At 38.3% G+C, this 112034-nt stretch overlaps 3 protein-coding genes and 1 non-coding gene across 12 annotated transcripts; all 4 read right to left on the minus strand.

Annotated features, from left to right (window-relative positions):
• Positions 1–26601: 26601 nt before the first annotated feature.
• LOC115928905 lies at positions 26602–28475 on the minus strand. The gene is made up of 3 exons (XM_030996973.1): positions 27828–28475; positions 27227–27432; positions 26602–26846 (listed from the first exon to the last, which is right to left on the minus strand). Exons 1-3 carry the CDS (start codon positions 28036–28038, stop codon positions 26625–26627), a joined length of 639 nt encoding a protein of 212 aa, XP_030852833.1. The 5' UTR covers positions 28039–28475; the 3' UTR covers positions 26602–26624.
• A 1463-nt stretch (positions 28476–29938) lies between these two features.
• LOC105437983 lies at positions 29939–61742 on the minus strand. Of its 4 annotated transcripts, none has more exons than XM_030996937.1 (8): positions 61667–61742; positions 58244–58383; positions 49433–49548; positions 49141–49298; positions 46792–47094; positions 45655–45987; positions 41361–41469; positions 29939–33474 (listed from the first exon to the last, which is right to left on the minus strand). In XM_030996937.1, exons 1-8 carry the CDS (start codon positions 61710–61712, stop codon positions 33249–33251), a joined length of 1431 nt encoding a protein of 476 aa, XP_030852797.1. In that variant the 5' UTR covers positions 61713–61742; the 3' UTR covers positions 29939–33248. The 4 variants fall into 4 exon arrangements, with proteins under 4 accessions (XP_030852797.1, XP_030852796.1, XP_030852798.1 ...); XM_030996936.1 differs by having other exon boundaries at positions 29939–33477; XM_030996938.1 differs by lacking the exon at positions 41361–41469 and having other exon boundaries at positions 29939–33477.
• TRNAV-CAC lies at positions 40218–40290 on the minus strand. The gene has a single exon. It is a non-coding gene; the product is annotated as a tRNA-Val (tRNA).
• A 3838-nt stretch (positions 61743–65580) lies between the features above and the next one.
• On the minus strand, positions 65581–111481 carry LOC100890603. Of its 6 annotated transcripts, none has more exons than XM_030996933.1 (8): positions 110680–111479; positions 83491–83630; positions 75095–75210; positions 74809–74960; positions 71825–72127; positions 68928–69254; positions 67398–67506; positions 65581–66174 (listed from the first exon to the last, which is right to left on the minus strand). In XM_030996933.1, exons 1-8 carry the CDS (start codon positions 110723–110725, stop codon positions 66018–66020), a joined length of 1350 nt encoding a protein of 449 aa, XP_030852793.1. In that variant the 5' UTR covers positions 110726–111479; the 3' UTR covers positions 65581–66017. The 6 variants fall into 6 exon arrangements, with proteins under 6 accessions (XP_030852793.1, XP_030852792.1, XP_030852795.1 ...); XM_030996932.1 differs by having other exon boundaries at positions 65581–66177; positions 110680–111475; XM_030996931.1 differs by lacking the exons at positions 65581–66174; positions 67398–67506; positions 68928–69254; ... (2 more) ...; positions 75095–75210; positions 83491–83630 and adding exons at positions 98847–100685; positions 102143–102251; positions 102775–103104; ... (2 more) ...; positions 106386–106501; positions 107419–107570 and having other exon boundaries at positions 110680–111321.
• Positions 111482–112034: the final 553 nt, after the last annotated feature.

Below are 112034 nucleotides of genomic sequence, written 5' to 3' on the forward strand. Positions count from 1 at the left end.
AAAAAATGAGGGTACATTTAGATAGCGTATAGTCTCAGCTACAACATACTCAAAAATCAACAAAAATCAAGCTGAAATAACGGCGATATTGCTCGCAAAAGACATGAATATAGAATCCAGATTTGAGAAAAAATCATCTCCCATAAGGATTACACGTGAAAAGTAATGGATCAAGTGATAATAGGGTAATAATAAAGTAAATATGGTTGTTTATTACATTATTTGCGATTCTACGTGTTTTAATATTCAAAGGAGATGGTACAGTGAAAGGTCAAAAAGAAAAAAAAGTGAAGAAAAAAAATTGTTGGAGACGCCCGGACTCGAACCAGGGACCTCGAGGTCGGAAGTCAAGTGCGTTACCGATATACCAAAACATTTCCCATAGAGATTACACGTAAACGGAAAATAGAATTAACAAATCCCACTTTGTAAGTGAAATATGAGCATGATCCCGGCATCTGACCAAAAAATAAAGGACACATTTATGATAGCTTATTGTTTCAGCTACTACATACTCAAAGCTCAGCGAAAACTAAGCTAAAACGACGGAGATATTGCTCGCGAAAGACGAGAATGTAGAATCCAGTTTTGAGAAAAAGTCATGTCCCATAGAGAATGCACGCAAAATGTGAAAAATTGACATGCTTCCTTTAATCGCGAAAATACGCCATGATACCATTGTCAAAATGAAATATCGTGCAAACTTTATTTGTAGAAAATATTCTCAGGTAGAACATATCAAAATTTGAAAGAAAATTGATCAATATTTACAGAGATACAATCAATTTTCCAAAAATCTGCTGACGTCATAATATGCAAATTGAAATTTTGAGTTCGGAGGCCATTATGATGACGTCATGAGTTAATTGAAGGTCAAATGAGTCATGAAATCATATCTCCAACTCATGCTTTTTCCAACCATGGTATAAAAGTTTGGGGTCAATTGACTATCTGAAGAGCTATTTCGATTTTTAAAATGGCATGTTTTTGATCAAATTTGCATTATATTTCCCATAGCAGCACGCGCGGATTTTGAAATTTGACGCGCGCTCACGGGCTTATGAAAGATCAAGAGTGACTGAAATTAATGTAAATTGTCATTTAGGGTAAGAGGAATTTAAATCATGTAACAAATCGTCGCTGTTTTCACGAAGTGACGGTAGTGAAAAAAAATTGCATTCACTTTGCGTTACGATTTACTTCACTACCGTCACTTCGTGAAAACAAGGACGAAATTTGAATTTGACCTTTTCCGGGCGATGTGAGCGCGCGCAACGCGCGCAGGGACACGTACGGACGGAAAATTTTGAAATTCTTAAAATGACCTGATTCGTACTCTCGTTTAATAGTTAAATGATTTTGAGCATTTTAAAATTTTGACGCGCGCGTACGTGCGCGTCATGTCCTTTATGTGACCTTTAATGACATGACTTGTTGACCCTTGATCTGAAGTACATGTGATATGAATATGAATGACCTTTGCTTATGCATCATGAAGATATGATGAATAATGGGATTTCACAAAATGGCGCCTGGATAACGTCACGATGACCTGATGACCTTGAAAATATTCCTGTCACGTTTCATGACAATGACCTATAACTGTTCAAAAATTGAATGAAACCGAACTTGAGTTATTCTAGGCGCCAAAAAGTGTCTGAAATAAATAAAAATAAAGAATAAATAAAGAAAATTTTGACGAAAACAATAGGTGATCTGTCGAAAACGACAGACCACCTAATAATATTTATAATAATAATAATGATTTCTGTCACCGAGGAATCCACAGTTTCAAGACTGAAAGCTGGCGCTATACAATTTCTGCAGTAGTGTAGTGCAGTAACTGCGGCTTAGCGTAAATTGCACAGCGTGAGCGCCGTGACACCGCGGGAGTTGTCCGCTGGATGCATTTGAGATCTCGTACGTTCGCTGAACGCATGCACAGTAGTGCCTTGGAAGAAAATATATATGACGTCATCCATGGTTTAATGCACCATACCATAGATGACGTCACGGTATAGCACATTTTCCGTATCGGTATCATCATAGCAATATTATGTTTGGTCACATGATGCTATGCTGATCAATCACTGAACAAGATTTCATTAATAAAAAATAAAAGATATGTGAATAGTCCGAAAACTTTTTTTTCCTTTGGGGGGGGGGGGGTGGGGGTATCTGGGAGATACTCAATATCTCAATATACTCAACCAACAGTTACACAATTCTGTGACGAACAAGTAAAATATGCTTTCACCGCCATGTATGCACTTCCAATGCTACTACAAAAACTACTAGTACTACTACTACTACTACTGCTATACTACTACTACTACTTCTACTACTACAACTACTACTACTACTACTACTACTCCTTGTAAGTTCTTGTGTATAGCGCTCATATGTGTCCACAATTATTAAACCGGTTTTAGCATTGCTGCCATAAAGACACTCTCACATTTCAAAGAATTCATTCCTGCCAGGTAGCCATTTACCTCACCCGTCGAGTGTTGCAAATGTAGATGAATGTCTTGCCAAAGGACATTAGTACGAGGGCGGGACTCGAAACATATGCTATGTAATCCACAGACCGGTGAAATACTCACTAGAACACGCGACATCTCTACATCCCTAAAGTCCACATGGCAACAATTTGTCGTCCCCCTCCCCTAGGCCCCCTACTTATGAGGTATCATTCTTGGAATGAAGAATTTCAAAGAATTTTTACGAACTAATTATGTACCGGAAATTTTTGCGTAGATGTCGTCGCTTCATTATGTTAACAAAGACCGCGTCCTACCTACCCGATACAAAAATAAAAACGATATAATTATCTACAAAAAATATAACAAAGATATTGCTTTTTTGTCATCGTTTTTTTTAAAAGTAAGCCCATTTAGATTGTGTGACTTTATCGTACTCATTTAAACAATGTACAATAGCTCTTATATCATTAAATATATATTTTTTTACTCATATGTAACCCTTACCCACAAACTCATTTTCAAATACACACAGGCGCGTACGCAGGGGGGTGTTTAGTGTTACCCCCCCCCCCCTTTGAGTTTAGATTTTTTAGATTTGTTTAAACTAAAAAAAAAAAAAAAAAACAAAAACAACCTAATGGCTGACCTTAAAAAGATGACCTTACCCCCCCCCCCCCCCCCCCAACGGAACGGAATGTCAATCGGTCAAATTTTCAAATTTCGGGACCAAAAAAAAATATATGTCCTCTTACCCCCCCCCCCCCCCTCCCCCTCCCCCCGCTTATTCAGCGGCTGGCTGAGTCGTTGCGAAATGTTTGGCCCGATTTCAAAATGTTAACCCCCCCCCCCCCCTTGAAAAAATCCTGCGTACGCCACTGCATACACAAACACACACACGTCAATTTAAGCCATGGTGCATCTACGTATAACACACTGTGCATGAATGAATAGACATACAAATCGAAAATATGTAATTGTACTTTTTATTTGACACATTCGGATGAACTGTATAATTTGCATTTGCAAATAAAATTTTCAGACATGACCAGAAAAGTAGAATTGACAGTAAGAAAATCATAATGACCATCAAACAGCTGAAGAAAAAATGCACATAACTGTATAGCATTTCCTCGTTTTTAGAATGCCTACAAAAATTGCAATCATGTTTACCACACTTTTAAAAGTAAAAGACCACAGATTTTTCTGAAAGATGTATCTTCTTTTGCATTTCACAAACAGTCCAGCTAAATTATGTCTCATATTCTTGACACAAACTATTCACAGCACTATGCTGTCACGAATCTCTCTAATAATAAATGTATATCTAAATGGCATACGAAGTGAGATCCAAAGGAATATAAGCCACCAAAACAAACGAAGAGTAAAAAAAAGTATTGAAAAAAGGTCATGACATTACTTTAGGTAAATCTAGTTAATTAATCATGTTGGTTTACATCCGCTTGCTAACTTAAGAAAACAAAAGATATAACAACACGACCAATTTATTTTGAGCACCGAATGAAATAAATTTCTGAGAAATTTCAAGCAATGCAGATTTAAAATGCAGAATGACATAAAAAGATTTTTTTTTATATAAAGGCAAAAGGCATTGTATTATCATCAAGTGCGTTCATTAAAAAAGTTATAAAGGAATATTATCTCCCTTTATTTTGAAATTTCAATCCTGTAAGACAATATACAAAAAGTCTTGTAAAAATACTTATATTAGTATAACCTAAATAAAATCTTCGACACGGGTTCTGACCGAAGAAAAATCTTTCTTTAAAACATATTGCACCTTCTGATTCTCTGTTTATACTGGATGCATTGAACATGGTTATGAAAACAAATATTGCTATATTGCTATAGTAGGGCTATTAGATTAAGGATCAGATACACTAAAATCCTAGATGTGACCAGTAATACCTCAGACATATCAAGAAGATGGACACCAGACCGACTAGAGGCCAACTAGAGACCAAACCGGACATTAGATTACCCATAATGGAAAAGAATCAATTAGTTTATAGTCTTTTTGGAGGAGGGGCGGGGTGGGGAGGAGGGGAGGGGGGGGGGGGGCGGCTGAGGTAACGCGTATGGGAAACAACAGCCTAATAAATATATCAATAATAATGATAATGATATCAATAATAATAGTGGAGTCTCGTACAGCACTCATGTCTGGCACATTGCCATTCCTTGCCATTCCATTTAAAGATACTTTGTCCCTTTTGCAGCCAACATAAAAAATTATGAATATGTCATGTATGTCCTATCTGTAAAATTGAAACGTTAACAGTGCCCTCATATTCAAATTATGCAAGGAAACCCGTTTACTTGCTGGACTTCACTGTCAGACACTATTGAGTGACTGACTGGCTTTTTTCCTTCTTTGGTAATATATACATAAAATGAGCTGTAAAGGGTACATGAGCATTTGTCTACAACAATAACCCACTTCTTGAAAAGGCCAAAATTAAACTGATTGAATCTATGCGCAGCATAAAACGTACGACCATTCGGTACAATGACATTTTCAAGCCCCCCTTTTGGGGGAAGTTCTAAATTAGTCTTATCTTTTCATTTGTTGGCCTAAGGTATTAATTTATGCTAGGTTTACCCTTTTACCTCACCTGGGTGGAGTGTGGCATATGTAGATATGTCTCGCCAACAGATATCGGTCCTGCGACAGGGATTTGAACCCCGTACCTTGTGCCTATTAGAAATCTGCACTCCAAATGTACCCCTATTTCTCAGTGTGTACATTACGGTCAGATAAGCATATGAAGAAACCGTATTTGTGACACTGGCAGGTCAATTATTGGCGTGGGTCCAGGGGGCTGAGCCCCATGAAGCTTAAGGGTTTAAGGCATTTAAGTGGGGACAGATGAGCATTCAGGAGCCCGTCTTAGGGCCCTTAATTGGTGGGGTCTAGGGGGTAGAGCCCCCGGAAGCTCAGCTGTTTAGGTATTTAGTTACGGTCAGATGAGCATCCAGGGGGCCGCCTTAGGGTCCTTGGTGGGATCCAGGGGGCGGAGTCCCCCGTTAGCCCGGGGGTTTAGGCATTTGATAACGGTCAGATGAGCATATTTCGATACCTCATTTTGTGACACTGGCAGGTCACTCATCTTTCTCTCTTTCTTTGATTTTCTCTTTAACATACTTTTTTCAAAAAAGTGAGGGGGGCTCGAACCCCCGAGCCCCACCGTTCTGCAGGCCTTGACACGAAGGCTTTTAAATGAGCATATTTTTAGCCTTGACTTTAAATTAGGGATTGGTCATTTTTCAACAAACGCATACAGAAGAATATTTTACCAAAACAATTGAGGAAAAGTCCCGGAAAATCATGTCATTTCAGCAAAATTTGTAAATAACTGGTATCGATTTAGAAGTAAACCACGTTTGAATTATATTTGGGGACATCTGCCCTCCCCCTATCAGTACACCAGTGTTCAGGGGCTAATGTCTTCTCACCCCTATAATACCAAACACACGCTTTCCCACCATCTCACAATATTTCCACGATATGCGCGTATCGCTATTATAAAAATCCTCCATTGATAAATATAGGGGCATGTAGAATGGTAAAGAAATTTAATTCCTGTTTACTCTCCTTTTCTTTGAATGGAATGTCATTTTTATGTGATTCAGTTCAGGTTTTATTTTTTATTTTCTCTTTGGTTAAAAATACAAACCATTTTAACTCCTGAACTGCTAATTGTTTTCGGGGGGGTGAAAGTGAGACCCCCCCCCCCCCCGCTACACCTCTTAGTCCACATAACAAAATTGTTGTCCTGCCCCCTCCTCACAAGGTAATATCATTGGAATGAAGAATTTCTCCAAATTTTTCCGACTTAATTATATTCCGAAAAACTTTGCGTAGATGTCTTCGCTTCATTATTATAAGGCCTCAACAAAAAAGATGTATTGCCCTTTGCAACCGACCCAAATATCTTGAAATCTACTATCGGCTTTTTAAGAAAGTACTTTTTTTAAACCGTTTTTTGAAGAAAAAAAGTTTAATTCAATACAAAACTGTAAATAATCAGCCCAAAGAGGGAGAAAAAAAAAAGATTACCGACCGACCCATGTGATGGAACTTAAAGATACTATGTCCCTTTTGCAGCCAACCTCAAATTCTGTAGAACTTTGCAGGAATTATGAATCTGTCATGTATGTCCTATCTGTGAAATTTAAACGTTAGCAGTGTCCTCATATCCAAATTATGCAAGGAAACCCATTCACTTGCTAGACTTCACTGTCAGACACTATTGAGTGACTGACTGGCTTTTTTCCTTCTTTGGTAATATATACATAAAATGAGCTGTAAAGGGTACATGAGCATTTGTCTACAACAATAACCCACTTCTTGAAAAGGCCAAAATTAAACTGATTGAATCTATGCGCAGCATAATACGTACGACCATTCGGTACAATGACATTTTCAAGCCCCCCTTTTGGGGGAAGTTCTAAATTAGTCTTATCTTTTCATTTGTTGGCCTGCAAATGGGGCATAGTACCGTTAAGGTATTAATTTATGCTAGGTTTACCCTTTTACCTCACCTGGGTGGAGTGTGGCATATGTAGATATGTCTCGCCAACAGATATCGGTCCTGCGACAGGGATTTGAACCCCGTACCTTGTGCCTATTAGAAATTGATGGGGTTCAAATTTTCCCGAAGACACCAAATATTGCGCTTTGAATAAGCCATCTTGGCGCCCAATATGGACCCTCCCCCCAGGAAGTAAAGGAGGGGTCTGAAAATTTGAACCCCATCATTTTTGGCCAATTGGGACCCTTTTGAAGCCAAAACAGCAACAAAACAAAAACAAAAATCAATTTTGGCAAAAAAATCCTACGGGATTACAAACCATGCCGCACTAATGTGGGGTTCTAATGGGGGTGCCACAAAAGAATTTAGTTATATTTATTTTAAAAAAAAAATATTTTAACTTTATTTAAAATAAAGTATCAGGAACCGCAAGAAGCCAAAATATAATCGCTTTGGGTATTTTGACGAGGAAATGACATTTCAAGGAAAGTAAAATGTCTTTCTCCTCGGTCGCTTCGCTCGTTCCAAAGTTTTTAAACGGGGTGGTTATCAATACCAATATTTGGCTCGCATAATTTCAAATTTGGGCCTCCCCCTAAGAAATCCTGGATCCGCGCCTGCCTTGTGGTTCACATTCCTGAGACTTATCCACTGGACCACAACATCTCTATGACAGCTTGGACCTGCCCTTAATCCGATCGCAAAGACTTTCGACAAATCAACTCAACATCAATTTCAATTACCTAATGTTTATCCAAAAGAAATAATTTTCGGATTACGAAATGCATCATTGTACTGTTTCGAACGCGATTATCTTTTCGTACGCTAAATTAAATCCCGTGTACGGATTTGGCTAGCCTTCCCTCAAAAAAAAGTTTTTCTACAGAAGAGTAATGAAATAATGAAAGGTGACAATTTGTTATATTTCCCAAGTTATGATCTGTATTATCGTACTATGTTATTTGTTTTGTTACTCTTTCTATTACTATACAAAGTTTATTTTGTTATGATTCTAGAGTGAATCAACGGTTTCTGAAACTAAATTAGTTAGTTTGTTAAAAATAGTGGAATATTACTTAAGATTTTAAGTTAGATTTACGTATATATTTGAATTCAAAATGATATAGTTGGATATATCGATTATTCATGTAGATATAATAAGTGATAACAACTTCTTGTTTTACACTACGTATGCTTTTTTGTTTTACTTAATCCTAACACTACTTTAAATTTTTTGAGCAACATTTAATTTTAATGTGTTAGAATCAAAATAGGAACTGATATTATTTAACCACAGAATAAATGCAATTTTGAAGGAGGGCTATGCGTAGACTCCACATTAAAAGTAATGTGTACAACAAACATTCAAATGATTATCGGCGGAATGATTTTCTCAGCCTTAGTCTGCGAATGAATAAGATTGTGGATTTTTGTTTGCATTGAAGTTTCAGTCTACAATCCGTACACTTTTTCATCGATTGACGTCCTGGTATCGGTGGCTTGTGCTTTTTGTACAAGAGTTATTAGTTAGCAATGATGGAAAGTATATAAGATGATGATGAATTGATGATGACAAAAATGCAATATCTTCATGTGTTTCACTCATTGAATCAATTTGTTATTTACACTCAAGGTAGCCACAACTGTACTGGGATCACCAAAGTTTTTGCTACTCTGAAATTCACTCCCTGTGGAATGTTATGGCCTGTTGAATGGTTTCTAGGAAAATCGTCATAAATCCTCAAATCTGACATCTTTTAAATATGCAAATATACTGTGATGTAGCTGAGAGTCTACAAATTTTTATCATATGATCGGTTTTTCTGAATAATGTGTGAAAAACCTGAGGAAATAGCTGTGACGGTGATCCAAGTAATTCCCATCGCCATATTTTGTTGGCATTGCAAAAATATTTGGAATTTAAGGTTAATATTTAGTGTAAATATGATCTATAAATATATGATTTTAAAAATGCCCCAAAATATCTGCAGATTCGCAAAATTGGCAAAAATGACTTATTTTGTTGGCTTCTGTTTTTAAAACGGTAATAGATATATGAATTTTCTTTTTTGTATTTTTTACCACAAAGATGATATTTTAGTGTCTGATAATTTAATTTATTATTTGTGCCAAAGAAAGTGATGAATTAAGTTGTCAACTTTGTCGAATTCTGCCATTTTTGCCAATTTGACCATTTCTGGCAGGTTTTTCGGTAATTTTGCGATATCAAAAAAATGGTATAAAATGACAACGCATTGACCGATTTCAATTCTGTTTTTTGTTTTTTGAAGCTTTCATAAAGCTTGATCATTTGCAACCATCAAATAACATGTGTTTGTTGTACTTTTTTTGGTGTGCTATACCTACTTATACACCAGCTCGTAGTCTAAGATCATCACACCAGCATCTTCTTAAGATCCCAAATACACGAGTAGCTTGTGGTGAAAGGGTTTTTTCATCTGCAGCACCTTGTTTTGGAATAATTTACCATTTAATTTGAGAATCATAACTTCCTTAGAGACCTTTAAATCCAAGCTGAAGTCTTATCTTGTTTAACAATACCTGTACTTGGCACTATGACACTCATCTAAACTCTCTAATTCTTTCTATTTTTCTTGTGCGACGGTTGTTTAGATAGACGGCGCTATGCATATGCCAATTATTAATATTATTATTATTGATACGAAGAGGAAAGGAAGGGAGAGACAAAAGTAAAGAGGAAGACAACTGAGAAGAGAGAAGGAGAGAGAGAGAGAGAGAGAGAGATGGAGAGAGAGAGAGAGAGAGGGGGAGAAGGAGAGAGAGGGAGAGAGAGAGAGAGAGGGGGCGGGGTAGGCGGGGGGAGGGGGATAAATGGGCACATTCGGGATTTTCCAGATTCCAGGGGGTAGGTGGGGACGAGCGGACCAAAAGGTGTTAAGTTCCTCCTTACTAGTTCTATACCTACATTCGCACACAATCTACCAATCGTTCATAACCTCAATTATAAATCTTGCGAGCGAGAGGAAATTAGATATTTGATTGTATAACAAAAATCATTTTGGTTACTAAAATATTTCGTTTACATGATTTTTTTTTAAATCACTCTAAAATAGATCACCTCGATAAAAGAATAAATACAAAAATAAACAAAAATAAATTCCCGGTAAGGTAGGATGTCTACACCTCCCCCCCCCCCCCCCTCCCCCCTGTGAAAGCAAAGCGAATGTGCTAGCAGATCAAATCAATATTTATACAAGTCGCGAGCTGTCGCAGCCCAGTGAGATAATAATTTTTCATCCACTCCTTGTACGATGTCACTCATTGCGTGTCAAATATCACGCGAGTCGTCGACCCAGGCCTGAATCAGTACTTTTCAACTCCAGATGAAATATTGACGTAACTATTCCAATTTCTCTGGATCAGCGATGTCATCGTAATCCACTTCTTTGCTGTCGCTGATCCTTGATCTTCTGAGGCCCTGGTAGGCATGTTGCCTGACTACACTCTGTGGAGGCAGCTCGTAATCAGGGCTCTTTGGATCGCCTGCTCCTCCCGGGACAACACGTTAACGAGAGAGTTCTGCCTTCTTCTGCTTCCGCTTGCTGGTGGTTGATTTAGAAACGACAGACAGAAATAGTGATTAATCATTGTTATCGTTATCATCATCATCTTCGTCATCACTAGCAATATTACTATCACTATTAATATTATATTTGGAATTTTCAAATACTATAAGTGTAAAGATAGAGGTATAAGAAAATTTGCATTTTAAGGTCTTTGAGGGAAAACAAAGATGGTATATTACTTCATAATTATATATGCAGATATTCAGATAAATGATATACATGATAAGATTAACATGATTTTTGTTACTCTTTTACCTAAAACTGCCTTTTTAGTCCGGTAGAAGTTTTTCAGACCTGGAAAAGTTGCCAAGTAAAAGTTTTTTTGTTGATTCTTGTTCTAGATGGGTATTGAATTACCTTCAGCTTGCCACCTTGGCAACCTTGGGCAACTTTTTTTTATTAGCATAATCATCCAATTAGCATATGTTCAATAATTATGTAATATGTTGCTAGTCTTAATATAGGATGCCTGAAAATGTGGGTAATACGGCTTTTCAAGGGTTTACCATGACAAGGAATTCATTTATGCCACTGATTTTTATTTTTAAGTAATGAAATTGTCTTAAAAAGCGTAATAAGCATAATCATCTAACTAGCATATGTACAATATGGAATATGTTGCTAATATTAATCCAGGAAACCTTAAAACATGGATAATATTACTTTTCAAGGGTTTCCTATGACGAAGAATTCATTTATGACACCAGTTTTTATTTTTTGTAATGCAATTGTCTTAAACAGCATAATTAGCATAATGGGCTAATTAGCATATGTACAATAAATGGAGTTCTTTGTCATTGTTTATCTAGAGAGCCTGACAATTGTGCAATGCAACATTGTAAATCACATTTTAAAGACAACACATTAATTCATGAGAAATATTCCACGTAGATATATTATAATTAGCCTAATAATTAGTAAATTAGTAAATTTGAATACTTGAATTTATTGATATAGGTCTAGTCTAGCCAGAAAAAATCTGGGGTGACAACGCACCTCTTTGGCCTTAATTAATTAGTTTAAACTATCCTGACTTACGTTCTTTGTTTTTGACCATGTTAGCTATCTCTTTATTATGTTATTTACTATGTTAAGTTAGTCATTTTAGTAGTATAAGATTTGTATATTTCTCTGTGTTGATTCATTTTATGTGATTATAATTATGCTTGTACAGCGCAAAGAGAAACTTATGTTTATTTTGCGCTATATAAATATTGTATTATTATTATTATTATTTCAAAGTGTATTTTTTTAAATTAAATGACAACCATTATCCATCTTAGAAGTCAGTCATTTAGAAACGTAAAATAATTAGCCTTACTAGCATAATTAACCTAGTTAGCATATTAATCAGGCAATTGCTTTTGGCCTTGTGAATTTCTGTCCGACGAGACAGAATACAAAGGTATTCTTTTAAAATGTCCCACTGAACAGTCATGACAGAGACCAGTAAATTATTAAAGACAGAAAGAAATGTTTTTGGCTCGACTGAAAGATGGTTACTGTGGCAAAGTATATTTAGAATGTTGATCATTTTTTTCTTTTAGTTTAGGTATTGGGAAAAGAATTGTGAGAATTCCTTGTTTGTGTTATATGGACATATATTGGTAGGCCTACTTTGCGATCTAACAGTACTTATACTAAGATGCATAGATGATGAATTACATAGTAACAATCCTTGCCTAGATCTAACCAATTGCCTGATCAATGTGCTAATTAGGTTAATAATGCTAGTAAGGCTAATTATTTTTTATTTCAACATGATGGACCTGTGAGATATTGATTGTTATAACAAAAATACGAATACAATTGCCATTCCAAATTTTTCTGGATAAACTAGGCCTATATCAATAAATGCAAATATTCATATTGACTAATTATGTTAATTAGGCTAATTATACTACATCTACATGAAATATATTCGTATAAGTTAATGTGTTGTCTTTAAAATTTGATTTACAATGTTGCATTGCACCATTTTCAGGCTTTCTAGATAAACAATGACAATAAAGTACATATATTGTACATACACTGTATGCTGGTGTCATAACTGGTGTCATAAATGAATTCCTCGTCATATAAAACTCTGGAAAATTCATTTAACCCATGTTTTCAGGTTTCCTGGATTAAGATTAGCATCGAATATCCCCCTAGGTTCCCAAGGTGGCAACCAAGCTGAATTTACTTCAGTACCCATCTAGAACACGAATCAACAAAAAACTTCGTACTCAACAACTTTTCAAGGTCATTTACATGGTATTTGGTACCTTCTACTGGACTACTTTCAATGCAGACTCTACAAGAGTAATAGATTGTAGGCAGCTATGTTGTATAAACTACTTAAAATTAGGAATTAGAAAATTGAAAAACAGGTTCTAGGACAATTATCCCCTGGACAATCATCCCTACGACAAATACCCCCCCCCCCCGTGGACAACTATCCCCCGAGGACAATTACCACCCCCTGCAAATTACCCCCTTGGAGAATCACCCCCCCCCCCCCCCCCCCCCCCCGTGACAATTACCCCTCGAAAAAAATAATTCTGCTTTCATTAAAACCAACTTACTATCAGGATGGTATTCCCCTTCAATGAACGGTGGGTATTTTTCCTCGGGGGTGATTGTCCTTGGTTGTCTTTGGGGGACGTATTTGTCCTATATAGAGGACAATTTTAAGGGGGGGGTAATTGTCCTAAAATGTAATTTTCCGGGGGGGGGTAATCTACCTTGAAGGGGGGGGTAGTTTTCCGGGGGTTATTTACCTGATACGTAAAAAACCATATCCGGACAACTACCCCCTGGACAACCACCCCCGGGAAAACCACCACTAAGATAACCACCCTCTAGGACAACTACCCCTGGATAACAACCCCCGGACAACTACCCCCGGACAACTAACCCCAGGCAACTACCCCCTAGGATAGTTGTCCGGGGGATTGTCCTAGAGGATGATTGTCGTAAGGGGTAGTTTTCCGGGGGGGTAGTTGTCCGGGGTTGTTGTCCGAGGAGTAGTTGTCCTAGGGGGTAGTTGTCTGGGGCTAGTCGCCCGGGGGTAGTTTTCCTAGAGGGTGGTTGCCCTAGGGGGTAGTTTTCTAGGGGGTAGTTGTCCTAGAGGGTGGTTATCCTAGGGGTGGTTAACCAGAGGTGGTTCTCCAGGGGTTAGGTGTCCTAGAACCGTAAAAACCAACATCAATATTGCAAATCAACATTCTGAATTTAAAACGTTTTCGAAAAGGGCATTACTCTTATGCAAGAAATTTAAATGTTTTTTATTCTTACCCTAGAATCACCATGGCAATAGCAAGAAGTACAATGTTCCCCAAGAACGATATCACGAATAAAGCCATCCAAACAGCACTAGTTTTCCTCAGGTGCTGACACTCTGCAACATTGAAAAGATAAGCACTAATTACCCAGATTTGTCAGTTCATTGCCAATTGGTCCTAGGTTGCGCATAATTGGTATATAGGGTAGTGCTTGGACCTGATTAAGAAGTTCTGTACAATGATTAAGGACAATTCCATGATTGTCATAAGGGCGAGGGTAATTATAGGAGCATTGCGACATCGTAGTCAATAAGGATCCGGAATTTTCTACTCGACGAAATTATTAAAAAGTCCCACCAGCCCGCCTCCCCGCTCCGGCTCCTCGTTCAGTGCAGCGGGGGGGGGGGGGGGGCGAAGGGTACAAGTGTAAGGGTAAGAGTCGGGATAAGATTGATGGCTAATGTCAATTGGACGCAGGACCGACCGCCAAATCCACCAACTAACATAGGACTTTTGAGGAAAATACCAATGCGTCTTTAGCTGTTGGTTGGATGTTTCTGTTTACATCCGTATACGAAATCATCATCGATTAGTCTTATTCAAGTTTATTTCAAGTTTCAAGTTTTATTTATCTTTCTTTTATTACACACTTTACAAATATGACATGAATATAACAAGTTTACAGAATATGGCGTTACAAAAGAAAGATGAGGTGATCTTGGTTGAAAGCAAGGCTTGTGGATTTAAGGTCCCTCATGAGTAGCTTATGAATATGTCCTAAAAGAACAAAACTCGTCAGATAAGAATAATGCATACATTTAAGTGCTGACAAACTAAACTAACTAAACAACTGATAAAATATAAACATAAATAAGTATAATAAAATCTACTGACTACTAAATAATGGCTATAAACAACAGAAACAGGAAAATAAAACGAGCAACAGGACTGAAACACAGACAAAAACAAAAACAAAACAGACAGATGAATAGATGTGAGAGATGGGAGTAGAATTATGCTGACCTATATAGTAATTAATTTTCTTAAATATTGATCACAACTATAAATCTAGACGATATCGACTCAAATATAGTAACTTCAGTTTGCGCTTAAATACATAAATACTGACTGATTGCGCTATTCTTGGTTCAAGGGAATTCCAAAACCTAGGTCCAGTGGGCCCCACAGTAGTAAGGGCAAATTGCGTTCTAACAAGAGGCAAGTGATATGCTTGCGCCTGACGTGTGGAATAACTATGAACTTGGTTATTTTTCTTAAATATTCTAGCCAAGGCTACTGGCAGTAGACCTGCATTCAATTCATACATTAGAGCTCCTAGTTGTAAATGATAAATATCTTTAACTTTCAAAACACTACTATTATAAAAAAAAAAAAAAAAAAAAAAGAACATCTGTATGCGCAAGATAGTGAGTATTACAAACAATTCGTATTACTCTTTTCTGTACCAGTAGTAATTTATCCATTTGAGATTTGAACGAGTTGCCCCAAGCTAGCACACCATAGTGCAAATATGGCAAAATTAAAGTTCCGTACACCATACGTAAAATATTCAGTGGGAACACAGATTTCAATTTATAAATTACACCAGTATTTCTTGACAATAATTTACAAAGTTTACTAATATGGTACTTCCAATTTAAATGTTCATCAATATGCAGGCCAAGAAATTTAAATGTAGATACTCTTTCAATCTCAACACCATTGAACATTTCATTTCCAGGCAATATACTCAGGGAATTACTAAAGAGCATATAATTAGTTTTTTTAAGATTTAAAGACAACTTGTTTGCATGAATCCACAAAGTCGCATTTGTCAACTCAGAGTTTACAGTCTGCAAAAGAGTTTGTGGATTTCTGTGAGAGAAAAATACACTCGAGTCGTCTGCAAATAAAATGAATGATAACATTTTTGCGGAAAGTTGAAAATCGTTAATATACACAATAAACAAAAGCGGGCCTAGAAGGGATCCCTGTGGGACCCCACAAGTGACGTCCCGCAAATCTAAATCAATTCCATTTAAAGTAACAAACTGTTTCCTATTTGTTAAGTAGCTTCTAAACCAATCTAATGCTATTCTCCTTACACCATAATGGCACAGTTTATCTATTAAAATATAATGATTTACAGTATCAAACGCTTTAGAGTAGTCTAAGAAGACACCAACTGTATGCATGCGTGCATCTAAGGCACTGGATATCTTGTCCACCAAATGTAGAATAGCATGAGTGGTAGTGTGTTTTTCACGAAAACCAAACTGAAAATTAGAAAAAAATGTTAGCATTCATCAAAAATGTTAACGCCCGAGTATACATTAGCTTCTCAAGAATTTTAGAAAAGGAATTCAACAAAGAAATAGGACGATAATTATTCAAGATAAGGGCATCACCCTTTTTAAAAATGGGCACAACCTTTGCAATTTTCATTTTCATGGGTACAACACCAGTGGTCATTGATAGATTAAATATATGTACGAGGGGTTTTACAATACCATCAATTACATTTTTTATCAACTCATTTGTTATAAAGTCACAACCTGGACTTTTCTTATTCTTTGAAGAATGTACAATATCAAATAATTCTTCTACAGTCGTTGGCAATAAAAATAAACTATTATGATTAGGGTTTTCTAAAAAAAGATTGACATGTTTTTTGAGACTCTGGGATGACACGCGACAAATTCTGGCCAATATTACAAAAATATTCATTGACTTTATCTACAATAACTTCTGGATCATCCACTACATTCCCATCAATGTTTAATTTACTTACATCAGACGCTTTCTGCTTTGGCTTAAAAACATTCCTAATCACTTTCCATGTCCCTTTTATATCATTATGTGTCGCCTGAAATTGAGCAAAGTAATACTGCTTCTTAGCAGCACTTAGGGTTGAAGTAAGAGTATTCCGATAAATAGTATATTTCCTATGAGAAGACTGAGATTTACTAATCTTATACTTATAGTACAACTTATTTTTCCTATTTATTGACCTCAACATAGAATTAGTGATCCATGGCAATCGAGGGATTGTTCTACGATTTCTAGTATTACATTTACATAAAGGTAAATTTTTATCATATAGCAAAGAGAATGTATTTAAGAATTTATCATATGAGCTATCAACATCATAATCACTCAATACTTCTCTCCAATCACTTGCTAACAACTCATCTCTAATTTGGTAGGATTACTTTTTCGAACATATCTATTACTAGAAATATTACGGATATTCATACCAAAAGACATCCTTGCATATACTGGAAAGTGGTCAGACAAATCTGAAATTATAATACCCGCATCTGGTAAAGGTCGTACATTACAAAAAATGTTATCAATGAGAGTAGAAGAAGTGTCTGTAACTCTGGTAGGTTTAGTTATTAAGGGCAATAAAGAAAAAGATATAAACATGTTCAAAAAGTCACAAACGTATGCATTCTCATCGTGCTGAAGAAGATTAACATTATAATCACCCATGACAAAGACTGTTTTATGCAAAAATATTGAATTTGACAACACAGTTTGCATTTCATTTATAAACAAATTCACATTACCTTGTGGCGGCCTATAAACGACCCCCACTATAACATTTCGTCTGCCAGGAAAAAACATTTCTACAAAAACACTTTCTATTAAATCATTCATCACATTAACTTCATTTCAAACTCGGTAATTCAACTGCGTGGGGACATACAACGCGACACCTCCTCCCCTCCTATCTTGTCGATTATTCATAATTAAATTACTTCCTGGAAGAGAAAATACATTTCCTTCAGTTTCACTCGATAACCAAGTTTCAGAGATTCCTATAATCGTAGAACTGTAGCACATGTTCTGCAAAGATACATTTAATTTATCAAAGTTTGCTACGAACATTAAAATGTAGAAAAGAAAGCTCGTTATCACCAGAATTACCTATTTTTTGAGAGAATTGGCTTTCTGTACAATAATTACAGTGACTAGTGACAGCGTCATTGCCATCACCAAGATCATACTCTAACGAGTCTGCGCTAGATTCAAGATAGTTAAGTATATCATCATCATTTGTATTCATAATTAAGAGATTCATTCATAAAGAAAGGCAGCCTACTACGTGCAAAAGAAAAGGACATATATATATATATATATATAAACAACAAAAACGGTTGAGTATACTCAAAAATATGCATTATAGGCATAGGAAGAACAGGATAAAACACGGAAAAAGTGAGAGAAAAAGTCACCACTCACCGAGGGTAATAGTCGTAACAGTCACAAGTGGACTTCTTGGTCCTTCTCCGCCGAGACCTTCTCTGACGGCAGACACACTGATATTGTATTCTGTTCCTGGTTCCAACTCGGTCAATACAAACTCCATTCTCGGTTGAAGATCGCCCTCTCCCACACCCGAGTCGATTCTACCAACCACTAGCCATTTCGCTTCCCTCGTTTGCTGATAGATAAGGTAACCAACAACTGGTCCGTCGCCAGAGTCCAGAAAAGGTTTCCAAGAGCTCCAGAAGACAGTGACTGATGACGAGCTGAGCTCTCCGACTGTTGGGCCGGATGACAGCTCTGGTAAAGCTGGAAATGATATAGTAGTCCCGTTTACAACTAGTTTATGTGTAAATTACCTTTGTGTTATGAAGAAGAAAAAGAAAAAAAAATTGAAAAACCCCATCCCAATCTGAATTCTCTTAGGGCCTGCTTTAAGTTGACATTTTAAAGCTCCAAGTACGTTGCTTTCTTAAATAGGTATTTCGGATAATGTCCATGCATGGATGTATGTTGTCATAATACTGCACACAGTGATCGACCGAATTATGCTAACTTCTTGTAAATTTGATGATTTTAATGATTTTAGTGTTATTCGAAACCTATGAATAAAAGAGGGATTAGGTTGAATATTTTTAGATGTATGCTTTAATATGTCGGGATCGGGACAAATCGATTTTTCAAAAAAAAAATTAAGGGTATGGATTCTTTCATCGTTAACTATAATATACAAAATTACTCAATCATTTTAAATATGGTGAGAAATATTTAGAACAAGAATAATATTACCGTAAAAATCAAAGACAGCAGAAAAAGTAGCCAGTGAAAAAGATCTATCTTTGTCCGGCTGTTCACCTGCGTAGCAGAAGATTCGGTCATCTTCGTTCACATTGTCAAGAAGGAAACTATTATTACGGAATTCACCGTCAAGATTCGTTGATGAGAAGGAAATCGGTTTCGACGAGAAGAGATTTTGACCGATGGATAGCGTGACGTTATCAGGAGACAGTTTTTCTCCTTCGATTTCGACGTCGACAGCGCAGTAGACATTAGCAAAACCGGGATTAGTTCGAGGGGTCGTGAGATGAAAATTATCTGTAGGATGAGATACAAGAAAGAATGAGAGTGATATAAAGGAAATAAAATACAAAATCTAGCAACATATATGACAGTAAATGATAAAATACTGCAGACGAGACGTAATTTTGGTTGCGTCAATTACCTGCGCTAAACAAGTTAGTGTATCGTATTAGCCCATGCGCAATATAATACTGCCCTGTATATTTCGCAGGCAATCTCTGCACGACGCCATTTTCACTCTGCGCATCATAGGCTGCACCGCATTCGTTGACGGAGTCTTGCGTCAGGCAAAATTAATAATGATAATAATCAGTTTTTATATAGCGCTTACTAGAATCACTACACAGTAAAAACGCTGCTTAAAAAAGTGATGTCCACTTGCAGTTGTACATCTCAAACAACAGTTGAACAAATTGTAAACAATGTTGCTCGAAACGAAAGTAATTTTGTTAAACATTCGCTGTTTAAAATTAAATAACTGCTATATTTACTATACGAGAGCTTTTAGACAGTATTGTTTACATATGACGTCTTGTGTCACGTGCCAGTTAAGTGCGAGTGGCTAAAAGCTTTATTTCACATCATGGCCGACCAAGCTACCGACGCGCTTCTAAGTGACTGGGGATTCAATGGCTTAATTGAAATCACTTTTTTATTAACCAAAGTTCACAGTTAAAATTTTCAGTATCTGTACGCAAATGTCAGAATATAGGTAGACTTGAAATCGTCGCGTCATGCAGTGCGGCACTGATCGCGCACTCGGTTATAACGTGTGCTAAACTCCTTGTCATGGAGATTGCATGCATCCCTATATATGCAGTTTATACGTGCGTGCATGCGCGCTCATGCAAAATGGGCACTGTTTTGGCGCTAATTCATAAATTGCAGAATTACCCTACCATATTGTTAGTCTTAATATACCTATATAGAGACCTAGAAGTAGTGATGCACTTATTCAGAGTATCAAACCCAAATTATACCCCATCATACAACCCTTTTGTTGTAAACAACCCCCACTGAACAACAGCTCCTTAATACGACTTGAACACGATGAGTCTTTGCTGACGTAGGTTTGCGTCATCGACTGGCGCAGTGTTTGGACTTCCTGTGAGAGTGACGTTTAATAAGTAAATAGTGCAAACATTGCAATAATTTAATCGCACATACACTAGGAGCCTTCATTATTATGCTCTACTGGAGTAGATAATGACGCAATCCATATTGCGCAATCCTCGTGTGTAATAAACATCGCATGCGCCAGTAACCAGACGATTATTATCAGCGCATCGTTCACTTTGCATTCATTCTTTATACTATAATTATCACCCTCACGTGTTGCATCAAAGACTGTGTCAGTCGCCGACGCAGCTATTCCTACGTCAGTAAGTTACTCGCTTCCAGCGCAACGGTGGATTTCAAATGACAAAACATAAACAGAACCTAGACCAAGTTAAAACTGTATATCTATCACGCTACAAGCTAAAAAATTTCTTTTGATTACTAGCTGACCATTATTTGAATCGTTTGTATACCTGGATCTCGTCTGAGTCAACCCTTGCTAGATTCGCTCCGTAACCTTCACAGAGAGACTGCGCCTCATCGTTCCCTGTTAGGGTGATGGTGTCCACTAGATAGACTGCGTCATCCAGTCGGTGCCATTCAGGAGAGGGTGCCTGACTTGTTACTGTATAATGAAACGAAAGTGACAGTTTCGAAATTATAAGGCGGCTGCTTCCTCTGAGCATTCCTGTTCAGAGGGAAATCTCAAAAACGATTTTTTTTTTTTTTTTTTTTTTTTTAGACTTTGGTATATACCCCTATATTGTGATTACATTATCGGGGATGGTTTCAATATTTGTTTCTCTTTATACATCATATGATCTGAACATTCATTTGTGAGCGAGCTAAGGGAACGAGAAAATTTGTAAAGATTTGTGAGGTCGCAGTGCAAAAATTACATCTTATAAAGCGGAAAACCCAATCCTGATGGGGTTATAAGCACATACTCATAACGGAAGACTGAAAAGACCTTCAATAAGTTACACGCATAATTATAACATCTATAACTACGAGGGGCGTAGCGAGCGAGCACATATCATTGTTGTAATGGTAATTATCAGATCGCATCTGAAAAGAGGCGCTGACCGTACATGAAAAGAGGCACTTATGAGAATGTAAAAGGGGGCACCGATCAGATTTTAATAGGGGCATTTATCGGAGGTGAAAAGGAGCTTTTATGAGAAGGGGAAGTGGCTCTTATTAAAAATAATAAGAGGCACAAGTTAAAATAAACGGGACAGTTATCAAAGATGAAAAGGGGTAATTATGAGAAGGGAAAGGGGCACTTGTCAAAGTAAAACGAGTATCTCTCAGAATTGAATAGGGTCATTTACAAGAGATGAAAAGGGGCACTAATGAGAATGAAAAAGAACTATTGTCATAGATGAAGAGGGGCATTTATGAGAAGGGAGAAGGGGCTCTTTTTTAAATTGGGGCACTAATAAGGAAAAGGGGTACTTACTCAAAAGGAAAGGAGGCACATGTGAAAATATAAGGTGCGCTTATTCGAGTAAAAGAAGGGTAGTTATCAAAAGGAGAAGGGGCACTTTTTACAAAGGAAAAGGGGAACTTTTCAAAGCAAACTAAGGGGAACCTCTTAAATTTGAATAGAGCAATAGTCAGAGGTGAAGGGGGGGGCGCTTATCAAACGTGAAAAGGAGCCCTTCTCGTACCTGAAAAGGGGGAAATTACTAGAGAACAGCAGATATAGTTAACAGCACCCCACGGTAGGTCTAATTGTAAGTGATCTTTTCCCCTTTTTAAATAGGGCGCTGAAGGTGGCTTTTCACGAAAATAATGTCTTTACATTTCTGGGTGCCCTCTCACTCCAAACTTGGTAGAAAGCACCCCGTGCAGCAGCACCATCCAATACAGGGGATGAGGTGCATTCCCCCGAAAAACAAAAAAATGAGGGAGGGTGCTGCAGCGTTGATTATCTTGCTCGGTTACCCTCGTCTTTACCTTCCGTCGTGTTTGCGGAAGCGCTCTATATACAGGTTACAAATGAAGACGGGCGCGTAGGACAGGACGATCTCGGTTGAGTGAATTCTCCCGTCCTCTTTGCCTTCCGTCGCGTTGCTAAAGCATTCTATTAGGGAGTTTTCGCACGGCGACGGAAATGCTGACTACGGAGTATTTAAATGAGCTCGCCACCCTGTACTAACTCGACTCCCGACGTTGATACAGCTGAATACCTTCGTAGGTTTGGACGCTACGCGGAAATTTTCGCTCAGAGTGCGAACCCCCCGCTAAGATTAGCGTTGTAGAATGCCGCGTCGCTGGTTGCGAAAACTCGCTTATGGTTTGAAACATGGCATTCGGTCTCTCTGTTAAAAGTACCCTGAAATTATTTAATCGTTCTTGAATAATATTTCACAAGTAATAAAGCACACAAAACAAATTAAAACAGAAAAGATGCAATGAGTTTTTATGACGAACATGAATATATATGTCTAAGTATACTTACCCCCTTGTAAAGACACGATGGCTGCAATGGCGATAGTAACGAACACCGTCTCCTCGGAGGCAAACTTCATGTTAAATCAACAAATTGATGGGAGTTGATGTCAGTAACAGATGCTATTCATTTATGATTGTATTTCAAAATGTATGTACATGCACATAGACTGGAAGAGAAATGAACGTTGACCTGTCTCGCGCTGAAATGATCTCAATTTTGATTCGTTTTCTGGGCTTGTTGACAATAACTTTCCTCTTTCAGTTTCAAATTTAAAAAATTGCTTCATCATCCTGTCTTATTTTTGAATAAAATTAAACGTTTCCGTCCATGTTCATGCTTCCATAATCTGCAATGAAAGACGGAAAGCCTATTTGTAAGCGAAAGAACAAGTTCTCGGTTTAATTATTTGTCTTTCTGTGTATTTTCCTAAGTGCACTGTGGGCGGCTTAAAACAAGAACAAGAAAAAAAGAAAGAAAAAGAAAGAGAAAGTTGAATAAATAATCATGCATATTTATCATTGTACTTCACAATGAACATAGACTGGATGTGAAATGGACGTTGAGGACGTGTCTCGCGCCGAAAGGACCTTAAACAAGCTTGGAATCTCCCGTTTTGTTCCCTGGGATTGTTGACATGAATCTTCTACTTTCAGTTTCAAATAACAAATTTGCTATATCACCCTGTCTTATTTTAGAATAGAAGTAACCGTTTCCGTCCATGTTCATGCTTCCATATTTTGCAATGAAATATTTTGATCGATCGTGTCGTGATCTAGTGTCATCATACATATTAATATGATTTCCTCCTTGTGCTTTGTTTTTGTCACCTGGTTTGTTTATGAAATGTTAGACATTTTAATTACCTTTATGCTATATTTTGCAGGTCTTCTGGCTGCACCAGTTGGTCGGGAAGAGGGACCATTACCGTTACAGTGATTTAGTGAGCTTTCCTCTTCCCCGGCAGCCAACTGATGCACTCAGAGGACCTCCAGGAAGATTGTGCATTTATAATTGATATTCTCTAATGTTTGTTTACTTATATTTACATTGTTATATTTTGTGTGAATTGCCGAATAAATAATAAATAAATAACAAATCCCTTCCAAAGAAGGAAAGCCTATTTGTACGCAAATCATAGTGATGACGACGATGTTGATAACCGATCATCATAATATCCAAAAGAAAATAATAATAATTATAATGATGATGATAATAGGAATAATTATTATAGTAATAGTAGTAGTAGTTGTAATAATAACAACAATAATAATTATAATAATAATAATGATAATAACAAACATAATGATAACAAAAAGACACTGATAAACAGACAGATAATAAATAAATAAATAAATAAATAGAATGGGTAAAACATAAACATCATCCTAGGAGTAAGATATGAAAGGTAATACAAAGTTTTGGTATGGGGACATGAATTTGGTTCAAATGAACACATTGGAAGCATATGCGATCCTACAATATTCAGTGATCGTTGTCGCGGTTGAAATCGAGTCTAAAGTTATAAATAATTAACTCTTTAGGCTGTATAGCTCCCTCTCAAGGTCAGGATATTATTTAAGGTATAAAACAATGTTTCTTGACTAAAATCGACCAACTAGCTATTCCCGTTTGGAAATTATATATCACAACTACATATTCAGAGATTTTCACGGTCGTAACTACTATTGTACGGCCGTAGGCGCTATTTAAAATTCATCAAAATTTACCGGGAGCACCGGTAAATTTTTATATTCAATTTTTCTCGAAAGCAGAAGTGTTTTAGGGGCTAAATTTTCTAGTGCTTATAATACATCCGCAGGGGCATCCAAATATATCAAAATTGTAAAGAATCACTATCCACCCAATTTTCAACATTTTCCAAAACTTTGTATTACCTTTAAAAAATTATTGTCTACTACTAACGCTCATGCTCGCAGTTACTTCAGATACATTTTAATTTTGTCATATTGTATTACGCGGAATGTAAAATAGTGCATCATGACACAAAGTTACCATGGTACAAACCCTCGTAGCTGATGTAAATCTTTTCTGTTTATTATTGAGTTTCTTTATTGCTTTGTATGTTTATGTAAGGTATATGGCTTATGAAATTGTTAATGACCAATGCTTGTAAATATTTAAAGATTTTCTGTCAGGTTCGGTTTCACAATTTTCAGCGAAATCTGAATTTTGAAAAACTGCAATAGTCTTCAAAAATATGACAAATGAGATGAAGATTATATGGTTCTTTTTAGCTTATTCTAAATTCGAATTGTAATTGACAAAAAAAGAGGATATGCTTACAAAAGAACTGTTTTGATTAAAAAAAAGCATAGTGCCCCCACTTTTTCAGATACCCCAAAAGTGCCCCTTTTTAGAAAGGAAAAGTGCCCCTTTTATTTTGTAAGAAGTACCCCTTTTACATAGGAAAGGTGCCCCTTTTACTTTGACAAGTGCCCCTATTACTTAGTAAAAGTGCCCCTTCCCCCTTTTCACCTTTTGACGAGTGCCTTTTTTATTTTTGACACGTGCCCCTTTTCCTTCGACATGCTCCCATTTTCCTTTGCAATAAGTGTCCATTTTCCATTCTCATGAATCTTGAAATTATCTTGAATAAGTGCCCTTTTTAATCTCTAGTAAGTGCCTCTTTTCAGGTACGAGAAGTGCCCTTTTTCACTTTTAATAACTACCCCTTTTTTAAACTCGGATGAGCACACCTTTCATTTCAACATGTGCCCCTCTTATTTTCTAACAAATGCCCCTTTTCCTTATGATAAGTGCCCCCATTAAAAAGAAAGAGCTCCTTCCCCTTCTCATAACTACCCCTTTCCCTTTCTAATAAGTGCCCCTTTTCGTTATGATAAGTGCCCCCATTAAGAAGAAAGAGCTCCTTCCCCTTTTCATAACTGCCCCTTTTAAAAATCTGAACGGTGCCCCCTTTTCATTCAACAAATGCACATTTTCCTTTATTATAAGTGTCCCTTTTACATTTTCATAAGTGCCCCTTTTCATATGTGGTCAGTGCCCCTTTTCAACTCTGATAATTACCCTTTTAATAATGATACGTGCCCCTTTTCCCTTCTAATAAGGGACCTATCCCCTTTTCACCTCTTATAAATGCCCCTATCAAAATCTGATGGGTGCCCCTTTTCCGTCAACAAATGCCTATTTCCCATTTTCGTAAACGCCTCTTTTTCATCACTGGTGAGTGCCTCTTTTCAGGTGAAAAAATGCCTCATTTTCACCTCTTATAATTATCCTTTGTACTTTGACACGTGCTCCTTTTCTTTTCTAATAAGTGTCTTATCCCTTTCGATAATTGTCCCCTTTTCATGTAATCATTAAACGTGCCCCTTATTTAAAGCGACTAAGAGCAATTTCCCCCAAAGTTCACTCGCTGCGCTCGCTCGCATTTAAAGATGACATAATTATGTTACTTATCAAAGGTCTTTTCAGTCTTCCGTTATGAGAATGTGCTTATAACCCCATCACGATTGGCTTTTTCCCTCTTTATAAGATGTAATTTTTCGCACTGCGACCTCACAGATCTTTAAAATTTTTCTCGCTCGCTTCGCTCGCTCGTAAATGCATATTCAGACATCACACCCAACTGTAAAATATGCTGCTTAAGCGATATCTTGTATGATGTATGAAGAGAAAAAAATATTGAAATCATCCCTGATAATGTAATCACAATGTAGGGGTATATACCAATGTCTAAAAAATTGTATATTTTCGCTTTGAGATTTCCCACTGTAGGTGCCCTTTTTTTCTCCAGAAAATGCCCTTTTTTGTTGGTGCCCCCCACTTTACTTTCAGTGTGGTCCGGCCTGGCCTCCTCACCACCTTCTTGGCCAAAAAGCCAAACAGCTCCACACATCTCTGCTGCTGGGGGTGCAGATCCTGCCACCTGCACCGGAGGGGGGAGGCTTCAGCGCCTTCACAGCAATGTCTTTCAGAGTCTTGATACGGCGCCGCAACTCGGCTGCAGTCAGACCCATCTCTGCAGCCTTGTCATTGCATCCGCCCTGCTTGGTGTCTCGGAGCCTATAGTCCTTCTCCTGCAACATACAGAAAGAAACATTAAATATTAAACATTAAACATTAAATATTGTACCTGAAATGAGTACAGTCAAATAAAAGCAAAGTCTGTGGCCTAGGTTGTCTGTCTCTGAATAACCTTGTAAATTACATTGCATTTCACCTGAATGGTGACAATATTTGTTACCAACATTGCAAAGTTTTTAGCCAAGGTAAACATGTCCAACTTAATCTTGTTAAATTACAGTGTATATTTCACATGACTGGTGACAATATTTATTACCAAGATTGCAAAGTTGCAACCTTCCACAGCTAGCAACTTTGCAAAGTAGGTATCAATTTTTTGGACCCAGTCAGGTGAAATGGGCTGTAAAATAAAATGGAGACTTTGAAAACTTACATTTTTGTCCCACAGCCAAGGGTTCAGCTTGAGCCACTCAGAGATGTCCTCCTCCTGCTCTGGGGTCAGGTTCACAGCTGGGGCCTTGGCTTTCCTCCACTTCTTCTCTGTCACAGGCACCTCTGACTCTGCCTCATCCTCCGAGTCTGCCTCCTCCTGGGCTGCCTCCGACTGGACCTCCTCAGCATCACTGTCTTCATGGGAATCTGAAAAGAAACAGATGACAATGTTTTAAACAAAATTGGATAAAGCAGCAAGTATTAACCTGAAAGTGAAATTATTCATTATAACCTGAAACATAGTGAAAATGTGTCAAATAATAAATGCTGCCATCACCATGGAAATATGAGACCACCCCCACCCCCAGCCAAACCCTAAAAAATCCCCACCCCCCAGTCCAACCCAAAGTTTTTTTTTTTATTTATTGGATTATTTTACAAGTTTAAGAGCCAACAAGCAAAGCTGAGAAATGTTTAAATCTGTGGCACTAATTTAATTCCAAAAATCACCATTTTCAAATTGGCACTAAGTGGCACTAAAAAAAGTGGCACTAAAAAGATAAATGGCACTAAAAAAAGATAAAATAAGAGATGTTTTTTACCTCTACGCTTCCTCTTGTCCCTTGCCTTGCCCTTTTTTCCACGTCCCTTGCCACGGTCATCTTTGGGGGGTGGGGGAACCGTCAGCTCTGCCAGGGATGGTCCCTCTTCTTCTACCTTTTGAGCCTCTTCCTCTGCCTGGGGAGGCTGTTGTGGCTGCTCACTCACTGGAGGATTCTTCCTAGTTTTTCTGCTACTTCTTCTGCCAGACATGATGCACACGAAAGTCCAAAAAGATGGAGAAGAAACTGTTGAATAACTGGAACTAGATCTCAGACTTGATGAAATGCGACTGAAGCAAGCTCCGATCCACGTGGGTTTATATGCGGATGGTGCGGACGCCAGAGGAAGCCGACATGCGCAGACACGAGCGTAACTTATCCGTATCGTCCGTAAGTCATCCGTATCGTCCGTACGTCATCCGTATCATCCGTAAGTCGTCAGTAACATGTGTCAGCGGGTTGGCAGCGGATGGGTTCATCCGCAGGTTTTACCCGTAACATCCGTAATTCATACGTAACATCCGTAACTAATCCGTATCGTCCGCAGAATATAGGTAACTTTTGCTCAAATTTCCGTATTGGGGTTAAAAATTACGCATTTTCATTATCCAAATATACGCAGGCATCCGCAGGTCCGTAACATGGCCGTGTGACACATCGTAAACTAACCGTAACGAATCGTTACAAAAATCTGGTACGAGTCATTTACGGATTCTTGCGAGCAGTTTACGGATGGTTACGTGTTGTTGGGAGCGGTTTACGGATGGTTACGAATTGTTACGAGCTTTTTACGAGCTATTTACGGACAAATCCATCCGTGGAAAATCGTAAGAAGATTTTTGACATGTCAACAAAATTGCCTCTCCTTTCACGGATCCTTAAGAGTGTCTACGAGTTGTTGCGAGTTGTAACGATTTGTTTACGGATACCAACGAGTTATTTACGGATGCTTGCGATTGACTACGAGTTTGCGATCCGTAAGGACTCGTGAGAAAAATCCGTGTATGTGAAGGAGGTATTAAAGGCTCAAATATAGGGATACGTAACAGAAGATCTATCACCAAAATCAATCAGGAGAGTGATAAATTAAATTTACAATTTGTTAATAAACCTTCACTTGATGTAAAACTCCTGAGTGTGTGAATGATAATTATGAACAATTATTGGAAGGTGCCATACCGTTTTGTTTATTGTTGTTGTTGTTGTTGTTTGTTTGTTGTTGTTGTTTTTTTTTGGGGGGGGGGGAATTATATGCAGCTGGAAGTCAACGATGTAAGTAACTATCAAAATGTTATTCACAATCTTCACTTGATGGGATAGGTCGGTATTGGTTTCATTTTCAAATCATCTGCCAACCTGCAAATCTATTTTGATAATTCAGCCGTTTTTGAGCTGATTTGAGAAAAATGGCTGAAACATCACAAAATAATGTTGAAATAAATATTGGCGTCCCGTATCAGATTAACCGAGTCTGGAATTGACATGTTGTGAACTGATTGCAATATTCTTAGGTAATGTATGCAGTATCGTGTCCGTTGATATTTAGCAACAACATGATTACTTTGCTGAATTAATTCCATATTTTGGGGAAAATTATAAAGATGGATGATCGATCATACAAATATATAAAATATGTCAACCGTGTTCAACTGTAATGTCGCGTAGGAGCAACACACTGCTTGCATGTGGTTTGCAGACGATTCAGAAATCAAAACCACTACTGAAGTATCCCGTTGATTGCTTCAGGGTCCCATTTATGCTAATTTACCAGCCTACATGGCATTTATTAAATATTAACCTGCAGATAACATGCCTGTAACTTTACATATTTATTCATTAACGTCTGTAAAACATCTACATCCTTCAAAAGAAGAGAAAATCTATGAGGGGTGACGAAACAAAAGTCTTCTTGATTTATATTTTTAGTTAATATATACTACTTTTGGGCATTTTACAGACTTGCATCATCATCGTTTTATACGATACCAACACATATCAGAACACTTGGAAAATGCATCAACGGCATTATAAAGATAATTAACTTACAAAACATTTGAAAACACCAACACCACTTTTCAAGAGAATAAATAACGAAACCAACCATGGCTAAATCTATTTGGAATTCTCAAATTTATTTTTTTCCAGGAGAGGAAAAAAAAACATCAAACTGTGCATCTCCAAATTGATGGCTTTCATGCACAGTCATCACAAATCCTTCCCAAGGAAAACAATACATTTAAATTCACATCTAAACCCCTTCTGAAGTATTCCATCTTATTTATGCAAATTTACTCAGCCTACATGGCATTTGTAAAATATTAACCTGCTGATAAAATGCCTGTAACTCTACACATTAACGTCTGTACAACATTTACATCATTCAAAAGAGGGTGAAAACAATGTGCCAGAAATGTTCATCACATAAGACCAAACTTTAGCAAACCATAACATTTATTATTGCTAAGCACTGGCTGCCAACCTACAAGGATTAAACTGTCATCTAGAAATAGCTCCTTCTATGAGGGGTGAAAAAACAAAAGTCTTCTTATCTTATATTGTAGTAAATATACACTACTTTCAGGCATTTAACAAATTTGCATTATTTTCGTTTTATACATACCAACACATATCTGAACACATGAAAAATGCATCAATGGCATTTAATAAAAACATCAATAACTGACAAAACATTTGAGAACGTCAACACCACTTTCCAAGAGAACAAATGATAAAACCATGGCAACATCATTTTGGAATTCTCAAGTGTACTTTGTTCCAGGAAAGGAAAGAAAATCACCGAGCTGTGTATCTCCAAATTGTTGGTTTTCATGCACAGTCATCACAAATCCTTCCCCTGAAAAACAATACATTTAAATTCACATTTATCAAAATGAAACTGTTTCATGTGTAATCCAGAACTGCTGTATTTCTGTCAATAGAGATTATCTTGCTGTACAACACCGATAGCCGGATTTCATACAAGCTTGTGATAAATTATATCCTTTTAATTTTTCATGAAAGAAAAGGCTTGGTTTCACCTATAGCAATAAAAGGAAGGTTCAGACTTACTGGAACAGAACATTTCTTGGTGCCACATACTTTCCATTGTCTGTCTTCGAAAAGGTTGTCATTAAATCGTGATGTTTAAAATCGACAAGATCCTTTGATTTGTAACAATATAGCTAGGTAGATAATTCATTACGACTGAATATGCATGGTAATGTGATGTGTAATAAAATGTATCCCACAATTGAAGTTAAAAAACCCATTGGTATCATACACAATAATGTGCTGTATTTGGCCAAACAGGAGTAACTCGCTGACATGACAGACCAATAGAGATCGTTGATAATGTGTTCCACAAACGTTTACCCAATATGCTTCAATCACTTCAGTGAAGAGTTCAACTGCAAGGATTTTCTCTTTCATAAAGTGTCCAATATCAATATCTGACAAAAGAATGGAGCTACCACGTCCTCCTTCAAGAGATTCAAGAGGCTGATTGAATTTCAGGTGGAATGTATGTGCGGTTTGGTGCCTTTTTGCAAGAGATTTACATATATTTGTATTATTACGGACAGATTCTGCAACACGGCAAAAATAGTGATGTGTTGCTTCATATCTCATACACCACACATGTTAAAGAGGGGTTCTACCTCTTGCAAACAAGTAGGGTAATGCACCATGAAGTGATGCTTTGGCAGAAGCCGTCTGTCTGGAAATATTGTTTGAAAGTGCCAGTGATGATCATCAATGAGAATACGCAGCTGAGCTATTAGACCTGCTGTTAACTAATGAGAGAAAATGATGTCCATACAATCTTGCAATTTCAGTAACAGTTCCAAATACTCGTTTCCTTCCTCGATATCATGACCAATAATGAATGGGAGGTTTCTTATCAGGCACCAAGCTTGCATTACCTTCTGACCTACATTATTACTAGCTGTTCGTAGTTTAACATAAAATGGTTTGTTTTTGTTGTCCGCAATGTTCCTACAATGACTGGCAACTCTCTGATTCAAGACATCCAGAGACAAGAGTGGTGGTTGCCTGTCAAAATTGAAATGCTCAAGTACTAATTGCAGTTTATACTGAACGACACCTTCCAGCATATCGTGTATGATATCAAGAGAAAAAATTGATAAAACATGAAAATAAACATGACGTACAAAGTGACATCCGAAGGAATCTAAGCCGTCAAAACAAACGTAGAGTAAAAAAACGATTGAAAAAGGTCATGAAATCACCTTTGGCGAATCTAGTTAAATAATCATGTTGCATGATATTATTATCAAGCGCATTCATTAAAAAAAATCATGAAGAAATTTTATTTCCCTTTGTTTCGAGATTTCAAGACTGTAAAAAAAATATAGAAAGGGTCTATAGGAAACAATTATAGCCTAACCTAAGTAAAATCTTCGACACAAGTACTGAACTGCAAATCTTTCTTTAAAACATAGTGCACCTTCGGATTCTCTGTTTCAAACTGGATGCATTGAACGTGGTTATGAAAACAGATCGTGATGTGCCACGGCATGACAAAAATACGAAAAATCTGGTTTAAAATAAAATATATACATAGTCTTGAATACATCGTAGCTATTCACCGAGTAAAATAATTGAAGAAAAAAAAAATATAAGCATATCATAGTCAAGTACAAGCTATTGGGTGATGGTGTGTCACTTAGGTTACCACGCATTGTGGAGTTATAAACATAAATCAGATACGTCATGTCACCACATTTTTGGTCTGATCAAAGCTATATTGGCAATTAGCTTAATATACTACGATAAGATAAACTAAAATCTTAGATGTAATACCTCAGTCACACCAAGGAGACCGACACCAGACCGACTACAGACCGAACAAGACATTTCGTTACCCCTAATGGAAAGAATAAAATAAATAATATTTCATAAAAAAATTACGCACTTTTTTCATCAATCTTCATCAATGTTACCGAGTCACTTTATGCAAGGCTGCAGTTAAAGCACTCGAGCCATAAAGGAATTAATTCATGCTAGGTATACCTATTTATCTCACCTAGGTGGAGTGTGTCAAATGTATATTAATGTAGATTAATTCGAAATCTGTACCTTGTGATTCACAGTCCGGATTTGTATCCACTGGACCACAACACCTCTAGGACAGCTTGGACTTGTCCTTAATCCGATCGCAAAGACTTTCGATAAATCAACTCAACAGCAATTTCAATAACCTGATGTATATCCAAAATAAATCATGTTTAGATTACGTTAGACGTCCTTATCTATTATCGCACACTTCAATGGGTGATGGGCAAGGCTACTGAATTTGCCTTGGGTTGATTTTGTTCGGAAGTCTTTTCATCGTGTTCTACGTAGAATGAAATATAAGTACTGGACGTCGAATAGACTCCATCTCATGTTAGCACCTTGATGTTAAATGTTCGTATTTACATATTCGACTTTGTCTGTATTATCAATGCTCAAGTAAGACGATTCGTTGTTTATGCTGCTTTCTGTTCTCTTGAGACCTTCATAGATGTGGTCATTCCCGTCTCCAACGGCCAGGGAGACTTCGTATTGTTGATCATTTGGATCACATTCTGATAGAGCACCACGTACATTTGGTAGACTCTTCTTCTGCTGCTGCTTCCTCTGTCTCCTGCTACAGTTAAATATAAGTGCGTAAAAAAGACGAGAAGATATTTCTCGCCAATATGGAGCGATGTTATGTCATTAAACAAAATATATAGATATATATATATTCCTTTCAAGAATAGGGACCAATGTGATACTATTTGTTGAATATTTTTCAAATGGGCACCCATTTAAAACAGTGTTCTATAAAAACGAATCAAGCGAGTAAATAAACATTTAATATTGAGGAATATTTCACGGGTTAATGTAATTCATGCGAATTAGTTTGTTTTACATTGAGGGTTGTCACGGGGCGATTTCTTTAAGAAAACTCAGCCGGAAACCACATTTATTCATGTATAGTCACACCAATATAATCCAATATAAGCCAAATCGTGCATGCAATAAATCTGCTAAAATTGACCAGGTGAATACCCCCTATACTCGCAGTGTACATGTCAAAATGGACTAAATGGGGTAATTTTGTTGATAATAATGCCCGGTGTACACGAGGCATTAATAGGACTTTTAGATTGGCACGACGAGAACGTGGACTGCCACGTGTGACATCCCTTTAAGGCAGTGTGACGTCCTTTTAAGGCACTGGTAGTGCCCGGCAGTGCCTTAAAAGGGGTTCTAGGACAACTACCCCCTGGGCAATCACCCCCCGGAAAATGACCCCCCCCCCCGGAAAACTACCCTCAAAGGACAATTACTCCCTGGAATATTACCCCCCCCCCCCGGAGAAGCAGCCCTCGAGGACAACTACCCCCCAAGGACAATTACCCCCCGGAAAATTACTCCCCTGAAAATTACCCCCCGAGGACAATACCCCCCCCCCCCCTAGGACAACTACCCCCGAGGACAATTACCCCCTAGGACAATTACCCCCCAAAGACAATTACCCCCCGATGACAACTACCCCCCGAGGACAACTACCCCCGATGATAATTACCCCCCCCCCCCCCGAGGACAATTCCCACCGATGACGATTACCGCCCGAGGACAACTCCCCCCGTGGACAATCAGGATTCAATAGCAAAAGACGATCTGACAAATTGAGAGATGGCTACGAGCCCATAAGATCCCCTGCATGAACCCATATTCTTTCAAATACTATAGCACGCTGTCTTCCTCATTACTACACATTATCCTTTTATCATAATTTATTTATGCAACGCCAGTGCGGTCGCTAATTTCCACGAAGTTTTAGGTAATTATCTAGCGCTTTTCAAAATGCATAAAAAAAACATTTCTCTGGAGCAGCGTTATTTTAACTTTTTGTTAGTCACGGTACCCTCTTAAGAAATGAAAATGTTCTCCCAAATCCCAACGTCTTTACAGACTATTAATTTTGCTCTGGCTCTCTCTCTTGCTTTTGCCTGAATTTTCTAAATTTCTTCTACGTGCGGTGGCTGAAAGGATCCCATGAGTTTCTTGTACGTGTTCTAGTACAAGTGCTAAGTAATGAATTTTCTTGTTTTTATTTCTTATCTGTGTTTTGTCTCGATCTTATTTCCAATGAATGTATACGTATGTACAATTGATTCAGTTAACTTCCTGATTGATGCTACCTGTACTAAATCGGTTATTACATTCTATTGCGAACCATCTCTAATTCTACTATACAACAAATGTCATATTATAAACCACGCCTTTTGTGTATTTACACCACCTGAACGTTCTTCTTTCCTATTCATATTTATATACATGTCATTCCAGTTCATCTACTGGATTCTCCGTTACTCACCTGTTACTTCATGTTTTATCAATGACTGACCCTCTATTATCTAATGTTGGTAATGATCAACAACTTTTACCACCTGATAATTCACAGGCATCCTCCTCTTACATAACTACAGATAACGTTCGTCATGAAGCTGACACGGCTGAATATTTAAATTTATGCACTGCTGAGTTGCAACTGAACATGGACTCATGTGAGTCATTGTCAGGCAGCAAACATTCACGCTATTTTACAGAATCTCAGTTCATTGATCATTTTTCAAAGGCTGTCAATAAACTATCTTTTCTACAATGCAATGTCAGAAGTCTCGGTAAAAATTTTGACCAGTTTTAACTACTCCTGGACAAAATTAAATATGATTGTTCATTCATTGGTATTTGTGAAACCTGGATTAAATCTAACTCCTCACTATTTTTTATTGATGGCTACACTCTTGTCACTAATAACAGGAAAAACAAAACTGGCGGCGGAGTTGGCTTGTATATTTCAAATGATTATGCATCCAAAATACTTAATGACTTAACCATCATGTCTGATATATTTGAAAGCATATTTATAGAGATCGAAGTTCCTGGTAAAAAACATATCGTTATTGGTGAAATCTACAGGCCACCTCAAAGTAATTTCAATGAATTTCTTGAACTTGTTCAGACTATTTTATCATCACCTCAAATTGCCAACAAGATGTGCTTTATAATGGGCGACTTTATTAAATGCCAACTTGTTATCGTGTGACTCAAATTCTCAGTATTTGGATTTCTTAAATTTGCTTTTATCCCATTCTTTTCTTCCCCAAATCACCAAACCAACAAGAATATCAAATAGCAGTCACACTTTGATCGATAATATTTTTACAAATGTATCTTCTTATATTGAATCTGGTATAGTACTTTCCGACTTGAGTGATCACTTCCCAATGTTTGCTTTCATTCCCAATTTTCATTCACAGTGTAATTCCAGTAAGCAGGTGTCGGGTTTTCGTAATTTGTCCCATGTGAACATCGAACGATTTCGACAAAGTCTTATCTCTACTGATTGGTCTGAATTATATAATTGTCAAAATGTAAACGATTGTTATAATAGGTTCCTTGAAATTTTCGATGATTTATACAACCTGTATATTCCGATATGTATTCCATTGCGTTCTAATTACAAAAAAGTCCCCAGACTGCCCTGGGTCACTAAATCTCTTTTGAAGTGCATTAACCGTAAAAACAAATTGTTCTATAAATATAAAGTAAAAGAAACTGAGGGCTCTAAATTGAAAAACAATAGATATCGTAATATTCTTACATCTTTATTGAGACAGGCTAAAAAAGATTATTATTCTTCACAATTCAATTTATATAAAAATGATGCTAAAAATACGTGGAAGATTATTAATAATGTCCTGAAAAGTAAAACTAAGTCTATACACATTGAGAGTGTGATTGATGATGGTGTGAAGATTCAAGACTCTCGTGATTTAGCTGAATCTTTTAATTCTTTTTTTGTTCAAATAGGGCCAAAGCTAGCTGAGAAAATACCCACATCTGGTAAACCCTTTCATTCTTTTCTCACAAATTCCAACCAAAGTTCATTCTTTTTAACTCCAACAGACTGTTCTGAATTAATTAGTATTGTCAATAGTTTTAAGAATAAAAAAAGTGCAGGTGCTGATGGCATAACTAATTTTCTTTTAAAAAAGGTAATCGGTGTGATTGCCGATCCTCTTGCTCATATTTTAAATTTATCTTTACTAAATGGTATTGTACCCCAAAAAATGAAAATTGCTAAGGTGGTTCCTATATTTAAATCTGGTAGTAAAGATGACTTGGGTAATTATCGCCCAATTTCCTTGCTTTCGTCGTTTTCAAAAATGTTAGAAAAGCTTATTTATACTCGTACCTTTAAATTCATATCTAAATTTAATATATTATCGTCATCTCAATATGGTTTCCGACGTAAACACTCCACAACTCATGCATTACTCATGTTCATTAATAAGATTGCATGTGCTATTGATAATATGTCCCATACTATTGGCATTTTCCTGGACTTCTCCAAGGCCTTCGACACAGTTAACCATGATATTCTCTTATATAAACTATCCCATTATGGGATCAGAGGGAAGGCCTTGGAGTGGTTCAGGAATTACCTCACAGACAGAATGCAATATGTTAATTTAAATGATCATGACTCATGTCTACGACATATCACTTGTGGTGTCCTGCAAGGATCTCTCCTGGGTCCGCTCTTGTTTCTACTTTACATTAATGATTTCCAAACTTCCTCCCCCATTTTGTCATTCATACTTTTTGCCGATGATTCCAATATTTTCTTTACTCATCCAAATCCCAATATTATTGCTGACGTTGTAAACAATGAATTACTATCTGTTTTGGAGTGGATTAATGCCAATAAATTATCTCTTAATGTGACTAAAACGAACTATATGCTTTTCAGTAACTCCATAACATCACTACCTGGTAACATTTCCATTAATGACATAAACATTTTATTTGTTGAACACACAAAATTTCTTGGTCTTGTTATAGACTGTAAACTTAATTGGAAAATGCACGTTGGAAATTTATGTAAACTTTTATCACGAAATACCGGCGTCATCAACAGACTTAAACACTTTTTTCCTCTTGATGTCCTGTTGAATCTATACTCCACCTTAATTTTCCCTTATTTAAATTACGGTATTTTAGCATGGGGCAACTGCTCCAAGACTCAACTGCATAGTTTATTGGTCATTCAAAAAAGAGCCCTAGAATAATTCACAATGTTGGTTTCCGGTCACATTCAAACATCTTATTTTTCAACAATAACCTTTTACATGTGTCTGATATATTTCTCTATAATTTGGGTATTTTCATGTATCAACTTACAAAAAATGATTTGCCTGATTCTATTGCTTCTCTTTTCACTAAGAACTTGGATATTCATTCATACCCTACCAGGAAAAGGAATGATTTTCACATCCCCCGTTTACGCACTTCATTTTCTCAAAAAACAATTGTATATACTGGTCCGTCTTTTTGGAACAATCTTCATCCTGATTTACTTCACTCTTCTTCTATTCATCAATTTAAATATAAACTCAAGTTACATTTGTTGAATGCCTACAATAATAATGATGATTAGACATTTCATGTATAATGTTCTTTTTTTATAACGTGTACCATTTTACAATTCATTTTACAATTCATTTGCAATTTTAGGCGTTCTTTTGCCTATGTGACATTTAAGTGGATTTTAACAGGAAAGGAATAAATAATTCATGATTTCTATTGTTCGGTTTTTGTAAACGTTCAGGTGGTGCAAACATGTATGGTGCATACTCTCCTATTTATTGGCTCGTTACTACTCTTCGGTTTAATGTATTTCTTTTTCTTTCTTTTTTCTGTATTGTATTGTATTGAACTCGCAAACAACTATTTGTCAAACTACTACCGTCTTAATTTTAATTGTGTACCCCTCTCTACTGTAAACATTTTCTGTCCCTGTTATTTTTCAAGTCGCCCAGGAACCTATTCTTTACAAGCTCTGCTTTTCTATAGGTTCCTGCACATTTCACAGTTTGTACTTTTATCTGGGTTTCCTTTAAATGATATTAGTTGTCAAACAAATGTGATGATTACCTTGTCAATTAATATAATCATTTTGTTATATTATGAAACAATATGTCTTTTATGTATATTTTGTTATCTGTATTATTTCTGCATGTGAAATGTGAAATCAATAAACTCAAACTCAAACTCAAAGTGCTATGCACACACGTATGGGCACATTTAAGAATAAAAAGGAGAAGTCATTTTCAAACTTGTAAAAAATTAGTTTGTAATCCACACACTAGAAACTATTTAAAGTACTGTATGTGGGCACCTTGTCGCCGAATGTATATAAATAAAAAGTGATATATTCGGTCATGACCTTGATACACGAATTTGAGGATATTCGGGCCTCTCGTTGCCCTTATTAGCCTTGCTGTCAAAATATTGTCAGCGAGCGAGGAAGGAAGACACTTTAGTATCTTCACAATTTTATTTTCTCATGTAATTACATATTTTAACCGTTTCTGGTATTTGATTTTTTTAAACAAAATCAACGTTTTCCAAATCGTTCTCTATATATAAAATTTATAAAATCAAATAAGATGAATTACCAGAGAGCGGATTTTTATTTTCTTTTGACATGGCACCGTGCATATAACTTGAAGGCAATTTCTATTTCAAAATTACTTAACGTACACGAAAACATATTATACTTCAGCAAGTTCAGCATGACAACAGAAATAAATAGATAACGTGAAGAAAACCTTAATTATGGATCATGGCATGGATGAAGGCCCATTATACATACAAAGACAAATACACGATCAGCTGATTAAAAAAGTTACAGAGGATGCATAAAGGAAATCTTACATCCTAATTTCTTTGTTGCGCCATTGATGGTGATAGATGCTGTGCGCAATGTATTGTTCAATTTCTAAGAAATGTAATTTCTGTTCTTTACTCGGTAGCAAAACTACAGGGGAATTGGGCAACCTCCACCCCCCCCCCCCCCCACATATCGAATTGAATAATTTGAAAAGACTGAAATGAACTTCATAAATAACAAAGAAAATGAATGTTTATGCAATTTTCTGTAAGTAGCAATTTGGAGAGAAGCTTGCGTTATACGTCACAGTGTTAAAAATTCCTCGGGGGTGATTGTCATTGGGGGTAGTTGTCCTCCGGGGATTAATGTCCTTGAGGGGTGGGGGAGGGGGAGTTGTCCTAGAAGGGGAGGGGTAATTGTTCTCAGGGGGGTTGTCCTCGGGGGTAGTTTTCCTGGGGGATAGTTGTCCTCGAGGGTAATGATAATAATAATAATAATAACGTTTTATTTACCCAGGGTAGCCACTCCAGTTATAAAACTGCTCTTCCAGTGGGCCCTGCATAACATAATATGTTACTACTACCCTTCTCCAATATAATATGCTGAGTGCCTAGCTAGAAGGCAGAAGGTCCGATTGTTATAAGTCTTTGGTATGACTCGGCTGGGGTTCGAACCCACGAACTCCCGTTCGTGAGGCGGGCGCTCTAACCACTGAGCCACCATACCCAGTAGTGTCCATGGTGGTAATTGTCCTCGGGGGCAGTTTTCCTTGGGGGTAGTTGTCCTCGGGGGTTATTCTCCGAGGGCTAATTTTCCGGGGGGGGGGTTGGCCCCGGGAGGTAGTTGTCCTCGGTGGATTATTTTCCGGGGGGTAATTTTGCGGGGGGTAATTGTCCTTGGGGGGTAATTGTCCTCGGAGGGTAATTCTCCGGGGGGGTAATTTTTCGGGGGATAATCGTCCTACGGGGGTAGTTTTCCAGGGGGTATTTTTCCGGGGGGAGATTGCCCAGGGGGTAATTGTCCTGGGGGTAGTTGTCCTCGGGGGGTAATTGTTCTCGGGGGGTAATTGTCCTCGGGGGTAGTTGTCCTCGGGGGTAATTGTCCCCGGGGGGTAGTTGTCCACGGGGGTAATTCTCCGGGGGTAATTGTCCTTGGGGGTTATTGTCCTCGGGGGGTTATTCTGCAGGGGGTAATTTTCCGGGGGTAATCGTCCTACGGGGGTAGTTTTCCGGGGGGGGGGTTTCCGGGGGGGTGATTGCCCAGGGGGTAATTGTCCTGATACGCTTAAAAGGACGCCACATTACCTTAAAAGGATGTCACAGGTGGCAGTCCACGTTCTCTAAAATCTAAAAGTCCATATTTGTCTGGCGTAGGACGACATCACCGACCGACGCGGTCATGGGCGCACCATAAAGCCAGACCGATATCATGCAGAGAATAAATGGAAGACGGGCTAATATGCCACTTTCTTGATGTAATAAAAAACTAATGCACCAATCTTTTTTAAGTGCTTCGTTACAAACGATTCATTCACCTGTTATGTATAATTGTATTTCAATAATCAGAATGTGGATTGCATATTAGGTAGGACAAACAAATGGCTCGTCCTACCTGACAACACGTAATGTATTACAGATTTATGCTTTAAATTTTGATTACATCGCGAAACGGGCCTATTACCTTCCCGAACTTGATAAGGGCAGGTACATGTGGTAACACAGTCGAAATAACGCCCCTGTGCTTTCAGGGGCTGAGTACATCATTATCATCATCACGCTTTTGAAGATTAACCTTACCATTTTATCGCGATGACTACCAATAAAAGGACATTTCCCGCTAATGACACCCCAAAGAGAATCCAAATCAGATTGCTTTTCCCCAAGGCTCCACAACCACCACTGCTTTCTGAAAGTTCAATAGTTCATCATGATATTACACGATTAATAAATGCATTTAATTACTTTAAAAATGTAAATCATTATATAAGAATAAATGTTATTGTGGAAAACTGCCTGAACTATTAATAACCGTTCCATAACCTAGCATTTTTCTTTCTATTTTGTTTTGATGTTGGATAAGGAATTTTCTCTCTTACCGGAAGTACGGGAAAGTATATTGTCATTCCTTTGCTTTTTGATGATAATGGAAAGATGAAGTATCAAACCGATCAGAAATTGAAAATTTGCAACTAGACAAAGTTTTGTGATGAATCCAAAAGACTTATGATAAGTCATTAAGAAGAACAAACACACAAACAAATAAAACACGAACAAAAACACAGCAAAAGGCATACAAACAAGATGAGGATCTTAGGATATATTAGTGCCGACTATGTGCCGAACACTATAGATCAGCTGTTCCGAACGCGCGTTGAGAATTTGAATGCGATTTTTGTTATATGTTTTAAAACTTGCTTCATGAAACCGTCATAAGTACAAGTTCACCGACATCCCATTGAAACGCGTAAAATTTAGGACGTCAATACTACTTGATAATGTTTTTCTTTAAAAATTTTGTGTTCTCCTTTTGCACTGCTTTACTATTTGCTATTTTGCTATTTTTCAGTATGGATCGAACCTATTACATTAATAAAGATTAGTTCATCAAAGAATTGTAGTGGTCGAGTGAATCAGTCATAACACAAAAGATGTATCGATGCCAACAATTCTACAATGAACACTACACAACGTGACTTCGGGGGGGGGGGATTGAAGGAGCGTTCACGTCGCGGTTCCTGTCAGATGAAAATATGCGAATCCTTTAACCACACTACTCAAGTTCTTTTAGTAACTACTACAACCAACACCATGGCTACCGCATCACCCAATTCGTGGATGAACATCTCATGCTCAGGCCAGTAAAATCATGCACTGGCCAACTCCTAAACCTCACTCAGTTCATTGGGGATGGGTATGAGAGTAAGCTAATCACTAGAGCAGCTTTCGTTGATCTCTCTGCTGCCTGAACCACAGAATCCTCACCAGGAAGATCTTTGAGCTGACAAAGGATGTGAGACTGACTAGACTCATCCAGACGTTGCTGTCCAATTGGCGATTTTTTTTTTGTGGTCCTCAACGGCAAGCGCAGCAGATGGCGCAGACAGAACAATGGCCTACCACAAGGAAGTGTGCTTGCACCGCTGCTCTTTAACGTGTACATGAACGACCAACCGATCCACCCAAACACCAGGAGTTTCCTCTACGCCAATGATCTCTACATCGCCACCCAGCACCAGCCATTTGTGAAGTTGGAGGAGTTCCTCAGTGATGCCCTGGCCGGACTCATCCCATACTACGCGACCAACCACCTGAGAGCTAACCCTGATAAAACTCAAATAAGTGCATTCCACCTCAAGAACAGGGATGCCTACCATCAACTAAGGATCAGCTGGTATGGGAAAAGGCTGAGGCACAAACTCAACTCAGTCTACCTAGGCGTCAAACTGGATTGCTCCCTCACCTACAAGAACCACATTTCCAACACAAAGGCAAAAGTTGGAGCCCGCAATAGCATCCTCAAGAAGCTAGCCAGCACCAACTGGGGGACTGATGCCAGAACGATCCCGACGACAGCCCTTGCGCTTTGCTTCTCTGCTGCGGAGTATGCATCACCAGTGTGGAGTAGGTCAGACCACGCACCGAAGATCGACCCAGCTCTAAATTTATCTTGCAGAGCAATCACTGGTTGCCTTAGGCCAACTAAAGTAGAAGACCTCTTCCCGCTCTGCGGTATTGCCCCCACCACACGTCAGAAGGCCTGTCTTGTCCCAGAGAGAAAAGTACAAACAAGAAAACAATCCACTCCACCCACTCTTCGAACGACAGCCAGTAGGAAAGCGGCTCAAATCCAGACACAGCTTTCTGCACACTGTAGAGCCCCTTAATACCAGCCCTCACGACCAAATGATAATTTTGTGATCTAACCACCGCCAGACCACTCCACATAAACTCTCCCTCAGCCCAAAGGAATCTCTCGCAACCGGCTCCAGCGAGACTTGGCCTACCTGGCTAAGCCTCAACCGCCTAAGAACTGGATACGGACGATGCACTAACCACTACTTGATACAACTTCTTCATCAAATATATGCCAACGCTGATAAACCCAAATCTTTATCCACCATCATACTTACCGATTTTTCTAAGGCGTTTGATCGCATCGACCATAATATTGTAATCAACAAATTGATCCATTTGCAAGTGAGGCCATGTGTAATATCTTGGATACTGAGTTTCCTCGAGTTGCGTCAACAAAGGGTAAAATATTTTGGTCAGTTATCTAATTTGAAAACAATCAATGCTGGTGTTCCGCAAGGTACCAAACTTGGTCCGATTCTATTTATTGTAATGATCAATAATGCCTGTAATGATGTTAACTTACCAATTTATAAATATGTTGACGACTTAACGATTGTAGAAAGCCGAAAAGTAACATCTCAGTCTAAACTACAAAATGCAATCACTGATCTATACCAATGGTCAGCTAAAAATAATATGACATTGAATCCGTCCAAGTGCTTCTCTATGGTTATAACATTTATGAAAAATTGTGATGAACAAACTTCAATTTTCATTGGCGACAAAGAATTAATTTATGTTCATCAAGCCAAAGTCCTCGGAATTATTTTACAATCAAACCTAAAGTGGGATAGTCATGTATCCGATCTCACAAAAAGGTGTTATAGGAAGTTATTTATGTTTCGTTGCCTTAAGAAGTATGGATTGCCTGTAGATGACCTTTTACTTATATATAAAGGATACATTCGTTCGATTTTAGATTATGGGGTACCGGTTTTTAATGACAAAAACTCATGTATATATTTTAGAACGTATTCAGAAAAGAGCTTGCAAAATCATTTTAGGACGTCAGTATGAAAATTATGAAGCAGCATTGGAAACGTGCAATCTATGTTCATTAGAAGCAAGACGTAAGCAGTTATGTATAGACTTTGCAAATGCACTTGTCAAACACCCTCAATTTAAAGAATGTTTACCTCTTAGACAACAAAGCACTTATTCTCTAAGATCTCAATCAAAGTTTAAACAATACCAATGTAAAACAAAACGCTTCCAGTGCAGCTCTCTTTCTTACTTTATAAATCTTTTGAATAAAATGTAATACCAATATTTTTAGAATTTCACAGTCCATGATTGAACTATGTGAATGAATTTTGATAGTTTTTATCTCAATTTTCTGCATTACTGAATATTTCTTGCCATCTTCCCTCATCTCTGTAATGATAAGGTACCCTTTGTCTGTCTCTTCCTCTCTTCAACTCTCTCTCTCTTTCTCTCCCTCTCTATCTCTTTCCGTCTTTCTCTCCCGTCCCCCTTCTCTTTCTTTCTCTCCTTCTCTCTCTTTGTCATCACTCCAACTCTCCCTCTCCTACACCTCTCCTAATCTCTTTCTTTCTTTTTTAACAAAAATTTGAATCTGATCAATGAATTTTTATGAAATGTCTATATGTTTGATTATTGATTTATGTCATATTTTGTGTTATTTCAATTTGAATTGCAATTGTATTGTATATAACCTTGTGAAATGGATCGCAATTCAGCCATTGGCTGCGATGATCTTTTTAATAAAACCATTTCTATCTATCTATCTATCTTCTATCTATGCAGAGTCCTAATGCAGAGGTGGGGTCTAGGAGACGAACAGACAGCATGTGAATGCAGTCAGGAACAGACAATGGAACACCTGCTAGTCTGCCCACTCCTGTTAGAGCCATGTACCCAAGATGACTTGGAAGCCGTGAATTGCCGTGCCAAAGCCTGTGTGGACCACTGGACGGGACTTGTGTAGTGACTCGATAAGAAAAAGAACGTGACTTCACAAACGGCTTGATTTATTCAAAATATTTCTTATTACTAAAATGTAGTAACATATTGATAAGATTACATTGAAAGACATTGCTTTTCGAATAAATAATGATAATAATAATACATTGTATTTCTAGAGCGCTTAATACAATATGCTTATATGCGCTTTTCAAAAAATGGCGACTCTCAGATACATGTAATAGTACATTCAATATCATGTTTACAAACATTAACAAAATATATGATGTCAGTAAGCGCAATATCCACTCACCAATGCTAGTCGTCGTAACAGACACAAGTGGACTCTTCGAACCCTCTCCACCCACGCCTTCTCTGGCGGCAGACACGCTGATATTGTACTCATTTCCTGGTTCCAACCCAGTCAATACAAACTCCATTCTTCGTTGAAGATCGCCCTCTCCCACATCCGAGTCGATTCCACCACCCTCTACCCATTCTCCATCCATCGTCTGTAGGTAGACCAAGTAACTGACTACTGGCCCTTCGCCGGTATCAAGACACGGTATCCAAGAACTCCAGGAGACAGTGACGAAGGTTGAACTGATGTCTTCCACCGTTGGTCCAGATGTCAGCCCAGGCAAAGCTGTCAAGACATAAGAGTATAATGTCATTCATTTGCCTCAAGGCACCAAAACGACCACTGCTTTCTGAAAGGTCAATAGTTCACCATGATATCACACGATTAATTAATAATAATAATAGTGAACATTTATAATGCGCCATGTCTGTCAAAAATGACATCCCTGGCACAGTTGTGTGGAAAATTGTATAACTAATGCATTTAATTACTTTAATAACATGTTAATCATTATATAAGAATAAATCTTATTATGAGAATACTGCCTGAATTATTCATAACCGTTCCATAACCCAGCATATCTCTTTCTATTCTGTTTTCTTGTACTGGAAATACTGGAAAGTATAATGTCATTCCTTTGCTACATGATACAAATGGGAAGATAAAGTATCAAACCGAACAGAAATTAAAAATGTGCAACTAGACAAAGTCATTAAGAAGAACAAACAAACAAACAAAACAAGAACGAAAACACACCAAAAAGCATACAAACAAAATGAGGATCTCAGGATATATTAGTCCAGACTTTGTGCCCAACACTAGATCAGCATTTCCTAATGCGCGTTAAGAATTTGAACGCAATTTTCAATAAATTTTTGCTTATATGTTTTAAAACTTTTTTTGTATAGGGGTGTTTCGTACTCCTGGATTCGTTTGTGCTTACCACAACGTGAACATTCATAAAGAGGAAATTTACGACTCATGTTATTGCCTTTAGAACCTCAATGTTCGTTTGTTTTTTCTTTGAGGGGTGTAGGCCTATTCCCGCTGTAGGCTTATCACATCGATGTATATAAATCCAGTTCTTACCGTAAAAATTAATCGGGCTAAAATCAATTCTTGAGAACGATCTCTCTGTCCTTGCCAATTCACCAACATGGCAGAAGATCTGATCATCATCCTCAATGTTGTCTATCACGAAACTGTTGTTACGTAATCCACCGTTGACATTTGTCGACGAGTAGGGAATCGATCTTGCAGATAAAAGATTTCTACCGACCGACACCCAGACGTCAACGGGAGACAGTGTTGTATCGTCCAGGACAACATCGACAGCGCAAGAAACATAAGCCGACCCCGGGTTGCTTCGAGAACTCGTCAGTATGAAATTATCTGTGGTACGAGAAAGGGAGAAGGCCTTAAAGAGTTGTATTATTCGCCGTTCCTTCAGTAGTGAAATGAAGAAAAAAATTCTTCGGAAAATGACACGCCACATGTGTAAACAATTTGAGGTTGGTTATGGCGTCAGAGTTGCCCCTTTCACTCGAGATGTCACAGTTGATGACATAGGACTGCGTCAGCGACCGACGTGGTCTATGACGCTCCATGTGAGAATGACGTCACATTAAAAGTGAAAGTAGAATGAACATTGTTTAATACTTGCACTAATAATGGCTCTAATAGGTCTTATATTTATATCTCAGCTTTTGTAATGATATAATCGACAAGAATCTTGTGCAATCGACATTATTGCTCGGAGTATACATGTATAGTCCTACACACAGAGAAAAGTAGGTGTAAATTGACTCCCTATAGGGAGTAACTGCTTGTCACATAAGTGACACCCCTCAGGGAGTAAATTTACTCCCCAATGTAGGAAGTAAATTTTGTTTTTTCATAAGAAGGTGAAAATGTGCACCCCAAGGTTATGATTGTACTCCCTTTAAGGAGTAAAATTTGCACACAATGGTGCTCATTTAACACCTTTTGGTTCCATTTTCATGAAAAATGGGTTCATTATTTACACCCGTGGGGTTGAATTGTATACCCTTCATGACCGATTCCACACCCTGTGGGGAGTAAATTTACACCCTTTTTATGCACAGCATCGAGCAATCAATCATCCATGCTTCGTAATCACCTAACAGTCACTGATTCTCACCCTTTTGTCTGCGTTTCACTGCTCTAAAGAAATCAGACCAGAATGTCGAGTTATATGTTGAAAAGCTTTAATGCTTACCTAAACAACAATTAGTGTGAACTCAACACAAGTGCAGACTGTAAGAACTAACTTATAGCTGGACGTATCGGTTCAAATGTCATGGAATTACCTAAATCCGCAATCCTGCTTTACCGTGTGTGTGTGTGTGTGTGTGTGTGTATTGGGTTTTTACAGACGTGTATCAATCAGATATGATTATTTACGTCTGGGGACCGACCTTTAAGCGTCACCATCCGAAAGACGTGACTCATTTTCGGACCTGCGTCCTCGGCTGAATCAGTTTGTAACTTCCACTTTTTAGCTGGATTACAGGCGCACGCCACAACGCCTAGTTTTGTTGTTCCGAGCGAGGCGGGAAGTTTCGCCGGCAATTACCGAATATCTTCCCTTTACTTATACGTATAAAAAGACAATTATGTACTAGTTAGTAAAACAACACTTCTGCTAAGTTCATTAAATTATCAAATATAACGTTCGGTACAACCCCTTATTCTTGATCGGATAACTTTCACACAAATAATATGCCCAAATGAAACATGATAACTCCCCTAACATGACTACAATATGTGAATTATGCTAATTTGTCTTCATTTGGCAGTACCTATATTGACACGATGCGCCATTGCTGTAGCGCATGCGCATATGTACTGACCAATCAGAGCTCGTCTGACTAAAATACGGTGTAAAATCACATCCCTCAAATATACACCCTTGCGTATTTCCGTGTTTTACTCCCTAAAAGGTGTAATAGGGGCGCTCTATTTTTCCAATTTCGTTTTACTCCCCAAGAACACCTTTTATTTCTCTTTGTGTATATATATATAATAAAATACATTATTTATCGATATAAATTCCAAAATATAATATTTTGTTTAATGCAAGGGTTTTCTCATTTTAAAGCATTTCTCAAAAGCAATATATTTATCTGTCTGTTCGTTATTAACACTTCATATATTTGTATGCAATTTACAGTAGGCCTAATTATTTAGAATGTAACCCTCTTTGTAGTCATTTTAATTATCTTTTTAAATCAAGTTAATATGCCTGTCCGTTAGAAACCGAAATCGTAAAAAAACAATTAGCCCACTGGACAAGTCTAGTATTCACTTTTCTTTTCATTGTTAGAGGAGACTGCAACTGCAAATCGACCCCTATAGTTTCATTAAACAGACAAGTATATTTTACTTTTAATGAAAAAATATAAAGGCTAGACTCACAAACTCCTTTCTGGCAAATCAAGCGTAGAAGAGCTCCACAACTGTTATCATCCCATCTTCCATGTCTGTTTGGATTCTGGGATGACCACAGACAAGCACAGTTTTGGGTCCTTCCTGGTCCTCCATCGTTCGGCTCGTCTAGAGCCCATCCATCATATCTTATCATAATTACAATGACAATTAAAATAAAACAGTTTGTAAATAATGAATGCCCCGAAGTTCAATAAAACGGAATGCATGGCTGTATCATTAAACGAGGGAAATCTAAATCATTGCCTTGTGTATGTCTTACCGAACTTGGGTTCCATCGAGCCACTTGAATTGACCTTCGACCTCTCTGTCATGGCAACCAATCCAAAAAAATCGCTCTGTCGTGAGGGGTGGACTGATGAAAGTCGTCAGAAAAGACTAGATGATAATAAATACATAACAATTAACACCAACATAATATTAGACCGGATAAAAGACATTGAAATAAATATGCAAGTTGTTTCCGTGTACATGACATTTGTTATTATACATTTGCATCATAACGGCACAGCGCTCACGTACATCACCTAGCTGATGGCAGCCAGGCAGATTATTCCACCCGGGGGTCCTAGAAAAGAGAAAGTAATCATTTGAAACAATATAAACTTTGAAACAATACAAACTTTCATTCTTATGAAACTTATCAAATTATAAACAAGTGCATTTTTCCATTTTAATCATCCAGTACCCCCCCCCCCCCCCCCCCCCAAACAAGGAAAACTCGAGCCAGGTGCTAGTAAGGGTAAATTTAAAGACAACAATATATCACATACTGTCAATTGTCATGAATAAGCGAGTTCGTAATTAGGATTTGCGCATGTGCAGATAAAGGTCATTCGGACCCAAATTGTAAAACCATTGAGACGAATACTTGTATCGTGCTCATGAAAGATATGTAATCAGTATTCATTTATGCACAAACAGTACATTTATCTGATACACAGGTGGAAGTATTCTTCTCAAGAGGCAAACAAAAGGTATTCATGAAGCACCTCCATCACTTTGGCAGTGATTATTCTCAAATGCACAGGTGGGAAGTATCCATCGTGTATAAGATCTGTGGATATTTTGGGGTCATGCGGTCCAGGACTATTTACGAACTCGCTTATTTATTCATGACGTATTGCAAAAGATAATAATGATAATTAATTGAACATACTCCGTGGTAATAGAAGTAAGCCATGGGAAAGGAAGGCAGTGACACAATAGAGAGAGAGGGGGAGGGGGAGGATAAAGAATATATAATTCACTTTTTTTTTTAATTATAGGATTTCCCGACCAAATTCGCGAGTTTGTCATTCGAATTCATTTACTTTGCATTTAAGTTAGCGCACATCAGCTTTGCCATGCCAATTATCATTCAATTTTCCCGATTTTGTATTTGATTTAGGATTTTGGTCGAAGGATTTCATAGATCTGTCATTCAATTTAGAAACTGCTCAACTAGCATTCAAATTAGTCGTCACTTGTCGAGGCGTCATTTTTATCATTCAAATTAACACCTGTCATTCGTATTCGAAATATTTTTATTCAAGTTAGGAATGTTAGGGGGAAGAAATGCAACACACGTTTACAATTTAAAAAATAAAATAAAATAAATGACCTGCCATTGGGGTCTATTCTGTTATTCCATTTATTCATTTTCAGGACAATGCATATGGGTATAGTCAGACATTAAGTAAAGAAGGGGCGAAATCGAGGGATATGGCATTTCTGCACGGACATGGGATGCATGGGATGGTATCGCAGAATGCAGACCTACATCCCCAATGCCTTGCCCGCCAGCAGATCGATGGCTAAAGACTTGGTTAAAATGATAAATCATGCTCAAAAATTGTGTGACTCTAGTCTCTAAACCCCTATACAGTGCGTCCCAGAAAAAACGAAACCGAGAAGTATCGATGTTTAATCATAACTGAATCACAACCATAATTAATGAATGATACATATTTGGAAAGCATAGAGTCTCCTCTTTCAGTTGATGCTACTCACGTGATGCATATTTCATGCATGAGTGATTAAAAGCAATTTGAAGGAAGGAAACCAAAAAGTAGTTTGGAGGGCGGTATCTGAATTTCAAAGAAAAATTCATATTTCCAGAAAGTTCATTTTCTGCTCTTTCATATGATACCTCAATCAAGAAAAATGAGCCAGGAATAACAAAGTTGTGTTTGTGTAAAGTAGTGCTTGCATTTCCATAATTTGATTAAATTAGAATGCTAGAAGTACACCGTCGCGATGTCACAAAATCGTGTTGCGCTAAATCGAATGACCAAATACGAAAGAAGCACTTTGTTCATTAATTTGAATGAAACATACATAGATTCTAACGAAAACTTCATAGATTTGAAATCTAGAAAAGGGAATATAAACCCGAGATATACCCGACAGCACTAAAACCGTCGAATTTGAACGCAAGACAAATGAATTCGAATGACAAACTCGCGAATTTGGCCGGGAAATCCTATATTAAACTCGGTACTGATAATCATTTATCCACCATCTGAATGCCATGTTACGCTACATAAAAGTAGTTCCACGGTATCTTTTATTTTCATCAAATGGTTGAAATAGCATTGTAGAGACGATGAACACAAAATGTCGTTAAAGGGACTTGGTAACATCGTTCAGATGAGAGAAAATGGTGATAAGGTAGTGACTTCAATGCTAGATGTACAATTAAAGATAATCTGAAAGTGTGAGTGAAAACAGACCATTAATTATCAATGATACAAATTGGGAAAAACTGATCTGATTGATTCATTAATTCTCTAAACTATATTATTACAATTTAATTACATTTTAAGTGAATGTAAATCGTCATAAAGCAATAAATTGGCTCTGTATACCATTCCAGAAATTTAAAGAGAAGGTTGAGTTCTGGGAAGAGGTGAAAAATAATTTGTGAGCGTTAGCATTGTATTATGCAAGTGTGGGAGAAAATCAGATATATATATATGCTCACTGAAAAGCATGGCTCTTCAAATGCCTTAATATTGTAAATATGGCACGTGAACATCATAAAAATCAAGGTTGTTACGCCACATGTTCATGTAATCCCATATACATCTTTCTGTGTACAGTGTTTGTAACTTTACCAAGATTGGGCCAAATTTCTTATAATTTTGATGATTCCAGAACCTTGCAGTACACACCAGTACTTATATGCTAGATGATCAAAATTTTCTGATCGATTCCACAACGTTTCTTTTGCAATACGATCGCATGACCAGAACTCAACTTTATCTTTAAGTGTTGAAACATTTTTAAAGCCTGTTTTATGTCTTATTTCTATGAAAAAACGGTTGGGAAAATTCAAAAATGGTTTGACTCAAGAATCTACTGTTAGAAGGTGTTGCACAGTTATGCCTTCAAAGAAAACCATAAATATCTTTGTGGTTTGCGAATTTCTTCAGGATTTTGGTGCATGTTAGCGGGTTAGTACAGTAGAAGAAATATAAAAAGTAACATTTCGTACACAAATTACGCAGTTTTTTCATCAACCTTCAACAATGTTACCTAGTCACTTTAAGCGTGAGAACGTTCACTTCTATCTCTCCTCGCTAAAAGATTCGAATAATAGAGTCAACCAAGTGGAATCAACTGTTAAACGGGTGTTTTATGGGTCATGACATAATAATATGCTACCGATTGTTAATGTAGTATCAAAGGGATCGTTTAACAATGTTAAATCTGAGATACACGGTCCTACATGTTACCAGTGTCTGTGATATGGTGTAATATTGAAGCCCTAAAAAAAAATCGCGCTTCATAATGATCAAGAAGTGCCTCATAACAGTAAAAAAATCTTTGAGTGACCGGTTTTACCATACTCGTTTTCCCCAATAGACTGTAGTGTTATGAAAACCGTTCGGCGAACGGTTTTCAAAATTTGTAATTCCAATAAATTAATATCTTGATAATCAGACAGGCGATCGGCTTTTAAAAGTCATGGAGTTCCTGACTGAACTAAAGGTTAATAATTATCATTGCAGCATGAGCTAAATCAAGGATTATTTCTAAAGGATCTAAGACAAACTAACGGATCCCTTTAACGAGCAGCAATGGCGAACGATTGTAGCTATAATTCAGAAATCGTTGCTTGGATTGATTTTCCCTAAAAAAAATCCATGAGACATCAAGCTACATAGAACTGCGATCGCCAAATATGATATCGTCTACAAAACAGTCAGGAAACATTAGAACCAAATGGAAATAAGACAAAATGCGATTATGTATACAAGTTAACCTTTTCCACGTTAATCCTCCAGTACCAAATAATCAAGCAAAACTCAAGCCTGATGCAAATGAGGGCAAGCTTAAAGACAATCATTTATGACATAATTGTCTATTGTCGTGATTGTATACTTTCTACTTATTTCTTCTTTATATTTTGCTTTGTTTTGAATATGTATTCTAAAGTTTCTTTTTTTCTCTTGATAATTTTTCAGCAACGAAATGAGAGTTTTGGTAGACATCTTGGATATAGTGAAGCAATAAATCCTGGCCACACGACGAATTGCAAAAGATTTTCATGTTAATAAGGATCAGAATTGCACCACTACCACTAGGCCTACTATTACTAATATATGCACTACTACACTGCTGCCATTGATGATGGTGCTGATGATTATAATGATATGATACTAATGATGATAATAGTAATAATAATAATGATAATAGTCACCATTATATTCACATATTCATAATGAAAACAATAATAATACTGATAATAATTATGATAATAATAATAACAATAATGATAACTATGCTACTACTACTACCACTACCATTAGTGAATACCATATGACGCTACATATTACAGTACCACAATGTTGTTTATTGTTAATTGGCTTGCACCCAGTAGATTTAGATCACGTGCTCGATCTTGTAATTGCCGGCCCAGACACCTGGAACTCTCTGCCCATTGTAATAAGAAACCTTAGGACATTGTATTCTTTTAAGAAGGCAGTTAAAACTATGTTATTGTCTAAGTATTGATCATGTCGTGTGTAATTCTACTGTATTCATGTTCGTGTGTACATTGACTGTATATTCAACAATGATGTGTAATCGTCCATGACCTAGCATCGTTTTTTCCATTCATGAATGAACCTGTATTCAATCAGCAGCTGTATGAGATTTATTGTATTATTACCAACGCTCCTCCTCCTCCTTCTTCTCTCCCCTTTCCTTTTCTTCTCTGCAAGTCACTCTTTTTTTATTTTTATTTGTATTGTTGTATCTAAGTTGAGGGCTGCCGGCACGTCAAGCTACTTTGCTTATTACTGTAGCCCTCCTGCATCTAATGTATGTTAATTTCCATTCAATATATTTGTTTAAATTCAATATATGTGTTTAATATCGTTTATTATCTGTATAAAAATTATATACACTTGAAATATTGTATCAAGCCATATTATGTTCATGAAAATGTATGATGAAAAAAAGAAAAAAGATGCAGAAACCAATAAATCAAATCAAATCAAATCAAATCAAAAACAAGTCAGAAAAAAATCTTTTCACTAGCGGGATCTGCTGAGTGTAAGCCAGACATTCCTTAACAACAATTGAAATTTCTCCCTTAAGAGCCTCACATTTTTTTGGTCAATCAAATAGCATTGTAAATATGATGAACACATAGAAATACTAATACGACATCGATAAGCGTGAGCAGGCGCGGATCCAGGGGGGCGAGCGGGCCTTGCCCCCCCCCCCCGCAAAAAAAAGAGAGAAGAAAGGAAAAGAAGGGAAAGGGAAAGAGGAGAGAAAGGGAAAGAAAGAAGAGGAAGAAGAAAAGAAAAGGGGGAAGAAGGACATCGGGGGGGGGAGCGAAAGGGCATTGCCTTCCAGGCTGTTGCCCCCCCCCCCCAATCAAAAAAATAAGAGAGAAGAAGGAAAGGGAAAGAAAAAAGGAAAAGAGGAGATACTGGCATACTGATAGGGGGAGGGGGCTTGGGGGAAATCAAATTCAAACATGGTTTATTTCTAATTCCATTCTGTGGATTACATATAATGCCAACATGACATAATTTCCCTGATTTTGCCTCACTTTTTAGTAAATTATACTTTTGTATGTGTTTGTTGGAAAATGACGAATTCCTAAATTTAAAGCCAGGCAATAAATATGATTCTTGAGATTCCTTCATGTTAAGGCCCGAGGAACGACGGGGATCGGAAGCCTCGAGCTGCCTCCCCGCCCCCCCCCAAACTTTTGTGAAATAGTATATTAAAGAGAAATAAAAAAGAAAGAGAGCAAGAAAGAAAGAATAGTTAACTGCCAGTGTCAACAATTAATGAGGCATCAAAATATGCTCATCTGACCGTGATTAATTGCCCAAAACCCCTAAGCTTCCGGGGGCCCTGCCCCCTGGATTCCACCTAGAGCCCTAAAGCGGGACCTTAGATAATCATCTGACGGTAATTTAATGCCTAAACCCCCTGATTTTGTGGGGCTCCGCCCCCTGGACCCAACGCCAAATAGTGTCTTACCAGTCTCACAACATAATAAGGTTTTAAAGAAAATGCTCATCTGACCGTAATTAAACGCCTAAAACCCCCTTCCGGGGCCTCCACCGCCTCGACCCCACTAGGGGCCTTATTAAGGCGGGCCCTTAATGCTTATCTGACCGTAATTTATTGCCTTAAACCCCTGAGCTTCCGGGGTCGGACAAGGTATCGAAATGTGTTTATCTGACCGCAGGCGCGTAGCCGGGGGGGGCGGGGCGGTGGGAGCGGTCACCCCGAAAACGCCGCCGCCGCCCCCCACCCCCCCCCCCCCCCCCAAAAAAAAGAGAGGAGAGAAAAGGAAGAGGACGTAGGGAGAAAAAGGAGCAGTCAAAGAACATCTTTGAAATTCAGACAAGGATTAAGCTTAGAAAACGGTACAACGCATCGTCTTCTTTCTCTAATAATTTAATGAAACGTCTAAGCTTCCGCGCTTCGCGCAGGGGGGGGGGGAGGGGGAACTGAATTCAGACAAGGATTAAGAGTCGATAACGGTACAGCGAATCGTCTTCTTTCTCTCATAATCTTATGAAACATCAAAGCTACCAATAATTGAATTCAAACGAGGATTCAGAGTCGAGAACGGTGATACGAATCGTCTTCTTTCTCTAATGATTTAATGAGACATAAAAGCTTCAGCGCTTCGCGTGGGTGGGGAAACCTGAATCCGGACAAGGATTAAAGATAAACTTTAGTACTGGTAATGCGATTGCATTGTGAAAGAAAAGGTGTGGAAAGGATCAGAAACAGTTGATCATGTAGCATCTAAGTATTGGTGTGCACTGCAAGGTTCCGGAGCCATCAAAATCATAATAAATTTGACCGAGTCTTGGTAAAGTAACAAGCACTGTACACAGAAAGCTATATATGGGACAACACACATGGTGTCGGGGCTAGTACTACCTTGATTTCCTTGTCTCATTACTCAGCCAGTATAAATTTTCTTCCAAAATTGTTTGGCACATGTCATTTATTTGTAATCTTGAACATTCAGTGTAAGTTTCGTTTGATTCTGTGAAAATTAATTTTCTTTTTTTTACCAGAACTCAAGTTTATCTTTAAGAGTCGAGAACTGTACAACAAATCGTCTTGTTTCTCTAATGATTTAATGGAGCGTAAAAGCTTCCAAGCTTCGCGCGGGAGGGGGGGGGGCGAAACTGAATTCAGACGAGGATTATTTTCGAGAACGTTACAACGAATCGTCTTCTTTCTCTAGTGATTTTAATGAATCTTAAAAGCTTCCGCGCTTCGCGCAGGAGGGGAGGGGGACTGAATTCAGACAAGGATTAAACGTCGAGAACTCATAATCTTATGCAACATCAAAGCTTCCACGCTTCGCGCGGTAGTGGAAAAACTGAATTCAAACGAGAATTAAGAGTGGAGAACTGTACAACGAATCGTCTTGTTTCTCTAATGATTTAATGAAACGTAAAAGCTTCCGCGTTTCGCGGAGGAGGGAGGGGGAAACTCGCCCTTCCCTGCACCCACCCCCCCCCCCCCGCGCATAATGTCACTGCTGGTCATCATTACGTACCAATATTTGGCTCGCATAATTTCAAATTTGCCCCCCCCCCCCTAAGAAAACCTGGATCCGCGCCTGAGCGTGAGAACGTACACATCTATAGTTTTGTTCATACGGGGAAAAGTTACCTTAGGGTAAAGGCCGTGTTATATATATTAAGAGGTAGTCGAGGTAAATATGGCGGGGTATATAGTGGGCCAAGCATGCCACTATCCGTACAACCATGGACAACTATACAACTATACGACTATACGTCTATCCAGCCGACCAATCAGAACGCAGGAAACTGTACATCTATACAACTATACCAGTGGTGGATTCAGGGATAACAGGGGTACGTCCCCCCCCCCCCCCCCGTAAAAAAGGGTGAGGGGGAAGGGGGAATAAAAAGGAGAGAAAAGGAGGGGAAAAGGAAAGAAAATGGAAGAGAGAAAGAAGAAGAAAATAGGGAGGAGAGAAAAGGGAAGAGGAGAAAAGGGAGCTAGGGGGAAAGGAAGAAAGTGGTCAGAAGGCTTAGTGAAATTAGCGTTACCCTTTTCTTTAAAAACAAGGGGGATGTAATATAGTCAGGTAAATTGCTTTGTTGTTTGAAGTTCAAAGACACGCTACTATGCCAAGATCTATAATCGGAGTTGCTTGTTAAAGTCGTTACTTAATAAATACCATCAAAATGTAATCACCGCATCACGATTGATTTGTTGGAGTCTCCAGTATATTTCAGACGCCAAATTTGAAACGATCAACATTTTATAACTTTGTAATTTTGTAAAGCTGGAACCCTGCCCGCAAGCACTTTGCTTATCCCACCATTTTGCCCTCGTGTTCATGATTGTTTTAAAATGGAAAATTTCTGAATTGAATTGAACTGAATTGAATTGAATTGAACTGAACTGAACTGAACTGAATTGAATTGAATTGAATTGAAATGATATAAATTGAAATGAATTGAATTGAATTAAAAAAGCGAAGAACCAAAGTAGAATTGTCATTAATTTTGTTACGGAGTTGAAGCGTGATAATAACTACTAAATATTTAACCTTTACCTGAATTTTGTCCGAGTCGATCCTAGTGAGATTCGCTCCGCGTGTTAAGCAGTAAGCGTGAGCCTCATCATAATTTAACCGTGAGGTGTTATCCACTAAATAAAGAGCATCATCAAGTCTGTGCCATGTATCGGCTGATACTGTATAAGAGAGAGAGAGAGAGAAACGAAAGAAAATTCAATTCGACAGCCTTTCTGTTGAGACCTAGGGATCCCAGACCCCAGGAATTAACAAGAGGAAAAACCTGTTATAATGTTCATTGAGCATTATGACTCATAACATATAACACACCAGATTATGTCTCACAACCGCGTTGCGATTGATTGCAAATATTTTGCAATTGATGTTGGTCGCATTTCTTTTTAGTACAGAGTTGTGATTGATATTAATAGTAAAGGCAATTTATAACCCGTACGCCATTACTATCAATTGAATTTTAATTTATTAACAACAAAACAACAACATAAAACAATGTTACAAATGTATTCAAGTGGGTAACAAAATATCCATGTACATGAGTTACAAAGAAAAAGACAATTTCCATAGCTGAACCATATGTACAAATTAAATTAATCATATATCATTTCATATCAAACCTGTGAATTAGCTATAACTTAATAATACGTAGAGATTTGTGGCTGCAATTGAAATTCACAGAGTTCCAATAAGTGATTCAAATAAAGTATATTTTTAAACTTAAAAACTTAAAATGTTGTTAAAGGGAGAACCAAAAATTAGCACGAGTGCTAGTCGGGATTGGTTCTCCAGGTTTCTAAAACTGTATGCAAAGTCATATTAATATTTATTTTGACTCAATATCATATTATATGATTCATCTCTGCTTATAATTCTGAGATTTTGACGAAATGATAATCTTGTTTTTTCTTCTCTTATATTTATGGGCAAATTATTCCACAGCTTTGCGCAATTGAAAGAAATTGAAAAAGTCCCATGTGTCGTACTACATTTAGGTAATCGTAGCATTAAATTTTCTCTCCCTCTTGTTCTATACATGTGATTCATTACAACAAAGTAATCCATTAACGAATGTGGTAAATGCGCTTTCTGCAGGTCATATACAAATTTCGATACTGAATGCTCAAACAGATTATGCACATCTAATACCTGTAGACGTACGAAGAGTGCCTTTAAACTTGTTCTAAATGGGGAAAATGTTATATTACACGCATGGCCATTTTTTGTGCCAATACAGGTAGTAGTATTGTTCATTTTGCAGTACCTTTTGTCCGTCGTAACTCTCACGTTTCAAAGATCACACCAGTATACAACAGATAAATGTTTGCAAGTGCTTAATGCGTTGGTCACAACCCGCCGTACTTGCAAGTGCGATATCGTGGCAACCGCACGAAGACCGTACGTTGTAAGCACGTTGTAAGCACGTTGTAAGCACATTGTAAGCACGTACAACGCACTTACCACGTGCGCAACGTACGATGCACGCAACCACGCGGGCCACGTACTTACACCTGTGTGTGACGTGCGTTGCCGGTACTCCCTCCCTGCCTTCGCCACTCCCTCCCTACGTGGTAAGTGCGTTGTGCATGCTTACAACGTACGGTCTCCGTGCGGTTGCCACGTACGTGCTGCTCACGTACGGTGTCCTAGGCTTACTCACTCGCACGTTGTAAGTGCGTGCACGTGCGATGAACTCGTTAAGTTTTTCCGCCCGATGTCGGGCTATAGAGAGGACGACATTCCGATGTTCTCCAGAAGTCCCAGCTGTTGCTGCCTCAAGATGCCGCCCATTCCACCGCAGAGACTATATAATGCATAAATCAATAAATCAGTGCACAACGTGCGTTGTAAGTGCTTACTCGGTACGGTCCACGTGAACTGGGGAGGTGGCGAGTAAGTGCGCCTTTAAAAGACGCACGGAGTCTGTGCGTTTTGCGTTCATTTGCAGTACCGGGCACGCACGTCACACGCACTGGGGTGAATCTGTAGCCCGACCGCAGCCCGAACGCAGCGAAAGTTCCTCGTGCACTAAAAGTGCTACGGTGTGTCCGCGTGCTCCCAAATCCGTACGGAGGCGGTACTCACCACGTACGGATATTCAAATTTTGCCCACGTTTTTTGCACGTAGACATCACGCACTTGCAAATACGACGGGTTGTGACCACCGCATTAGTGAACATGCACTGCATGCAGGTTAAGTCACATTAGGATAAAGAACGAGACATGTCAAGTTCATTGTCCGTCTCATTCTGACTTAACCAAGTGCAGTGTATACCACTAATGCATGAGCTAAAAACATGCAGCTTTGTAGAGAAACCGAAGTGAGGACCTTATACGGATCGAAGTGGAAAGGAGAAGATATCATGGTCTTGATAGTTTTATGGGATTCTTCTCCTTTTTTTTGGAGCCAATTCACATTATTTGCAGTAAGGGCCTATCTCACTGAGCAGCGAATGCTTGCGAACGTTGCGAATTTGGATTCGCCAACTTTTCTGACGAATGTTGGCGAAAATCAGCGACATTAAGTGACGTTAAGCGACAATTAGCAACATTTGAGCGAATGTCTCCGAAAGTGTTTGCGAAAGGCAGTTGGCGACTATTAGCGACTGTAAACTAATGTTAGCGACAACTTTTGCGAAGATTAGCAACTATTTGCCAATCCTTTGCCACTATTTGTGAACGTTTGAGACCTTTTGCTAACTAACCATATGGTAACGTGGTCGCTAGCTTTGGCGAAACACAGAGAACTGACGAAAACAAAGAGCAAAACCGTTTAACAACCGTTTGCAAAGGCTTACGACTGTTTTGCAAACGCTAACGACTGTTTTGCAAACGCCTGCAACTGTTTGCGGAAAAATAAATTCGCAAAGAAATTTTGAACGTGTTCAAAATTTCTTTGCGACAAGAAAAACTGTTTACAACAAAGAAAACTGTTTGCGATCTTTAAGAGACATATTACGGAACCCAAGCCATAAAAATACTTTGCAGTGAGACCATGATTAATTAATGGTCATCAAGATTAATATAGGCCTTGTTTAACACCATATTGCGCTCCAATTGTTAACTCGAGGTTTCTATCCTACAGTGACTAAAATATATATTTTGTTTCCTCTCATCCTCAAGCGAGGTTTTCATTTTCATTATTTCAATACATATTTACATTAATAACTCAATAAATGAGTGAAACATAACATAGCATAGGCTAAAAATTAAAGTATATTCAACAATTCTTCCAGCTTATAGTATTGTTTTCTTAGCTAACATATTCATATCTTAACAATAATCTCAGCAATGACAAAGTATGTGGGTAATAAACAGAACCCTTAACAATCTTCTTAACGTTACATTTATTTTTAGTGACTAAAATATTCTGAAGGTGTTTGTGTAAAATAATTGTATACAATAATTAATAAAAAAGGACTAGATTAAAACGAAATCAACTCTTACCACTTCGGAAAATATTCAGCACTAAAATGACAATTCCCACAAACATCGTATCGACTTTGACGAAGGCGCAACACAAATGAACTATTATGTCTACAAGCACTATGAACATGACTGACAATGAAAGCGGACAAAATATAGAGTTCCTCATGTACACAAAGGAACATCCCTTCACTGCTATTATTGAAAAATGTGTAGAACAGGTATTACATGCATATTCACCTTTTTACATAATAGCAGTGAAGGGATGTTCCTTTGTCTACCTGAGGAACTGTATATTTTGTCCGCTTTCTTTGTTCGTCATGTTCATAGTGAAGTCAAACATGCAATAAGGTTGCAGACACGCTTATTGATACTGTAGACGAGTCATTTGTTGATAAATATGCACCAACATGTATATTTATTTTAATGTTTTCCGTCTCGGCACATATCACGCTTTGTTTTCAAAGTCGCTGCGATCAAAAAAACAAATTCGAATCCCGTGCTAATCGACGATGTTACATACAATGAAACAAGGAATAAGGTCACTGGTATAACATAATAATGATGTAGAGCGTATTCTAACCGTGTTTATATATTTGTATTTTTCAATCACACGCATCACACAGCGCGGTATCATCTCCACTCATCGTGCAATCCCCCCAAAACAACGGTCGATTTCGGGTACCGGTTCCAGTGGCGGATCCAGGGCCCCCCCCCCCCCTTGAGAAAAAAATCATGTAAAATCACGTGATTTTTACCTTTTTTGGGGGTTGGCCCCCCCCCCCCCCCCCTGGGGTAAGAGGACACTTTTTTTTTTTTTTTTTGGTCTCCAAATTTGGAAATTTGACATTTTGCTCAGTTGGGGGGGGGGGGGATAAGGTCACCTTTTTTAGGTCGGCCGTAGGCATAATTTTTTTCTATAAAAAAAAAAAAAAAAAAATCAAAAGGGGGGGGGGGTTTAGGTTTTTTAGGGGGTTTACATACATAAAATTACCAAAGGGGGGGGGGGGTTCACCCCCCCCCCCCCTGCGTACGCGCCTGTTTAACTGTATACTTTAATCATACAAACATAAGTCAACATCTCCAACACGTTATCATAGTTAACACCGACACAGATTACCTGAATTAATCTCAACAAGTAGTAAAGGCAGGGATTGCCTTTTGTAGGAACTCTATTTCTCGTTTCCAATCTTTTTCCTTTTTTTAACTCAGTTGGAGCGGAGCGGAGCGGAGAGTTCGCTATCTGACAACGACGAGAGCCAGCGTCGAAGTGAAGAAATCACCGTGAAACACAGCAATTTATAGTTTCCGAGAGCTGCTTTACGCATTGTGCGTCCGTAATCGCGCTCTGAGCTCTTACGCCCCAAAAGCTTGCTACGCCCTCTACGTTTCCTGCAAGATAACTAACTGTAACGTACTGGTCCGTTACAGTATGTTAAAATCATTGTTATGATGTGTGATATAAATAGACCGATACTTATACCTATAATATTCATTTTTTGTTTCTTTTCCTTACTGGATAAATGTCTTGCCAAAGGACATTAGTGCCGCAGCGGTACTCGAACCGCGATCCATGTAATCCACAGTCCCGTGACGTATTCACTAGACCACGCGGCACCTCTACTAACACCTCTAAAGTCCACATGACAAAAAAATTGTCCTGCCCCTCTCCTTATAGGGTATTATCCCTGGAATGAAGAATTTCTTCCAATTTGTCCGAATTAATTATGTTCCTGAAATTTGTGCGTAAATGTCTCCGCCTCATTATTATAACAAAGACCGCGTTCCACCTTCCCGATAAAAACATAACGATATAATTACATGTACACAATTTATAATAAAGGTATTTCTCCTTTTTCATTTTTTTGTTAAAGTGAGCCAGTTTAGATTGTGCGATTTAAAAACCACTATTTTAAAAACTTAATCTTCTCACTATCTATCAATTGATTGACTTCTGTATCTCTTTAATTGTCTTAACATAACATATACATTAAAAATACCATATAATCTGGCCTTTATTATTAAATGTAAAACAGAACAGCAAGATTATAATACTAGAAATCAGGAAAATTACTATGTAGAAAATGTAAAGATACAGCATCATCTTTTTCTCTCAAATCAAATTGACCTTCAATATGAAACTTTTTTTCTCATTATGATAAAACAATTTCATTTCTTAATTCTTTTAAATCAAAACTTATGTTTTTTTTATTTACGTACTCTACAAATAATTAATCCATCCAAACTTTAATGAATTTTATAACTTTTAAACTTTTTTTTTGGCCATAATGTCACTATGGTTTTCTGCCTCGACAGAACCTTTGTTTCTTTTGCAATTTCCCATTTCATGTTCATTATCTATTTCTTTGCTGTAAACATGTTTATTTCTTACTCTTGTCTTTACTTCTCTATTTAATTTTGTGTTTAAAGTTCAATGTTTAAGCGTATCCTACATGTAATTACGTTCTCCACAATGTACAAAATGGACTTAAATAAATTAGATTGAATTGAATTGATTTTATCGTACTCATTAAAACAACGTCGATATTTCCTAGGATCGTCGCATAAAGACGCATACCCACATGTAACCCTCACTCACACCCTCATTCTCTCTCTCTCTCTCTCTCTCTCTCATACACACACAAAAACACACCCACACACACGCATACGTACACACACACACACACACACCCACACATACACACACATACACACGCACGTAAATCTAAACCATGATATATTTATTTTATACATCCACGTATAACATATTGTGCATGAATGAATTATACATACAAGTCGAACATATGTCATTGTACATTTTATTTGAAATGTAATTTGCATTTGCACATACAATTTTCAGAGTATGACCAGAAAAACCAAATTGACAGCGAGAAAACTGACCAGCAAAAAATGACCCGCATAAAATGACCAGCAAAAAATGTGAAGAAAAAAATGCACATAAATTATCTGTAGCATTTCCTCTTTTTAGGGGCCCTACACATGTCGCAAACATGTTAACCATACTTTTAAAAGTAACAGATCACCGATTATTCTGAAAGATGTATGTATGTACAGTCCAGCTAAATTATGTCTCATATTCTTGACACAAACTGTTCGCAGAAGTATGCTGTCACGAATCTCTCATATAATAAATGTATATCTAAAATGACATACGAAGTGAGATCCAAAGGAATATAAGCCGTCAAAACAAACGTAGAATCAAAAACAAGTATTGAAAAAAGGTTATGAAATTACTTTTGGCAAATCTAGTTGAATGATCATGTTGGCTTACATGGACTTGCTAATTTAATAAAACAAAAGATATAACAAGACGTCCAATTTATTTTGAGCACCAAATGAAATCATTTTCTGTGAAACTTCAAGCAATGCAGAATTGAGGATAAAATAGCTGTTGAGGACATGAAACAATTGTTTAATATAAAAGCAAAAATAATATCGTAGGAAATAGCAAGCATGATATTATTATCAAGCGCATTCTTTAAACAAATTTACAAAGAAATGTTATCTCCTTTTTTTTTTATAGATTTCAAGACTGTAAGACAACATACAAAAGTCTAAGAAAGATTTATACATGTATTAGCATCAGGCGCGTACGCAGGGGGGGGTGTTTGGGGGGTTAACCCCCCCCCCTTTGGTATTTTTATGTGTGTAAACCCCCCTAAAAAATCCCTAAACCCCCCCCCCCCTTGGCTGACCTAAGAAAGGTGACCTTACCCCCCCCCCCCCCCCCAACGGAGCAAAATGTCAATTTTTCAAATTTCGAGACCAAAAAAAAAAAAAAAAATTGTCCTCTTACTTCCCCCCCCCCCCCCCCCCCCACTGAGCGACTTTTCGGCTGGCTGAGTCGTTGCGATTTTTTTTTGACTCCCCAAAACAAAACAAAATGTCCGCTTACCCCCCCCCCCCCCCCGCATTTTTGGTCTGATCAAAGCTATAGTAGGGTTAGACAACTACCCCTAGATTAGTTGTCAGGGGGTAGTTGTCCTAGAGGATGGTTGCCGTAGGGGGTACTTGTCTGGGGTACTTGTCTGGGGTAGTTGACTGGGGGTAGTTATCCGGGGTGGTTGTCCAGGGGTAGGTGTCCTAGAACCCCAAAAGATATCACGTTTGGATTACATAATACGTCTTTGCAATTTTATAGCACACTCCAATGGGTGATGGGCAAGGTTACTGCATTTACTTTTGGTTGATTTATTTCGGAAGTCTTTGCATTGTGCTCTACGTAGAATGAGATATAAGTACTGGACGTCGAATAGACTCCATCTCATGTTAGCACCTTGATGTTAAATGTTCGTATTTACATATTCGACTCTGTCTGTATTATCAATGCTCAAGTAAGACGATTCTTTGTTTATGCTGCTTTCTGTTCTCTGAAGACCTTCATAGATGTGGTCATCCCCGTCTCCAATGGCCCGGGGACTTCGTATTGGTGATCCTTTGGGTCATATCCCGAAGGAGCACGGGTTAAATTCGGTAGAGTTTTCTTCTTCTGCTGTTTCCCCTGTCTCCTGCTACAATTAAATATAAGTGCGAAAAAGAGACAAGAAGATATTGATGTGTAAGAAATCTAGACCATTTTGGGGTAAATTGTACATGTAGCTGCGGTAAAAGTCGGCCAAGAAACAGCTGTAACTTCGTGTGTACGTTCAGGTCAGAAAAGGTTAAACATATTCAGATCATTTCTCATCCAAGTTGCTGATGAAGGATGCGAATAATAACCTGTTTGGTTTTCTCAAATACACAATTTCTCGGCAGGATGGAGCATTGTTATGTCATTAAAAAAATCACCAACATACATATTCCTTACCAGGATAGGGACCAATAAGATACTATTTGTTGGATATTTGTTGAATGGGCACCCATTTAAAACAGTGTTCTTGTAAACACATCAAACATGTTAATAATATTTCTTTCGCATTTCCCTCTTTCTTTATCTATTTATTCTTTTTTATTTTAAATAGGGTAATTCTCGCAGTATTAAAACTGTTTTCCTGAGAAGCACTGAACAAATTATTAGTTAGAAATGCAGAGGAGATTAAACAAATTTTAAATGCATACATATCATATCATGGACTGTTTGTTATAGTTTTTGTTTTTGTTTTATACACAATGATTATGTTGAGGTATAATTACACGGATAACTGAATTCAAGCGAATTAGTTTGATAAAACATTGAGGGGGTGCCACTGGGGGATTACTTAAAAAGAATTCAGGAAACAGAAATTATCAATTCGAATAATGGGTTTGTCGTAATACACCCTGTAGCTGTAAGCCACATTTATGCACGTAGAGTCACACCAATATAATCTAATAGAGGCCTACCCATGCATGCAATAAATCTGCTAAAAATGATCAGGTGAATACCTCTACTCGCAGTGTCCATGTCAAAATTGACTGAATATAGTTACTCTGTTGATCATAATGCCAGATTTACACGAGGCGTTATTTGTCTGATGTAGGACTACGTCACTGACCGACTGACTGACAGAATGCGAATCGCATACATACGGCTTGTTCTACCTAACAACACGTAATGTATGCAATCCGCATTCTGAATATGGAAATACAACTTATTTGTAACAGGTGAATTAATAATTTGATTACATTACTAAAATCGGGACTAAAATGGCCTGTATTGTCTTCACGAGCTGGATAAGCGCATGTAAATGTAGAATCGCAGTCATACGCTTTTGATCTGAAGATTAACCTTTTTGTGTCCTTGGTAACTTACCATGTAATCATGATGACCACCACTAGAAGGATATTTCCCGCTAATGACACACCGAAGAGAAACCAGAGCAGATTGCCTTTTCCAAAGGCACCAAAACGACGACCGCTTTCTGAAAGTTCAATAGTTCACCATGATATTACAGGATGAATTGATGCATTTTTATTACTTTAAAATGGTGGTGGTTATTTTTTGTTTATCTCACTGCTAAGAAAGCATAAATGCTTGTTAGTAAGCAACCAGAGGACCGACGGCTTTATGTTCTCTCCGGACCTGGTAATGGGGATTATTGATTTACCAAAGGGCACTAGCACATCAACTTGGTTTCGAACCCTGGTCGCCAGATTACGAGACCACTGCTCTACCAACTGAGCTATCGCACCTCATTATATAAGAATATATCTTATTCTGGAAATACTGCCAGATTTATTCATAACAATTCATAACCCAGCACATCTCTTTCTATTCTGTTTTCATGTAGGATAGGACATTTTCTTTCTTAAGCCCCAGTCCCATATAAAGCCGGACCAGCACGGACGAGCACGGACCACTCCGGACCATCCCGGACCATGGTCTGGGGTGATCCGGGATGGTCCGGGATGTTTTGTTCAAAAAAGTGTGATGCTTTTAAGCTACAGTCCCATATACGTCCCGGACCGTCCCGGACCATCCCGGACCCCATCCGGGGTGATCCGGGATTCGGTCCGTGTTGACACCGTGTTGGCACCGGGGTGGTCCTGGATGGTCCTGGGTGGTCCTGGATGGTCCTGGATGGTCCTGGGCGGTCAATAACTCACTCCCGGACTGCCACGGATCAACACGGACCGCCCCGGCGCCACTACGGATGACCCCGGACCCAGCACGGTGGCTACACGGATCACCCCGGATCAAACTATTGTCCCGGACCGTCCCGGACCACCCCGGCAGTTTTTGACCGTCAAAAACATCCGGGGTCGACTCCCGGACCGCCCAGGACCATCCAGGACCATCCAGGACCATCCAGGACCATCCAGGACCACCCCGGTGCCAACACGGTGTCAACACGGACCGAATCCCGGATCACCCCGGATGGGGTCCGGGATGGTCCGGGACGGTCCGGGACGTATATGGGACTGTAGCTTTACTGGTAACACTCCTTGTTGATGTATGTCCATATGTCTATTGTGTCCTCCTTTTGAGCTTCTTAATTGTTTGCTACATTGCTATTTGTCAGTTAGATCGAACCTATTGTCCCAAATTAACAAAGGAGGTTTGACGACAAACCTAGGTTTATGTGCGTCATGTGACGCGCTTTGTGAATTCGGGCCAATACGTTCAGGAAGATTAATTCATCAAGGAATCAGTGTCAAAGATGTCGAAAATTCTACAATGAACGTTACATAATGTGACTTCACAAACGGCTTGATTTGTTACAAACATTTCTTATTACTAGCAAGTAGTAACATATTGATATGATTACATACAAGGACATTACTTTTCGAATGAATATCTTATACCAAAAAAATTGTGTCAGTAAGCGCAATATCCACTCACCTATCGTCATAACAGACACAAGTGGACCCTTCGGTCCCTCTCCGCCCACGCCTTCTCTGACGGCAGACACGCTGATATTGTATTCTGTTCCTGGTTCCAACCCAGTCAATACAAACTCCATTCTTCGTTGAAGATCGCCCTCTCCCATATCCAAGTCGATTCCACCACCCTCTACCCATTCTCCATCCATCGTCTGTAGGTAGACCAAGTAACTGATTACTGGCCCTTCGCCGGTATCAAGACACGGTATCCAAGAACTCCAGGAGACAGTGACGAAGGTTGAACTGATGTCTTCCACAGATGGTCCAGATGTCAGCCCAGGCAAAGCTGTCAAGACATAAAGTATAATGTCATTCATTTGTTTCATTATACACTGTTGCTCATAACGGTGGAATATTTTTTTTTATCCCAATTTATGGAATTATTTTAAAAATAATTTAAAAATACTAGATCTAGATAATAGTATACAGTCTCAGATTTTATTGAATAATAATTTGCCAATATGTGTTTTGCGTGACTGCTAAAGCATGTATATTATGCTACTATGTTTATTAACTAGGGGACCTATGCCCTTAAGTCATAAATGACAGTAATGAGGATTAATGCCTCACAAAAGGGCACTAATATAGCACATCGACACGGTGTTGATCCTGGGGCCTCACAGTTACGAGGCCATTGCTTTGTCACTGAACCATGACTGTACGCAGCGGGGGCTATGGTAGGGGGCAGTTTCCATAAATTAAAAAAACAACAGAAAATGTAATAAATTTTCAATAATTTATTGCATTCTACCCCGGTCCCCAACATAAAAAAATCTTCTGTGTGCCCATGCCTTGAGCCATAATGCATGGCCGTCCAGAGGATTTTTTTATGTTGGGGACCGGAGTAGAATGCAATAAATTATTGAAAATTTATTGCATTTTCTGTTTTTTTTTTAATTTATGGAAACTGCCCCCTACCATAGCCCCCGCTGCGTACAGTCATGGTTCAGTGACAAAGCAATGGCCTCGTAACTGTGAGGCCCCAGGATCAACACCGTGTCGATGTGCTATATCAGAGCCCTTTTGTGAGGCATTAATCCTCATTACTGTCCTTTATGACTTAAGGGCATAGGTCCCCTAGTTAATAAACATAGTAGCATAATATACATGCTTTAGCAGTCACGCAAAACACATATTGGCAAATTATTATTCAATAAAATCTGAGACTGTATACTATTATCTAGATCTAGAATTTTAAATTATTTTTAAAATACTTCCATAAATTGGGATAAAAGAAATATTCCACCGTTATGAGCAACAGTGTAAAAAAGAAAAGATGAAGTATCAACCCAATCAAAATTGAACATTTGCAATTAGACAAAGCTTGTGTGCTGAATCAATTTTAAAAAGACTTATGATAAGTCATTAAGAAGAACAAACAAACAAAAACAAGAAAAAAAAAAAAAAAAGCATACAAACAAGATGAGGATCTCAGGATATATCAGTCCCGACTGTGTGCCAAACACTAGATCAGCTTTTCCCAAAGAGCGATTGAGAATTTGAACACAATTTTCAGCAAATTTTTGCTTTTAAAAATGTTTTACAACTTTTTTGTATGGGGTGTTTCGGACTCCTGGATAATACCAGGGGCGGATCTAGGAGGTGTTTCGGCGGTTTAAACCCCCATCCCCTTGGGCGGCCAAGTGTAAAAAGAAAAGAAAAGTAAAACAGTAAAACGGCGCGATTTTTTTATTTTTGGGGGGTCAACCCACCCCCTCCCTCCCCCCCCCCCCCCCTTGGCAAATAGCTAGATCCGCCCCTGCGGATTCGTTTATGCTTACCACAATGTGAACATTCATAAAGAGGAAATTCATGACTCATGTTATTGCCTTTAGAACGTCAATGTTTTTTTTCTTTGAGGGGTGTAGGCCTAGTCCCGCTGTAGGCTTATCACATCGATGTACACTGTTGGTCATAATGGTGGAATATTTATTTTTACCCCAGTTTAGGGAAGGATTTAAAAAAATTATTTATTTCTAATAGATCTAGATAATGGCATACATTCTCAGATGTTATTGAATATTAATTTGCGAGTGTTTGTTTTGCGTGACTGCTAAACCATATGTGTGCTACTATGCTAATCAGCTAAGGGACCTACGTCCTTAAGTCATAATTGACAGTAATGAGGACTAATGCCTCACAAAAGGGCACTAATATATAGCTGATCGACACGATTTTTATCCTGGGGCCTCACAGTAACGAGGCCATTGCTTAGCCCCTGAATCATGACTGTACGCAGTGTTTGCTAGGGTACGCGGCCCCTTCCACAAATCCCCCAAAACGAAGAAAATACAATAAATTGTCAAAAATTCATTGCATTTTCCCCCGGCCCCCAACAGGAAAAATTCCTCTGTAGGGCCAGGCATTATGGTTCAAGGCATGGCCACACAGAGGAATTTTTCCTGTTGGGGGCCGGGGGAAAATGCAATGAATTTTTGACAATTTATTGCATTTTCTTCGTTTTGGGGGATTTGTGGGGGCGGCCGCGTACCCTAGCAAACACTGCGTACAGTCATGATTCAGGGGCTAAGCAATGGCCTCGTTACTGTGAGGCCCCAGGATAAAAATCGTGTCGATCAGCTATATTAGTGCCCTTTTGTGAGGCATTAATCCTCATTACTGTCAATTATGATTTAAGGACGTAGGTTTCCTAGCTGATTAGCATAGTAGCACACATATGATTTAGCAGTCACGCAAAACAAACACTCGCAAATTAATATTCAATAAAATCTGAGAATGTATGCCATTATCTAGATCTATTAGAAATAAATAATTTTTTAAAATCCTTCCCTAAACTGGGGTAAAAATAATTATTCCACCATTATGACCAACAGTGTATATAAATCCAGTTCTTACCGTAAAAATTAATCGGGCTAAAATCAACTCTTGAGAACGATCTCTCTGTCCTTGCCAATTTACCAACATGGCAGAAGATCTTATCGTCATCCTGAATGCTGTCTATCACAAAACTATTGTTACGTAATCCACCGTTGACATTTGTCGACGAATAGGGAATCGATGTCGTAGATGAAACATTTTTAACGACCGACACTCTGACGTCATTAGGAGAGAGTGTTTGATCGCCCTGGACAACATCGACAGCGCAAGAAACATAAGCCGACCCAGGGTTGCTTCGAGAACTCGTCAGTGTGAAATTATCTGTGGTACGAGAAAGGGAGAAGGCCTTTAAAATGGAATCCAGCCATCTGTTCGGTCGAAATTGGAGTCGTTATTTTAGCCATTCCCGTAAAGAAACGAAAAATGCCAATACCGGTTAATAGTCCAAGAGTGAGATCCCTCAAAATTCCGGTTACCATGAAAATAGTAAAATTTTGCTGCGATACCCATTGGTTTACGTGTTAAAATTATCTCTGTGCGAGCGCGGACACCATACAGTGCTTTTTGTCTGCGATTCCCAAATGATTGAAACTTCAGTCATTTTTTTCAAGCGAAGATTACAGACAGTGCCTCTGATTGTCCGTGATGTTTTAACCAATCTTTACTCAATAAGGATAAGGTAAGAATTCTTGATATATTTTTGTTTAAATTCGGCATATAAAAGACCGTATCCGGACACCTACCCCCTGGACATCCACCCCCGGATAACCACCCCCAGTCAACTACCCCTAGGACAACTACCCCCAGACAACTACCCCCTAGGACAACTACCCACCCCCCCCCCCCGGACAACAACCCCTAGGATAGATGTCCAGGGGTAGTTGTCCTACAGGATGGTTGTCGTAGCCTCGTAGGAGGTAGGTGTCCTATAGAACCATAAAAGACATATCGACTGCTTTAATATTCGTGGTCTGGCTGCTTTATATGCTCTCGGGAGCTAGCACGTCCTGCCATGACCCCTCGGCGCGCCGCCCACCCAGGAGCGTCTCACCGGGCCGCTAATTTTTTTTTCCCAAACAGGTTTGCCAATGCTAATATTTCCGGTCATCTGATTGGCTGATATGTTACGTCATTAGCAATGATGTAACCGTTAGGGTGAGTGATAGGGTTATATAAATCATGCAGAATCACCTTTCATTAACCCATCGTTGGCTCAATCTGTAAGGTCAGCGTAAAACTATCTTAGAGTTGTGGGTTCAAGTCTCAGTTTATTCAGTTTGTTTGCCTTTATAAATAGTGAGGCAAAGCAATAAAAAAATCAAAGTCTAATTGTTTGTGACCTCTTTCCAAGCTGCTAATGACGTAGAACACATCAGCCATTGAGAAGAACGGAAATATAAGAAATTGCAAACCTGTTTGGGAATAAAAGTCTAATTGTTTGTGACCTCTTTCCAAGCTGCTTAATGACGTAGAACACATCAGCCATTGAGAAGAACGGAAATAAAAGAAATTGCAAACCTGTTTGGGAATAAAAGTCTAATTGTTTGTGACCTCTTTCCAAGCTGCTAATGACGTAGAACATATCAGCCATTGAGAAGAACGGAAATATAAGAAATTGCAAACCTGTTTGGGAATAAAAATCTAATTGTTTGTAACCTCTTTCCAAGCTGCTAATGACGTAGAACACTGTTTGGGAATAAAAGTTTATTGTTTGTGACCTCTTTCCAAGCTGCTAATGACGTAGAACATATCAGCCATTGAGAAGAACGGAAATATAAGAAATTGCAAACCTGTTTGGGAATACAAATTTCACCACCGGGCCATGGCAGGAGGTGCGCGCGTTCCCTTTAGCATTATAAACAGCCAGGCCTCTCAAAGCAGTCGATATCTCTATAATATCATTCGCCGTTCCTTCAGTAGCGATATGAAAAAGAGTTTTCCGGAAATTTCCTCATTGATGATTGGGGTCATTGGATTTTGTTTTGACTTTAAGAATCAAACGTCATCAATAGGTCTTATCAGGCGCGTACACAGGGGGGGGGGGGGGGGGGGGGGGGGGGGGTTTTAAACCCCCCCCCCCCCCCCCCCCCCCCCCCTTTGGTAATTTTTTTTGTGTAAACCCCCCCCCCTTTTGGATTTTTTTTATTTTTTCTATTTTTTTTATTAATAAAAAAATGAAAATAAATTTTAAAAAAAATCCCCATGGTTGACCTAAAAAAGCTGACCTTACCCCCCTCCCCCCCCCCAACGGAGCAAAATGTCAATTTTTCAAATTTCGAGACCAAAAAAAAAAAAAATGTGTCCTCTTACCCCCCCCCCCCCCCCCCTCCCCTTCCCCCTCCCACCCCCCCCCCCCCCCCCCGCTTATTCAGCGGTCGGCTGAGTCGTTGCGATTTTTTTGGGACCAAAAAAAAAAAAAAAAGTGACCTCTTACCCCCCCCCCTCCCCCCCCCCCCCCCCCCCCTTGAAAAAATCATGCGTACGCGCCTGGGTCTTATTATATCTCAGCTTTTGTAGTAATATACTCGAGAAGGTGACTCATGTTCAATGGGCATTATTGCTCAGAGTATACATGTGTAATCATATATATAAATATGATCAAACCCATTATTTTATCGACATAAATTCCACAATATCATGAATGGGTTTTATCATGTTTGAAGCAATTCTCCAAAATTATATATTTATCTGTCTGTTGGTTGTTAATAATTCATTCTTTTGCATGCAATTTAATAGGCCTAATTATTTGAAATGAAACCCATTTTGTAGTCATTTAATTTCTTTTTTAAATCACGTTAATATGCCTATCAGTTAGAAACATGAATGGTTCTAAAACATTGAGCCCACTGAACAAGTTATAGGATTAACTTTTCTTTTCATCGTTAGACGATTCTGTCAGTTTGATCCGTTTACAGGCTTCAACAGTATCGACCCCTATATAATTTCATTAAACAGACAAGTATCTTTTATTTTTAATGAAAAAATATAAAGGCTAGACTCACACACTCCTTTCTGGCAAATCAAGTCTAGACGAGCTCCACAAGTGTTATCATCCCATCTTCCATGTCTGTTTGGATCCTGGGATGACCACAGACAAGCACAGTCTTGGATCCCTCTTCCATCGTCTGGCTGGTCTGATGCCCATCCATCATATCTGATGATGATAACAATTACAATTAAAATAAAACAGTTTATAAATAATGAATGCCCCGAAGTTCAATAAAACGGAATGCATGGCTGTATCATTAAACGAGGGAAATCTAAATCATTGCCTTGTGTATGTCTTACCGAACTTGGGTTCCATCAAGCCACTTGAATTGACCTTCGACCTCTCTGTCATGGCAACCAATCCAAAAACATCGCTCTGTCGTGAGGGGTGGACTGATGAAAGTCGTCAGAAAAGACTAGATGATAATAAATACATAACAATTAACACCAACATAATATAAGACCGTATAAAAAAAAATTGAAATAAATATGCAAGTTGTTTCCGTGTACATGACATTTTTTATTATACATTTGCATCATAACGGCACAGCGATCACGTACATCACCTAGCTGATGGCAGCCAGGCAGATTATTCCACCCGGGGTCCTCACTATGAACATGACAGACAATGAAAGCGGACAAAATATACAGTTCCTCAGGTGGACAAAGGAACATCCCTTCACTGCTATTATGTAAAAATGTGTAGAACAGGTGAATATACATGTGACACCTGTTCTACACATTTTTACATAATAGCAGTGAAGGGATGTTCCTTTGTCTACCTGAGGAACTGTATATTTTGTCCGCTTTCATTGTCTGTCATGTTCATAGTGCCTAGAAAAGAGAAAGTAATCATTTGATACAATACAAACTTTCATTCAACTTATCAAATTGTAAACAAGTGCATTTTTCCATTTTAATCATCCAGTACCCCCCAAAACAAGGAAAACTCGAGCCAGGTGCTAGTAAGGGTAAATTTAAAGACAACAATATATCACATACTGTCAATTGTCATGAATAAGCGAGTTCATAATTAGGACTTGCGCATGTGCAGATAAAGGTCATTCGGACCCAAATTGTAAAACCATTGAGACGAATACTTGTATCGTGCTCATGAAAGATATGTAATCAGTATTCATTTATGCACAAACAGTACATTTATCTGATACACAGGTGGAAGTATTCTTCTCAAGAGGCAAACAAAAGGTATTCAATGAATGAATGATACATATTTATATACATATTGAATGATACATATTTGGAAAGCATAGAGTCTCCTCTTTCAGTTTATGCTACTCACGTGATGCATATTTCACGCATGAGTGATTAAAAGCAATTTGAAGGAAGGAAACCAAAAAGTAGTTTGGAGGGCGGTATCTGAATTTCAAAGAAAAATTCATATTTCTAGAAAGTTCATTTTCTGCTCTTTCATATGATACCTCAATCAAGGAAAATGAGCCAGGAATAACAAAGTTGTGTTTGTTTAAAGTAGCCCTTACAATTTCATAATTTTAACAAACGAATTCGTTTTCACTGGGTGCCTGCCGTAGCAAAAAGCAGATTTGACAAAAAACTTAACTCCGTTTCGTTGACAATCAGCCATGCATGAAGACTCTCGTCTACGGCTGATTGTCAATGAAACGGAGTTAATAATAATAATAATAAACAATATTTATAAGGCGCTTAATACTGGTGTCTCTAAGCGCACCATATTCTGACTTAACAATTATTTACCAAAACTTATAATAAACACACAACTTATACATCTGTTCTTTATTCAATAAATCATGCATATATAATAATAAAAAATAAGTTAAGTCTTTTGTTAATTTCGTTTATTGATACGGCAGGCAGCCAGCGAATACGAATCCGTTTAATAAAATTATGGAAATGCAAGCACTACTTTAAACAAACAGAACTTTGTCATTCCTCGCTCATTTTTCCTGATTGAGGTGTCATATGAAAGGGCAGACGGAAACTCAACTTTCTAGAAATGTGAATTTTTCTTCGAAATTCAGAAACCGCCCGCCAAACTACTTTTTGGTTTCCTTCCTTCAAATTGCTTTTAATCACTCATGCGTGAAATATGCATCACGTGAGTAGCATCAACTGAAAGAGGAGACTCTATGCTTTCCAAATAGGTATCATTCATTAATTATGGTTGTGATTCAGTTATGATTAAACATCGATACTTCTCGGTTTCGTTTTTTCTGGGACGCACTGTATATTGTACACGTCCTCCATAATGAAATTATGATGAAATTATGATAAATTTATGATGAAACACAAGACAAACAAATTCCTTTCATGAAAATGTATAAACATATTGAGACCATCAAGTCCGCAGATGCAAGTATATAGTTTTTTTTCCTTAACAATCAAACTTAAATGCCGATGAATATCAGACAAATCTAATAAGTATAAGTGTATAAATGCCATAGAATAAAATATGATGAAATACACATGAAAAAAACAATCTTGAAAGGAAAAAATGAGCTATAAAAAGTGTGTAAGAAACGAGAAACATATATTGACCATCAATTTAAGTGCACAAAGTGCTAATTTGAATGCAACAAATGAATTAGAATGCTAGAAGTACACCGTCGCGATGTCAGAAAATCGTGTAATATAAACCCGAGATATACCCGACAGCACTGAAACCGTCGAATTTGAACGCAAGACAAATGAATTCGAATGACAAACTCGCGAATTTGGCCGGGAAATCCTATATTAAACTCGGTACTATTGATCATTTATCCACCATCTGAATGCCATGTTACGCTACATAAAAGTAGTTCCACGGTATCTTTTATTTTCATCAAATGGTTGAAATAGCATTGTAGAGACGATGAACACAAAATGTCGTTAAAGGGACTTGGTAACATCGTTCAGATGAGAGAAAATGGTGATAAGGTAGTGACTTCAATGCTAGATGTACAATTAAAGATAATCTGAAAGTGTGAGTGAAAACAGACCATTAATTATCAATGATACAAATTGGGAAAAACTGATCTGATCGATTCAATAATTCTCTCAACTATATTATTACAATTTAATTACATTTTAAGTGAATGTAAATCGTCATAAAGCAATAAATTGGCTCTGTATACCATTCAAGAAATTTAAAGAGAAGGTTGAGTTCTGGGAAGAGGTGAAAAATAATTTGTGAGCGTTAGCATTGTATTATGCAAGTGTGGGAGAAAATCAGATATATATATATGCTCACTGAAAAGCATGGCTCTTCAAATGCCTTAATATTCTAAATATGGCACGTGAACATCATAAAAATCAGGATTGTTACGCCACATGTTCATGTAGTCCCATATACATCTTTCTGTGTACAGTGTTTGTAACTTTACCAAGATTGGGCCAAATTTCTTATAATTTTGATGATTCCAGAACCTTGCAGTACACACCAATACTTATATGCTAGATGATCAAAATTTTCTGATCGATTCCACAACGTTTCTTTTGCAATACGATTGCATGACCAGAACTCAACTTTATCTTTAAGTGTTGAAACATTTTTAAAGCGTGTTTTATGTCTTATTTCTATGGAAAAACGGTTGGGAAAATTCAAAAATGGTTTGACTCAAGAATCTACTGTTAGAAGGTGTTGCACAGTTACGCCTTCAAAGAAAACCATAAATATCTTTGTGGTTTGCGAATTTCTTCAGGATTTTGGTGCATGTACGGGTAAGTACAGTAGAAGAAATATAAAAAGTAACATTTCATACACAAATTACGCAGTTTTTTTCATCAACCTTCAACAATGTTACCTAGTCACTTTAAGCGTGAGAACGTTCACTTCTATCTCTCCTCGCTAAAAGATTCGAATAATAGAGTCAACCAAGTGGAATCAACTGTTAAACGGGTTTTGTATGGGTCATGACATAATAATATGCTTCCGATTGTTAATGTAGTATCAAAGGGATCGTTTAACAATGTTAAATCTGAGATACACGGTCCTACATGTTACCAGTGTCTGTGATATGGTGTAATATTGAAGCCCTAAAAAAAAATCGCGCTTCATAATGATCAAGAAGTGCCTCATAACAGTAAAAAAATCTTTGAGTGACCGGTTTTACCATACTCGTTTTCCCCAATAGACTGTAGTGTTATGAAAATTTTGTTTTCAAAATTTGTAATTCCAATCAAATAATATCTTGATAATCAGACAGGCGATCGGCTTTTAAAAGTCATGGAGTTCCTGACTGAACTAAAGGTTAATAATTATCATTGCAGCATGAGCTAAATCAAGGATTATTTCTAAAGGATCTAAGACAAATTAACGGATCCCTTTAACGAGCAGCAATGGCGAACGATTGTAGCTATAATTCAGAAATCGGTGCTTGGATTGATTTTCCCTAAAAAAATCCATGAGACATCAAGCTACATAGAACTGTGATCGCCAAATATGATATCGTCTACAAAACAGTCAGGAAATATTAGAACCAAATGGAAATAAGACAAAATGCGATTATGTATACAAGTTAACCTTTTCCACGTTAATCCTCCAGTACCAAATAATCAAGCAAAACTCAAGCCTGATGCAAATGAGGCAAGCTTAAAAGCAATCATTTATGACATAATTGTCTATTGTCGTGATTGTATACTTTCTACTTATTTCTTCTTTATATTTTGCTTTGTTTTGAATATGTATTCTAAAGTTTCTTTTTTTCTCTTGATAATTTTTCAGCAACGAAATGAGAGTTTTGGTAGACATCTTGGATATAGTGAAGCAATAAATCCTGGCCACACGACGAATTGCAAAAGATAATCATGTTAATAAGGATCAGAATTGCACCACTACCACTAGGCCTACTATTACTAATATATGCACTACTACACTGCTGCCATTGATGATGGTGTTGATGATTATAATGATATGATACTAATGATGATAATAGTAATAATAATAATAATAATAGTCACCATTATATTCACATATTCATAATGAAACAATAATAATACTGATAATAATTATGATAATAATAATAACAATAATGATAACTATGCTACTACTACTACCACTACCATTAGTGAATACCATATGACGCTACATATTATAGTACCACAATGTTGTTTATTGTTAATTGGCTTGCACCCAGTAGATTTAGATCACGTGCTCGATCTTGTAATTGAAAACAAGTCAGAAAAAAATCTTTTCACTAGCGGGATCTGCTGAGTGTAATCCCGACATTCCGTAACAACAATTGAAATTTCTCCCTTAGAGCCTCACATTTTTTTGGTCAATCGAATAGCATTGTAAAGATGATGAACACATAGAAATACTAATACGACATCGATAAGCGTGAGCAGGCGCGGATCCAGGGGGGCGAGCGGGCCTTGCCCCCCCCCCCCGCAAAAAAAAAGAGAGAAGAAAGGAAAAGAAGGGAAGGGAAAGAGGAGAGAAAGGGAAAGAAAGAAAAGGAAGAAGAAAAGAAAAGGGGGAAGAAGGACATCGGGGGGGGGGGGGCGAAACGGCCTTGCCTTCCAGGCTGTTGCCCCCCCCCCCCCCCCCCCAATCAAAAAAATAAGAGAGAAGAAGGAAGGGAAAGAAAAAAGGAAAAGAGGAGATACTGGCGTACTGATAGGGGGGAGGGGGCTTGGGGGAAATCAAATTCAAACGTGGTTTATTTCTTATTCCATTCTGTGGATTACATATAATGCCAACATGACATAATTTCCCTGATTTTGCCTCACTTTTTAGTAAATTATACTTTTGTATGTGTTTGTTGGAAAATGACGAATTCCTAAATTTAAAGCCAGGCAATAAATATGATTCTTGAGATTCCTACATGTTAAGGCCCGAGGAACGGCGGGGATCGGAAGCCTCGAGCTGCCTCCCCCCCCCCCCCCCCACACTTTTTTGAAAAAGTATATTAAAGAGAAATAAAAAAGAAAGAAAGCAAGAAAGAAAGAATAGTTAACTGCCAGTGTCAACAAATAATGAGGCATCAAAATATGCTCATCTGACCGTGATTAATTGCCAAAAACCCCTAAGCTTCCGGGGCTCTGCCCCCTGGATTCCACCTAGAGCCCTAAAGCGGGACATTAGATAATCATCTGACGGTAATTTAATGCCTAAACCCCCTGATTTTGTGGGGCTCCGCCCCCTGGACCCAACGCCAAATAGTGTCCTACCAGTGTCACACAACATAATAAGGTTTTAAAAAAAATGCTCATCTGACCGTAATTAAACGCCTAAAACCCCCTTCCGGGGCCTCCACCGCCTCGACCCCACTAGGGGCCTTATAAAGGCGGGCCCTTAATGCTTATCTGACCGTAATTTATTGCCTTAAACCCCTGAGCTTCCGGGGTCGGACAAGGTATCGAAATGTGTTTATCTGACCGCAGGCGCGTATCCGGGGGGCGGTGGGAGCGGTCACCCCGAAAACGCCGCCGCCCACCCCCCCCCCCCCCCCCAAAAAAAAAGAGAGGAGAGAAAAGGAAGAGGACGTAGGGAGAAAAAGGAGCAGTCAAAGAACATCTTTGAAATTCAGACAAGGATTAAGCTTAGAAAACGGTACAACGCATCGTCTTGTTTCTCTAATGATTTAATGAAACGTCTAAGCTTCCGTGCTTCGCGCAGGGGGGGGGGAGGGGGAACTGAATTCAGACAAGGATTAAGAGTCGATAACGGTACAGCGAATCGTCTTCTTTCTCTCATAATCTTATGAAACATCAAAGCTACCAATAATTGAATTCAAACGAGGATTCAGAGTCGAGAACGGTAATACGAATCGTTTTCTTTCTCAAATGATTTAATGAGACATAAAAGCTTCAGCGCTTCGCGTGGGTGGGGAAACCTGAATTCAGACAAGGATTAAAGATAAACTTTAGTACTGGTAATGCGATTGCATTGTGAAAGAAAAGGTGTGGAAAGGATCAGAAACAGTGGATCATGTAGCATCTAAGTATTGGTGTGCACTGCAAGGTTCCGGAGCCATCAAAATCATAATAAATTTGACCGAGTCTTGGTAAAGTAACAAGCACTATACACAGAAAGCTTATATATGGGACAACACACATGGTGTCGGGGCTAGTACTACCTTGATTTCCTTGTCTCATTACTCAGCCAGTATACATTTTCTTCCAAAATTGTTTGGCACATGTCATTTATTTGTAATCTTGAACATTCAGTGTAAGTTTTGTTTGATTCTGTGAAATTAATTTTCTTTTTTTTACCAGAACTCAAGTTTATATTTAAGAGTCGAGAACTGTACAACAAATCGTCTTGTTTCTCTAATGATTTAATGGAGCGTAAAAGCTTCCAAGCTTCGCGCGGGAGGGGGGGGGGGCGAAACTGAATTCAGACGAGGATTATTTTCGAGAACGTTACAACGAATCGTCTTCTTTCTCTAGTGATTTTAATGAAACTTAAAATCTTCCGCGCTTCGCGCAGGAGGGGAGGGGACTGAATTCAGACAAGGATTAAACGTCGAGAACGGTACAGCGATCTTCTTTCTCTCATAATCTTATGCAACATCAAAGCTTCCACGCTTCGCGCGGTAGTGGAAAACCTGAATTCAAACGAGAATTAAGAGTGGAGAACTGTACAACGAATCGTCTTGTTTCTCTAATGATTTAATGAAACGTAAAAGCTTCCGCGTTTCGCGGAGGAGGGAGGGGGAATCTCGCCCTTCCCTGCACCCACCCACCCCCCCCCCCCCCGCGCATAACGTCACTGCTGGTCATCATTACGTACCAATATTTGGCTCGCATAATTTCAAATTTGCCCCCCCCCCCCCTAAGAAAACCTGGATCCGCGCCTGAGCGTGAGAACGTACACATCTATAGTTTTGTTCATACGGTGAAAAGTTACCTTAGGGTAAAGGCCGTGTTAAGCGGTAGTCGAGGTAAATATGGCGGGGTATATAGTGGGCCAAGCATGCCACTATCCGTACAACCATGGACAACTATACAACTATACGACTATACGTCTATCCAGCCGACCAATCAGAACGCAGGAAACTGTACATCTATACAACTATACCAGTGGTGGATTCAGGGATAACAGGGGTACGTCCCCCCCCCCCCCCCCCGTAAAAAAGGGTGAGGGGGGGGAAAGAAAATGGAAGAGAGAAAGAAGAAGAAAATAGGGAGGAGAGAAAAGGGAAGAGGAGAAAAAGGAGCTAGGGGGAAAGGAAGAAAGTGGTCAGAAGGCTTAGTGAAATTATCGTTACCCTTTTCTTTAAAAACAAGGGGGATGTAATATATTCAGGTAAATTGCTTTGTTGTTTTAAGTTCAAAGACACGCTACTATGCCAAGATCTATAATCGGAGTTGCTTGTTAAAGTCGTTACTTAATAAATACCATCAAAATGTAATCACCGCATCACGATTGATTTGTTGGAGTCTTCAGTATATTTCAGACGCCAAATTTGAAACGATCAACATTTTATAATTTTGTAATTTTGTAAAGCTGGAACCCTGCCCGCAAGCACTTTGCTTATCCCACCATTTTGCCCTCGTGTTCATGATTGTTTTAAAATGGAAAATTTCTGAATTGAATTGAACTGAATTGAATTGAATTGAACTGAACTGAACTGAACTGAATTGAATTGAATTGAAATGATATGAATTGAAATGAATTGAATTGAATTAAAAAAGCGAAGAACCAAAGTAGAATTGTCATTAATTTTGTTACGGAGTTGAAGCGTGATAATAACTACTAAATATTTAACCTTTACCTGGATTTTGTCCGAGTCGATCCTAGTGAGATTCGCTCCGCGTGTTAAGCAGTAAGCGTGAGCCTCATCATAATTTAACCGTGAGGTGTTATCCACTAAATAAAGAGCATCATCAAGTCTGTGCCATGTATCGGCTGATACTGTATGAAGAGAGAAACGAAAGAGAAATCAATTCGACAGCCTTTCTGTTGAGACCTAGGGATCCCAGACCCCAGGAATTAACAAGAGGAAAAACCTGTTATAATCTTCATTGAGCATTATGACTCATTACATATAACACACCAGATTATGTCTCACAACCGCGTTGCGATTGATTGCAAATATTTTGCAATTGATGTCGGTCGCATTTCTTTTTAGTACAGAGTTGTGATTGATATTAATAGTAAAGGCAATTTATAACCCGTACGCCATTACTATCAATTGATTTTTAATTTATTAACAACAAAACAACAACATAAAACAATGTTCAAAATGTATTCAAGTGGGTAACAAAATATCCATGTACATGAGTTACAAAGAAAAAGACAATTTCCATAGCTGAACCATATGTACAAATTAAATTAATCATATATCATTTCATATCAAACCTGTGAATTAGCTATAACTTAATAATACGTAGAGATTTGTGGCTGGAATTGAAATTCACAGAGTTCCAATAAGTGATTCAAATAAAGGATATTTTTAAACTTAAAAACTTAAAATGTTGTTAAAGGGAGAACCAAAAATTAGCACGAGTGCTAGTCGGTATTGGTTCTCCAGGTTTCTAAAACTGTATGCAAAGTCATATTAATATTTATTTTGACTCAATATCATATTACATGATTCATCTCTGCTTATAATTCTGAGATTTTGACGAAATGATAATCTTGTTTTTTCTTCTCTTATATTTATGGGCAAATTATTCCACAGCTTTGCGCAATTGAAAGAAATTGAAAAAGTCCCATGTGTCGTACTACATTTAGGTAATCGTAGCATTAAATGTTCTCTCCCTCTTGTTCTATACATGTGATTCATTACAACAAAGTAATCCATTAACGAATGTGGTAAATGCGCTTTCTGCAGGTCATATACAAATTTCGATACTGAATGCTCAAACAGATTATGCACATCTAATACCTGTAGACGTACGAAGAGTGCCTTTAAACTTGTTCTAATTGGGGAAAATGTTATATTACACGCATGGCCATTTTTTGTGCCAATACAGGTAGCAGTATTGTTCTTTTTGTAGTACCTTTTGTCCGTCGTAACTCTCACGTTTCAAAGATCACACCAGTATACAACAAATAAATGTTTGCAAGTACTTAATGCGTTGGTCACAACCCGCCGTACTTGCAAGTGCGATATCGTGGCAACCGCACGAAGACCATACGTTGTAAGCACGTTGTAAGCACGTTGTAAGCACATTGTAAGCACGTACAACGCACTTACCACGTGCGCAACGTACGATGCACGCAACCACGCGGGCCACGTACTTACACCTGTGTGTGACGTGCGTTGCCGGTACTCCCTCCCTGCCTTTGCCACTCCCTCCCTACGTGGTAAGTGCGTTGTGCATGCTTACAACGTACGGTCTCCGTGCGGTTGCCACGTACGTGCTGCTCACGTACCGTGTCCTAGGCTTACTCACTCGCACGTTGTAAGTGCGTGCACGTGCGATGAACTCGGTAAGTTTTTCCGCCCGATGTCGGGCTATATATAGGACGACATTCCGATGTTCTCCAGAAGTCCCAGCTGTTGCTGCCTCAAGATGCCGCCCATTCCACCGCAGAGACTATATACTGCATAAATCAGTGCACAACGTGCGTTGTAAGTGCTTAATCGGTACGGTCCACGTGAACTGGGGAGGTGGCGAGTAAGTGCGCCTTTAAAAGACGCACGGAGTCTGTGCGTTGTGCGTTCATTTGCAGTACCGGGCACGCACGTCACACGCACTGGGGGTGAATCTGTAGCCCGACCGCAGTCCGAACGCAGCGAAAGTTCCTCGTGCACTAAAAGTGCTACGGTGTGTCCGCGTGCTCCCAAATCCGTACGGAGGCGGTACTCTCCACGTACGGATATTCAAGTTTTGCCCACGTTTTTTGCACGTAGACATCACGCACTTGCAAGTACGACGGGTTGTGACCACCGCATTAGTGAACATGCACTGCATGCAGGTTAAGTCACATTAGGATAAAGAACGAGACATGTCAAGTTCATTGTCCGTCTCATTCTGACTTAACCAAGTGCAGTGTATACCACTAATGCATGAGCTAAAAACATGCAGCTTCGTAGAGAAACCGAAGTGAGGATCTTGTACGGATCGAAGTGGAAAGGAGAAGATATCATGGTCTTGATAGTTTAGTGGGATTCTTCTCCTTTTTTGGAGCCAATTCACATTATTTGCATTACCAAGAGCATTGTGATTTTAAGAGACATATTACGGAACCCAAGCCATAAAAATACTATATATAATTATGTACACTAGTCATGCAATTCATTCCATGTGACTTGGCTTGGAAGCAGTTATATACTATAATAGGCTAATCTGAGATAGAAATGGTAAAATGATTTTATGAAAGATACTCCTTCGGTTTCTATCTCAGACTAGGGACGTACTTCATGATTTGAAACCCACAGGTAGATTGGTTTACTGGGAACATCTAAATGGGTCTTTAGAGTGTAGTACCCCCTCCCCTGTCATTATCCAATGTATAGTTTTCCGGGTGTAGTTTGCAGTGAGACCATGATTAATTAATGGTCATCAATAGTATATACAGATTAATATAGGCCTTGTTTAACACCATATTGCGCTCCAATTGTTAACTCGAGGTTTCTGTCCTATAGTGACTAAAATATATATTTTGTTTCCTCTCATCCTCAAGCGAGGTTTTCATTTTCATTATTTCAATACATATTTACATTAATAACTCAATAAATGAGTGAAACATAACATAGCATAGGCTAAAAATTAAAGTATATACAACAATTCTTCCAGCTTATAGTATTGTTTTCTTAGCTAACATATTCATATCTTAACAATAATCTTAGCAATGACAAAGTATGTGGGTAATAAACAGAACCCTTAACAATCTTCTTAACGTAACATTTATTTTTAGTGACTAAAATATTCTGAAGGTGTTTGTGTAAAATAATAGTATACAATAATTAATAAAAAAGACTAGATTAAAACGACATCAACTCTTACCACTTCGGAAAATATTCAGCACTAAAATGACAATTCCCACAAACATCGTATCGACTTTGACGAAGGCGCAACACAAATGAACTATTACATGTATGTCTACAAGTCAAACATGCAATAAGGTTGCAGACACGCTTATTGACGCTTACCGTGTTTACACAGTAAACCGCATCGAGGGTTGAAGCCGGCTTGAAGCCGCGAGGGGATTGAAGCCGGCTTCAAGCCTGCAGTTTTATGTGTGTAAACGGGATCCCAGTGAGGATTGAAGCCGGGTTGAAGCCGCCGCTTGAATCCACCAGAATTGCAGGTCTCAATCCACCTCGCGGCTCCAACCCTGCAATTTTATGCTGTGTAAACGGGATCTGATCCGCCCGAGGGTTGAAGCCATGTGGGCCGACGTGAGCAGCCAATGAAAATGGTAGTACTTTGGTAATAAAAGGACTTAAAGATAATTTAGATGAAATTGATTTACAAGAAAATAACTCCTGAATAAGAGACACTTTGATCAAGCAAAATCTTTAAGTTCCAACACCGATTTGTTTTTTTATTTGATAAATAGATTCACTTTCCAAATATTGTAATGTTCATATCAAAATCACGAAATTAGAAATGAGATAATCCAGGCATGCAACTGGTTACAATCTATTAATTAATATTAATAAATAGATTATAATAAATAATCTGAAATAGATTTTCTTAATTCTAGATCTAGGTCTAGATCTATTTATAAAGCGAAAGACCGCCGCTATTTTACATCAGATAACAAAAATATTAAGGTCTATTTATAAAGCGAAAGACCGCCGCTATTTTACCTTACTGCCAAGTCAAATACAAGGGGGGAAATATAGATCCATTAAAAAGAAACTTCCTGATTTAAAGATACAAACTCTTTTCAACGCATTGGCGAAACACTCAACGAAGAGATGAAATAAAGATGATGAAGATCTAGAATGACGTTGATCAGTGCTGAATAGGTAGACGAGCCAAACTCACGAATCCAGCGTAGACTGTAGAATGATCAAAATTCGGAAGAGCTAGATCTACTCTTGAATATGTAGACTGACGTTGGTGATCGTTGAATAAGAGTTTGAAGCTAGTCGTTAATTTAGTTGATTTAGTGAAGAACCGCGACAGTTTGAACTAGACTAAGCAATTGATGGTATTGCCTAGACTCTAGATGAATGATTGAACTTGATGAGAAATCAAAATTTCAGCCTGCAATAAATTGATTGTGGAACAATAAATCTGAGTCGAGTTTCGAGATGATGCTTAAATGATGAAAGTAACTCTGGACTCAGTTCACAAGACTCTCAGTCTAAAATGTTGATGATGCTGAAGACGTTGTCGTAGCTATTTGAAGATTGATGACTGTCTTTATTCGACTGTTCTAAGTCGGGAATAATTTAGACTTGAGAGTTGCAGTTCATGAGCTGTACTGATTCACTGAATTGAAGTTGAAGTCCAAAAGTTTGTTGAAGATTGATTACCGGTACTAAAAAATATAGTCGCCAAAAAGTAATCAATGAAAGGTTGACGTATTGTTGAAGTGAAAATTGCTCAGGAAAATAAAATTTCCAAATAAACGTAATAAAACGTAGAGGTCTATAGGAGATCAACTGAAGCACGTAAATAAGTGAAATTAAGTAAAGGACAACTGAGCTCAAAATCAGACAAAAAATTGAACCTTTCAAGTCGAAGGTTAAAAGGCGACTGACTAGCCAAAGCCAAAAAAATTAACTTTAGTCCCAAGGGATTGGCCAATATAAAGAGCCAATCAAAGAAGAGAAAAAACTGACCAATGGCAGCAAACTTTTACAATTACCAATAAAACCAAGAATGACAAAACACACACTATTTGTGCTACTGGAGTCAACTAGAATACTATCTTAATAAAACTTCCAGATTTAAAATTATTATTGAATTGAAGAATATAGAGCAATATAAAAATGTAATTATCACCCAAGCAATCATTTTGAATATTATTAAACTTTAAGTGACACAAAATGGCAAAAATACATTACTAAATAGGCAAAACACACCTATCAAATGGGATCGGCACGCATAACACAATAAATTTACAACAGCAACGCGCAAGCATACTGAAGAATTTGCATACCATTGTGACGTCAACAGTACAATAGCGCGTCTAAAAATAAATGAAGAATGCGGACGCATGCCAATGAAAAGGTGACAGAAAGGTGAAGGAACTATAACTTATTTACACAGTAGAATGTTGAACCGCTACAGTACTATGACAATGACAATGACAATGACAATGACAATTTATTCTCATGTCACCCACATTGGGGTATTGGAGAAGTTTACAATCAGTTTGAATTTGTCAATTAAACACTGTGAAATATAGAATACAAATAGAATTAATGTTAATCCATTCAAAATAACACTATCGACAATAGTGAGAAAAATTATGATGAAATTACTGATATGCGCGCATAGCTTTCCTTTAAGCGCAACCTTAAAAGTATAAATAGACCCCCAGCTGAAGCTGACGTAGGTCAAATTCCCTGCATTGTGACGTCATTGTGATCCGTCTCGAGGGTTGAAGCCGCCTTTTTTTTTTTTTTTGCTTTGCAAACACGATCACATTTGCGCGCTTTAGAGGCTTCAACCCGGCTTCAATCCTCGATGCCGATCACTGTGTAAACACGGTAACTGTAGACGAGTCATTTGTTGATAAATATGCACCAACATGTATATTTATTTTAATGTTTTCCGTCTCGGCACATATCACGCTTTGTTTTCAAAGTCGCTGCGATCAAAAAAACAAATTCGAATCCCGTGCTAATCGACGATGTTACATACAATTAAACAAGGAATAAGGTCACTGGTATAACATAGTAATGATGTAGAGCGTATTCTGTCCGTGTTTATATATTTGTATTTTTCAATCACACGCATCACACAGCGCGGTATCATCTCCACTCATCGTGCAATCCCCCCAAAACAACGGTCGATTTCGGGTACCGGTTCAGCGTTGAGGGTGTGTTATTTTCTAAATTGGTTGGGCGCGCGACACGGAAACGGCCCAGGCTGTGGACTAGCTTTATTGTCGAAGCAATAACTAAACAGAATACTCCTGTTAGGTCCATATAATGCTATGTCCGAAAACTTTCGAATGGTTTTCCAGCAAGAATGATTCGGAAGAAATCCTGAAATGATGACTATAAGAGCAAACTTTAACACAAAAAATATATTTGTGATTCTAGTAGCTTTAAATGTTCTTTAATAGTTCTTGCCCCCCCCCCCCCAATTTGAAAATCGCGCCGACCGATATTTCGCTCAGTGGGGGCCGGGGTGGGGGGAGGGGGGGGAGGAGCATCATTTTTTTACACACAAAATTTGAGGGGGTAGCCCCCCCCCCCCCCCCTTTCGCCAATCTATCTCGTACACCATAATCCAACTCTGGATAAGCTAAGGAAGTTAATTATCTGATGTTTTGTCCTAGCTCTTTGAGTGTTTCGTCCTCATGTCTCTGCCTTTGCTTAAGCTTCAGCAAATGATATTCGGCTTGTCCGTCATCCGAAAACCTGTTAGCCAGCTTTTTCTTCAGATCATTGTAGCTCATTCTCTGCTTCTGCTCCCGCAACAATCTCAAAGCCTGCCCTCTCAAACATGATGCTAGAATCTGTCCTGCTTCTTCATCACTCCAACCGTTCACTGCACGGCAGGATTCAAAATGCTCGCAGTAGTCAGTCCATGACGTAGACCCATCATATTTGTCAGGCGTAATAGAGATGCCTCTATTCCTTGGTATAGCTGCATGCAACAGGCGCGGATCCAGGATTTCTTAGGGGAGGGGGCCCAATTTTTTTTTTTTTTTTTTGCTCCCGAAAATTTGAAAATCGCGCCGGCCGAAAAGTCGCTCAGTGGGGGGGGGGGGGGGACATTTTTTTTTGTGTGTCCTCAAAAAAAAATTCAATTTGCACCCAACCCCCAAAAAAGTTAAAAATCACGTGATTTTACATGATTTTTTTCTCAAGGGGGGGGGGGGGCGGGCCCCCCGGCCCCCCCCCCCCCCCCCCCTGGATCCGCCACTGGCATGCAACGACTCATCCTTCCGATGTAGCCTCTTTATCCGTTGCTCTTCCTTTACTTTCACTGCCCTGCTTGACAGTGAAGAAGTCTTGATCCCTTCTGTATTCGAGGATTCTTCTTGCGACTTTAGTTGAACTTCATCCGAACTTGACGTCACACTACTGGATATTTGCGTGTTGGTACGCCTTTTATGTTTCTTCTGCTTCGACCTTTCTTCGGTAGCCTTTATGTTTGAGAACCCTTGTAATAGCTCTTCAATCCTTGTATTAATTGCCGATGTTTGCTGTTGCATCATTAATGTCAATTGGATTAGAACCTGGGCTTGAGCTTGTGCCTGCTCCTTCATTATTTCGGCGATTTCCGTCAAAGCCGTCGCCTTCTGCTTTTTCCTACTTGTTGAACGATGTATACTCCAGAGTTAATAGAAACTGATTAATCTCTCGAAGTATAGGATCACTGCCATCTGTTCCAGTTTTCCTCTCGTCCTCCATCCCACTTCTGACACCAAACGTGTTACGGCCTTCCATCTTAGAACGGGTCCTGGATGCTGGAGGGCTGGTCTGTCCCTTGCCTCTATCACCGTCATCTGACGAAGAATTTGCCATCCTGAATAATGCGAGCGGTTTCTATTTGGCTTGTAGTTTAGAGGCCCGGACGCGCATATTTTTTTTACACAACTGTTTAGCCATTTTCGCGAAAAAATTCCAAGAAGTGCTCTGGTGAAAGAGTCTAAGTCGTCAGCGCACTTACAAGCACGTACACCCAGGGAATTCGAAGGGAAGATGATAGAAAGGGGGAAAACAAGGATAGTGGATAGGATATGGAGAAGGGGAAAAAAGGAAATACATAAGGAAAGAGAAGAGGATAAGTCAAAGGAAGAACATAGAAATACATAATTGAAGAGCTAAGAGGATCATAGATCTAGACTATGGAAAAACAGGGAAATACATAAAGAAGGAGAAACTTAATCTATATCAGGTTAAAACACAGAAATAGATGATCGACGAAGGAAAAGTGGATAGATTGAAGGAAAAACAAAGAAATACATAACGAAGGAGAACTGGGGGATAGATTGAAGGAAAAACAAATACACTGTCGCTCATAAAGGTGGAATATTTTAGTTTTACCCCAATTCATGGAATTATTTTAAAAATTATTTAAAAATAATAGATCTAGAAAATAGTATACATTCTCAGATTTTATTGAATAATAATTTGCCAATGTGTGTTTTGCGGGACTGCTAAAGCATGTGTATGCTACTATGCCTATTAAATAGGGGACCTACGCCCTCAAGTCATAAATGACAGTAATGAGGATTAATGCCCCACAAAAGGGCACTAATATAGCACATCGACACGGTTTTGATCTTGGGGCCTCACAGTTACGAGGCCATTGTTTTGTCACTGAACCATGACTGTACGCATCGGGGGCTAGGGTAGGGGGCGGTTTCCAAAAATAAAAAAAAAACACAGAAAATGCAATAAATTTTCAATAATTTATTGCATTTTGACCTGGTCCCCAACATAAACAAATTCTCTGGAAGGCCATGCATTACAGCTCGAGGCATGGGCACACAGAAGATTTTTTTATATTGGGAACCGGGGAAAAATGCAATAAATTATTGAAAATTTATTGCATTTTCTGTTTTTTTTTAAATTTATGGTAACTGCCCCCTACCCTAACCCCCGATGCGTACAGTCATGGTTCAGTGACAAAGCAATGGCCTCGTAACTGTGAGGCCCCAGGATCAAAACCGTGTCGATGTGCTATATTGGTGCCCTTTTGTGGGGCATTAATCCTCATTATACTGTCATTTATGACTTAAGGGCATAGGTCCCCTAGTTGATAAGCATAGTAGCATACACATGCTTTAGCAGTCACGCTAAACACACATTGACAAATTATTATTCAGTAAAATCTGAGAATGTATACCATTATCTAGATCTATTATTTTTAAATAATTTTTAAAATAATTCCATAAATTGGGATAAAACAAAAATATTCCACCTTTATGAGCGACAGTGTATAACGAAGGAGAAAAAGGATAGATTGAAGGGGGGAAAAAAGAAATACATGACAATAGAGAAGAGGATAGATTGAAGGAGAACACAGAAATACATAATGAAAGAGAAGAGAGGATAGATTTAACCCGAAACAAATAACGAGTAAAACTATGTGCTAGACTAGTCGTTTGCACAGTATATTTGACTGAAGTGGCTAAACAGTTGTGTACAAAAAATATGCGCGGCCCGGACGTGGCTCCGTTTTCCCAAAGTATATGGGTGTGGAGATGAGAGGTGTTTTGGATAGGTTGATGTGTATTCTCTATGAGAGGGTTTTAATACGTCAGTCTATGGAGACTCAACTAATCACACGTTATGAAACGATGGATTGTTTAACTGTATACTTTAATCATACAAACATAAGTCAACATCTCCAACACGTTATCATAGTTAACACCGACACCGATTACCTGAATTAATCTCAACAAGTAGTAAAGGCAGGGATTGCCTTTTGTAGGAACTCTATTTCTCGTTTCCAATCCTTTTCCTTATTTTAGCTCAGTTGGAGCGGAGCGCAGAGTTCGCTATCTGGCAACGACGAGAGCCAGCGTCGAAGTGAAGGAATCTCTGTGAAACACAACAAGTTATAGTTTCCGAGAGCTGCTTTACGCATGGTGCGTCCGTACGTAATCGCGCTCTGAACTCTTACGCCCCAAAAGCTTGCTACGCCCTCTACGTTTCCTGCAAGATAACTAACTGTAACGTACTGGTCCGTTACAGTATTGTAACAAATCAGGGTTTTAGTATTGGACGAAGGTTAAGCATTTTCTGTTGTGCGCACAGATATATGCGCATGCGCTATAGCAATATGGCGCATCGTTGATTTAGCAATCACCAAACTGGAGGAAAATGAGGTTCCATGACACATGCTCCGCCGACGATTGCTCCGCCGACATTTACTACGCAAAACGCGACAATTGCTCCGCGACATTTGCTCCGCGACATTTGCTCCGACGTCAAATGCTCCGCCGACAGGAGCTCCGCCGACAGTTGCTCCGCCGACAGTTGCTCCGCCGACAATTGCTCCGCCTGAAGCGACAATTGCTCCGGTGACATTTGCTCCGCCGACAATTGCTCCGACGACATTTGCTCCGCCGACAATTGCTCCGCCGACAATTGCTCCGTCGACAATTGCTCCGCCGACAATTGCTCCGCCTGAAGCGACAATTGCTCCGGTGACATTTGCTCCGCCGACAATTGCTCCGACGACATTTGCTCCGCCGACAATTGCTCCGCCGACAATTGCTCCGTCGACAATTGCTCCGCCGACAATTGCTCCGCCTGAAGCGACAATTGCTCCGGTGACATTTGCTCCGCCGACAATTGCTCCGACGACATTTGCTCCGCATGAAGCGACACTTGCTCCGGTGACATTTGCTCCGCCCAAAAAGTGTCCCATTAAATACAAATGCTACTAGTACTACGACAAATGCTTCGCCGACAATATTTTTTTTTCACGGGTTGTTTTTGTTTCTTTCTTTTTTCTTCATTTTCTGAATGCATTTCATGAAATTATGTAAATGAAATGAAATGAATGAATGTTGATAATGTGGGAGGAAAAAGCAGTTGCCTAAAAGTCATTTCGAATATACTGAAATAACTTTCCATCTATCACTGTACGTCCCACATAATGTACACTAAACACTCATTACATGTCATGGGAAGTTTTTTTTTTTTTTTAAGTAGAGCAGCAAGCCACATTCCCCAATACGCGCATACCTCCTAGTTAATTTCAAACAGCTCATCAATATGTAAGACCTGAAATTACCTCAATGAAAGAAGACTAATAACATGAGAGGAAAGAAAAGAGCAAAAAAGACAACCGTTTTTAGCTATTCCCCATAATGTTTGATTTAAAAAAATTAAAAATAAAATTATAGCTCCTTACGCAAGTTCTCCGGCGAAAGATAATTACTCCGCTCAAAATCTGTTTCATGTATTACTCATTAGCTGATCCAAAGCTCAAGGCTATCTCTCTCTCTCTCTCTTTCTCTCTCTCCCATGCTCCTCCTTTTCCTGTTTACACCGTTTTCTTGTCTTCTTTGCTCTTTTCTTTCCTCTCATGCTATTAGTCTTCTTTCATTTCCATCACTTCTTCTCTGCTCCCCCTCTCGAGTTCTATTTCTCTCGTGAAATTGGAACGTAAAGTTATACAATCATGTAGTACATTCTTGTGTAGAATAATATTTTCAATAATATCCAGTCCATTTTCTAAAGGTTTCTTTCCTTTAGTTAAGTGTATGTAGCTTTAATATATATATGTTAGTGTGCAAAACACTCCGTTTCATTCGAGTACTTTGTTTTCACTAAATAATTTAAGGGACTCACGAAGCCACCGGAAGAAGAGCAATTGGCTTATCATGAAGAACTAACATCAAACTGCAACAAAATGATTTGTATAAATGTGAATAAGCAGAAAGGCTGCCATCTCATTTTCCCGTCTGAATGGGTTCTCTTCCTTACGTATATAAGTGCCCTTATTTTCTAAACTTTTTTTTTTATATTTGTGTGTTTATTAAATTTTCAATCATATAAAAATTACATATTTACAAGTCATTGGTAATAATTAGACAAACAAAAAACCCAATATGTATAAGAACAACTAACAATAATGAAAGGACAAGAAAGTTATAAAAAAAAAACATTATAGTAAAAAAAAAAATACACTGTACACATATAAATCATAGTTTAAACTCCAGTGCATAAAGGGGAGTGAGGGGGCACAGGAATAAAAGTTAAATCAACATGAGTATCATAAGTCAAATCGCCATTTCTTAAAATGCGAAACAAGCTTGTTCCTTTTTTTCGCTGAGAAATATTCAATATCTTTTTGTTTCTTTATAAAACTCTTAAAAAGATCAACACTTGGTAAATCCCCCTTACTTATTTTCTAAACTTCCATGATGACCTATTACATTGTATAATGCTTTACCTAGTAAGATGCATTGATCGAGGTAATTTCAGGTCTTACATATTGATGAGCTACTTGAAATTAACTAGGAGGTATGCGCGTATTGGGGAATGTGGCTTGCTGCTCTACTTTTTTTTTTAACTTCCCACGACATGTAATGAGTGTTTAGTATACATTATATGGGACGTACAGTGATAGATGGAAAGTTATTTCAGTATATTCGAAATGACTTTTAGGTAACTCCTTTTTCCTCCCACTTCATCAACATTCATTCATTTCATTTCATCTACATTATTTCAAGAAATGCATTCAGAAAATGAAGAAGAAAAAAAGAAACGAAAAAAATAGGTGTAAAGAAAATATTGTCGGCGAAGCATTTGTCGTAGTACTAGTAGCATTTGTAGTTTATGGGACACTTTTTGGGCGGAGCAAATGTCGTCGGAGCAAATGTCGGCGGAGCAATTGTCGCTTCAGGCGGAGCAATTGTCGGCGGAGCAATTGTCGGCGGAGCAAATGTCGGTGGAGCAAATGTCGGCGGAGCAAATGTCGGCGGAGCAATTGTCGCTTCAGGCGGAGCAATTGTCGGCGGAGCAATTGTCGGCGGAGCAAATGTCGGCGGAGCAAGTGTCGCTTCAGGCGGAGCAAATGTCGGCGGAGCAATTGTCGCTTCAGGCGGAGCAATTGTCGGCGGAGCAAATGTCGGCGGAGCAAGTGTCGCTTCAGGCGGAGCAAATGTCGGCGGAGCAAATGTCGGCGGAGCAATTGTCGCGTTTTGCGGAGCAATTGACGGCGGAGCAATTGTCGGCGGGGCAATTGTCGGCGGAGCAATTGTCGGCGGAGAATCTGTCGGCGGAGCAATTGTCGGCGGAGCAACTGTCGGCGGAGCAACTGTCGGCGGAGCATTTGACGTCGGAGCAAATGTCGCGGAGCAAATGTCGCGGAGCAATTGTCGCGTTTTGCGGAGTAAATGTCGGCGGAGCAATCGTCGGCGGAGCATGTGTCGGGTTACCGGAAAATGAGCATAAGTTTGATCATGTTGGTGCAATTATCATGTTTCTTTTGGGGATATTATTTGTATAATAGTTATCTAATCAGGAATAAGGGCTTATACTGAAGATTATATGTGAAGATTTAATGGGATTAGCAGAAATGTTGTGTTGAAGTGTTGTTTTACTAACCAGGACATAATTGCCCTTATTATTAGTACGGGAAGGATTGTGTAATAGAGGATTTGGACGGCACTGTATCCGATACAGGCCAGCCTCACCGAGGCTGGCGCTGGCCTTAGTCTTTAGTTTAGTCTTACATCTAGTCTACTTGTACTTATGTTGATCGAGCTTACCCTGAATGTTGGTTGGTTGGTTCGCATTAAAGGAATTCGACATGCAACTCATGATTGGTCTGATTTCTTAGAACAGTGAAACCGTAGTTAGACAATGAGATCGAGAATCAGTGACAGGAGTTGACAAAGCATGGTGACTGATTGGTGATTGATTGATTGATTGCTCGAAGGATGTTCAATTGACTGTTGCTGTGCACAACGATTGGGGTGACCGATTGCAGTCGATCGAAGGATGCATGATTGTTAATACGCGCTGTGACGTGAGCGGTGAAAGAACACCAGCCATCAAGCTACGGGCATATACTTTGTCCAAACGGACGGAGAGCGCCTGGCCTGACACGGGCATCCTGACAAATACTCCGTGTCAAGCCAAGGTGGCGAATCGTGTCCGTCACAGTATGTTAAAATCATTGTTATGATGTGTGATATTGATATAAATAGACCGATACTTATACCTATAATATTCATTTTTTGTTTCTTTTCCTTACTGGATAAATGTCTTGCCAAAGGACATTAGTGCCGCAGCGGTACTCGAACCGCGATCCATGTAATCCACAGTCCAGTGACGTATTCACTAGACCACGCGACACCTCTACTAACACCTCTAAAGTCCACATGACAAAAAATTGTCCTGCCCCTCTCCTTATAGGGTATTATCCCTGGAATGAAGAATTTCTTCCAATTTGTCCGAATTAATTATGTTCCTGAAATTTGTGCGTAAATGTCTCCGCCTCATTATTATAACAAAGACCGCGTTCCACCTTCCCGATAAAAACATAACGATATAATTACATGTACACAATTTATAATAAAAGAAAAACTCCTTTTTCATTTTTTTTTTGTTAAAGTGAGCCAGTTTAGATTGTGCGATTTAAAAACCACTATTTTAAAAACTGAATCTTCTCACTATCTATCAATTGATTGACTTCTGTATCTCATTAATGGTCTTAACATAACATATACATTAAAAAATACCATATAATCTGGCCTTTATTATTAAATGTAAAACAGAAAAGCATGATTATAATAATAGAAATCAGGAAAATTACTATGTAGAAAATGTAAAGATACAGCATCATCTTTTTCTCTCAAATCAAATGGACCTTCAATATGAAACTTTTTTTCTCATTATGATAAAACAATTTCATTTCTTAATTCTTTTAAATTAAAACTTATGTTTTTTTTATTTACGTACTCTACAAATAATTAGTCCATCCAAACTTTAATGAATTTTTTAACTTTTAACTTTTTTTTTTGGCCATAATGTCACTATGCTTTTCTGCCTCGACAGAACCTTTATTTGTTTCTTTTGCAATTTCCCATTTCATGTTCATTATCTATTTCTTTGCTGTAAACATGTTTATTTCTTACTCTTGTCTTTACTTCTCTATTTAATTTTGTGTTTAAAGTTCAATGTTTAAGCGTATCCTACATGTAATTACGTTCTCAGTGTACAAGTGTTTTCAATATATTTTTTAAAATGGACTTGAATAAATTAGATTGAATTGAATTGATTTTATCGTACTCATTAAAACAATGTCGATATTTCCTAGGATCGTCGCATAAAGACGCACACCCACATGTAACCCTCACTCACACCCTCATTCTCTCTCTCTCTCTCTCTCTCTCTCTCTCATACACACACAAACACACCCACACACACGCATACGTACACACACACAAACACACCACCACACATACACACACATACACACGCACGTAAATCTAAACCATGATATATTTATTTTATACATCCACGTATAACATATTGTGCATGAATGAATTATACATACAAGTCGAACATATGTCATTGTACATTTTATTTGAAATGTAATTTGCATTTGCACATACAATTTTCAGAGTATGACCAGAAAAGCCAAATTGACAGTGAGAAAACTGACCAGCAAATAATGACCAGCATAAAATGACCAGCAAAAAATGTGAAGAAAAAAATGCACATAATTGTAGCATTTCCTCTTTTTTAGGGGCCCTACACATGTCGCAAACATGTTAACCATACTTTTAAAAGTAATTCTGAAAGATGTATGTATGTACAGTCCAGCTAAATTATGTCTCAGATTCTTGACACAAACTGTTCGCAGAAGTATGCTGTCACGAATCTCTCATATAATAAATGTATATCTAAAATGACGTACGAAGTGAGATCCAAAGGAATATAAGCCGTCAAAACAAACGTAGAATCAAAAACAAGTATTGAAAAAAGGTTATGAAATTACTTTTGGCAAATCTAGTTGAATGATCATGTTGGCTTACATGGACTTGCTAATTTAATAAAACAAAAGATATAACAAGACGACCAATTTATTTTGAGCACCAAATGAAAGCATTTTCTGTGAAACTTCAAGCAATGCAGAATTGAGGATAAAATGGCATGAAACAATTGTTTAATATAAAAGCAAAAATAATATCGTAGGAAATAGCAAGCATGATATTATTATCAAGCGCATTCTTTAAACAAATTTACAAAGAAATGTTATCTCCTTTTTTTAAAATATAAATTACAAGACTGTAAGACAACATACAAAAAGTCTAAGAAAGATTTATACATGTATTAGCATAACCTAAATCACATCTTCGACATGGGTTCTGAACTGTAAATCTTTCTTTAAAACATAGTGCACCTACTGGTTCTCGGTTTCAAACTGGATACATTGAACATGGTTATGAAAACAGATATCGTGATGTGCCACGGCATTTGCAACGTTTTTCATATTATTGTATAATTCACTGTATATTTATTGTTATTTTTATGTTTGTGGACCCCTTTGAAAATCAGCTGTGCTGAAAGGGCCATCCACCCTATGAGAGGAAATGAATAAATAAAAATAAAAAATAACTGGAAGTTAAAACAAACTATTTACATAGTCTTGAATACGTGGTAGCTATTCACCTATTAAGATATTAAAAGAAAAAAACATGTTTATCATAGTCAAGTATAATGTATTAGGTATTTGGGTAACACATAGGTTACCACGCACTGTGGAGTTCTAACCATGAATCAAAATAATACGTCACTTAACCGCATTTTTGGTCTGATCAAAGCTATAGTAGGGTTAGACAACTACCCCTAGATTAGTTGTCAGGGGGTAGTTGTCCTAGAGGATGGTTGTCGTAGGGGGTAGTTGTCTGGGGTACTTGTCTGGGGTAGTTGACTGGGGGTAGTTATCCGGGGTGGTTGTCCAGGGGTAGGTGTCCTAGAACCCCAAAAGATATCACGTTTGGATTACATAATACGTCTTTGCACTTCTATCGCACACTTCAATGGGTGATGGGCAAGGCTACTGGATTTGCCCTTGGTTGATTTTTGTTCGGAAGTCTTTGCATCGTGTTCTGCGTAGAATGAGATATAAGTACTGGACGTCGAATAGACTCCATCTCATGTTAGCACCTTGATGTTAAATGTTCGTATTTACATATTCGACTCTGTCTGTATTATCGATGCTCAAGTAAGACGATTCTTTGTTTATGCTGCTTTCTGTTCTCTGAAGACCTTCATAGATGTGGTCATCCCCGTCTCCAACGGCCCGGGGGACTTCGTATTGGTGATCCTTTGGGTCATGTCCCGAAGGAGCACGGCTTAAATTCGGTAGAGTTTTCTTCTTCTGCTGCTTCCTCTGTCTCCTGCTACAATTAAATATAAGTGCGAAAAAGAGACACGAAGATATTGATGTGTAAGAAATCTAGACCATTTGGAGGGGGGGGGGGGAATTGTACATGTAGCTGCGGTAAACGTCGGCCAAGAAACAGATGTAACTTCGTGCGTACGTTTAGGTCAGAATAGGTTAAATATATTAAGATCATTTCTCATCCTAGTTGCTGATGAAGGATGCGAATAATAACCCGTTTGGTTTTCTCAAATACACAATTTCTCGGCAGGATGGAGTATTGTTATGTCATTAAAAAAATCACCAACATACATATTCCTTACAAGGATAGGAACCAATGTGATACTATTTGTTGGATATTTGTTGAATGGGCACCCATTTAAAAACAGTGTTCTTTTAAACACATCAAACATGTTAATAATATTTTTTTTCGCATTTCCCTCTTTCTTATCTATTTATTCGTTTTTATTAAAATAGGGAAACTCTCGCAGTATTAAAACTGTTTTCCTGAGAAGCACTGAACAAATTATTAGTTAGAAATGCAGAGGAGATTAAACAAAGTTAAATGCATACATATCATATTATGGACTGTTTGTTATAGTTTTTGTTTTTGTTTTATACACAATGATATGTTGTGGTATAATTACACGGATAAATGTAATTCAAGCGAATTAGTTTGATAAAACATTGAGGGGCTGCCACTGGGGGATTACTTAACAAGAATTCAGGAGACAGAAATTATCAATTCGATTAATGGGTTTGTCGTAATACACCTTGTAGCTGTAATCCACATTTATGCACGTAGAGTCACACCAATATAATCTAATAGAGGCCTACCCATGCATGCAATAAATCTGCTAAAAATGATCAGGTGAATACCTCTACTCGCATTGTACCTGTCAACATTGACTGAATATAGTAACTTTGTTGATCATAATGCCAGATTTACACGAGGCGTTATTTGTCTGATGTAGGACTACGTCACTGACCGACGCGGTGTTGGACGCATCATAATGCCATGCAGAGCGATATCATGAAGAGAATAAATGGAACATTGGCTACTAGAGCATTTTCGTAATGTAATCAAATCTAATGCACCAAGCTTTGTTAAGTGCCTCGTTACAAATGATTTCAATCACCTGTTATGAATAATTGTATTTCAATAGTCAGAATGCGAATCGCATACAATATGGGTTGATAGGTATATATTACGGCTTGTTCTACCTAACAACACGTAATGTATGCAATCCGCATTCTGAATATGGCAATACAACTTATTTGTAACAGGTGAATTAAGAATTTGATTACATTACTAAAATCGGGACTAAAATGGCCTGTATTGTCTTCACGAGCTGGATAAGCGCATGTAAATGTAGAATCGCAGTCAAAATATTAATGCCCCGCAGCGGGCTTAGTACATCATTGTACGCTTTTGATCTGAAGATTAACCTTTTTGTGTCCTTGGTAACTTACCATGTAATAACGATGACCACCACTAGAAGGATATTTCCCGCTAGTGACACCCCGAAGAGAATCCAGATCAGATTGCTTTTTCCCAAGGCACCAAAAAGACTACCGCTTTCTGAAAGTTCAATAGTTCACCATTATCACACGGTCGATGAATTGATACATTTTATGATTTTAAAAATAAAAATCATTATATAAGAATATATCTTATTCTAGAAAAAATGCCAGACTTATTCATAACAATTTCATAACCTACACATCTCTTTCTATTCTTTTTTCATGTAGGATAATAACATTTTCTTTCTTACAGATAATACTCCTTGTTGATGTTTTTCTATATATCTATTGTGTTCTCCTTTTTAAGCTTATTAATTGTTTGCTATTTTACTATTAATTTTGTCAGTATGGATCGAACGTTCAGAAAGATTAATTCATCAAGGAATTATAGTGATCGAGCGAATCAGTCATAACATAAAAGATATATCGATGTCGAAAATTCTGTGATGAGCACTACATAACGTGACTTCACAAACGGCTTGATTAATTACAAATATTTCATATTACTAGAAAGTAGTAACATATGAATATGTATCTCATACACAAAATATCTAATGTCAGTAAGCGCAATATCTACTCACCAATACTAGTCGTAACAGACACAAGTGGACCCTTCGGTCCCTCTCCACCCACGCCTTCTCTGACGGCAGACACGCTGATATTGTACTCATTTCCTGGTTCCAACCCAGTCAATACAAACTCCATTCTTCGTTGAAGATCGCCCTCTCCCACATCCGAGTCGATTCCACCACCCTCTACCCATTCTCCATCCATCGTCTGTAGGTAGACCAAGTAACTGACTACTGGCCCTTCGCCGGTATCAAGACACGGTATCCAAGAACTCCAGGAGACAGTGACGAAGGTTGAACTGATGTCTTCCACAGATGGTCCAGATGTCAGCCCAGGCAAAGCTGTCAAGACATAAAGTATAATGTCATTCATTTGTTTCATTTTAAAAAAGGAAAGATGAAGTATCAAACCCGATCAAAATTGAACATTTGCAATTAGACAAAGCTTGTGTGCTGAATCAATTTTAAAAAGACTTATGATAAGTCATTAAGAAGAACAAACAAACAAAAACAAGAACAAAAACAAACAAAAAAGCATACAAACAAGATGAGGATCTCAGGATATATCAGTCCCGACTGTGTGCCAAACACTAGATCAGCTTTTCCCAAAGAGCGATTGAGAATTTGAACACAATTTTCAGCAAATTTTTGCTTTTAAAAATGTTTTACAACTTTTTTGTATGGGGTGTTTCGGACTCCTGGATAATACCAAGGGCGGATCTAGGAGGTGTTTCGGCGGTTTAAACCCCCATCCCCTTGGGCGGCCAAGTGTAAAAAGAAAAGAAAAGTAAAACAGTAAAACGGCGCGATTTTTATATTGGGGGGGGGGGGGTCAACCCACCCCTCCCCCCCCCCCCCCTTGGCAAAAAGCTGGATCCGCCCCTGCGGATTCGTTTATGCTTACCACAATGTGAACATTCATAAAGAGGAAATTCATGACTCATGTTATTGCCTTTAGAACGTCAATGTTTTTTTTTTCTTTGAGGGGTGTAGGCCTAGTCCCGCTGTAGGCTTATTACATCGATGTATATAAATCCAGTTCTTACCGTAAAAATTAATCGGGCTTAAATCAACTCTTGAGAACGATCTCTCTGTCCTTGCCAATTTACCAACATGGCAGAAGATCTTATCGTCATCCTGAATGCTGTCTATCACAAAACTATTGTTACGTAATCCACCGTTGACATTTGTCGACGAATAGGGAATCGATGTCGTAGATGAAACATTTTTACCGACCGACACTCTGACGTCATTAGGAGAGAGTGTTTGATCGCCCTGGACAACATCGACAGCGCAAGAAACATAAGCCGACCCCGGGTTGCTTCGAGAACTCGTCAGTGTGAAATTATCTGTGGTACGAGAAAGGGAGAAGGCCTTTAAAATGGTTTTACTTAAGGAATCCAGCCATCTGTTCGGTCGAAATTGGAGTCGTGATTTTAGCCATTCCCGTAAAGAAACGAAAAATGCCAATACCGGTTAATAGTCAAAGAGTGAGATCCCTCAAAATTCCGGTTACTATGAAAATAGTAAAATTTTGCTGCGAGACCCATTGGTTTACGTGTTAAAATGATCTCTGTGCGAGCGCGGACACCATACAGTGCTTTTTGTCTGCGATTCCCAAATGATTGAAACTTTCAGTCATTTTTTCAAGCAAAGATTACAGACAGTGTCTCAGATTGTCCGTGATGTTTTAACCAATCTTTACTCAATAAGGATAAGGTAAGAATTCTTGATATATTTTTGTTTAAATTCGGCATATAAAAGACCGTATCCGGACACCTACCCCCTGGACATCCACCCCCGGATAACCACCCCCAGTCAACTACCCCCTAGGACAACTACCCCCCAGACAACTACCCCCGGACAACTACCCCCAGCCAACTACCCCCTAGGACAACTACCCCCCGGACAACAACCCCCTAGGATAGATGTCCAGGGGTAGTTGTCCTAGAGGATGGTTGTCGTAGCCTCGTAGGAAGTAGGTGTCCTAGAACCATAAAAGACATATCGACTGCTTTAATATTCGTGGTCTGGCTGCTTTATATGCTCTCGGGAGCTAGCACGTCCTGCCATGACCCCTCGGCGCGCCGCCCACCCATGAGCGCCTCACCGGGCCGCGTTATTTTTTTATGCGGCACAGATTGGGGCTTTTTTTTAAAGGGGTCTTGATTTACAGACTAATACTGGTCGTGTGCGTACTAGACAGTATAAGTAGTAGAGGTCTGTTTTTAATAGTGTTACATGTAATCCACTACCGCATGGAAAATCATTACATCAACAATTAAAATCAAATTGGAAATCTGAAGAGGAGGCAGCACGTCAATAAGGAGAACATCACAATAATTAGTCAATAAAACTTAACTAACTTAAACGAAGAGGAATGTTATCTAAACACATAGTTCGCGATGGATATACAAACTTCTTCGCAGCGCTAATGCGCTAGCGAACATGACTAGTCTCACGTACGTGCAGACACTATTCAGAAGGGAAAGAACGTACTTCCCATAGGTTTAACACGCGCCATGCCCCAATCTGTGCCGCATAAAAAAATAACGCCACCGGGCCAATGGCAGGAGGTGCGCGCGTTCCCTTTAGCATAAAACGGCCAGGCCTCACAAAGCAGTCGATATCTCTATAATATCATTCGCCGTTCCTTCAGTAGCGATATGTAAAAGAGTTCTCCGGAAATTTCCTCATTGATGATTGGGGTCATTGGATTTTGTTTTGACTTTAAGAATCAAACGTCACTAATAGGTCTTATTATATCTCAGCTTTTGTAGTAATATACTCGAGAAGATGACTCATGTTCAATAGGCATTATTGCTCAGAGTATACATGTGTAATCATATATATAAATATAATCAAACCCATTATTTTATCGACATAAATTCCACGATATCATGAATGGGTTTTATCATGTTTGAAGCAATTCTCCAAAATTATATATTTATCTGTCTGTTGGTTGTTAATAATTCATTCTTTTGCATGCAATTTATAATAGGCCTAATTATTTGAAATGAAACCCACTTTGTAGTCATTTAATTTCTTTTTTAAATCACGTTAATATGCCTATCAGTTAGAAACATGAATGGTTCTAAAACATTGAGCCCACTGAACAAGTTATAGGATTAACTTTTCTTTTCATCGTTAGACGATTCTGTCAGTTTGATCCGTTTACAGACTTCAACTGTTTAATCGACCCCTATATAATTTCATTAAACAGACAAGTATCTTTTATTTTTAATGAAAAAATATAAAGGCTAGACTCACACACTCCTTTCTGGCAAATCAAGTCTAGACGAGCTCCACAAGTGTTATCATCCCATCTTCCATGTCTGTTTGGATTCTTAGATGACCACAGACAAGCACAGTCTTGGTTCTCTCCATGATCGTCTGGCTGGTATGATGCCCATCCATTATATCTGATGATAATGACGATGACAATTATGATGAAACAATATACAAATAATGAATGCTCCGAAGTTCAATATAACGAAATATATATGAACCGACGAATTCAAAAACTATGTTATCACCGAGTCCGTCGGCTGGGGTTGAAATCGACTATATCATTGCACGAAGGAAATCTGAATCATTGCCACTTGGACGTAAGTATGTCTTACCGAACTTGGGTTCCATCGAGCCACTTGAATTGACCTTCGACCTCTCTGTCATGGCAACCAATCCAAAAACATCGCGTTGGCATGGAGGGTGGACTGATGAAAGTCGTCAGAAAAGACTACATATCAAAATTAAACACCAACACAATATTAGACAGGATAAAAGACATTAAAATAAATATGCAAGTTGTTTCCATGTATTTTTCTCATGAAATCTGTTATTATACTTATGTTTCGTAAAAAAAAAGATGTTCATGAACAAATCAGAAAGAACTTTAAAATATGGGCATCAAAGTCTCACCTCATAAAGTATTACAACTCTCCCTAGATGTGTACGGCTGTATATCCACGACAAATATAGTAACATATTATGGATGGATGTAGGCCACCCCCTATATAACTATATTCAAATTTTATGTCAGATAAAATTCAAGCACTTTCAAGTTAAGGTATTGAGATGTATTGCATTGACAGACTCCTACCAAGACAACTGCGAATAAAAATGTTTGTATTTCGTCCTTACATAATATATTTTGCTGATGATCGTTAACAATTTGTACAGTTGTCTAGGGTGGCGTAAGTCAATGTATTAAATCTAAGTATCTTAACTTTAAAAGTAGGCCCTAAATTATGTTTAAATTTTGTCAGACGCAAAATTTGGAAAGATCGCAACTTTATAATTTTCTCATTTTGAGAAGAAGAAAAAAACGAGACTGTGCCCACTAGCATTTTGGTATCCCATTATTTGTATTTGGTTTGTTATTGCTGTATCTTGCCCTTGGGTTCACATTTTTTAAATGGACAATTTCCAAATACTGTATAACATGAATATAACAAGTTGACAGAATATGGCGTTACGACAGAAAGATGAGGTGACCTTGGTGGACCTTATGGGTTGTGTCCTACTGTAATTAAATGAACAAACTCGTCAGATAAGAATACTGCATACATTAAAATGCAGTAGAATTGTCATTAATGTTGTGACGGATATGAATAATCACAGCGTGATAGTAACTACTACATCGTTAACTTTTACCTGGATCTCGTCCGAGTCGACCCGAGCTAGATTGGCTCCGTATTCTAGGCATTGAGACTGAGCATCATCATAATTTAATCGTGAGGTGTTATCCACCAAATAGAGAGCATCATCAAGTCTGTACCATTCATCGGCTGATGGCTGGCTAGATACTGTATAAGAGAGAGAAACGTAAGAAAAGTTAATTTCGGTTCAGACCTAGGTATCCGAGACCCCAGGAATTAACAAGAGGAAAAACCTACTATTACTTTCATTGAACATTATGACTCGCAACATGTTGCACACCAAGTCGTGTTTTATAACAGAGGTGCGATTGGTTGCAAATAGTTTGCAATTGATGTAGGTCGCATTTCCTTTCTCTTTAGTACAGATTTGCGATTGATATCAATTGCAAGTTATTTGTTGTTCAACAACAAATTGTTTGTAATCAACCGCAACTAGTTCATAATACAGGTCCGATCAACCTCTGAGAAGACACCAGAATAGATAGATACAAGTCTATTATTGGGGGCAGAGTCCTTCACCAACCACTTCTTTTGGCTACTCTAATAATCACTGATATATAGCGAGACTAAATGTCTCGCTACCTGGGGCCCGTTTCTCGAAACCGTCATAAGTCTAACTTCTTGACTATTCCATTGAAAGGTGTGTTATACAATTAACACGAGTTTCAATGGGATAGTCAAAAAGTTAGACTTAATCGGTTTCGAAAAATGGGCCCCTGGTCTAGACTAAAGCCTACCGATGTGCACAAGGCGTCATCAGCGATTATAAAATGGGTTCAAGAACTTGCAGCCAATGAGAACCGTCGAAATGGATCACGTATGCGTGCATTAATTTCACCATACGCACAGAGATTGTATTTTGGTAATAACAAATGTCAATTTCTCGACTTTATAATCATATTGTAGACCCATCTTATAAAACAAATAATACATGTTTTAAGCTCGTGCATTAGTTATAATAAGACGGACAATGACCTCGACAAGTCTCACTTATCCTACTGCGTGCAGTGCATATTCACTATAAATTCACTCGCAAACATTTATTATTTTTATACTGGTGTGACCTTTGAAACGTGAGAGAGACGATGGACAAAAGTGACTGCAAAATTATATAAGCAGTTCTAACAATGCTAGAAATGGCGTCCGGGTTATAAATTGCATTTACATGCTCGATTAGCGCGGGTAATCATTCATCGAGTCCTCGGTTAATTGCAAGCAGGGGCGGCGATTTCTTTTCATGATCCGGGGGGGGGGGACAAAACGCGAGGGACCAGTGGCGTAATGAGCCGAAACGTTTGAGGGGGGCGCGGTCCGTAGCAACTCCACTCTTATATATTATTATATACTATTATGTTACATGCATGCCCCGCGGAACGTTTTTTAAAGTGTGTGGGGGAGTATTTATGATCAGGTAGAGGGTAGCGAGCAAGGCGAATGGAGCGTAAATTTGCATGGGGACCAGGGGCAAAGCCCTGGCGGGGGGCAAGGAGTGGAGCCCCAGGAAGCTCGGGGTTTTAGGCGTTTAATTACGGTCAGTAGAGCATATATTATATCCTTATTTGTGACACTGGCAGGTCACTAATTGGCATGGGGTCCAGGGGCGGAGCCCACTAAAGCTCAGTGGTTTTAGGCATTAAATAAATGTCGAATGAGCAACCAGGGGCCCGCCTTAGGGCCCCTTGTGGGGTCCAGGGGGCGTCAATTCACATTTTGTGCAATACCAAGAGCATTGCGATTTCAAGAGGTGTATTATGAAACCCAAACCATAACAATTACAATTATGAAAACTAGTCATGCATTTAATTCCATATGATTGGCTTGGAAGCAGTTATACTACATATAATATGATAGGCTGGGCAGAGATAGTTATGGTAAAATGATTCTAGGACAAATATTCCTTCAGCTACTAGCTATCCCACACTAAAGGGACCTACTTCATAATTGGAAACCCATAGGTAGGCTAGAGTGGTTTATTGGAAACATTTTAGTTGTGCGGGCATTGAGACCATGGCCAATGATCATCAATGGTATTCCAAGATTAATATAGGCTTTGTTTTACTCCATATTGTGTTCTCATTGTTGACTCGAGGTTTATATCTAAAAGGTAATACAAAGTTTTGGTATGGGGTCATGAATTTGGTTCAAATGAACATGTTGGAAGCATATGCGATCCTACGATATTTAGTGATCGTTGTCGCGGTTGAAATCGAGTCTAAAGTTATGAAATTGTAAAAAACTCATCATGTGATTTAGCTCCCTCTCAAGGTCAAGATATCAGTTAAGCTATTAAAGGGAAAGTCCACCCCCAAAATAAGTTTGTTTCGATAGAGGCAGAATAATAAGAAAATCAGGTGAGTGAAAGTTTGAGCAAATTCTGAATGAAAATAAGAAAGTTATGAATTATTGAAGTTGTGATCAATCAATTACAAATTGGCAACTCTGTGACTTATTATACGAGCTCTCCTTCATTTGCTTTGTGCATAATATTCCATAAAATCATGTTTTCTTCGTTATTGATGACGGAATATATATTTGTTCCGTGCAGGGGGAGTATAGAAACATATTTGCAATTATTATATTTAGGGTGCATGTATGGTTGAAATTTTTCTCGAGGGAAAATGAAAATTTTAGATTTTTTTAGTAATGAGCAAATGGAAGTTGAGCTCGCATGATACGTCATAGAGTTGCCAATTTGTGTTTGATTGATCACAACTTCAAAAATCCTAACTTCCTTATTTTTAATCGGAATTTGCTCAAACTTTCACTGACTTGTTTCTCTCATTTTTCTACTCCTATTAAAACTAACTTAATTTCAGGGTGGACTTTCCCTTTAAACAATGTTTCTTGACTAAAATCGACCGATTAGGCATTCCCGTTTGGAAATGATATATCATAACTACATATTCTGAGATTTTCATGGTCGCAGCTACCATTGTACGGCCGTAGGCGCTATTTGAAATTCATCAACATTTACCGGGATCACCGGTAAATGTTTATATTCAATTTTTCTCGAAAGCAGAAGTGTTTTAGGGGCTAAATTTTCTATTGCTTTTGATACATCTACAGGGGCATCAAAATATATCAAAATGGTAAAGAATCACTATCCACCCAATTTTCAAATTTCCCAAAACTTGGTAGTACCTTTAAAGTGACACATTGTCACTCCACATTGTCACTCCGAGGGTGTTTTTTTTATAAATGTTATACAATAATCAATGTTAAAAAAAAAGTAGTTTTAAACGACATCAAAACTTACCACTTCGTAAAACATTCAGCACTAAAATGACAATTCCCACAAACATCGTTTCGACTTTGACGAACTTCAAGGCACAATGGAAATGAACAAATGTGTCTACAAGTCAAACACGCAATAACGTTGCAGATGTTTCTTGATACTGTAGACGAGTCATTATTTTGTTGACAATAGCTTTATTTGGCAAACGTTTAAAGAAAAGAAGGAACGAGGTCACTTGTTTCTAGAAAGTAATGATGTAGAGCGTACTAATCCTCGAGTTAACAGAAAGCCAAAAAGTCGGTATTACAGACAAGTTTAAATTCTCATGTCTGAGGTGAGCTTTACTGTCGGAGCAAAAACTAAACAAAACACTCCCGATAGGCTCATATAAAGCTATGTCCGAAAACTTTCGAATGGTTTTCCAACCAGAATGATTCAGAGGAATCCTTGAAATGACGACAATCTCTATCCCAGTGACCGCGAAATCAGAGCAAACTTTAACGTACACAATGTATTTGAGATTCTGGAAGTTTTAAATGACGTTCTTTTATCTTTCCAAACGAGTCATGCTTCCGGGTATTATGCAGAGGACATTGATTATACCGGATTTTACTTGAAGAGAGCAAGTACATTGTCCGCTGGTATGTATATCACTGTGCTGTCGAGTACACCAATACAAATGGGTAGGTACGTGGGACGAACCACCATTAAATTGTAAAGAAAATGCGCTAAACAATACGCTTGAAAATACTGGACGTAAATACAATAGTTCCCAATCTATTTCAGGGATTAAGAATAAAAGGTATTAGTCAAGCGTAGCAATGAATGAGATCGTAAGCAGTATTTTATGACCAAAACGACGCGTCATTGATGATTAATTACGAGAAGGTAACGAAACAAGATAATATTTCTGAAAATGCGACGAGTCAAATCTCGGCGTTCGTCCCCTTTCGCTTCAGGTAACTTTCTCCAAAAATCAGCTAAAAAGAAAGGAAAAGTAAATGAGGGAACGAGATACGTGTACTTATAATTTGTTTCATTTCCAAACTTTGACATCACGAATTTTTGATATAAGATGCAATGAAACATATTATTTGGAAATAAAAGCGTTCTCTCATGTAGCCCTACACATTATTTATAAAAAAATTACGAGTGAGTTTTGTAAATTAAAGCTTTCATTTGGAATGGTATTATAAAGAGATTTCCCCTTTAAATTACACAAGTTCCAGCTTGTTTTGGAGATTTAGTTGCAACGTTTATGTTTGTAATATAAACCCATGGTCATTACCTTTCATAATTATTTGATATATTGCCATGTTCTTGCAGTAAATACCACTATGACATAAACCACAAGTAGAAATAAAAGGAATAAAATG

This window comes from Strongylocentrotus purpuratus, unplaced genomic scaffold, assembly GCF_000002235.5.
Source record: "Strongylocentrotus purpuratus isolate Spur 01 unplaced genomic scaffold, Spur_5.0 spur5_scaffold_3, whole genome shotgun sequence".
NCBI lineage: Eukaryota > Metazoa > Echinodermata > Echinoidea > Camarodonta > Strongylocentrotidae > Strongylocentrotus > Strongylocentrotus purpuratus.

Bases quoted from the DNA above. Each gene is read 5' to 3' on its own strand.
- LOC100890603 (XM_030996930.1), bottom strand. From the start codon at position 110,725: ATGTTTGTGGGAATTGTCATTTTAGTGCTGAATGTTTTACGAAGTG. The intron at 103,105-103,808 runs GTAAGAACTGGA...ATGTCTTGACAG, and splicing joins AAGCCCGATTAATTTTTACG to CTTTGCCTGGGCTGACATCT. The intron at 102,252-102,774 runs GTGAGTAGATAT...TTGAACTTTCAG, and splicing joins GTCTGTTACGACTAGTATTG to AAAGCGGTAGTCTTTTTGGT.
- LOC105437983 (XM_030996936.1), bottom strand. From the start codon at position 61,712: ATGTTTGTGGGAATTGTCATTTTAGTGCTGAATATTTTCCGAAGTG. The intron at 58,384-61,666 runs GTAAGAGTTGAT...TCTCTTATACAG, and splicing joins GCTGAATATTTTCCGAAGTG to TATCAGCCGATACATGGCAC. The intron at 49,549-58,243 runs GTAAAGGTTAAA...ATTATCATCTAG, and splicing joins TCGACTCGGACAAAATTCAG to TCTTTTCTGACGACTTTCAT.
- LOC115928905 (XM_030996973.1), bottom strand. From the start codon at position 28,038: ATGTCTGGCAGAAGAAGTAGCAGAAAAACTAGGAAGAATCCTCCAGTG. The intron at 27,433-27,827 runs GTAAAAAACATC...GTTTCTTTTCAG, and splicing joins GGACAAGAGGAAGCGTAGAG to ATTCCCATGAAGACAGTGAT. The intron at 26,847-27,226 runs GTAAGTTTTCAA...TGTATGTTGCAG, and splicing joins CTTGGCTGTGGGACAAAAAT to GAGAAGGACTATAGGCTCCG.